Here is a 144,179-nt window from a genome sequence, read left to right on the forward strand (position 1 = left end):
GTGGTTATCCGAGAAAATTGAAAGGTTCAATTGCAACAACCCTTGTCTTTCTGAGGAGTAGATCAAACAAAGGGGCAAAGAATCCTAGGGAAGGATTAAGTGGCAATCCAAAACATGAGATATGATATCAAGTTGTATGGTCTTCCTTATCAAAAAACAGGCTCTCTCACTCTCTGTATATTTATTCCTCTTCTGTCCTGGTTTCACCAACCTTGATGAGCTTGCCTTTGTGAGCAGTACTGTCAAGCAATTCGTATCCTTCACATTGAGGACCTACACTTAATTACTGCATGTTGCCATATTCGTTGAGCTCCATAGAAACCAATTGGATGAGTAATGCCTCTGTCATCCAGGTCACATTCTGATGTGCAATCAGATGCTGCTGCAATATTCAAGGAGCTTTTGACAAGACATAAATAAACGGTGTCAGAGTTTCTCACAAAGAATCATGAATGGTTTTTTGCGGAATACAACAGCAAGCTTCTGGAACCCCCTTTTTCTTTTGGTTATCTGAGAAAATTGAAAGGTTCAATTGCAACAACCCCTGTCTTTCTGAGGAGTAGATCAAATGAAGGGGCAAAGAATCCTAGGGAAGGATTAAGTGGCAATCCAAAACATGAGATATGATATCAAGTTGTATGGTCTTCCTTATCAAAAACAAGCTCTCTCACTCTCTGTATATTTATTCCTCTTCTGTCCTGGTTTCACCAACCTTGATGAGCTTGCCTTTGTGAGCAGGACTGTCAAGCAATTCGTATCCTTCACATTGAGGACCTGCAGTTGATTACTGCATGTTGCCATATTCGTTGAGCTCCATAGAAACCAATTGGATGAGTAATGCCTCTGTCATCCAGGTCACATTCTGATGTGCAATCAGATGCTGCTGCAATACTCAAGGAGCTTTTGACAAGACATAAATCAATGGTGTCAGAGTTTCTCACAAAGAATCATGAATGGTTTTTTGCATAATACAACAACAAGCTTCTGGAACCCCCTTTTTCTTTTGGTTATCCGAGAAAATTGAAAGGTTCAATTGCAACAACCCCTGTCTTTCTGAGGAGTAGATCAAACGAAGGGGCAAAGAATCCTAGGGAAGGATTAAGTGGCAATCCAAAACATGAGATATGATATCAAGTTGTATGGTCTTCCTTATCAAAAACAGGCTCTCTCACTCTCTGTATATTTATTCCTCTTCTGTCCTAGTTTCACCAACCTTGATGAGCTTGCCTTTGTGAGCAGTACTGTCAAGCAATTCGTATCCTTCACATTGAGGACCTGCAGTTGATTACTGCATGTTGCCATATTCGTTGAGCTCCATAGAAACCAATTGGATGAGTAATGTCTCTGTCATCCATGTCACAGACCTACTAAGATCAAGCAAGCCAACCTCATCTGAGAGCCGTTGAATGCTCACACTTTCTCTTGTCCAGTCAAATACGACAACCATGCACAGGTTTATAGCTTCAATCCATTGTCAGAATTGCCTCTTGATTTAGCAACCGGGTATTGTACTGCTCCTTCATCTCCAAGTGTTGTAGTGCGTACTGTCATCATTGAAATCTGATCACATAACAGTAGTCTTCGATTGGAGCCAAGCCTCCCCTTTTAAACTCTACGGCCACGCTGGTCGACCTGTGTTTGTTGAGGCTTGTACACTTCATCAACTCTAAGAGCTTTCCCTCTTCGTTTTCTTTGGCTAAATCTCCAACCTTTTGCCTAATACCACTCCTCCTCTATTGCCTATTTTAATTGACGGCCACCTCCTCTAGTCAGTGAGCGCAAGACAGTTCGTTGAATTGGGAAATCTTGCAACAGGGAACTTCACAGGAGTGCCACAGAGAAGAATTTTTATGTAGCATCACACGATCAGTATTTCCAGTGATCTGATTTGATCCTGTGACGGATTGTTAACGATGGATTCTCGTGACTCCCCAATCGATAGCTCTTCCTCAGCTGTATTACCCTGTTCCGCTTCAGTGGAATTACTTTACCCTCCTTCCGCATTACCCCGCCCTACTTCAGTAAGTCGAGCAGAAACTTCTGCTTTTGATTGAATGCCAATGTCAGCACTAAACTTTGCTCTCCACTGTCAGTGGTCACCATATGGCCTGATAAGATCCCTTCCACGTTCATTTCAACACTTTCTGCATTACTGATCGTGCGATTGCAATCATTGCTAATATTTATCTCAGAGCTCTGAAGGCTCTCTCCACCCCAAAAGCAGTTATCTTCTTTCCCTCTATTTTCTCCCCTTTCCTAAACAAAGGCGCATCCCTTCATCGTCCCGTTGTTCCCCCCAAAAAGCCTCTTTTCAAAAATAGCCATCCGTTTCAAAATAACCATCCCTAGCTTTTCCTTCCCCCAGGCTAAATTTGCCATAGTCATAGCGCAACCCAAGTCCAAGGTCTTGAATTGAATCATCCGGAGTAAACGTGTGATTGTCATGATTATAAGTCCCAATCACATAGAAATCCAACTTGATATTATCCATGCTGGCCTTAAGGACATATTTCACAATGTCCCCATAAATGGAGGTATCAACACCTGCTGAATCATCCAAAACTAGGATAGGATAAAAATCCAGGCATTCCCACATGCCAATGCTTTCTACTTGATGCAGATAATGGTCTTGCAATGACCAATTTATGAAATCAGAGCTGTGATAGATGATGGAAATGCTAGTCTGGTCATCTTTAGATGCAATACCCAGCCTCCATAACCCATCAGCTCCGACCCAAGCTCATTGTAATCAATCGTATCATCTTATGCAGAGCAATATCAAAGCATGATAAGATCCTATCAACATGATCTGAATTAAATGCGGTAAGCTGAAGATCTAAACTAGCCTGACCTTCTACAATCCCCAAAAGTTCCTGAACTTGTTCAACTGTAGTATTCTCGCCATAAAGACTCGGACTTCTTTATAAAGTCCATGATACAACATTGTGCTCAGCATGTTCACAAAACACGATCTCCGCATCCATAGTATTTCCAAACTTCCCATTCATACCCATCACTATGCTTCCAAACTTCTCTCCACTATACTCGCACGTAGAAAAAAAATGTAAACACAACGACTAAGTATGTACAAAGTAACAAATGTCACACACACAACTTTTTGGTGGATTCCACACCTCGGATGCGCAGCAGTACGACAATGCGCCGTCGATCCTACGAGTGTAGTGAGCTTACCTTGATGCTTGATCGAGTACCCTCCTCTCTCTTGCACTCCGGTAGCTCCACGATTCTTGATGCTAGCTCAACCATCCTCAAGCCTCCTCCATCTCCAAGCTCCATCCTCCATAGCCGCGCGCACAAGAGAAGAGAAGAGAAGAGAAGAGAAGAAGAGAAGAGGAGATGGTGAAGAGCTTCACCCTCTTGATCCCTCACTCCCACACACACTCACTCCCTCACACTCTCACACTCCCTCTCTCAAATGCACACACAAGCAAGAAGGAGAGAAGAAGAGAGGAAGAAGAAGACTCTTTTTTCCACACACCAAAGAATGAGCTTCTCATTCACTTTTCAACTTTATATGCAAAGCCCTAAATTCTTTTTGGGCGATCATCCCCTTTTCCCCTTTTTACATGGTCGGCCATAGCCTAGGTCCTTTTTCCCATTTCCCACCATTCTAATTTATCCTATTCCCAACTAATGCATACACTTTGCACAAGAGCGAGCCTGGAGCTCTTTTACAAGGGCTCGGGGGCGCTTCCACATTTTAATGGTGCGCCTTTTACTCTTTTGTTGTCTCGAGGCGACACTGAGACTTTCTGAGGGTCGTGCCGAAACATTTAAAATTTTCAGGGTCTAGTTACTGGTCAAGGCGCCTTGTTCTGCTTTTATCCTGCGCCTTTTTTGCTATTTCCTTTTTTCCACTTTTTGCTCCTCTGTGCTGCGAGAAACATGGTAACAAACAGTTGGATCTCTAGCCACAAAGATATCCATGCCAAACAACCCAATACTTGAGCTAGCTAGAGAAGAAGCATGCCATGATCCAGCCTATCAAAAGATGGTAAGGGAGATCCCTATCAAGGAATAGGGACCAGAAGATATAGGCTAAGTATCATGAATTCTCTATCAGGTAGTGGACTTGTCTACTATAGAACGAGATTATGTATACCGGCAAGCCAGTCACTCAAGCAAAAGATACTTTGGGAAGCTTATGATTCCCCTTTCTCAGGACATCTTGGCTATGCCAAGACTCTCAATGCAGTTAGGAAGAGCTACTATTGGGAGAGACTTAAAGGTGACTTTCTCAAATATGTCACTGAGTGTTTGTCTTGTCAATGCATTAAGGCCGAATATGTCAAAATGCCAGGAAATTTGCAAGCACTTGACATTCCCCATATGAAATGGGAATTCATCAGTATGGACTTTGTTGTTGGCCTACCCCAAGTTCAAGGAGGATACAACTCCATCATGGTTGTGGTTGACATGCTTACTAAGGTTGCACACCTTATTCTAGTTAAGACAAACTATAAACCCTCAGGCATTGCAAGGTTGTTTATCAAGGAGATATTCAAGCTACATGGGTTGCCCAGAAGAATCAATGGTGATCGTGATTCTCTCTTCACATCTCACTTTTGGAGAGCTATCTTTGAAGCCATTGGGACTCAACTCTGTTTTAATACAACTTACCATCCCCAAACTGATGGCCAAACGGAGCGAGTCAATCAAGTCATCGAGGATATGCTGAGGGCACACTGCTGTCATGAACCAAAAAGGTGGATTCAATACTTGCCACTGGTTGAGTTTGCCTACAATTCTTCTTACCAACAAAGCATTCAAATGACCCCTTTTCAAGCATTTTATGGGCATGACTGTCGAAGTCCCCTAAACTTCTTAGATCCAACCTTAAGGGTTGAAGCATCAAGGCAGATGCTGGAAGATATGGATGACCAAATGAAGTCAATTAGACAGGACATCCAAGCCGCCAAGGATAGACAAAAGGCATACGCAGATTTGAAACGTCAAGATAGAACATTCGAGGAAGGAGACATGGTCTTCATTCGCGTACGGCCGAAGAAGAGTTCCCTATTCTTAGGAGATTGCAAGAAGCTAAGTCCAAGGTATTGTGGGCCATACAAGATCCTCAAGTGCCTAGGACCCAATGCTTATAGACTGCAACTCCCTGAGAACCTAAAGGTTCATAATGTATTCCATATCAGCCTACTGAAGAAGTATGTACCTAATCCTAGCCATGTACTTGATGACCAACAAGTTGTAATGCCTAGCCAAGGAGTCCTTGAGCTACGGCCTGACAGGATCTTAGATGTTAGGGAGAGACAACTGAGATCCAGAACCTTGAGAGAATGCCTCGTCTAGTGGAAAGATTATCCCGAGGAGGATGCCACTTGGATGGATAAAAGCACTCTCATCCAACAATATCCCCAGTTCATCTCAAGATGAGGACATCTCGATTCCTCCAAGGGGAGAGTATGTAATATTTCCACTTAAAAATATTACTAGACCGACTTTCCGCACACTGCGTGAAACTCATGCAAAGGTTATTATCAGTATTGGAATTAGCGGCAGTGTAACCTATAAACCGCACGCGAGAATCAAGGCCTCCGCATTGGCAAACCGGGATCGGGGTTCAAAACTACATAAACCGCGGAAAAACTCCCTCTTGGGAGGAGGTTAAGTGGATAAAGGTGAAATTTATTGCAATTTTTTTTACTTATTTTCCCCCAGCCGATGCATGGCTGAGGGGAGGGGATGGCTGGGTGGGAGAGGTGGTAACCAAGGGGGAGTCGTGGGCTGCATGCACAGCCCATGTAGGGGAGGTCCCCTCTCCCTCCCTTGACTATAAAAACCCCCCTTAGTGGAGGGGAGGTTGGAAGGAGGAGGCAGAGAGGCTGCGCTGCATTCATGAAGGAAGAAGAGGACTTGAAGTCGACGCCATGCGGCCATGCTGTAGGACTGGGAGGACACCGTGAGACATCGCCGCCGTGAAGCCAATCGCTGCCACCTACGATGCTGAGAGCCGTCCCATCATCCCTCTTCCACGTCGTGCTTATTACACCTCCTCTCATCCACGTGGTCCTCTAATCGTAGTAAAAAGCTTCTTAGAAGCTTCTAAGGGGGCTTTCCTAAAGCCTCTTCCCACCAATCACCCACAAGCCCATCCCTAGCCGGGGTTTTTATGAGAGGAAGAAGAAGTTCATAGACCTCTCTAAAGCCTCTTCCCACCAATCACCCACAAGCCCATCCCTAGCCGGGGGTTTTATGAGAGGAAGAAGAAGTTCATAGACCTCCCTTTCCCGCAAGGCCCCCATAAAACCATTCCTAGCCCGGGATTTAAAGTCTCCATTCCCACAAGACCCTTCACAAGAACCGTTTCGCAAACCCCTCTTTTCACGAACCCTTTCACGAACCCCTCTTTTAACGAAATAAAGAGGGCCCAAGCTCCAGACCCGAAGGCCTTCCATAAGCCAGATCCCGCAAGTTGGTACTTCTGTCAAGAATCCGTACTTCAAAGGGAATCTCCGCATACGAGGGAGACGGGCAAATATTTTTAAGGCGAGTAATTCGTAGACCACAAAGGCATACCAGAAGCCGGAATCACGTCTGTGATGGCCCCTAGAAAGTCACAAGGCGCACCTCCAGGAGGATCATCTCCTAGTATTCATGTGGATATTTCACCGAGACAATGGGTAAAACGATCCCTTGGAATAGATGCGACACTTGTGCAATAAGTTGCAACGTCGCATGATCTTGCGGTTTGATCACATAAGAGTTGCGAATTCCTTGGAATGAGATTGGCAGATTCTTGCGCAAGTTTAACTTGCAAGAGGATGTGTAGCCATCCTACTACATCACCTTTCTTGGGGAAAATTGCCAGGATTTACTGTTAATAAAACCTAAGCTATTGATTAAGTTGGGTTAACAGGGTATGGCCTAACCTAAGGACAAAAGGGTTAACAAACAAACCCTTGGGGATCTTGCCAAGTCGTAATTGATCCCGGATCAAATGCTGGATGCATTCGGAGAGAAGGATTTACTCCTTAGCAGTTGGCCAAAAAAAAAATCGACCACTGGAATTGATTGTACTTGTAACAATTTAGGAGCACTGTTTGCATTGTTTGCTCAAGGAAGTAAAGGATGGAAAGATATTTAATGCTTCAGGTTGAAGGCCTGAAGGGAGAGACAACCTCAGTTACCCCTGACTGTCTGCCTGACCCTAACCAAGGGGGTTGTTAGCCGCGCCAGGAATGTGGACCGAACCCGCCACGTGAGGTCTCTTCGTTGAGCACTACTTGGAGCAGGAGGACGCTTGGGTGCCAGGGGGCTCTGGCCATAAATCCCTTGCCTTCCGGGCCCTACACAAGAGGCCAATGTGACTCGGGATTGGATCTCGAGGTCCGCATACTAGTCTACAGGTGGAATCTTGGATTAGTAATCCATGTTGATTGTTGGATAGCCTTCAGGCGGATTATGGATAGCCTTTGGGCGGATTATGGATTAGCCTGCGGACTGGACTTTATGGATGTATTCCAAAGATAAATAAGATAACCTGTTGAAAAGGAACTTGTTTGACATTGTTTTTCTATGTCAAGTGCTAAGATTACGTGAAGGAACCAGGGTCTAATGGGCTAATTAAGGAAGTTGTTTTATGTGTGTCTAACTATATGTGGTAGATAATTAGACAACTAAAGCAACCTTGAGGAAAGTGTGGTAGATGTGGCCATGGGCTTGTCCTACGGATGGCTGGTCCCGGTTGGCCGGGAACTCTTCTCAAACGAAATTGACAGCAGGGAATTTTTCGCGAAGGAAATGAATATTAGGCAATGCTAACCTAGAGTTCAGGTTACTAGAATCCCGATTTATGCTTTTTTAGGGGAACAGAATGGGACTATGCCTTATGGGTAGAGAGGTTAGCTTTTCATCCCTCTCGTTTCCCATTCTCCTTGAACTAAGTGCAGCATGAATCTGCTTCGACCCTGACGTTTTTGCATAAAGTAGTTCGCCTGGGGTTCGACGCTAGCTGCCGTTCTAGGAGTTTGACCACTAGGTCAATCCTAAGTGGGAACGGTCAGAATACTTCCACTACGTGGCAGACTCGGAAAGACCTAGATCGCAAACCCCGTAACATTCCATGGGAGTGCCAGGCTGAGCTTTCTGGACCCTCTTTCTGATGGGCTGCTAAGACGTGTCCTGCAAGCAACGGGTGGATACATTACACATCATAGAGAAGAGTTGCTGACTTTGTGCATATGGCAGCTAGAAAGAAGGCCTGAAGATGTTCAAGCAGCTATTGAGAAGCTAAAGACAGCAAGACTAAAGAACAAAAGAAGATTTGATAAGTGACATCGACTTCGACCAAGAGCAATTTAAGAAAATGACTGGGTGCTTACCTATGACAGTAGCTTAGACAATCAATACAGTGCTTCTAGGAAGAAGGTAAAGCATTGGTTTGGCCCATATGTGGTAAAGGTCGTTCATGACAATGCCACATATTCATTGGCTGAATTGGATGGAACAAGCATTAAGATACCCATAGTTGGAAAAAAGAATTAAGCTCTTCAAACGAAGATAAAGTTCAACATATGAGCTAGAAGACTTGAATATAATTCACGAGGATGAAGACATAGAGGAAGAAGAAGAGGCAGAAGATGAAGACATTGACATGGCAGAAGATACTTCTTCTGACATTGCAAATCTGTAAGACTTTGGCACATGCCAGAGGATGTGCCGGTTAGGAGGGGGTGGATGTCATGCCTCTACTCACACATCGTGTAAAAAAATCTAGAGTGTGGCTTCCTTTTAGATTTAGAGAGCCAATGCCACTTTAGGCATTAATGTTAGTGTCCATGGTTCAAAATATTAGATTTTTTTTCGACAAGTTTTTAGTTAATTTTTGATATTCTAGATATTATTTGTTGTAAAAATCCATAAAAACTATAGACAACTTTTAGATTAGGATGACATGTAAAAGAAAGCATGTAGCTTTCAGTTAATTTGAGAGGATTTTATGTAAAAATAGAGATTGACAAAATCGTGCGACGCACGATCACTGTTTTTAGGCAATGAACAACACTCCAAAGTGGGAGATGAAGGAGTGATTTGGCTGAATTTTGGTCAGGTGTCCTGCTATTTAGTCCCCCCTTTTGGAGCTAATGGAGGCATAAAATTGGTGATCTGAGCAGCATAGAGGAAGGTATTATTTTGTACACGTTTTTGTCTATTAGAGTTATGTTTTCTCATAATGTTGAAAGAAACTAACAGGTTTCATCTCTATTAGTATTCTTCTATATTTTCTAATTCTTTTTGGTAGTATTCTTCTACATCTTCAATCTCTTCGAACCCCTTCTCTTTTGTCTACTCCTCTCCCTAAATCTACCTTCATCCTGCTGTCTCTTATCTTTAAGAACTTGGCTTCAAACCTTCAACCCTTCTCTTATCCCTACCATCTCTCGAGTAAAAGCTCTTGAACCCCCATACAGGCGAACCCAGATGTGCAGCATAGCGAGGAGGGGGATAGCGACGCTAGTAGCCATGGTGGTGCTAGCGAGGATGTTTCCTCTTCAGATTCATAGAGGAGCACCATACCTCCTCATGAGGCCTTCTTTTCTTGTATATGTATGATATCTCTTTGAGCCTACTGCTTGTGGCCACGCTTTAGGTCGCAAGCACTCAAAACTTTCCTTGTAAATGCTTTGATATATAATGAATACATGGACTTTTACTTTCAATTCTCGTGCCCGTAAGATACATTGTCTTTTTCCCAAATACACAATCTGATGTATGGGAGGGGAAAAAAAAAACTTGAGAGCATGCTCTCTGGTTTTTTTTTTTCCAGTTCTGTTTTGCGCGTCTATCAGCGCGTCTAAATTGCAGGTAATTCGCGTTTATTCACACATCTATAATGCAGACTACACGCGCTTATATACGCACTGCATAATTCAAATTAAAAAAAGAAAATAAATATCTTTTTTTAAAAATGATATTTTTTGTTTTCCGTTCGCGTCTATCAGTGCTTGTAAAAGCGCGTCTACCAGCGTGTCTATATGCGCGTGTATATGTGCGTCTATTGCGCATCTATTTGTGCGTGTAAATTCGTTGATACATGCGATTATAGACGCAGAATGATAGACGCGCAAATAGACGGGCGGATAGACGCGCCCGTAAGTTTTTCTCTGTATTCAAAAATCGTGTCTAAATGTGCGTCTATGAGGCCTTTTTGTTATAGTGCAGGTTTCAGGAGGTCGTGGTAACTTTAGAGGCAGGGGGAGCTTTAGAGGAAGAGGTGGATGGCAGAATAGAGATTCTAACAACTCTGGTATTGTGTGTCACTACTGTGGCAAAACAGGTCATATTGCAGCCCAATGTTATGCTAAGAAAGATGATATCCGCAATGGTAAGTTGCAGCAAGGAAACTATGCATCGTCTTCACGACAAAATGAAGACAAAAATGAACGTCTGTTTGTTATGCAACATATGTTGAATGCTGTTACAGGAAAGGGAACACATGATGATGTTTGGTATGTTGATTCAAGTGCATCCAATCATATGACTAGCCATGCAGAATGGTTTGGAGAGATGCAGAATTTGCAAAATGCAGGTTATGTGCAGACGGGTGATGATTTATGCCACCCAATTTCACACATTGAAAAAGTTTCCTTGTCCTTGCATGATGGTAAGACAAAGAGTCTTTCAAATGTATTACATGTGCCATCTATTACAAAGAACTTGGTGTCAGTCAGTCAGATGGTAGAGCAAGGGCTGCAAGTCAGATTTAATGCAAAGGGCTGCTTTGTAGAAGACTTCAATGACAAGTGCAGGTTGGTAGCAAAGGGAAATAGAGTTGGACATATGTTTACTCTGGATGCTGGAATTCCTACTATGAATGCTGCTATGTATGCTAAAAGAAAAGGTGTTGTTTCAGATATTAAAATTTGGCACAAACGCATTGGACATGCAAATGTACAAAGGCTGAAATTAATGCAGTCCAAAGGGTTGGTTACAGGTTTGCCTACATTTAGAGTTGCAAAATTTCATAAGGTATGCGAAGCATGTCAGTTTGGTAAGCAGGCAAGACAACCCTTTTCACATGACAGAGATGTAAGCAGAAATATCCTTGATGTTGTGCATACAGACATTTGGGGGCCTACACAAAATGTATCTCTTGGAGGCAGTTCATACTTTGTCACATTCATTGATGATTGTTCTAGAAAGCTGTGGGTATATTTTATGAAGGAAAAGAGTGAAGGGTTTGAGCACTTTAGAACTTTCAAGGCTGCAGTTGAAAGAGAAACAGGCTTGAAAGTAAAGTGCTTGAGGTCAGATGGAGGGTGAGAGTACCTCTCAAATGAGTTCAGTGATTTTCTGAGGTCTCATGGGATAAAGATACAGTTCACATGTAGGTATACCCCACAGCAAAATGGGGTTGCAGAAAGGAAAAACAGGCATATTGTAGAAGTTGCATGCACCTTGATGGCTGAAAAGAATATGCCTAAGCATTTTTGTTCTGAGGCTATTCATATTGTTGTTTATATTATGCACAGAACTCCCACAGCTGCAGTTCATGGTATGACCCCTGAAGAATGTTTTACAGGTAAGAAGCCTGATGTCTCACACTTGAAAGTGTTTGGCTGCATTGCGTATGTTCATGTGCTAGATGAGTTGCGGAAGAAACTGGATCCAAAGGCTGAAAAGTGTGTCTTTATTGGATAGTCTTTAGAGCAGAAAGGGTATCACTGTTATAACCCTGTCACATGTAAGTTCAAAGTGAGCAAGGATGTCATCTTTGATGAAATGAGTAGTTGGTATGCATCTAGTGGTGATGCATTGGATGATGATGATGATCATGACACTCATGTGCAGGCTGAAAAGCAAGAATCACAGACTTTTAGTGGACCAGAGACATCATCTAGTAGTCCTTGGTCTGGGAGACTAAGGAGTACCTCTACATCTTCAGGTGCATCTAGTAGCACTATAGGTAAAGACAAAGGAAAGAATAAAGTGTTAGATGGCATTGATGTAATTCTTGATGGAGACTCCAGTGGCTCAGAGAGCTTGGATGATGAGCTTGGTATTCCTTCTGTCAGGACACCAGGTGTACAGAGAGCTCATAGTAATGTAAAGGCTCCATTGAGTGATCCAATGGTACGCAGATCTAGTAGGGTCAGATACCCTATTAAAAGATTTGGTTTTGAAGGTTATGCAGCTCACCATTATGATTATATGGTGAAACTAATTGAGGATGTTGAGCCCACATTTTTTGAGGAGGCTGTTGGTCATGCTCATTGGGATGCAGCAATGGATGAGAAGATGGCTGCACTAGAGGCCAATAAGACTTGGGATCTAGTATCATTGCTGAAGGGCAAGAAAGCTATTGGATGTAAGTGGGTTTATAAGATTAAGCACAATGCAGATGGTTCTATTAGTAGGTACAAAGCTAGGCTAGTTGCAAAAGGCTATGCCTAGACATATGGCATAGATTATGAAAAAACCTTCAGTGTAGTTGCTAGGATGGCAACTGTCAGATATGTGATCTCTTTGGCAGCAGCCAAAGGTTGGAGATTGTAGCAAATGGATGTGAAGAATGCCTTCTTGCATGGTGATTTATAGGAAGAAGTGTATATGGATCAGCCAGCAGGTTATGAAGATTTAGAGCATCCCACGTATGTGTGCAGGTTGAAGAAGGTGCTCTATGGGCTCAAGCAAGCACCTAGAGCATGGTCTGACAAGATCAGAGAGTATCTTGTCAATATTGGCTTTTATGTTTCTGATATTGATCACTCACTTTATGTGAGAAAGGGAGATGCAGGTTTGGTCATCATAGTCATCTATGTGGATGACTTGGTTATTACAGGTGATAGTGATAGTGGGATTGCTTAAGTCAAGGGCAATTTGAAGAAGAAGTTTGAGATGAAGGATTTAGGTGAACTAAGGTACTTCATTGGCATTGAGGTGATCAGATGTGAGGATGGTATATGGCCGTCCCAAAGACAGTATGGCTTGGATATATTGTCCAAGTATGGTATGACATCATGCAAACCACTTTTAGTCTCGTTGGAGCAGAATGTAAAGTTGAGTGCTGATGTTGGGGATGGGATAGAAGACCCTACTATGTTCAGGAGGATAGTGGAGAGTTTGATCTACATGACCATTACAAGGCCAGACTTGAGCTACGTTGTTGGTCTTGTGAGTCAGTTCATGCAAGTACCTAGAAAGCCATATTTGGATGCAGTCAGAAGCATATTGAGATATGTGAAGTCTACATTACATTATGGACTGGCAAGTACAGATGTACAAGTGTTTGGATACACAGATGCAGATTGGGCTGGTAGTATGTCTGATAGAAGATCTACCAACAGATACATGTTCTCTCTTGGTAGTGCAGCAGTTGCTTGGAGCAGCAAAAAGCAATCTACAGTTGCTTTATCGAGTACAGAGGCTGAGTATAGAGGTGCTACTGCTGCAGCATGTGAGGTAGTATGGCTACAAAAGTTAATGGATGATTTGGATGTGCAGGTGGAAGGTCCAATTGTTATTTATTGTGACAACATGAGTAGTATATAGTTGGCTAGGAACCCTGTGTTCCATGCCAGGACAAAACATATTGAGGTACACTACCACTTTGTGAGAGAGAAGGTACTAGCAAGTGAGATTGACTTGGTGTATGTCAGCACACAGGATCAGATAGTTGACATCTTCACGAAGGCATTGGGTACAGAGAAGCTTCAAAAGTTTCAAAGCTTACTTGGAGTTGCAGAGATGCAATTGAGCTTGAGGGGGAGTGTTGAGATGACAAGCTCAATACATGTGGACATTGATGATGGACTGCCTGGTTAGATGGGTCCACACGTCTACACTTAGCACGTCGGTGGTCATTATGACTCTCACATGGCCATTGACTCATTACTTATTATATTCAGGTTATTACACCTATTTATAGCTGGCATAGTTATAGCGCCAGTCGACTAGTGTAGTCGGTCGGTTATGCATTGTTTGACTTAGTAGGCCACTTTCCTTTATGTTGTATCTTATTTATACTTTGTGTACATTGTAAAGTGTGTGGAAGAAGAAGAAGAAACCAGCAAGAAAACGTTTTGGCCTCCATCTATCTTCTTGTCTCTTGAGTGAGCTTCTCCTTTTGCATTCTGTGTGTGTTTGGTGCAGCATCTTGAGCAAGTCCCCCCACCACGCAATTCTTGACTATATACTTAGTCAGGGATCCATAGGATTTCTTGATATGAGCGCCACCCTTAAGCATTGTGGAAATGGCATCGAGGTCGATTAGTGTAGTCTTCCAGGAGTGCATTTCCACCCTTATGGCTTCTGTTCTATTGCCTAGGAAGATGAGACCATTCCCCCAATCTTTGATCTTCAATCACTCTAGCATTGCGCATCCAGGGTCGGCCCAATAGGATATCGTAGTCCTCTCCCTTCATGACTATAAAGTCAACTAAGAATTGGACTCCTGTGATTTTCACTGGCCAATTTTTAGCATCCCGAATGGCTTCACTTTCATTTCGTTAGCTAATGTGACATTGAACCTCGCAGTCTCGACTGGTGGGTTGCCCCAAGTCTGGAGCACTATATGGCTCAATATACTAACTCCCGCCCTTGTGTCTACAATCCCTTTCTGTGTTGTGTCGCCTAGGGCTAAGACTAGTAAGACCGCATGTAGCTTGGTGCCTTCCTAGAAAGTATTAATATGCAATGTCCTAGGCACAGAGTGCAATATCAAACTCGGTATCTACGTCTCTACATCATATTTTTGTGTGTATGCCACAGCTTGCTCTCATGATCCCTCAACCCACTGCTTCAAGTCTTGCCATAGGGTCGGATGGTGCCTAAGCAAATCTCCCAGGCTTAGCATCACAGAGATGATCACTAGAGTGGTGATAGGTCATTGGCTGCTCGTCTTTCTCCTATTCTGGATTGTTCAGGCTAATCATGGCCATGATTGATGTGCTGGCCAGTCGCATTAAGGCTTTGCCTAAGCAATACTACTTGTGGCACAGTCGCATCTCTCGATTTTGGTCGAGGGGATGAGACTGGTGTGCTTATGCTAGAGAGATCCTCAATCTCATCCTCTAAGATGGGTTCATCATCTTTTAGGTGTTCTTGGGCCTCCTTTACCCACTCCTTCACCTTATTGATGGCCTCTAGTTGATGCTTTGGATTGGGGTACTCCCCAACCTTAGAGCTTCCCTTTTCAGCCATCTTTGGGACTGGTGTCTCTACCTCAGTGTCAGTGACTTTCTTTCAAGCAGGTAGCATTGTGGCACTCTCAATTTTGAGCATGACTTTAGCTTCAGGCCTCTTCTTCCTTGGCATATGACTCCTCTTTCCTATCGAGGATGCGTCATGATTGGTAGGATCTGGAAGTGACATGTCGGCTTGCTTTGTTTGTGTGTGGGTCATGACATGCAATGGGATAGGTGTAGCCTCCCCATCAAGATTCTCGACATCAAACATTCCCAATGGGATGGATGGCATATTGGCTGAGCTCGAGGATGGTTTTCACTTTGGAAAATCAACAAAGAGATGAGTGATTCCGCACTCAGGGCACCTTAAGTTAGCCTTGTCTCTATTTCGCTACTTCCTTTTCAGGACAACGTGATGAGATGTGTCCTGGGTGACTGCAAGTCCAATACATGATTGGTTCTTGGATCTGTCCTCCTTGGCCTCTACCTCGTCCCCTACCTAATGCCATCACTGGTACTAGTCGATAGTCCATAAGGACCGTGTTGTCCTCATCGTCGTACGAGACATAGGGGCATACATAAGTCTCTTCCTCGGTTGGCTCTTCCACATAGTGGATTGGAGCGTCTCTCGATGGATGGGTCACATAGGGACTAGGCGGTATAGGTATTCTAGTAGGATTTATGTCCATTCTAGGAACAACCAGCTTAATGTCATTTGGCGCAGGAAGGGCCAATGGGGCTCCCCTTCTGGAGAGTTGTTGCGGCCTATTTGCTAGGTAAGGTTGACCGTATGGTTGTGAGTACGGAAGTCTTCTAGGTAATCTACAATGCCCCACGTCGTGCCCAAAACTATCGCAATTAGCGCAAGGTCGTGACCTTGGGTCCTAACACTCGGCTGGTAAATGGTTTCTGCCACAGTACACACATTGAACGTGTGGGCGCGTTGGTTGTCTTAGCATCTCGTGCATCTTGGCTATTTCCATTTTCATGTCAACTAATTCCTGGTTGGTGTCCATGGCCTTTCCCTTATCTTGGATGCTTGTGCCTTATCGCTTGCTGGATGCTGTCAAACTTCTAGAGTTCTGCCTCAGGCTCTTAGTTTGTTGGTCTTGGTTGTATTCCACTATGCTTTGTAGTGCTTTGTGAGCTAGCTTCCTTTCCTTCTCCAGGTCGGCTATGATGGTGTGATGTTCATACTGAGTGTGAGAATCATAGCTGTTCACCAATTGCTGGATCGCTTCTAGAAAAACTCCTAAGTTGAGTTCCTCGTTCTGCCTGGGATCTGAGCTCTCTTCTAACATGGTTGCATTCTCATGCTCCACCAAGATGTCAATAAGATTAAGCAAGTCGGGTAGATCCATGTCTATGTCGCTACGCTGGGCTCTAATTTCCCATCTATGTCTTGGGATCTTCTCCTATTGATGGGTTCCTTCAGGTTCTTTTATCTAAGTGAGTTTCTTAATTATTGCACACAATCCTCAAATTACCTCCACTCAACGTGTGCGTATGTGTGTTCTTTTCCATGCACGTGTGCTCAATCAGGATTTTGGCTGTTCTTAGGTGCACTTCAAGTGACGGAAGTCAAGGTGAGTGTGAAGAACAAGTGTCTAAGCAGCTTACACATTCTCATCTTGTCTTAGGCTTGATAGGCTTGCTTGATCAATTTTTGGCCGTCTTGATAGGTTTCAAGGTTCCTTGCTACATCGTCTTACTCGTTTGAGGTTTATTTTGGGGTCTATGACTCCATTGGCTGTCGTTAAGGTGTTGACTCTCTCAATAGCCTACTCACACTACTAAGCGGCTGCGTCTCACAAATTCACCCATTCCTTGTGCTAGAACCGAGTTCTGGGGGTCAAGATGGCTCACCAAGGTTTGCCCAGTTGAGATCTAGCTAGTCTGGTGCAATTTTCCCAAAAAAATTTGCAAAAATTTGACTCGGCCCAACTCATCTAAATTGCAAGGGTTGAGTGGTGGACTCGGATAGACCGAGGGCCGAATGGGAACAGTGGTTGAATTTGCGGCTTGGATGGCTGAATGGATGTGGTCGAGGGCAGAATATTATGTTGGTTTGAATGGTTGACTCGGATAGGCTGAATAATGATTGTCCGACGAATCCAAGCAGGGCCAAATGGTATGTTCGAATAGGCCAAGGTGCGAGGGTCGAGGGCCAAATTTAAAGGTGTTGGTCGAGTTGTCCATTCAAACGACCCAAATTGGCCGAACGCAAGAGGGACAGGGGCCTGTGGGACTCGACCCAGAACCAAGCCACTCGGACGGGTTGAGTCGCACACAACGACAACAACATCGAGGATGATTCTGTTAAATCTAGCGATCCAAGCAATCACCAAGCACACAAAATTCCATATCACAACAAGGATATAGGGGGAAGGGTTTGATATACCTGAAGCGTGCAAAGAACTCCCACCAATGGAAGCTCTCTCTCTCTCTCTCAATGCTTGGGTGAAAAATGAGCTCTTCTATGGTCTCCTAGCCCTTAAACCCCTTCTCGGGAAAGGTCTTGCTATCCCTAATCACTCACTTGCTGATATTAATCATTTCAACCACTCTATTTTCCTGTTTACCATGATTTGTGCCCTATTTTTCCTTGTTTATAGCAGTAAACCCTACGCTTTTCCAATCCAATTTCTTAATACTAACCTATGCTAAATGCAACAAGAATTGAAAGAAAATAATTGAAATTATTTTCCCTTCTTTTCTAATAATCAAACAACAAAAATAACCAAAATACTTACTTGTATCGAAGATCCAAAAACCCAAATCTCCTACCTATCTCAAGCTCCATTGCAGGGATGAATTCCTTACTTCGATGCTCGATATGAGGCACGCAAGTGCTTAAGCTTGAATTCGTGGTCCTATCAACAAAACTAAAATGTAGAGGGAGCTCACGCTGAACCACCAAGACCCACGAAACGCTTATTGCTTCAAGCGTTTCAAGAGAGCTCTAATGGCTATCTCTCACCTAGTTGACATGCCTTCAAACCTATGAGTGTAGTGAGCTTACCTCGATGCCAAGATGAGTTGCCTCCTCCCTTGCACACATCAGTAGCTCCACGATCCTAGATGCTAGCTCAAGCATCCTCAAGCCTCCTCCCTCGAGTTCCATCCGCCATAGCTGTGGACGTGTGAGAGAAGAGAAGAGAAGAGAAGAAGAGAAGAGGAGATGGTGAAGAGTTTCACCCTCTTGATCCCTCACTCTCACACACTCACTCTCTCACACTCTCACACTCCCTCTCTCAAGAGCACACACGCAAGCAAGGTGAAGAAAAGAGAAGAAAAGATGACTCTTGTTAGCCACACACTAAAGAATGGGCTTACATTCATTTTTTGAACTTTATATACAAGCCCTAAAATCCCATGGGCACCATCCCTTTTTACATGAGTGGCTATTGTGGCAAGGTCCTTTTTCCTATTTCCCTCTTCTTGCCTCATGCCTTAAGCCTATACCCATTTATTCTTTTACAAATGGCATAAGAGGGAGCTTGGCGCTCTTTTATGAGAGTTTTAGAGTTTTTTGAGGCGCCTTCCATTTAGAATTCCACTTTTTGCCTTAGCTTAGCTTTAGGGACTGCTTTTGCACATTTGCCTCATATTTTTGCCAGCTCGAATTGAGGTTAACAGCAAGGGTAAAGTGATGCGAGTGTGATCGAGTTGTTTAGGTACATTCTACAGTCTGTTGATTTTTTTTACCTCTATTATAGAATAAAAAACACTTCTTGTGCTCTTCAAGGCATCTTCTAATTTTGATTCAGGTTGCTAAAGTATCATATATTACTACCTAGAAACACGATGCTTGAGTGCCATGATGATGTACGATTGGCATTACGAAAGCTTGACATGGACTACAACAGCATCCATGCATGTATCAACGATTGTGTGCTATTTTGAGGAGACTACATGACTATAGAGACATGTTTGAAATTGATAGGACTTGCAAGGGAAAACCATCTAGAGGATTCTTAGACACTTTTCACTTATACTGTGTATAGTCACATGTTTCATATATCAAGCATGGTGAGCTTGGCACATGGCATATGCAGAATAGATCCACAAATGGAGTCCAATGAATATTAGCATATTCACACACATGGAGCCACATTGACTCCACCTTTCCAGGCTTTGCATGAGAGCTAAGGAATCTTCAGCTTGGTCTTGCTATGGATGGCGTGAATCCATTTTGTCTCCACTCAACTTCATACAATGTGTGGCCTATAGTTCTTGTTAACTAGAACATCTCACCATGGCTTTCTATGAAGAAAGGACATGTGACCCTTAGCTTGCTCATTCCTAGCGCTACAAAGTCAAGAACATGGATGTCCACCTCTGTCCATTAGTTGATGAGCTCAAGATTTTGCAGAAGGAAGGGATCGCTATGGAAGACATGAGCAAGCACGATGATCAATGGTCTGCTAATATACAAGCCGTTCTCATATGGACCATGCATGACTTTCTAGGATTCGAGAAGTGCTCAGGTAAGTGGCTCATTCAAGTTTGTGTTCAAGTTCATGATATTTAACATACCTTGTTCAAGTTTATGTTGACTAGATAGGGATGTTGTGATAAGTTTAGTTATCTCAAGTTATCATGCATGTCTATTGTGTGGATCACAGTTAGACTCTCGAATGTCATAGACCATGAAGAAGATGGTATATTAAGGATACACTGCTTTCTTGTCGGAGAGTCATAAACTGAGGGAAGGTTTTCTTGGATGACCTCTAGCACGAATGAATGCCCAAAGTTGGTATGAGTTGAAAATGGTCCACAAGGAGTCAGATGTAAGCATAATGAAACAATTCTTCATTTTCTACAAGTTACCGTATTGTAACTAGTTATAGATCAACCATTTTTTGGATCCCATGCATATTTTCAAGAATGTGGGTAGCTTATTATGAGACCACATCACAAGAAAGAGAGACATTGTAGGGGCACAAATTGATTTGAAGGAGATAGGAAAGATGGAGGCACTTTGGCCACAAACACCGAGCCCTGATGGTCGCTTGCAAGTACCTTGTGCTCCTTGGGTCTTATCCACTAAAGAAGAGTGCATTGTGAAGTTAATTATCAGGTCTATCTACACCTGATGGGTATGATGCACTCCCTCAAGTCTACTTTTTCTAAAGATAACCAACTATCACGACTGAAATTCCATGATTGGCATAAGATATGTTAGGTTTGTCTTGATCTTGGTTGCAAGTAGCCATATTTTGCTATTTAGTGTCTACTCAATGTTCATAATGCTTCTTCATTTGTGACAATTTGTACCACCAATCGTGATCGCAAGGTGACTCACTCTAGAAATATGTGAGGCAGTTTAGAGGTTGTCGAATTTAATGCAATGGATCTCATTGAAGGGGATCAAGACATCCTTTATTGAATCTGCATAGTGGGGAGCGGTGGAGACGATTTGTCTCTTTGAGAAGTACCTACCCACAAGCATGTTTATGATAAAAACTCACCTCTTAGTGTATCTTGTACATGAAGTGGAGATTGCGAGACTTGTCTATATGAGAGAGATGTTCTTCTTAGAGTGCTTCATGAAAACCCTGAAGGGCTTTGTGCGACAATGAGCTGGATCGAAAGGTAGCATGGTTGAAGGTTGGCTAGTATCAAAGGCATTAGTGCATATTTTAGAGTGGCTACCGACAATGGATTCAGACAACAATATGCTATGGTTGCCGAAGGACAATGATAGACTGACCAAAGATGTGGTGGTTGGAAATGGAGTAGGAAAAAGGATAGATACTGCCACCATGGAGAGGAAAATGAATCATTTTTGTATGTTCTATCATGCATCCATGGAGAAGTGGCTCGCTAAGTAGTACGAGCATGCCAAAAAAGACTGAGAAGAAGAGTGATCAGAATTTCGACGTAGTATACATGCCATCAACTAATTCGATATCTTGAGGCCATGGAGGATATTTCATAGTTTATGCCTATGTGGTCGTTACATGGAGCTTTGATTGCAGCTTCTTATGAGAGGTCTCTAGCAAGGAGTGGGAATTTTTTAGGGGATGTAGTCCAAAGGTGACTGTATGCTTTATTTGCTATCGTATCTAGATTTTATATCGAATAACTAATCTAACCATTTTGGTGTATAATACAAGATCTACAGTGTGGCATGGTTATGTGGGTGAAATTTTCGTGCTCTCAGCACATCGACAAAATGCACTCCACAATGGAATGTGGTGTCATGGAAAAATTAGAGCAAGAGAGTCGACGATGGGCCACGAATCCAAATACCATGGTAGATGAGATGGAGTATTTTGGAAACTTACAAAGTGTTATCTCAATGGATTATCGTAGTTTCTCCACAATCATATTTGACATATAGTGGTTTAAAATGGTGTTGGAAGGAGCTGGGGCAATCACTCAGCGAGGTCCTTCTGGATTTCTAAAAACAGATTCTGAGAAAGGATAGACGAAGAGACAGGAAGCCAAGAATTTTTTGAGAATGAAGTGGACTCCTCTTTTTGTGTTGTGACCTATCTATAGATCTTTCAATGTATGTCGAGCTGTGCACACACTACTCATGTTGTCATAATGCAATGTGACCTTCTTGTCTAGCTGTATACCTGAGTCATGTAGTAGTTCTAAGAGCCAAACTACTTTACATGTAGCTAAGGCTGCACCTTTATACTTTGTCAATAGACTATAATCATAAGTACCCTTTATATACCACATTATCCTCCTAGCTGCATCCAAGTGAGGTTTGTATAGCTTTTGCATAAACTAACTAATCAATCTCACCAAATAACTAAGATCAGGATGTGATAAGATAGATCAGGTTGCCCACCATCTACTTGTTCATTGTAATATCGCTATCAACATCAACTCCATGCTTTACATTCTAATATAATGGTGTTTCCATGGGCTTACAATTCATCATTCCATACTTGATTAGCATATCCTTCACATATTGTTTCTGCAGCCAAATTCCTTGAGATGTAGTCATTACCTGAATGCGAAGAAAATATTTCAGCTCTCTTAAGTCTTTCACTTTAAACTTCACCTCTAATATGGATTTAACTTCAATGGTCATCATCTCCACAAATGATCAAGTCATCCACATAAATAACCAAGAATACATAATCTATATTTGTCTACTTAGTGAACAAACTATGATATGCACTTCCTATCTAAAATCCATGTTGTTGTAAATACGAATCCGACCTAGTCTTGATCCCAAAGAAGAGGACTAAATGCACCCTCACAATGTTTTATGGGTTGTTGGATGAGGATCCAATGCTACACTTGAAAAAAAATGGTCTAACTCGCCTTGCAAGTGGGTTCAATGATCTACATTGGATGCTTGTGCACTAACACAAAAACAAGATAAAACAAGATCAAGGAGAGATATGGAGACCAAAATTTTTTTAAAAATTTGGTTTCTTCTTCTTCTTTTTTTATACAATGTAATATATACAAAGTATAGATAAGATACAACATAAAGGAAGTGATCTACTAAGTCAAGAAATGCATAACTAACTATACTAATGGATTTGTACTATAACTATTCCAGTTGTAAGTAGATGTACATAGTATATGCATTTTAATTAGCGTCACATATTTTAATTAGTGTCATATAGATACACATCTTCCCTTTCTTCAATGTATTCAACTCTTGCTTGAGTTGAATCTTTCGTGCCTTTGTATTTACAGAAAACATACTTTCAAGTATGGTCCAAGCTGCATAGGAATTCTCTGCATTTCTAATATGTCCGAGTATATTATTGTCAATTACTGCAGATAGCCAATACATGACCTTTTTACCTTTTGCATTCCATTCCTTTCGTGCCTTTGTCTCTTCTGCAGTTGGAGAATCACTCACCTTTGGCTCCTTTTCTTCACCTGAAACAAACTCGTAGAGGCGTTTTCCAATAAGGAAGTTCGTGACACGGAACTTCCATGATGGGTAGTTGTTCTTGTCGAGCTTCTCAATGATGGGGCTTCCACTGTTCTCTGCCATTATCACAAAACTAATACCAAACAACAAGCAAATCTTCTGCAACCTTCGACCTGTAGTGCACAGCAATACACCAGACAGCCTTTTTCACTATCTGCTCAACAATACATGTAATCTGCAATCTGTTTGCAGATAAAACTTATGTTTGCTTTATGTAAACACCTCAAGAATTATAGATTCACAATCTGTAACTTGTGCACCCACTTTCGATTAAAACAGCCAAAATCACAGTGTATCCTGAAACTGCTGTCCGCAACCTTGCGGCTCTAAAACGGGGCCTGAAACTGCCTCAGATGCCCAAAATAACTGTGGGAAAGCCCTAAAGGGCAAATCTGCAGAATACATAGTGCTCTTTGCACACACCAAATGTCACTGCAATCTGAGATTTTTGCTCGACCCTTCTTCCGGTGCCTCCACAGGCACTATCCAAGAGAGAGAGTGGAAGAATGGGAGAGCTTCTTACCCGTGGCTTACTTGCTCGAACCTTGCTTCTTCTCCTTTGCTTTAGCCTTCAAAATCAGCCTCTCTCAGTGGCGCGACTCTGATACCATGTCAAGAATCGTGTGGTGGGGGGACTTGCTCAAGATGCTGTGACAAACACACACAGAATGCACAAGGAGAAGCTCACTCAAGAGACAAGAAGAGAGATGGAGGCCAAAACGTTTTCTTGCTGGTTTCTTCTTCTTCTTCCACACACTTTACAATGTACACAAAGTATAGATAAGATACAACATAAAGAAAAATGGCCTACTAAGTCAAACAATGCATAACCGACTATACTAGTCGACTGGCGCTATAACTATGCCAGCTGTAAATAGGTGTAACAACCTGAATATAATAAGTAATGAGTCAGTGGCCGTGTGTGAGTCATAATGACCACCGACGTGCTAAGTGTAGATGTGTGGACCCATCTAACTAGGCAGTCCATCATCAATGTCCGTATGTGTTGAGCTTGTCATCTCAATAATATCTTGATGACTTTGTACTCATCTTCTTCGACGATACCTTAGTCTATTCCAAACATGAAGAAGATCATGAATCCTAGCTTTGGATTGTCCTTGAGACAATGAGGGAACACAAGCTTTATGCTAACATGAAGAAGTGTGCATTCTTCAAATGTCAGATTGATATCTGGGATTCGTCCCATCAGCGGAAGGAATCTCAGTGGATCCAGAGATGTTCTAGAATGGCCAATACCAACAACTCTCAAAGAAATACATAGTTTTCTTGGATTGACAGGGTGATATAGGGTCTTTATCAAAAACTATGCTTTGATTGCAGCACCTCTAATGAATTTACTGAAGAAGCAAACATCGATTGCATGGTCAACTATCGAACAATCTAGCTTGGATAGATTAAAGCAAAGTTTGGTATTAGCACCTATCCTGAAACTTCTTGATCTCAGTAAGGAGTTCGAAGTAGTAACTGATGCTAGCACGCTTGGCTTAGGATGTGTGCTTATGCAAGAAGCTCATCCAATAGCTTACTTTTCAAGAAAACCGAAGAGCCATGAGAAGAATTATGCTACCCATGATCTAGAACTATTAGGTGTCATCCATGCTCTAAAGCTTTGGAGACACTACCTGTTGGGTAACAAGTTTACCCTAGTGACGGATCATAAAAGTCTCAAGTGGATCTTTACCCAGAATGAACTTAACATGAGGCAACCTCGGTGGATTGAAGTGCTAGAGGAGTATGATTTTGAAATCAAATACCGGCCTGGAAAGGAGAATGTAGTTGCCGATGTACTCAGTCGCAAGGCATTCCTTAATTCTCTAATCTTGCAAAATCCATCAACAGTGTGGGAGCTTTCACTCAACTGCAAAGACCCACGGACCGCTTATTGTTTCAAGCATTCCAAGCGAGCTCTAATGGCTATCTCTCACCTAGCCGACGCGCTGTCGATCCTACGAGTGTAGTGAGCTTACCTTGATGCTTGACTAAGTATCCTCCTCTCTCTTGCACTTCGGTAGCTCCACGATTCTTGATGCTAGCTCAAGCATCCTCAAGCCTCCTCCATCTCCAAGCTACATCCTCCATAGCCGCGTGTGCAAGAGAAGAGAAAAGAAGAGAAGAGAAGAAGAGAAGAGGAGATGGTGAAGAGCTTCACCCTCTTGATCCCTCACTCCCACACACACTCACTCCCTCACACTCTCACACTCCCTCTCTCAAGAGCACACACAAGCAAGAAGGAGAGAAGAAGAGAGGAAGAAGAAGAATATTTTTGCCACACACCAAAGAATGAGCTTCTCATTCACTTTTCAACTTTATATACAAAGCCCTAAATCATTTTTGGGCGGTCATCCCCTTTTCCCTTTTTTACATGGCCGATTGTAGCCTAGGTTCTTTTTTCCATTTTCCACCATTCTAATTTATCCTATTCCCAACTAATGCATACATTTTGTACAGGAGCGAGCCTGGTGCTCTTTTACAAGGGTTCGCGGGTGCTTCCACATTTTAATGGTGTGCCTTTTACTCTTTTGTTGTCTCAGGGCAACATTGAGACTTTCTGAGGGTCGTGCCCGAACATTTAAATTTTTTAGGGTCTGGTTATCGGTCAAGGCACCTTTTTTTGCTTTTATCCTGCACTTTTTTTGCTATTTCCTTTTTTCCACTTTTCGCTCCTCTGTGCTACGGGAAACACAGTAACATTACCCCCCTCCTAGCCAAGTGCCAGTCCCATGGCACTGCGGTGGGAAGTAGTGGCTAGTTAGGTCTGTGCTAGGCGGAACTGGTAGGTGGATGACACTGCTTCCAAGGTGGTGGTGTGAATAAGAGGTGATGGAGTTTAATGACGATGACCAGGAGAGATTCCGGCGTGCTTTAGGCTTCATGAAGATAGTCAGCATCTTTCACACAGTTGTGGCATCCATTATGTAGCAGTCATCTCTTGAGTACCAGAAATGCTTGAAGCAATAAGCAATCCCTTAGGAGGATGGTATTGGAGGGATTTATCCTGGAGAAGCCCCCCCCAGACTCTGTCTTGACAAAGATATGGTTTGTTGTCGCATTGAAAGTCTGTGTCTTTGATTTGAAGATCTTTGTCTTTGAGTTGAAGGTCTTCAGTACTGCGTTGAAGATCTTCAACCTTGCATTGAAATTTTTTAGGCTTGTGGAATCAATAAGTGATCCGTAGATCTTGAGGCGTTGGGCATGCATCTTTGGAAGATGAGGTTCCAAGATCTATGCCAATGGCGGATCTATCATGATTTGGTTCAATCATGGTAGCCATCAGCAGGCAGATGGCTGGACACCGGCACATGGAAAAAGTTTTGGTCATTAAAGGATGCCGTGGGTGATCCTCTTCAGCGCAGTAGCCAATTCTTGAAACTCGAACATAACCTACAAGAAAAGTTGTGCATTCCCCAAGGGGTGTGTCTGCCTCTCCGTGTAGGGCATGGTGCTCGTGGTAGTGGAACTGGGAGATGGGTTTAACCTTGGGCAAGCCCTTGGTAATGTCCCACACTTGAGGACCCAGTTCGTGTGTCGTTGGAGGTGCGGTGCAAGTCTTAGGGCGACAGGTCTGAAAGTCCTACCCTTGATGTGCCCTAAGTGTGAAGTGGGGAAGGGGCTAGGGAGAACCCTAGGTGCAATGACGACGGTGCACGACGAGGCGAAGGGGAGTTGCAAGCGGATCTTGCGAAGGTCTCTCTCGCTCATCTTTGCTTAATAATAGATGCATCCCTTGGCTTTGCTATGCTTTGCTGTTGTCTCTTCTTTCCAGTTCACCCTTTTCTTTTGTTGCCTTGTGGCTTTTTTTTTTATATAAAGAGGCTTATACATGGATACATGTGATACAAGGGCACGACGGGAGTTTACTCCTTGTCATCCGAATGGTGGGTAGGGGATGGTGGAGGGCAAGGGGTCTTGTTAAGGAATCTGCGACTCAACAAGTAGCCCTTGAGATTGAGGCGGGTTTTGAGAGTGGTGGTGGAAAGGAAGGGGTGGTTGCATTGGGTGAATTTGCTATCGCTCATATCTTCGAGCAGTGCAACATAGAAGGATGGAAAAAGAGTAGCGCGCATCATGAGGCGAGTCATGGTGCTACTATCTATGGCATTGGGGTCGAAGTAAAGGGGTGGGAGGTGGCGTTCTTGAGGTGCAGGCTCTTGGTGGACTAGGGCCCTAATTATTCTAAGATAATTACAAGTGGTTATGAAGGCAGGGTCAGGACAGGAGGTGAACTCACTAAGAAATCTATCTATAGAACTGTAAAAATCAGGGAGGGTAAAGAGAAGGGCGTCCTTATGGGAGGTGCTATTGGCGTTATAGATAATGGGAAAGCCAAACCTGCCATGGATGAATGGATTAAAGTCAACATCTACCCTTCAAGGATACGGCATGAAAGTGGGGTCGTTTCTCTCAGAAGGGAGGGTGTTACAAAATGCCATCCAAGCGTTAAGGTTGATGCCAAAAATGTGTCTTCTCCAGGTGGGTTGGCAATTATAGCCTTCCATCGATCTAGGCACCTGGAGGACTTTATCCTACCAAAATTTGCGGTCCTCGGCTCCCCAAGCAGTTGGGTTGGCCTCTTGCTCCCCTAGCCACTTGTCCTTGAGCCTTGCACCCATAGTGATTACATCATTCACAAGTTGAATGGGCATTACTCTGTTTAATGTAGCGGGAAACTCAAAGCTCAAGTCGAAAGATCACGGGCACATTCCTGCTGTTCCCAGATAATCAACTCTGCATGGAATTCAGCGGGGAGATTCTCGGGATGCGGTAGGAGAGGGGCAGGTTGTCTTGGAACAGGTCTAACGTTCAGCTTTTTCCTTGCCTTCTCTACCATTTCTCTCCTGCGGTTAGCCTGGGCTGCTTTCCTCTCAGCAGATGTGTCAGGGGGTTGCACTTCGTCTTGTTGTGGAGGAGGGGGTGGTGGGACGTAGTCCTCCTCCTGAGGTCCCAGATCAAACTCTGATTCACCCCCTTTTGCTTGCACGTCTTCTTGCGCCTTCGCCTCTATGAAGCCGAGTTCGTCTATTTCCTACACCGTCACGCCTACCTGTGCAAGATATCTTCTTTTCCCCTCTAGGCTTTGCGACTGGCCTCCTAGCTGCAGTGGTACATGCAGGCCTGCTGTTAAGGCTCTGCGTGCAATGGCTAGCTTCTTCTGCAGCCAGCTGATCATTGGTTTCGTTTCCTTCCGGTTTGGTGGAGTGGAGCAGCGTGTTGAGGAAGGTGTGCTGCTAGGCTATCATGGAGAGCTGGGCCGCCTCTGCCTGATTCTCAACCAACACCTTATCTCCTTCTGCTTTGGCCAGCCGGCATGCCAGGTCTCGTATTCTCCTCTCATTGTGGTCAGCCCATTCTTTTGCTCTTTTTTCCATATCTTCCTTGCTCTCCCCTTGATGGAGGGTCATAGCCATGAGTTGTTGCTACTGGTCCTCGAGCTCGAGGTGTAGGCGAGACTGCTCCTGGTGTTCATCGGCGATTTGTGCGTTGAGCTGGTCCAGCTTCACCTGCATTCTTCACACCTGCTCTCCTCTTAACTGGTCTAGCTCTATAGCCTCCTGTCTGATCTTCTCAAGCTGGTTTTGTGCTTCCAGGTTGACTGCAAGAGCTGGTCATTCTTGCGCCGTAGGTGAGCATTGGTCTCCCTCTCTCCATTGAGGTGTTCCATTAAGATTTTTCTTCTTCCTTCCCAAGCAGCGTCACTGTCCTTCAGGGCTTTTGATTCTTCTGCATCCTTATTGCTAGCTTCTTCCTTTAGCATAGCAATCTCCCTTTGGTATTCTGCTATCTGCTTTGTTTTCTCCAGCTGGAGAGCGGCTCGCGATTCTCGTTTTGTTGCCAGCTCCTCCATGGTTGTTCTCTTTTCTTCCTTGGCCTTTTCTAGCTGCGAGAGCAACTCCTTAACATATTCATCATATTGGCCTGCTGGAGGTGGGGGATGGAACATGGTGGTGGTGGTGACAACGGCTTCTGTTTTCTACCTTTTTAGCTCTGGCTTTGGCTCCATATCAGTCGTGGGTGCCCTCTTTACTCTTGACGCTAGGGTGGCCATGCTTGCTACTCTTGCCAACTCCCTTTCCACCAAGAACTGTAGCCAAGTGACCATGTTGCTCTCATCAACTTTTGGAGTGGAGCCTTGGGTGGCGGTGGCAGTGGGTGTTGTCATGATGAGAGTGGCTGACATGGAAGGTACGAAGAGGGGGGAGTTGGCATCATCGGTTCTTTGCCTTTTCCTTCTGCTGGGGGCGGGGGTGTGATTTCCGGCACACTGATACTGGAACTAGGTGCCTCTGTTCGGTGTGGGCTCTTTGCGCCTTCCTCGTCTCTTTTGTGCTGCTCCTCAATGGAGTGACGGGTGGCCATTGCTATTTCTTCCTCTTCCTTCCTTTTCAGCTCCTCTTCAGTCTTCTTTTTTCTCTCCTCCTCATCCGTGATCGACTCCCTTCGAGCCCTCTCCAGATCTTCCTTTTCTTTCTTCTTGCGCTCCTCTTCCCTCTTTCCATGCAAGGCTTTTGTTCTTTGTTCTGCGTGCCTCTGTGGGCTGCCCTGGGACTCTCCCTCTTCGTCTTTGTCAGTCTCCATTTCATCTGAAGACCTACGCTGCTCTTTTGTGTGAGGTGGGGATTGTGACGGTGACTCGTCACTTCCTTCTTCGCCTCCCTTTTTGTCTTCTTCTTCTCGTCCTTGCCCTAGTACTTCTTGTATTATGGTAGTAAGGATGCCTCCAAACCCTATGGTTGAGGCTTTGGAGGATGATGCCTTACGGGTTGATCGGGATGATGGGGATTCTCCTCCAGTGGCTCTTCCTCCTGTTGCTAGGGCCTTAGCCGAAGCCTCTATGGTTCTCCACTACAAGATATAGACCTTATAGCGACGTTTAAAGCGACGAAAATACAAACAACAAAATTTGCCCCCGTCGTCGCAAAAAGCGTCGTTATTGACGATGCCATGGAATCGTCGCTATTTGCGTCGCTATATGCGTCGCTATTTGCGTCGCTATATGCGTCGTCGCATTTGCGACGCTATATGCGTCGCTATTTGCGTCGCTATATGCGTCGTCGCATTTGCGACGCATATAGCGACGCAAATAGCGACGCATATAGCGACGGTTACAATTTGCGACGCTGATAGCGACGACAATAGCGACGCCTGCAGTAAATTTGCGACGCAAATAGCGACGGTAACAGAGGAAAAAAAAATTTTGTGGCAGGGCAGCTTGCTGCCCTGCCACATATAGCACTGTGTGCTGTATGAGAGCCATACAAAATAGTTTCTGCACTGCTGCATACAAAGCGTTTGCAAACAAAAAGAATCTATACTGAAATCATAAAACTGATAGATGAAATAAATACATGATATCGCATAAAATACGATTGGTACAATCATAAAACAATATCACTAATACATAGAAAATGTCTACATAGATCGGGCGACTAAAAACTAAAGGTATGTGAGCGCTAAGGATCCGAGGGCGAGCTACAAATCGTCGTCCCCCGAAAGCTCGTCCCTCTGCAAAGGAGCATCAAACGGATTCTGCAGAAAAAGAAACAACATATCAATCCACCATACAATAATGCATTCAAATATCTCATGGTAACTACGGACATGAAAGATGAGAGACTTACTGGGCCGCCGCGTCTGTACAATCGGTCGATCAATGATCTGAGACCGTGCCTCTCTGCATATTGAGTCTCAAGGCCTTGCGGATCACGATTTGTAATGGAGTGCTGCAAAGAAAACAAAATGCTAACTGCTAGAAATATGATTGTCAATACAAATAATATCTCAAAAAAACAAATAAGCAAAACAAAAGAGAAACTTACAAAGTCCTCCAAATATGTCCTGTGGCCGCCACTCCCAAGATGATGTACCGATCCGGCCTCGATTCGTGCCCTCGCCGCCTCCCGCTGCTGACTCCAACGTCCTGGCGAATTTGTAGCCTCCTCCCTCAGTCGGCGCCAGTCCTCTGCATCTAACCACTCGGGCTTTGGAGCCCCACTCTTGATTGCCTTGCGTGCGTCGGATCGTCTATGTGACATGTATGCACGCATGCAATCCATCATCCAGCCCGTAGAGAATCTATCCACTGCGGCTGGCACCGGGAACTCCTCATGCAAGGATGCTACTATGTACTCCTTGCTTCCCTCCGGTATGTTCCTCCAATGATCCAGGACGTTGTGCCGAAAAACTTGTTGGCACAACTCCCTCATGCGAGCTATCACCCTCCTCCCCTCATCATTCATGATGATAGCTCCTGACCTGCCATCCACTAGGTATCCATAATCCCTAGGAGTGTGCCTCGTATGGGCCCTCTCCCATCTCCGTCCACGCTCCTGGGCATATCCAGGAGACCCCTGAACATCCGGTGTACCGACGGGGGTACCCTCTCCCGGAGTGCCACTGAAAGGGGTGCCACCAGAGGGGGTGCCACCAAAAGGAGTGCCACCAGAGGGGGTGCCACCAAAAGGAGTGCCACCAGAGGGGGTGCCACCAAAAGGAGTGCCACCAAAAGGCGTGACATCTGCCAACGGCTGCGCAAAAGCCGGAGTAACTGGAGTGGACGTCCCCACAGGTGTGACAAATCCTGGAGGTGACCGAGCTCTAGCTGAACGACGAGACGGAGACATCGCGTCCGTGTCTCCACAGCAGCACCCCCCTGATCCTCCTGCAGTCGCAGTCCCTCCCTCTGGCCCAAGTCACGAGCGTCGAGATCGTCTGCTCGAAGCTGAAGCATCTGATCGCACTGAAGCTGATCTAGCAGAGCGCCCTGACGAAGAACGAGACAGCTCCTGATCTGCTATCTCTCTGAATCTCGCGAGCTGATCTGGAGACATACGTGCCATCATCTCCTGAAACTCCTCATCGCTCATCCCTCGACTCATCCTGAAAATAAAGATACCTGCAGAGATAAAAAATAATGTTAGAATAATCAATTGAAACTATACAAAGCGCATTAATATAAATCATTTTTGAAAAATCCATCTTAAAATGCATATCTTATCTACCTTTATGGAAGATCTAAACAACGAATTGAGTAATACAATTCTCCAAGAATGAAGTATTCTATGGTCCCATGTTAATCTCCTGACATAACTCTGCATACACTGGAAGGTCAATAGACATGTCACCACAAAAGAACGAGTCTGCCTCGTTCTCAAAAAATTCTACGACTTCTGTATTTCCATCATTGTTAGCCGATGCGGGCTCCAAGCTTGCGGTGGCCTCCACCCCTTGTAATTTCGATCCCTCTATTTGCATATATTCTTCATCTATGCCTGGAACATCGCTTTGATCGTATACTCTCGCACCTCTAGGAGTTGAAGGTATAACATACCACCATCGAGGTTGTCGGGGATTTGGATAGAAGAATACCTGTTCACAAACACTTACAAACCGTCTTCAAACCATTGTGACATAAAGCATGTCGTATTACAATTAGCAAGCAAATGACTAGAAGATTACCTGTTCACAATGTGCCGGCAACACAAAGGTGTCGCGCAAATCCATCCATTTTTTTTCGGAATCTATTTCGAGAAATCCAGATGGACCTCGTCGAACCGTTGCGCCAGCTCCTCCAAGTACCACTTTGAACCACTGCACATCGAATATTATCATGGAGAAGCTACGGTAATCCACCGTAATAATACTTTGCAAATTCCCAAAATACTCCATCTCATCCACAACCGTGTTCGGATCCGTTGCTCGTCGCCGGCTCTCTTGCTCAAACCTTGCCATGACACCACAGTCCATTGTGGAGCGCATTTTGTCAATACGCTCCACCCGAAAATGCCGTCCGCGCGACCACGCTGCACTATATATTTTGTACTGCACATTGAAACACTCAAATTAGATGTAGCAAACAAATTCAGATACGACACATTCTAAACCCCTCATTACCTTTGGACTACATCCCCTCGAGAACTCCCACTCCTCCATTGAGACCTCTGCCCCTTCGCTGGATGCTGCGATCAAGGCTCCATGCAACCATCGTGTTGACATAAACCGCGGCATCTCCTCCATGCCTTCGGGATATCGAATCGGTCGGTGACGCGTACTGCGTCGGAATTCAGCTCGCGCTTCCTCTCGATCTTGCCTTGCAATCTGGTACTTGGCGAGCCACGTCTCCATGGAGGCATGGTGCAACATACAAAAGCGATTCACTTTCTCTTCCATTGAGGCATCCATTCTTTTTTCTACCCCATTTCCAACCACCACATCTCCAGTCAGCCTGTCATCGTCCTTGAGCGTCCATAGCATTTCATTGTCTGGTTCCACCGTTGGTAGCCATTGTGAGATATGCACTAATGCCTCTGACACCAACCAACCCTCCGCCATGCTACCTTCCGGACGAGCTCGTTGTCGCACAAAGCCTTTCAGGGTTTTCATGAAGCGCTCCAGGAAGAACATCCATCGCGTATGGACAGGTCCGGCAATCTCCACTTCGTCCACAAGATGCACAAGAAGGTGAACTTGTATCGTGAGCATGCTAGTGGGCAGGTATTTCTCAAAGAGACAGACCGTCTCAACTGCTCCCCGCCTTGCGGATTCAATAGAGGACGTCTTAATCTCTTTCTGTGAGATCCATTGCACCAAAGTCGACAGCTTGTAAATGGCCCCGCGAATTTCTGGAGTTAGGCATCCCGCGATCGCGATCGGTAGGACAAACTGCCACAAATGAGAAAGCATTAAGAATAATGGTCACTTTTCAAATTTCAAAATGTCCACGCTTATTAAAATCCATTCTGTTCACAAACCTGACATATCTTATGCCAATCATGGGATTTTAGCCCAGACATTTGGTCATCTTTAGAAAATGCGGACCTGAGAGAACGCATCATACCCGTCGGAGTGCGGATAGACTTGATTACTTGCTTCACAATGCGCTCTTCTTTGGTAGACAAAACCCAGGGAGCGCGAGGAAGCTGCACTCCCCCTTCAGCACTCGACTGCGGCCAAAGCGCCTCCATCTTACCTACCTCCTTTAAATCCATTCGTGACCCTATAGTGTCTCTCTTTCCTGTGATGTGGTCCCATAGCAAGCTGCCCACATTTTTGAAAATATGCATGGGATCCAACAAGTGGTTGACCTGTAAGTGGGTCCAATATGGCAACTCGTAGAAAACTGAGAACCGTCGCATTCCATTTGGATGTGATTCCGGGTTTACCATTTTCAGCTCGTACCAGCTTGCAGCGTTCATACGTGCTGGAGGTCGTCCAAGAAAACCTTCCCTGAGTTCATGATCCTCCGGCAAGAAAGTGGCGTGTCCTTGATATACCATCTTCTTCATGGTTCGTGACCTTCGGGAGTCTAACTGTGGCCCACACAATGGACATGCATGTTGAGATGGCAAGCTCAACACATGTGGACATGGATGATGGACCGCCTGGTTAGATGGGTCCACACGTCTACACTTAGCACGTCGGTGGTCATTATGCATCTCACATGGCCACTGACTCATTACTTATTATATTCAGGTTGTTACACCTATTTACAACTGGCATAGTTATAGCGCCAGTCGACTAGTGTAGTCGGTTATGCATTGTTTGACTTAGTAGGCCACTTTCCTTTTATGTTGTATCTTATCTATACTTTGTGTACATTGTAAAAGAGTGTGGAAGAAGAAGAAAAAATCAGCAAGAAAACGTTTTGGCCTCCATCTCTCTTTTTGTCTCTTGAGTGAGCTTCTCCTTGTGCATTCTGTGTGTGTTCGGCGCAGCATCTTGAGCATCTCCCCCCACCACGCGATTCTTGACATGGTATCAGAGCCGCGCCATTGAGAGAGGCTGATTTCGAAGGTTGAAGCAAAGGAGAAGAAGCAAGGTTCGAGCAAGCAAGCCACGGGTAAGAAGCTCTCCCATCCTTCCACTCTTTTTCTTGGATAGTGCCTGTGGAGGCACTGGAAGCAGGGCAGAGCAAAAATCTCAGATTGCAGTGAGATTTGGTGTGCGCGAAGAGCACTGGAAGCAGGGCATTTGAGGCCGTTTCAGGGCCCGTTTTAGAGCCGCAAGGTTGCGGACAGCAGTTTCGGGGTACACTGTGACTTCGACTGTATTGACCGAACGTGGGTGCGCAGGTTACAGATTTCAGATCTGTAAGTTCAAAGGTGTTTACCAGTGAGTAAACACAAGGTTTATCTGCAAAAAGGTTGCAGATTGCATGTATTGTTGAGCAGACAGTAAAAAAGGCTGTCTGGTGTATTGCTGTGCACTACAGGTCAAGGGTTGCAGAAGATTTGCTTGCTGTTTGGTATTAGTTTTGTGATAATGGCAGAGAACAGTGGAAGCCCCATCATTGAGAAGCTCGACAAGAACAACTATCCATCATGGAAGTTTCGTGTCACGAACTTCCTTATTGGAAAAGGCCTCTACGAGTTCGTTTCAGGTGAAGAAAAGGAGCCGGAGGTGAGTGATCCTCCAACTGTAGAAGAGACAAAGGCACGAAAGGAATGGAATGCAAAAGACAAGAAGGTCATGTATTGGTTGTCTGCAGTAATTGACAATAACATGCTGGGACACATTAGAAATGCAGAGAATGCATATGCAGCTTGGACCATACTTGAAAGTATGTTTTCTGTAAATACAAAGGCACGAAAGATTCAACTCAAGCAAGAGTTGAATACATTGAAGAAAGGGAAGATGTCTATCAATGAGTATGCACTGAAAGTAAGAAGCATTGCAGATGCATTGGCAGCGATTGATGCAATGCCCGATGATGATGATTTGGTGTCGTCTACCTTGGGTGGACTTAACAATGAAAAGGCTTGGAAGTCTTTTGTAACTTCCGTATATGTCAGAAAGCCATTTCCAGATTTCGATGAATTGGTCTCCCTTATGATCACTGAAGAGATCAACATGCAGAGTGAGACATCTGAAAGAAGTGGTGAACAGGTTCAAGCTTTCTACTCTAGTTCTGGAAGGGGACGTGGTAGGTTCTCTTCAAGAGGCCGTGGTACAGGACGTGGTAGTGATAACCAGCAAAATAGATTGAATCAGCAATTTGGCGATATGCAGGTTTCAGGAGGTCGTGGTAATTTTAGAGGCAGGGGGAGCTTTAGAGGAAGAGCTGGATGGCAGAACAGAGGTTCTAACAACTCTGGTATTGTGTGCCACTACTGTGGCAAAACAGGTCATATTGCAGCCCAATGTTATGCTAAGAGAGATGATATCCGCAGTGGTAAGTTGCAGCAAGGAAACTATGCATCGTCTTCACGACAGAATGAAGATAAAAATGAACGTTTGTTTGTTATGCAGCATATGCTGAATGCTGTTACAGGAAAGGGAACACTTGAAGATGTTTGGTATGTTGATTCAGGTGAATCCAATCATATGACCAGCCATGCAGAATGGTTTGGAGAGATGCAGGATTTGCAGAATGCAGGTTATGTGCAGACGGGTGATGACTCATGCCACCCAATTTCACACATTGGAAAAGTTCCCTTGTCCTTGCATGATGGTAAGACAAAGAGTCTTTCAGATGTATTACATGTGCCATCTATTACAAAGAATTTGGTGTCAGTCGGTCAAATGGTAGAGCAAGGGCTGCAAGTCAGATTTAATGCAAAGGGCTGCTTTGTAGAAGACTTCAATGACAAGTGCAGGTTGGTAGCAAAGGGAAGCAGAGTTGGACGTATGTTTACTCTGGACGCTGGAATTCCTACTATGAATGCTGCTATGTATGCCAAAGGAAAAGGTGTTGTTGCAGACATTGAAATTTGGCACAAACGCATTGGACATGCAAATGTACAAAGGTTGAAATTAATGCAGTCCAAAGGGTTGGTTACAGGTTTGCCTACTTTTAAAGTTGCAGAATTTCAGAAGGTATGTGAAGCATGTCAGTTTGGTAAGCAGGCAAGACAACCCTTTTCACATGACAGAGATGTAAGCAGAAATATCCTTGATGTTGTGCATACAGACATTTGGGGGCCTACACAAAATGTATCTCTTGGAGGCAGTTCATACTTTGTCACATTCATTGATGATTGTTCTAGAAAGCTGTGGGTATATTTTATGAAGGAAAAGAGTGAAGCTTTTGAGCACTTTAGAACTTTCAAGGCTGCAGTTGAAAGAGAAACAGGCTTGAAAGTAAAGTGCCTGAGGTCAGATGGAGGGGGAGAGTACCTCTCAAATGAGTTCAGTGATTTTCTGAGGTCTCATGGGATAAAGAGACAGTTCACATGCAGGTATACCCCACAGCAAAATGGGATTGCAGAAAGGAAAAACAGGCATATTGCAGAAGTTGCACGCGCCTTGATGGCTGAAAAGAATATGCCTAAGCATTTTTGGTCTGAGGCTGTTCATACTGCTGTTTATATTATGAACAGAACTCCCACAGCTGCAGTTCATGGTATGACCCCCGAAGAATGTTTTACAGGTAAGAAGCCTGATGTTTCACACTTGAAAGTGTTTGGCTGCATTGCGTATGTTCATGTACCAGATGAGTTGCGGAAGAAACTGGATCCAAAGGCTGAAAAGTGTATCTTTATTGGATACTCTTTAGAGCAAAAAGGGTATCGCTGTTACAACCCTGTCACATGTAAGTTCAGAGTGAGCAGGGATGTCATCTTTGATGAAATGAGCAGTTGGTATGCATCTAGTGGTGATGCATTGGATGTTGATGATGATCATGACACTCATGTGCAGGCTGAAAGGCAAGAATCACGGACTCTTAGTGGACCAGAGACATCATCTGGTAGTCCTTGGTCTGGGAGACTAAGGAGTACCTCTACATCTTCGAGTGCATCTAGTAGCACTACAGGTAAAGACAAAGGAAAGAATAAAGTGTCAGAAGGCATTGATGCAGTTCTTGATGGAGACTCCAGTGGCTCAGAGAGCTTGGATGATGAGCTTGGCATTCCTTCAGTGAGGACTCCAGGTGTGCAGAGAGCACGTGTTAATGCAAAGACTCCATTGAGTGATCCAGTGGTACGCAAGTCTAGCAGGGTGAGATACCCTGTTAAAAGATTTGGTTTTGAGGGTTATGCAGCTCACCATTATGCTTATATGGTGAAACTAGTTGAGGATGTTGAGCCCACATGTTTTGAGGAGGCTGTTGGTCATGCTCATTGGGATGCAGCAATGGATGAGGAGATGGCTGCATTAGAGGCCAATAAGACTTGGGATCTAGTATCATTGCCAAAGGGAAAGAAAGCTATTGGATGTAAATGGGTTTATAAGATTAAGCACAATGCAGACGGTTCTATTAGCAGGTACAAAGCTAGACTGGTTGCAAAAGGCTATGCCCAAACATATGGCATAGATTATGATGAAACCTTCAGTCCAGTTGCTAGGATGGCAACTGTCAGATGTGTGATTGCTTTGGCAGTAGCCAAAGGTTGGAGGTTGCAGCAAATGGATGTAAAGAATGCCTTCTTGCATGGTGATTTGCAGGAAGAAGTGTATATGGATCAGCCAGCAGGTTATGAAGATTTAGAGCATCCCACGTATGTGTGCAGGTTGAAGAAGGCACTCTATGGGCTCAAGCAAGCACCTAGAGCATGGTCTGACAAGATTAGAGAGTATCTTGTCAATATTGGCTTTTATGTTTCTGATGCTGATCACTCACTTTATGTGAGAAAGGGAGATGCAGGTTTGGTCATCATAGTCATCTATGTGGATGACTTGATTATTACAGGTGATAGTGATAGTGGGATTGCTGAAGTCGAGGGCTGTTTGAAGATGAAGTTTGAGATGAAGGATTTAGGTGAGCTAAGGTACTTCCTTGGCATTGAGGTGATCAGATGTGATGATGGTATATGGCTGTCCCAAAGACAGTATGGCTTGGATATGTTGTCCAAGTATGGTATGACTGCATGCAAACCACTTTCAGTCCCGTTGGAGCAGAATGTAAAGTTGAGTGCTGATGTTGGGGATGAGATAGAAGACCCTACTATGTTCAGGAGGATAGTGGGGAGTTTGATCTACATGACCATTACAAGGCCAGACTTGAGCTACGCTGTTGGTCTTGTGAGTCAATTTATGCAAGTACCTAGAAAGCCACATTTGGATGCAGTGAGACGCATATTGAGATATGTGAAGTCCACATTACATTATGGGCTTTTCTATGAGGCAGGTACAGACGTACAGGTGTTTGGATACACAGATGCAGATTGGGCTGGTAGTATGTCGGATAGAAGATCTACCAGCGGATACATGTTCTCTCTTGGTAGTGCAGCAGTTGCTTGGAGCAGCAAAAAGCAATCTACAGTTGCTTTGTCGAGTACAGAGGCTGAGTATAGAGGTGCTGCTATTGCAGCATGTGAGGTAGTATGGCTGCAAAAGTTATTGGCTGATTTGGATGTGCAGGTGGAAGGTCCAGTTGTCATTTATTGTGACAACATGAGCAGTATACAGTTGGCTAGGAACCCTGTGTTCCATGCCAGGACAAAACATATTGAGGTACACTACCACTTTGTGAGAGAGAAGGTACTAGCAGGTGAGATTGACTTGGTGTATGTCAGCACACAGGATCAGATAGCTGATATCTTCACGAAGGCATTGGGTACAGAGAAGCTTCAAAAGTTTCGAAGCTTACTTGGAGTTGCAGAGATGCAGTTGAGCTTGAGGGGGAGTGTTGAGATGGCAAGCTCAACACATGTGGACATGGATGATGGACCGCCTGGTTAGATGGGTCCACACGTCTACACTTAGCACGTCGGTGGTCATTATGCATCTCACATGGCCACTGACTCATTACTTATTATATTCAGGTTGTTACACCTATTTACAACTGGCATAGTTATAGCGCCAGTCGACTAGTGTAGTCGGTTATGCATTGTTTGACTTAGTAGGCCACTTTCCTTTTATGTTGTATCTTATCTATACTTTGTGTACATTGTAAAAGAGTGTGGAAGAAGAAGAAAAAATCAGCAAGAAAACGTTTTGGCCTCCATCTCTCTTTTTGTCTCTTGAGTGAGCTTCTCCTTGTGCATTCTGTGTGTGTTCGGCGCAGCATCTTGAGCATCTCCCCCCACCACGCGATTCTTGACAATGCATGATAACCTGAGGTAACGAGACCTGCAAGGCGATCCACGACCTAGTGAATACTTGATTGAATGAAATAAAATATAGATATTACCGGCGTGAACAAAGGTCTGCTCACCTGAGCACTCTCCCAATCCCGGAAAGTCATGCATCGTCCACATGAGAATGGCTCGAATGTTGGCTGACCGCCGACCATCGCGCCTGCTCATATCTTGCACCGTGACCCCCTCCTCCCACAAAATCTTAAGCTCATCGACTAATGGACGAAGATACACGTCCATATTTTTTACTTTGTAGCGTCCCGGGACGAGCAAGCTAAGGATGAGATGTCCTTTCTTCGTAGAAAGCCATGGAGGAATGTTGTAGTTGACAAGCACTATAGGCCACACACTGTAAGAAGTCGAGCGCAGACCGAATGGGTTCACACCATCCATGGCGAGACCGAGCCGAAGATTCCTTGGCTCTCGCGCAAAGCCTGGGAAGGTAGAGTCAATGTGGCTCCATGCGCGCGAATCTGCTGATATTCGTTGCACTCCATCCGTAGACCTATTCTGCATATGCCACGTTGTCAAGCTTGCCATGGCAGACGTGCGAAACATGTGGTTTATGCGGGGGATGAGCGGAAAGTGTCTGAGGACTTTTTGAGGGATGGTCTGCCCTTGCAAGTCCTGTCGATACCTGTGAGCACCACACTTTGGACATGTCTCCATAGTCTCGTATTCATCTCGAAACAATATGCAGTCGTTGATACATGCATGGATGTTATTGTAGTCCATGCCAAGCTTCCGTAAAACATGTCGTGCATCATCACGAGACTCAGGCATGGTGTTTGCAGGTGGCAATATATGATATTTCAATAACCTGAAAACATCATAAAACACCTTGAAAAATCCATCCATATTTACAATAATACTGTTTTAAAAAAAAACAATGAAGTCTGTATGCAAGGTACCTGAATAACTCAGTCACACTCGTATCGCTCCAACCGTATTTCGCTTGCACACTTAAGAGTGCAAGCAATGTCTTCAACCGAGATACTCGGCACCCATCATATAATGGTATGGATGCTTCCTCTCTAAGCGGGTCAGATGTCTCAACATCCATGGGAATCAATGCATCGATCATTGCCTCCATCTCAGGCTCCAAGATTGTAGGCAAGTCGGGAAGGTTGTCTGTCTCCTCTGGCATTGACGATATAGATGGGCCTTGCGAGTGGTCTATTGGCTCCTCCCATCCATCCATCTCACGTCCACGAACTCTTCTAATTGGCCGCAAAGGGTGCACTCCCCCTTGGGTCGAGACATCACCCCCCTGGACACAAAATTTGCCAACAAGACCCAATCTTATTGTGTATGGTTTTCAATTAGCTTGAGAGTACAATGCATGAAAAATGCTAACTTGAAAATACCGTTTGCTGAAAATCTGCAATCGCCTGATCAATAATCTCAGGTTGAAACTCGCCAAATCGTCGTACGTGTTCTATAGACAATCGGCGTTTTCGTCTAATTGCCAACTTGCATTGAGAGCAAGGACATGGGACACGCTGATTAAGATACGACTCGCGGTCTTGAACAATAGGACCTTCTTCGTTTGCCATCTTATCTACATTACAGCAAACGAGGCTTAAATGGATAGCTTTTTGGAGATGTACGTCAACTTGCAAGTTGACCATAAACCTTGCATTGTATATAGTAGTCGAGAGATTTTCCGATGTTATATCTCGGCCTTGTATCATGCTCAACGATTTGTTTGTCCCGGTAGATAATTTTTTGTTATATCTCGGCTTTGAGTATAAGTAATCCATTTTAAAATTAATGCGCGCCATCTATGAAATTTTACAACTATAGTAATAAAATTTATTTCAATCAATTCTACTCATAGTCATAAGACCTGAGAGAAATTATCCTATACTCAATTTAAGGGATCTCCACTTCTATAACAATAATTTTGGGTTAATTTTGATGAAGTACGTGGCCATATGCAAAGCACATTGCATACCATTATCGATACGTATATTATCTTAAATTTCATTCCCTTCCCTCTCCCTCTCCCTCTCCCTCACCCTCTCCCTCTCTTTCTCTCACCCTCTCCCTCACCCTCTCGTTCTCTTTCTCTCCCTCTCTCATTTCCTCCCTCCTCCTCCCTCTCCCTCTTTCTCCCTCTTTCTCCCTCTCCCTCTCCCTCGCTCCCTCGCTCCCTCTCCCTCCCCCTCCCTCTTTCTCTCCCTCTCTCATTTCCTTCCCCTCCCCCTCCCTCTCCCTCTCCCTCTCCCTCTCTTTTTCTCCCTCTCCCTCTCTATCTCTCTTTCTCTCTCATTTCCTAAACAAGCAAAAAATAAAGTGATTTAAACATCCTCCAAGCAAAAGGGAGAGGGAGAGATACAATGCACTCTCCCTCTCTTTCTCTTTCTATCCCTCTCTCATTTCCTTCCCCTTCCTATCCCTCTCACTCTCTTTCTCTCTCATTTCCTCTCCTAAACAAGAAAAAAATAAAGTGATTCAAACATTAAACAAGCAAAAGGGAGAGGGAGGGAGAGAGAGAATGCACTCTCCCTCCTTCTCCCTCTCTTTTTCTTTCTCTCCCTCTCCTATTTCCTCCCCCTCCCTCTCCCTCTCCCTCTATTTCTCTTTCTCTTTCTTTCCCTTTCCCTCTCCCTCTCCCTCTCTTTCTCTCTTACTCTCTCGTTTCCTCTCCTAAACAAGCAAAGAAGAAAGTAATTTAAACATTAAACAAGCAAAAGGGAGAGAGAGAGAGAGAGAGAATGCACTCTCACTCTCTTTCTCTCCCTCTCCCTCTCTTTCTCTCCCTCTCTCTCCCTCTCCCTCTCCTTCTCTTTCTTTTCCTATCCTAAATAAACAAAAGAGAACGATTTAAACCTTCAACAAGTAAAAGAAAGAGAGAGGGAGACTCACCAATGAGATATGGCGAGCGTGGGCGGCTTCTCTTTGCAACGAGGGCTCCTCCTCTCCTTCGCGAACAACGACGGTGGCGGTGGCGGTGGCGGCGGCGGCGGCAACAAGTCTCTTCCTCCTCTTCTTTCACAAAGCCTTGGCTCTCTCCCTCGCTCTCGCTCTCAAAAGGCGAAGAAAACAAAATGAAAACGGCGCTCTGGTTTCGGCCGCGCTTTTTTTCCCTGCGGCGTCGCTATATGCGTCGCAAATGCGACGCAAATAGCGACGCATATAGCGAGGCCAATAGCGACGCCGATAAACGCCGTCGCTAATCGGCGTCGCTATTGCCCCAGTCCCTTGTAGTGCTCCTCACAAACCCATTCAGGTTTACCTCGTCCAGTGATTGTGCCGCAATGCTATCGAGTAGAGGCATGTTGATCCGGCTCATTATGCTGTTGTACCTCTCGCTTGAGAACAAAGCGTGCACCATTTATGCTTGCAGCTGGATTTCTGGGTTTGAGATGTCTGCCAAGCTAATCCCATCGTTCGTATGGACCTTCACCTTGTCCATTCCCAACATGGCGTAGACGTCCCTCTTCGGCTTTCTTTCCACCTTGTTCGGCAGCCCCAGTGCCCTTTCCACCAACTCCAGGGTCAGCTCGATTTGTACTTGCCTGGTGGCTTCATTCTCACACACCGTGATGGTGCCTCTGTTTCTGTTAAAGGTGCGCAAAAAGTCGGCGCACTGGGTGTAGTCCACCCTCTAGCCCACTGCGTCTAGGTATTTCTAGAGATAGCACTGGTCTATGATCTGGCACACTACCAGCTCTTTGATGGCCACGTCTTTAAGGTTGAAGATGTGACGGAACTTCAACTGGTTGAAGGCTCTCGTCTCCACCGTGAGGCCATACTTCGCTTGCTCCTCCTCTGAGAAGGGGAGCTTGCCCGCTTTGTCCTGTCTTGCCATGATCGATGCCTGCAAGTTCAGTCATTTCCACCATTAGTCTTTTTTACAAGTAACTTGCTGAAAGAAGAAAAGCGTAACAGATTTTATTGATTTGAAATATTTTGAGTGTAGACTTAACGTTTCTTTTCAGGCTTTTACCATTACATGCATTTCAAATTTTATTGAAATTTCCTACTTGGTTCACTTTTTAAATTCCACTTTACAATTCCACCTTACCCCCTCCCCCTTTGGAACGAGAAGAATCTGTCCCAGGATTGAAGGTTGAGAGGACAAGGGCATTCACCATAAAGGGCATCGATCTATTTGCGCAGGAGCCAAGCATAGAAGTTGGGGTTGTACTCTAGCTGAGCTTCCTGGTCTAATTCGAATGGGTGGATATCCACGTGCGTGATGTATGTTAGAACATCGGTTAGGAGATCGCCAGAATCGACCCGACTTGCAATGTGGAGCTCTTCCTCTGTTAAGAGGTGGTCAAGGTAGGGATGCCCCTTGATGTGCTCTTCCATGGGTCGGCCACAAAGAGTGGTTAATACTCGATACGAGGTTGGTGCGACGTAGGTGAGGTCGTACTCTGCTGTTTTGATTGCGCGGCGCTACTCAGTGTTGGTCATTATGCGGCACCTCTCAACTTCCCATTGCAACCTAAGAGTGTACCAACGCTTCAAAAACGTGGAGTTCGTATCAGCGAGCTTGGATAACTCAGTGATTTCCTAATCAGTGATAGCAGAAGTGGTTTGCTGATCGTAGGATGTGATGAGACATTGTTTAATGGCTTGCTCTTTGGAGATCTCGCTGCTGCTGAGCAACTCAGCAGGAGAAGCTTTTGCAAATGCGAATTCAAAAGTCTCCCAAAAGCAAGGCATATTGCACACTTCCGTTGCCAATGGTTCTTCTAATAGACCTAAGTCCAAGCGGTCATAGCTAAGGGCTAGCGACATGAAGGTGACATCAAGTCATTTAATGCATTCCACCACGTCATCCCCGGTGTCCTCAGCAAGGTCAGCGGCTAGCACTAGAAAGGATTTTCGTTTATAGGAGGGCGTAAGGCCGACGCGTGGCCGAGGTTTGCTAGAACTAGAGGCCTTGATAATACATAGTAGCAGTTGGGAGTTTCCTTGAGCCTACAGTTGGGCTGTTTGGAATATGGGTGGATTAGGGTCAGCCACAACGGATGAACTGTTGTAGTCAGCTTTGCTTTGGGGAGTCAGATTGACTTGGTGGGATGATGCCTCCTGTGACAGTGGGTTGTTGCTTGGGCCGATAGGTTTGTGCGACTCTCTTGGACCGAAGCGTAGATGAGTCGGATGGCTGGGGCTCTGGAGAGCACTGCGGCTTATGGTTTTGAGGTGTTATGGGACGTGGGCTAATCAAGCTTGAGGTTGGCATATGAATAGTGCCTTTGGCCATGGGGACCTTAGGGATCCACAGCCAGGTATTCCCCTCGTAGTAGCCTTGTGCATGCAAGAGGGATTTAGGGACCCATCTTTGCTTGATCACGCGGCGCTTCCTGTGATTGCATCGTGGTTTTCTAGCTTTAGAGTTCTGGGTCTTATGAGGATAGGAGTGTCGATTCCTAGGTGGTTGTTGCGGCTGTTTAGGCACCCACTGGAAGTGAGGCTATTGGGCCTTAGCTTTGGCTGCTGTGGGTTGCCGTTTATGGAAGTCGGGAAGTGGCAGCCGCCCACTATCCCCCTCCTTAGTCTTGCCTACAAATGTTTCTACCGATGGCTTTGCAGACGGTGACGGTGTCGCGTAGCCCTTGCTGAAAGCTGTGACAATGCGCACGTTGCCTATCGCTAGGTGGATGCGCTACGATTCATAATCAACATTGTAGTGAGTCTGCTTTTTGAAGGTTCGCCCCAGCAGTGACTCCGTGCATGCATCTGTAGCACTTGGCAATACGTAAAAAAGCATTGGAACAGTCTCAGACTCGATAGAAACAATGACTCTACACTTGCCGAGAAGTGCGTATAATTGAGCCCCATATGGGTTTAATTTGGCAGTTGTGGGTTGAAGTAGTGGTTTGCCAAGTTGAATCCAATGATTGTGGGTTAAGACATTGAATTCTGCTTCCTCGTCAATCAAGGCGTTGAAAGCGCATGTTTGCTTGGCAGTGATCATGATACGGAGGTAAGCGGGTTCTACGGCTTCCTCCTCCTCTTCGTTGATTTCTGTGATTGTAGCCACTCGTACTTTGACCGGCGGTTCTAACAATGGTGGCTCATGCAAAGGATGCGTGGGAGGGTAGTACTTCTTGACACGATTGCCATTGAAGAAGCCTATTCCCTCACTGTCTAGTGTCTCAAGCTCGACATTGCCAGTTCTGCTGATCGTACGAACCTTGAAGGGCCCGAGACCTCTAAATTTCATTTTTTTCTTATGCCCCTTAACTGAGTAAAGGAGCACTAAGTCACCCTGTTCAAACTCGCATTGCTTGACATGCTTGTCAAACCAGCTCTTGCGTCGGGCTTTCTCACAGATAAGTGCGTGGGTGGCTAGAAGACGCGAGTCTCTGATAGGCGTTCAAGCTCGACCAGGCGTTGCGTCCATGTCTCCTTCCCTTTCCATCGTTCTTGAAGTGCTATTCTCAGGCTAGGAACGAAGAATTCTAATGGTAGAATTGCATCAGTTCCATAGGTCAGTTTAAAAGGGGTTTGGCCGAGAGTTGTTTTATAAGCCGTGTGGTAGGCCCACAAGGTTGCCATCAGCTTGTTGTCCCAATCGCTCCGTGAGGCTGAGACTACTTTAGTCAGGACATTGATAAGAATCTTATTAGTTGATTTTCCTGGCCATTCACCCGAGGGTAGTATGGTGAGGATTTGCGATGGATAATGAGAAAGGTGGATAGGAGATGTGCTATCACTTTGTTGATGAAGTGTGTGCCTTGGTTGCTAACCAGTTCGATGGGGCAGCCGAAGCGCAAGATCACTTGCTCCCATAAGAACTTGGCAGTTGTCCTAGCGTCATTTTTTCGTGTGGCTCTTGCCTCTGCCCATTTTGTGAGGTAATCCGTGGCCACAACGATGTACTTAGCTTGTGAGTATTGTGCCGTAGGACTGATGGGCCCTATGAAGTCAATTCCCCATTTTTCGAAGGGTTGGCGAGCAATAATTAGGGTCAACTCCATTTGATCTTTGCGAATCGGGGTTTTTGTCCGTTGGCACTCATCACAATGCTTGACGAATCAATTGGCATCGCGGAAAAGTGTGGGCCACCATAGCTGAGACTGCAGCACCTTTCGTGCTATCGTGTCTCCACTAAAGTGTCCTCCCGCGATGTCGTTGTGCGCCTCTGAGAGCACATCGTGCATCTCATGCTCACACATGCATCTACGCAGCAATCCGTCTTGCCCCTGTCAAGATTGTGGGAGAGAAGGAAGGAGTCTCGCTTGAAGCTTTCTTGCTTGCACAATGGGGGAAGACACACAAGGGTGGAGGCTGAAAACAGTTTTCCTCTTCTTAGTTGTGTAAGCCAAAAGAAAAGTACAAAGAAATAGAAGAACCCTATATATGGGTCTCAAACCAAACTCAACTAACTAAGGTGGCATACTAACTGAGCCACGAACTAGAGTAGATAAGGATAGCTATCATGTAGCTATTATTCATGGGCGGTGTACCAACCGCGTCTGCAACTGACAAGTCGGTGACATAAATACACAACGGTCACCCTGGCGTATCACGAGTGGAGCTCGATATCTCAACAGCCCCAGCCTATAGAGTTGGCCTACAATGAGCTGGTAGGGCTGGATTTTCAGGATCAGGCGCCTAAGTCGGGCTTTTTCTATTGGTCACTCAGGTAGTCCGTGCTCGAGCACTTGGACTATGTCTTCCGCCCAATATGGCGTTAGATCAGTCTTAAATAAGTCTCTCTCACTGGACAGGTGGAATAGGTGGGCGTCAGGTAACTCGTCAATGATGCCTTGTCTAGTGGCTTCTCCTGTGGGGATGCGTGACATGTGATCAGCCATGTAATGTTGTTTTTCCTTTCGTACTACCACGGAGAAATTGAAGCCATTGAGCTATGCGTCCTGTAGCATAAGGTTTGTTCACTAAATAGAGTAGGGCTTAATGATCCACAAAAAAGATGAAGGGTGTGGCCAATAGATAATGCCAGAATTTCTTCACAGTGAACACCATGGCTAATCCCTCCCTTTCTATTGTTGAGTAGTTCATCTCTGTCTCAATGAGTTGTCTACTAGCAAAGCTCACTGGATAATCTAAGTTGTGCTCACCAGGTTGGCACAACACTGCCCCCACCGCAAACTTAGAAGCATTGATGTGCACGTGGAAGGTAATGGTCCAATTTGGGGCTTGTAGAATTGGTGCTATTGTTAGGGCCTTTTTCAATTCTTCGTATGCTCGTTGGCATGCCTTGGTCCACTCGAAGATAATCAGTAGCTTGTACAATGGTCTGGCGATCAGCGCGTAGTTCAGTACAAACCGCCGATAGTATCCTGTATGGCCTAAGAAGCATTGAACTCCCTTGTAATTAATTGGGGGTGGAAGGTTAGCAATAACCCTGACCTTCGAGAAGTCAGTGGCAATGCCATTCTTCAACACCACGTGTCCTAAGATTCATCCGTGCTTTACCCAAAACTGACACTTCAAGGGGTTCAAGGAGAGACGATATAAGCAACACCGTTCAAAGACTGTGCGGAGTTTGTCTAAGTGTTTGATCTAGGTCAAATGGACACACAGGTCGTCGACAAAGACCTCTAACTCCTTGCAAAGCATGTCCTTAAAAATGGTGCACATGAGATGTTGGAAAGTGGCAGGGGCATTGGTCAACCCGAAGGGCATGACTATGTATGCAAAGATGCCCCACTCAGTGGCAAAGGCGGTGTTGTGCCTGTTTGTAGGATGTACTTGCACCTGGTTGTACCCTGAGAAGCCTCCAGAAAATTGTAGGCTTCCTTGCCTGCCACTCTCTCAAGCATGTGCTCGGTGTACGACAATGGATAGTTGTCTCTCTTCGTAGCAGCGTTCACCTTCTTGTAGTTGATGCACACTTGGATTTTTCCATTCTTCTTCATCACAATTACTATGGGTGATACGCAGTCCGTGTGCTCAATTTTGGAAATGAATCCAGCTCTCATCAGCTTGTCAATTTCCTCTTTGACAGCATGAGCGTGTTTTGGATTCATAGGGTACGGTCACTACTTGACCGGCGTCGCATCCGATGTCATGGGTATGTTGTGAGTCACAACACTCGGATCTACCCCCTGTAGCTCCTCTAAGGACCAGGCAAACACGTCTATATACTCTTGCAAGAGAGCGACAAGGCTCGTTTCTTCTTTGCCCGTCAAGTCGTTGGCAATGAACACTAGTCGGGGTGGTTCCCCTTTCTGGGCTAAGTCTACCTCCTTGACCGGCTGGTCCCTCGATTGGTTCGCTCGTCTGCCCTTGACGTTTGGCACCTAGTAGAACTACTACTCTATCCCCTTTTTTAAATTTTGTGAAGCATTTAGGGAGGTCCCGCGGCTTTTGCTATTCTTCTGGTCGTGTATCCCTGGGTTGCTTTGCCTTTTCTTGCCTTACCCATCTGCGCCTTAGGTGGATGGGTAGGTCCCCCTTGGTACGTCTGGTCGTGGGCGGCCTAGGGATCTCTGGATCACTATCCGAACTAACTTCCAATTCAGAGTCAAACCCTCCATCTTCGCTGGAAGAGGTGGTCTCCCCTGGTGGTTGCAGTTCAGATGGCGATTCGGTCCTAAGTATTGATGTCATTCCTGGCTGGGCCAGGCTTGCTTGCTCAAGGTCTATGGCTCCTACGCATTTCAACCAAGCACGATCACATTCCATGCGCATGACTCCTCGCTCTATTCTAGAGGTCTGCCTTTCCTGCGGCCTGGTGTCTACTCGTATTTGCTCAATTTCTTGTCCTTCAGTGTCGTATTCTATAGTATCTACTTCACCCTCGCTCTCATCACTAAAGGATTGGCAGTCTTCGTATTCCTCGCTAGAACCTTTGTCATCCGACTGCTCGTCGTCTCCTAGGGTTTTGTATGCCTCGTGTCGTTAGTCAAGAACTAGGGCCCAGTTATATATGAGGTTTAAATCGTGCACCCTGGTCCATTGCCACTTAGATTCCTCTAAGAGATCCTGGAGTGGTTTGAAACTTGTAGCTGGATTGCCAGCTAGCTGGTCCGTTAGGTATTCCAGTACCCCCTAGAGTTCCCTTTTGTTGGATGGTACTTTGAAGGTGACAGGCTCAGACTTTCCCCGACGACTTCCTGCCATCATGCAAACCGGTGTAGAGAGTGCTTCGTTGGACTTGCCGATCATTTTGATGGCTTGCTCGTACACCTCATGATCTGAGAATGGCAGGTCGATTGTAGCGAGAACATGTGTCCGATCCTGCTCATCCTCTGAACATGGGATATACTTGGTCAAGGGCCCATAGGGCTTCTTGAGCTGAGTATTCCCCTTGAGCATAGTAGAGATGGTGTCTAGGTCAACTGGTGAGGTCTTCCAAGTGTCCATCTCTATTCTTACGGCATCTGTTCTATTGCCAAAGAAGATCAAGCCGTTACCCCAATCTTCGATGACTCTAGCGTTGCACATCCAGGGTCGGCCTAATAGGACATTGTAGTCCACTCCCTTCATGATTATAAAGTCAACAGAGAACTAGACACCTGCGATCTTCACTGGCCAATTCTTCAGTACCCCGAATGGCTTCACTCTCATACCGTTTGCTAACGTGACATTAAACCTAGCAGTTTTGACAGGTGGGTTTCCCCAAGTCTAGAGCACTGCATGGCTAAGCACACTAACCCAGCTCCCATGTCTACGATTCCCTTTCTTGTAGTGTCACCTAAGGCTAGGACCGGTAAGACAGCATGCATCTTAGAGCCTTCCCAAAAGGCATTGACGTGAAAGGATCTAGGCACGGAGTGTGGCGTCAAACTTGGTAATTGCATTTCTGCATCCTGGTCTTGAGGGCCTGCCGTGACCTGCTCTTATGACCCTTCGACCCACTGCTTAAGGTCTTGCGAAGACAAAAATGAACGTATGTTTGTTATGTAGCATATGCTGAATGCTATTACAGGAAAGGGAACAAGTGATGGTGTTTGGTATGTTGATTCAAGTGCATCCAATCATATGACCAGCCATGCAGAATGGTTTGGAGAGATGCAGGATTTGCAAAATGCAGGTTATGTGCAGACGGGTGATGATTCATGCCACCCAATTTCACATATTGGAAAAGTTCCCTTGTCCTTGCATGATGGTAAGACAAAGAGTCTTTCAGATGTATTACATGTGACATCTATTACAAAGAACTTGGTGTCAGTTGGTCAAATGGTAGAGTAAGGGCTGCAAGTGAGATTTAATGCAAAGGGCTGCTTTGTAGAAGACTTCAATGACAAGTGCAAGTTAGTTGCAAAGGGAAGTAGAGTTGGACGTATGTTTACTCTGGATGCTGGAATTCCTACTATGAATGCTGCTATGTATGCTAAAGGAAAAGGTGTTGTTGCAGATATTGAAATTTGGCACAAACGCATTGGACATGCAAATGTACAAAGGCTGAAATTAATGCAGTCCAAAGGGTTGGTTATAGGTTTGCCTACATTTAGAGTTACAGAATTTCATAAGGTATGCGAAGCATGTCAGTTTGGTAAGCAAGCAAGACAACCCTTTTCACATGATAGAGATGTAAGCAGAAATATCCTTGATGTTGTGCATACAGACATTTGGGGGCCTACACAAAATGTATCTCTTGGAGGCAGTTCATACTTTGTCACATTCATTGATGATTGTTCTAGAAAGCTATGGGTATATTTTATGAAGGGAAAGAGTGAAGCGTTTGAGCACTTTAGAACTTTCAAGGCTGCAGTTGAAAGAGAAACAGGCTTGAAAGTAAAGTGCTTGAGGTTAGATGGAGGGGGAGAGTACCTCTTGAATGAGTTGAGTGATTTTCTGAGGTCTCATGGGATAAAGAGACAGTTCACATGCAGATATACCCCACAACAAAATGGGATTGCAGAAAGGAAAAACATGCATATTGTAGAAGTTTCACGCGCCTTGATGGCTGAAAAGAATATGCCTAAGCATTTTTGGTCTGAGGCTGTTCATACTGCTGTTTATATTATGAACAGAACTCCCACAGCTACAATTCATGGTATGACCCCCGAAGAATGTTTTACAGGTAAGAAGCTTGATGTCTCACACTTGAAAGTGTTTGGCTGCATTGCGTATGTTCATGTACCAGATGAGTTGCGAAAGAAACTGGATCCAAAGGCTGAAAAGTGTGTCTTTATTGGATACTCTTTAGAGCAGAAAGGGTATCGCTGTTATAACCCTGTCACATGTAAGTTCAGAGTGAGCAGGGATGTCATCTTTGATGAAATGAGCAGTTGGTATGCATCTAGTGGTGATGCATTGGATGATGATTATAATCATGACACTCATGTGCATGCTGAAAAGCAAGAATCACGGACTCTTAGTGGACCAGAGACATCATCTGGTAGTCCTTGGTCTGGGAGACTAAGGAGTACCTCTACATCTTCAGGTGCATCTAGTAGCACTACAGGTAAAGACAAAGGAAATAATAAAGTGTCAGAAGGCATTGATGCAGTTCTTGATGGAGACTCCAGTGGCTCAGAGAGCTTGGATGGTGAGCTTGGCATTCCTTCAGTGAGGACTCCAGGTGTGCAGAGAGCACTCATTAATGCAAAGACTCCATTGAGTGATCCAGTGGTACGTAGGTCTAGCAGGGTGAGATACCCTGTTAAAAGATTTGGTTTTGAAGGTTATGCAGCTCACCATTATGCTTATATGGTGAAACTAGTTGAGGATGTTGAGCCCACATGTTTTGAGGAGGTTGTTGGTCATGCTCATTGGGATACAGCAATGGATGAGGAGATGGCTGCATTAGAGGCCAATAAGACTTGGGATCTAGTATCATTGCCAAAGGGCAAGAAAGCTATTGGATGTAAGTGGGTTTACAAAATTAAGCACAATGTAGATGGTTCTATTAGTAGGTACAAGGCTAGGCTGATTGCAAAAGGCTATGCCTAGATATATGGCATAGATTATGATGAAACCTTCAGTCCAGTTGCTAGGATGGCAACTGTCAGATGTGTGATTGCTTTGGCAGAGCAGCCAAAGGTTGGAGGTTGCAGCAAATGGATGTGAAGAATGCCTTCTTGCATGGTGATCTGCAAGAAGAAGTGTATATGGATCAGCCAACAGGTTATGAAGATTTAGAGCATCCCACGTATGTGTGCAGGTTGAAGAAGGCGCTCTATGGGCTCAAGCAAGCACCTAGAGCATGGTCTGACAAGATCAGAGAGTATCTTGTCAATATTGGATTTTATGTTTCTGATGCTGATCACTCACTTTATGTGAGAAAGGGAGATGCAGGTTTGGTCATCATAGTCATCTATGTGGATGACTTGATTATTACAGGTGATAGTGATAGTGGGATTGCTGAAGTCAAGGAATTTTTGAAGAAGAAGTTTGAGATGAAGGATTTAGGTGAGCTAAGGTACTTCCTTGGCATTGAGGTGATCAGATGTGATGATGGTATATGGCTGTCCCAAAGACAGTATGGCTTGGATATGTTGTCCAAGTATGGTATGACAGCATGCAAACCACTTTCCGTCCCATTGGAGCAGAATGTAAAGTTGAGTGCTGATGTTGGGGATAAGTTAGAAGACCCTACTATGTTCAGGAGGATAGTGGGGAGTTTGATCTACATGACCATTACAAGGCCAGAATTGAGCTACGTTGTTGGTCTTGTGAGTCAGTTTATGCAAGTACCTAGAAAGCCACATTTGGATGCAGTCAGATGCATATTGAGATATGTGAAGTCCACATTACATCATGGACTTTTCTATGAGGCAGGTACAGATGTACATGTATTTGGATACACAGATGCTAATTGGGTTGGTAGTATGTCTGATAGAAGATCTACCAGCGGATACATGTTCTCTCTTGGTAGTGCAGCAGTTGCTTGGAGCAGCAAAAAGCAATCTACAGTTGCCTTGTCGAGTATAGAGGCTAAGTATAGAGGTGCTGCTGTTGCAGCATGTGAGGTAGTATGGCTACAAAAGTTAATGGCTGATTTGGATATGCAGGTGGAAGGTCCAGTTGTCATTTATTGTGACAACATGAGCAGTATACAGCTTGCTAGGAACCTTGTATTCCATGCCAGGACAAAACATATTGAGGTACACTACCACTTTGTGAGAGAGAAGATACTAGTAAGCAGGTGAGATTAACTTGGTGTATGTCAGCACACAGGATCAGATAGTTGACATCTTCACGAAGGCATTGGGTACAGAGAAGCTTCAAAAGTTTCGAAGCTTACTTGGAGTTGCAGAGATGCAGTTGAGCTTGAGGGGGAGTGTTGAGATGACAAGCTCAACACATGTGGACATTGATGATGGACCGCCTGGTTAGATGGGTCCACATGTCTACACTTAGCACGTCGATGGTCATTATGACTCTCACATGGCCACTGACTCATTACTTATTATATTCAGGTTGTTACACCTATTTACAGCTGGCATAGTTATAGCGCCAGTCACCTAATGTAGTCGGTTATGCATTGTTTGACTTAGTAGGCCACTTTCCTTTATGTTGTATCTTATTTATACTTTGTGTACATTGTAAAGTGTGTGGAAGAAGAAGATGAAATCAGCAAGAAAACGTTTTGGCCTCCATCTCTCTTCTTGTCTCTTGAGTGAGCTTCTCCTTGTGCATTCTGTGTGTGTTCGGCGCAGCATCTTGAGCAAGTCCCCCCACCATGCGATTCTTGACATTGGTGAATGAAGAAAGTATTTGGTAAGTTTGCAACTACCGTTTGGGATTGTCCTAAGCTAGCTGGTCTTGTAGAGGAATGCTTTTACAAAATATATGTTCTTGCTTCTCCCAACTGGGGTGCCATTGGGAAGCGAGCATGATCATATCTCTATCAACTAGTCCGAGGTCTAGTCCAAGGTCAATCATAGCAAAGAATTTGGCAAAAGTTGCATGAAGAAGGGGATTTCCATGTCTACCCACTTAAATGAGTTTCACCCTATTTTCAACGACTTTTCTTCACAAGAAATTGACTTTAAGGAGAACCTTCCACCATCATTCTTGATGGTTATATCGCTTGAATCATGGGACAGAATCCATACTACTATGTGTGTAAATATACATCTGATGGGTTGAAATTGCAAGATCTAGAGGGTGCATTATTGAATGAAGAAATTACAAAAATAATATTGATGTTTCATTATCTCTCATGCTTTGATAGTGATAGCAATAAGGATGCTAAGTGTGGTAATGCCCGCTATGAGAGAAGCTTTTAGAAGCCTCATTCTCAACCATATGGATAGTATCACAATCAGTCTCATCAGGAGGCAAGCTCTTGGCAACATGCTCCATCAATTCTTCAACCTTTATCGCTTCAAAAATCATCAAAAATGACACATTGAATCAAAATATTTGAATTCAATCTTTCTCTCTCCTCTTTCCTCTCTCATCTTATGGTTTGTTATCATGGATCAATGTAAAAGAGAGGGGGTGGGCTGAGATGGAAGAATTTGATCATATAATGATCTAGGAGTGTAAAGCAACATAGATCGAAGTTGGATGAATTGTCAATGTGATAAAAGAGCGTTAACAATGCCACAACACATAGGGTTGAAGGTCACCACAGGGTCCTCATGTACGCCATTACATCCCTTCCCTCATCATCATGAAAGATGCCACCGGCATCTATAACTCTATAGTAATGGCGTACAACCTCCTCTACATGATCTACTGGTGAGGGTGATCGCTTGCCACCTCCTAGGCAACCCCCACACAACCCTCGTCCTCCCCCTCGACTCTCCCTCCTCCCTCTCTGTCGACTGCCCTCTGCCTCGCTAGATGCACAAGCTTCTGCAGATGCATGTGCTTCTGTAGATGCTTGTGCTTCAGCCGATGCACGTGGAGCACGTGGAGTACCTGCAAATGGAGTACTTGCATATGGAGTACTTGTATATGGAGTACCTGCATGTGGATTCTGGGAAGTAGTGCCAGGCAAAGACGCCAGAGGCGTCCCAGACATGACACTGAACACCTCGTCCACTGTGGGAGAGCGGCCAAGGTGTCTGGTCATCTCTCCCATGAAGTCTTCCCTACTAGGAAAATCTCCAAAAAATGCATTGACCCCCCGCCAAAGGAGGCCAATGTATCATTCATGCGATCCACATCTGGGTCATTACTAGATGAATGAGGATACGACATCTGCAAAAAAAACACAGGAAAAAGACGAATTTATTTGCATACAAAAAATCATATATTACCTACATTTTCAAAGAGCTTTCTTTAGACATTAAGCATAACACTTAAGTGCTAATGCTTCTCTTAAACAAGAAAACTGATAAACACAAACATGGGATTGGTCACATTCATCATTGCAAAAATATATTGTTTAATATTAGAACTGGGAGACCTGGCGCGTGTATCCCCGCGTCTACATTGCAGGTTAGACGCGCTCCAGAGTTCACCTTCTGTCCAGCGCATCTATTTGCGCATCTAACATGCAGCACAGACGCGCTGCCAGACGCACATCCCAGGTCAATGCGTGTGTATAATCGCGTGTAGACTACACGTCAACCTTCTGTGCAGCGTGTGTATCATCACATGTACATTGCAGAGCACACGCACCAGCACATGCACTCTAAGACGCGCCCTCAGATGCTCTGAGAGGAAACATTTTTGCACGTCTATGTCTGCGTCTACATTGAGAGGTAGACGTGCTAGCAGATGCGCTCGATCGACCGATTTTAAGCCGATGACAGCCATTGACGATTTACATAATGCAATACATAATGGAATCACAAATCCTAAATACACAGATAGAGCAGAGAGAGGAAGAGAGAAACAAAGAGAGAGAGAGAGAGAGAGAGAGAGAGAGAGAGAGAGACTCACCTTGGGTGTTTGGTGTGGCGGGTGGTGGCGCTTCTCCTTCTCCTTCTTCCTCTCCTTGGTAAGTTACCCTCCCTTGATGCTTGTTTGCTTGCTTGCTGCTTCTTCTTGTTCTCCTCTTTCTTGTTCTCTCTTTCTTCCTCTCCTTGGCTTTGCTTTTTCCCTTCTTGTGTGTTTGAAATGCAAGAAGAGGTGAGTCATAAGGAGATGAGGCATGAAGAGACTAGGTGAGGCATGAAGAGATTGCATGTCGGCTAAACTTAAGCTTCAGAACCGCAAAAAAAGCAGGAAAGGAAAGGCGTAGTTTGAAAAGAAATGAGTTAAGTATGGTTTGAATTTTGACGTGTGTGTCTATTTTCGCATGTATATGTGCATCTATTGTTCAAATAGACGCGAATATAGACGCGTAGTTAGACGCGGATATAGACGCGCATTTGGGATTTATCATAATTTTTTGTTTTTAAGATAAGTTTTGATAGTGAATTCTTGTTAAGTTTTGATAAGTTAAGATAAGTTTTAAGATGATGATTTTTGTGTATTTAAAATTAAGATCTTATGTAAACATATGAATGACAAATATTTTGATATTGTCATGAATTATGTTTAATCATGTCAACGTTGTCATCGCCTATTGCAGTGCAAGCTGGTGAGTCAATGAGCACATCCTTAAGTGAGGATGAGGCTACGATAAAAAGTTAAATGCATGTGTGATCGTTGTCGAGGGTGTTTTTTTCGAGCATGTCGAATTGCAATGTCACACCTCAGCTTGTATGGAGAATGGGACCGAGAAAAATCACCGGTATTCATAGTTTTTTTTTACCACTAAGATTGCATGTCTATGTTACGGGAATTATATATCAACGTACATGAAACTCCCTTTTGTGGTTGAGCAGGATGCGGTGCCACATCCTCAGATACTCCCTCCCGGGCTTCGAGAGGCTACAAAACGTCGATGCGAGGAGGCAGAGTCTTCAAGAAGAGTAGAGACTGACGAACATGATAGTAGCCCTCATGAAATGCCCCATCAAGTCGTAGAGGATGAGATTTTGGACAACATGGTACACCATCTATTTTCGCAACCGGTTCAGGGAGAAGGTCACTCTACGAAGCCAAATGATCCACTATATGTAGCATCATCTACTCCGTTGTATGAAGGTTATACGTACTCCGTTCTTCGTGCATACCTCGAGATACTTAACTTGCAAACAATTTATGGATGGAGTAATGTCAGTTTGGATGCGTTATTGAAGTAGGTATCAATTCAGTTTGGCTTATATATGAATCATAATATTAATTGTTAATTCTATTTTGAAATCAGACAGAAATATATGTTGGTGGTTTTTTAACTCACTTTTAAAATATATGTAGGTTATTATCACAAATGCTTCCAAAAGGAAACAAATTTCCAACTAAGAGAGAGCAAGCAAGACATTACTTGACATCTCTGGGAGGCCTCGATTATGTCAAGATCCATGCATGTGTCAATGATTGTGTCTTATTTCGTGGGATTCATGAGTTCGCACGAGAGTGTCCTGTTTGTGGCGAATCAAGATACGAAGTGGAGATGAAGTCAATGGATGTGCCTCGTAAGGTTTTGCGACATTTTTCAATTGTTCCACATATAAAACTTATGTTCAAGTGTAAGTCTATTGGAAAGCTCATGTCATGGCATGCTAGTCATCGTTCAAGTGATGGAAAATGGAGGATCCCTGCAGACACACCCACATGGCAACATATAGATAATTTGTGGCCCGTTTTCAAAGAAGAGCCAAGAAATTTGAGATTTGGTTTAGGTATGGATGGAATTAATCCATTTGGCATCAAAAGCACATCATATAGTGTATGGCCAGTGGTATTGGTGAACTATAATATTCCTCCATCCATGGCAATTAAAATGGGACATGTGATGTTGTCCCTTTTGATTCCTGGAAAGCACAAGGTAAAAAACATGGACATTTACTTAGAGCCTTTGATTGAAGAGCTAGAAATGTTATGGGAAGGTATTGCGGTGCAAGATACAAGTGCATCTGCATCCTCTAGAGATTTCACATTGAAGGCCATGTTGTTGTGGACCATGCACGACTTCCCAGGATACGGAGAGTGTTCAAGTACATGTATATAACTCTATATTTGAAATTCAAGACTTGAATCAATTTCATTTTATTAATTCACTTGTTTTTTTAGGTTTAACCACGTCAGGATATCATGCATGTCCTATTTGCAGTCCCTCTCTAGTTTCCTCTAGGCCGACATGTTTAAAGAAGGTTATCTACGACAATCATCATCGATTTCTTCCTATTGACCATCCCAAATATGTTCTCCCTACTAATGGAATGACTCTACAATCTCTAACCATTCGAGATTAGAAGGAAAGATGGATTAATGCCGACAGCCACCCTCCACTCGGCATGAGTTGGTAAGAAGTGCATTTCTCTCGATTGACTTTAAAGTATTTAGCATGATGAATTGTTTACATAATATATTGTTTGTTTGTTAGGTTCTCTATATTCTTTCGTCTTCCGTACTGGACTGAACTCAAGATCAATCACCTGTTGGACCCCATGCACATATTCAAAAATGTTGTATCTACATTATGGGATCACTTGATAGGGGCTCATGATTCAGTTAATATAAGGGAGGATTTATGTAACATTGGTCACATGAGACGAGCCTAGCCACACATTGGACCCAGAGGAAAGATTGAGCTACCCCATGCACCTTGGATATTGTCAAAGAACGAGGAAAAAATAGTGAAGGAACAAATATATAGCTTTCGAACACCCACAGGATGCATGAGATGTCTCAAGGGAGCCTTCATAAAGAAAAAGAAAAGAGGTGTGGAGCAACTATCTGGTTTGAAGTCCCACGATTGGCACAAAATGATTCAAGTAAGGGTATCTCTAACCATGAATATAGTAATTAGTGGCGTAACTATGTGTAAACTTTGGTGTATGATGACTTTTTCCTCAACTAATCATTTGATCTATGAATATTGTTTACATTCAGTTCGTACTTCCTACTAGCATATCCCATTGTGCCTCCAAAGATGTACGTGATATAATTTACAAGATGGGAGAGCTTGTGAGGTGTGTATACCTTGTATTTTTTCATTATATATCTTTGAATTTCTACACAAAAATAAACAATTCTCAAATACATCTTGACAGATACGTGAGCTCGAAGGAAATTGATCCAAACACATTGCAAGATGCTGGAGTATTATCTATTGAGGTGGTTTGTTTGGTGGAGGAAATTTTTCCTCGATCCTTTTTGACTACTCAATTACATTTACTCGTACATTTGATTGATGAGATCGCACTTTGTGGGGCAGTTCATGTAAAGTGGATGTTTTTTCTTGAGCGCTTCATGAAAACCTTGAAAGATTTTGTGAGGCAAAAAGCACGGCTTGAGGGAAGCATGGCTGAGGGTTGGTTAGTGCAATCATCCCTTGTTTATATCTCTGAATATCTTGCTGAAGTGGATCCCTCTCAACTACGACTATGGAAAGATGATGAAGACTTGAGGATGACCTCTATAGTACCTCAAGGAAAAGGAATGAGTAAAGTGCTAACAAAAGAAGAACTTCGTAAGTTAAATAGTTTTTGTGTGCTCAATAGTGATGTTATGAGCAAATGGGTGACACTATATAATGAAGCAAGGGCAAGAAGAAAAAGTGAAAGATAAGAATTTCACACTAGATATGGACGTAATGTCTCATTTCCAGATCATCTAAATATGCTCCCATGTCAGATTGACATAGATTGGTTACATGAGGAAATGGAGAGAATGCAAAAAGAGGAGAAAATTAATATATCTCAAGAAGAGTGGAAATACGCACGAGGTTGCTTATCAAAGGTGAGACATACTATCAATTAATTTGTTTCTATAAGTTTTATTTTATATAAATAATTGACATGTTTGATCTTTTATCTTTTACTACTAGTGCAATTATTCAATGCACTTTGGTGTGAGGGTAAACATCTTCGAACTCAACGTATAGATGAAAAGAGAAATACCCAAGATTGTGGTGTCCTTGCTCACTTCGAGGCTGCCAATGGTACCATGGAAGGTTATTGTGGCTTGATCCAAGATATTCTGAAGCTTGACTTTAAACGATTCTTTATATATGTAGTGGATGTGAAGTGGTTTAAAGAAGTGGTAACAAATGGTGAGCATTGCACAATCAGACGTCATCCAAGTGGTTTTCTAATCATTGACTCTACAAAATTTCACCAAAATAAGAATGTCACATTAGTACTACCTCAACAATGCAAGCAGGTATATATGCAAAGGCTAATTTTTTTTATATGTATACATGTGATACATATACACAATATATATAATAAGTACTTAAGTTTTTTGCTTTTGTTTTTCAAATACAGGTTGTGTATCATCCAATGGTAAACAATAACCGATGGTGGTATGCCATCCCTATATCTAATAGTTCAAAACCAATATATGGTAATATTACCGACATGAAGATAGCAGATGACAATCCAACAATTAATGATGATGTGCATGATGACACCATAATGGATGATATGCATGATATAGTACAAGATGAACCTTGCGATGATGTTCAAGGAAACGTAGAAGAAGACAATAATGTGATTGTCGATGATATTGATGAATTTATTGAGCAATATAGCAACACATCTGATAGTGGGATAGACTTATTTGTTTCGTTACCTCTTGGTAACATAGACGTAGAAGTAGATAGTTTGATCTCATTGAAGATGAGATGGATCATTCACTGTAACATACTTAATTTGCTTATTGATTCAATGTGTATTCCTAATTCTATGCTTTTTATCATGCACACACGTGCATACTCAAGAATCAATAGTCAATTTTAAAGCAAGCATTGAATTTTCCATAATAAAAAGGAAGTATCTTTTATCATCTTCAAGTACATAGAGAAATTACGAGATACATATTGCAATGCTTGCTACTAATTGTAAGGTTTCTGTCGCTTGCCGTTAATTACTTATATCAGGCTTGTCAACTGGAGGAACTGCCATTCATTAGAGAGCAATGAAAAAGTAATTATTAACTCTATTTTTTTAATTCAATGATTCAATGTGTATTCTTAATTCTATGGTTTTTATCATGCGTACATGTGCATGCTCAAGAATCAATTTTAGGTGATTAAATAATTATTAACTTTGGTTTTTCAATTATGTGAATTGCTAATTTTAGGTGGTTAAATAATTGTGTGTCTGCTAGCGCGTCTATATTAGCGTCTATTTTGTGCAGATATATAGACGCAAAATTCGCATCTATTTACACGCAGGTTTACACGCATTTATAGATGCTCTGATAGACGTGCCCGACTTTGCGCATCTAACGTGCGCATCTATGCCTCGTTTCTGTTGTAGTGCTGCATATCAGCAAATTGCTGATTCAATCTGTTTTGCTGGTTGTCACTACCACGTCCTGTACCACGACCTCTTGAAGAGAACCTGCCACGTCCCCTTCCTGAACTGGAGTAGAAAGCTTGGACCTGTTCACCACTTATTTCAAATGGCTCACTCTGCATGTTGATCTCTTCAGTGATCATAAGGGAGACCAACTCATCGAAATCTGGGAATGGCTTTCTAACATATACGAAAGTTACAAAAGACTTCCAAGCCTTTTCATTGTTAAGTCCACCCAAGGTAGACGACACAAATCATCATCATCGGGCATTGCATCAATCGTTGCCAAGGCATCTACAATGCTCCTTACCTTCAGTGCATACTCATTGATAGACATCTTCCCTTTCTTCAATGTATTCAACTCTTGCTTGAGTTGAATCTTTCGTGCCTGTATTTACAGAAAACATACTTTCAAGTATGGTTCAAGCTGTATATGAATTCTCTGCATTTCTAATGTGTCCCAGCATATTATTGTCAATTACTGCAAACAGCCAATACATGACCTTTTTATCTTTTGCATTCCATTCATTCCGTGCCTTTGTCTCTTCTGCAGTTGGAGGATCACTCACCTCCGGCTCCTTTTCTTCACCTGAAACAAACTCGTAGAGGCCTTTTCCAATAAGGAAGTTCGTGACACGGAACTTCCATGAAGGGTAGTTGTTCTTGTCGAGCTTCTCAATGATGGGGCTTCCACTGTTCTCTGCCATTATCACAAAATTAATACCAACAACAACAAGCAAATTTCCTGCAACCCTCGACCTGTAGTGCACAGCAATACACCATATAGCCTTTTTCACTATCTGCTCAATAATACATGCAATCTGCAACCAGTTTGTAGATAAACCTTGTGTTTACTCGCTGATAAACACCTTTGAACTTACAGATCTGAAATCTATAATTTGTGCACCCACTTTCGGTCAATAGAGTCAAAGTCATAGTGTACCCTGAAACTGCTGTCTGTAACCTTGTGGCTCTAAAACGGGGCCTGAAACGGCCTCAGATTCCCAAAATAATTGCGGGAAAGCTCTAAGGGACTTATCTGCAGAATACATAGCGATCTTCGTGCACACCAAATCTCACTACAATCTGAGTTTTTTTCTTGACCCTGCTTCGGGTGCCTCCACAAGCACTATCCAAGAGAGAGAGTGGAAGAATGGGAGAGTTTCTTACCCATGGCTTGCTTGCTCGGACCTTGCTTCTTCTCCTTCACTTCAACTTTTGAAATCAGCTTCTCTCAGTGGTACGGTGTCGAAGGGTTTATGAAAGCAGAGTCGTGTCTACAGAAGACCTTGATAAATATCAAGATGGAAGATCAAACAAGTGACTGAGAAAAATGATATCAAATAGTATTCATATTTCTGCCTTGAAGTTTGCAAAATACAGGGTGAATTCAAATCTGTTCAGTTCACTGATTTTAGGCTTTGAGATCCTTGACCTCAAGTCTTATGTTTAGAAATTCAGATTTCAACATACAACATTATTGCGAACTTCTTGGATTCTGATATCAATAATGTGCAGGAAACTGCCATCAGTGAGTTTACAAACAAGAGGCATGAATTGTAATAGAATCTTTACTATCCACCAAGATTATCAATATCTTCTGAATTCGTAGTCATTGTTCATATTTGGAGCCATGGAAGATAAAGATGTGTCATGAAAAACTTCAATCAGAGATGGAGAAACGAATTCATCGTGCTGCAACCACCTTACACGTACATAAAAAAGCTACTCTCCTCATGTGATCAACTACAGTCCTTGTCAAACAAACATTTTGCCAGCCGCTTAAGTCGTTGCTTTCTTCCTCACGTATAGAAGCATCCGGACATATATGAAGTAGAACAAGAGAGATATGAGGAGAAGTGACCGAAACTGAGATTTGCAATGTTACTGGCTTACAGTCATGGTAGAGCTTTGATTCCATGTGCAAGGGCACCCAACCATCCTAAGATTCTTTGACCACTCTGGGTATATGAAGCCGTCGCCTCGGAGTTCCAGCCTCATCGTCACGATTCGTCCTGCGTATGCTCTCGTCCGAGGAGAAAATTGCCGTTTCATCACACCACCTATTCTTCACACATTATAACGCGGCCTTATAATGCTCTGGTCACCTTGCATTAAACACATAAACCTGCGTAACCAGATCGAACTCCTGGGTCATCAGCTCTGGCCAACAATACGTCTCTTTCTCTCTCTGTCTTGATTATGATTGAGCGGAATGCCATAGAGTTTCTACTGGATAAAGGAATGGTGAAGCGCCTTCTGGACGAAGCGATAGGAAGGAGGCCTCCGACAGGGCCATCTCTCACTGACAAAGCTTGCCTCTTAGCACACAGCGAGATCGAAGGACAGGCTGCCAAGGATCATCTTTTTTAATAAAGAACAGAAATATAATGGAGTGTAAATTTAACAAAGTTCGTAATCCATGGGCAAATTCGGTCAACGCCATAGTCGTGCACAACATATTTTGTGCTGCTGTTCAGGAAATTGGAGCGCAAAGAAAAGAGAGCGCTCTGAGCAATGGATTCGGCCAGCCATGCCCTTGTGCAGAGAAAAGGAAAGCATTCGACATGTATATATGATTTCGCAAGCTCAAGAGGGTATTTAGCCTGCTTCCAACTTCTTTCTGCTCGTAAGCCAGAAGCCACTTACAAAAACCTAAAACATCATCTAAATAGTGTGCGCCTCTGTTCTCCAAGATCTTCTTTTACCTCTGAATGTGTCAGGACTGAGTCGACGCCTCTTCTTCTACATCATCGTTCCTCCGTTTCCGTTTGATCTGCGTCTTCTTCTTCCGTGTCCCTCTAAAAACTGGCGAGCTCCGATGTCATCTCCTTGCTCCAAAATAGGCTCTTCTTCCCTCATCTATTTCCGCTCTCTCCCTCCTCTGTTTCGGCCTCCTTCTCCCATCTTTCTTTCCTCCTTTTTCTATTTTCCCTCTCTCTCCCGATTCAAAAAGCTCCTCTTTCAAAAATAGATCAAAAGCTTTTCTTTTTCCAGCCTGATCCACATCTTCTTTAACCATTCAAAATCCCCTCTTTAGCCTTTGTAACTCCCATATTATTATTCTTGGTTCAATTTTAAACCATCTATTATAGAACTTGTAGGAGTTTTAGCTTCTTCCTTCTCCTCCGATGCGTGTGTAGTCACATATGCATGCACCTGTGTGTGCTCATGACCATGGCCACCGTGCTCCTATGTAACATTAGAGCTTTGCAAAATAGTAGCTGCCCAAGTCCACTGTGATACAATGACACTCATAATCAAGCCTGTCTTGATGCTCCTACTAGTTATATTGCACCATTCTGAGGTGTGCTAAACATCAAGCAAGCTCTCACATTTGGCAATCATATCCACCAATGTACTTCGACTTGCATCTCTTGGAATTAGTTTAGTACTTCCTCACAAAGTCCATATTCGGCATATCTTGAAATAAGTGTAGCCCATGAGATTGCATCTCGAGTTTCCAATCTATCAAAAACCTTATTCTTCTCCATCTTCGGCATAGAATGAAAGAGCAAACATAACAACTAAGTATGTACAAAGTAACAAATCTCATGCACAACTTTTGGGTGGTTTACATACCTCGGATGCGCAGCAATACGACAACGGCTCTGATACCATGTCAAGAATCGCGTGGTGGGGGGACTTGCTCAAGATGCTATGCCGAACACACACAGAATGCACAAGGAGAAGCTCACTCAAGAGACAAGAAGAGAGATGGAGGCCAAAACGTTTTCTTGCTGGTTTTTTCTTCTTCTTCCACACACTTTACAATGTACACAAAGTATAGATAAGATACAACATAAAGGAAAGTGGCCTACTAAGTCAAACAATGCATAACCGACTACACTAGTCGACTGGCGCTATAACTATGCCAGCTGTAAATAGGTGTAACAACCTGAATATAATAAGTAATGAGTTAGTGGCCATGTGAGAGTCATAATGACCACCGACGTGCTAAGTGTAGACGTGTGGACCCATCTAACTAGGCGGTCCATCATCAATGTCCACATGTGTTGAGCTTGTCATCTCAACATATGTCCCATGTCTTGAAGACGAGCGAGATTGGATGCATATCCTTGCTACCACATCAACCTACCATTCTCGAACAATGAGGAGTACGAATAGGCCATTCAAATGATCAGCAAGCCTAGGGGTACATCCTTCGTGCCAGTCTGCATGATGGCAGGAAATCTTCACAAAAGACCGAACCTTGCCACGTTCAATGTGTCAACCAAGAAGAGGAAACTCCAAGGGATTTTGGAGCACTTGACCGGCAAGCTAGCTAGCAATCCAATAAAAATTTCAACCCACTCCAAGATCTCTTAGATGAACCAAGGTGGCAATGGACTAAGATGCATGACCTAAACGTCATGTACAATTGGGCCCTAGTCCCCTGATGAAAGACATGGGGCATACCAAGACCTAGGAGACGATGAGTGGTCAGACGAAATTTTTTTTGATGAGGAATACAAAGACTATTGCTCCTTCAGTGATGATGAGAGTAAGGGTGAGATAGATACCATAGAATACGACATTGAAGGGCGAGAGATAGAACACATATGAGAAGACTCCAAGCCACAGAGAAAGAACGTCTTCAGGATAGAGCGAGGGGTCATACGCGTGGATTGTGACCACGCTTGGTTGGAACATATGGGAGCCATAGACTTTGAACAAGTAGGCCTAGCCCAACCAAGTACCATGCCCATGCTTAGAACGGAGTCACCCTCTGAGCTACGGCCACCGGGAGAGACTACCTCTTCTAGCAAAGGCGGGGAGTTTGATTTTGAGTTAGAAGTGAGTTTAGAGAGCAACCTAGAAATACCTAGGCCTCCCAAGACTAGACGTACCAACGGGGACCTACCTGTCCACCTGAGGCGCAGAAGGTTAAAGGAAGAAAGGGTAGAACTGACTAAGAATGCACAAGCAGAAGAACAACGAAAACCACAAGACATCCCTAAGAGATTTATGAAGTTCAAGAAGGGTGATAGGGTAGTGATCCTACTGGGTGCCAAACATCAAGGGCAAGCAAGTGAACCCATCGAGGGACCTTCCAAAGTCAAGGAGGTGAACCTAGCCCAGGAGGGCGAGACACCCCGACATGTCTTTATTGCCAATGACTTGACAAAGGAAGAGGAGACAAGTCTCCTTCCTCTTTTGCGATAGTATATAGACGTATTCACTTGGTCCTTAGAAGAGCTTAAGGGGGTAGATCTAAGTGTAGTGACTCATAACATACCCATGACACTAGACATAATGCCAGTTAAGCAGTGACCGTACCCTATGAATCCAAAATACGCTCATGAAATTAAGGAAGAAATTGACAAGCTGATGAGAGCGAGATTCATCTACGAAATTGAGCACACAGACTGGGTGTCACCCATAGTCATTGTAATGAAGAAAAATGGAAAGATTAGAGTGTGCATCAATTACAAGAAGGTAAATGCTGCCACTAAGAGGGATAACTATCCATTGCTGTATACCGAGCACATGCTCAAGAGAGTGGCAAGCAAAGAGGGCTACAATTTTCTAGATGGCTTCTCTGGATACAATCAGGTGTAGGTGCATCCTGACGATTGGCATAAGACTACATTTGTCACTGAGTGGGGGGTCTTTGCCTACATAGTCATGCCCTTTGGGTTGACTAATGCTCCAGCCACCTTTCAATGCCTTATGTGCACTATATTTAAAGACATTCTCAGGAAAGAGTTAGAGGTCTTCGTGGATGACCTGTGTGTTCATTCGACCTAGAGAGAACACTTAGACAAACTTCGAGCAGTCTTTGAACGGTGTCGTATATATCGTCTCTCTCTCTGAATCCCTTAAAGTGCCAATTCTGGGTAAAACACGGATGCATGCTAGGGCACGTGGTGTCGAAGAATGGCATTGCCACAGACTTTTCAAAAGTCAAGGTCATTGTTGATCTTCCACCCCCAACTGACTATAAGGGAGTTCAATGCTTCTTAGGTCATACAAGGTATTATCGACGGTTCGTGTTGAATTATGCATTGATTGTTAGAATTTTGTACAAACTTTTGATTAAATTCGAATGGATTGAAGAATGCCAATGTGCTTATGAGGAACCAAAAAATGCTCTAACCACAGCACCAATTCTACAAGCCCCTAATTGGACCATCACTTTCCATGTGCATATTGATGCTTTAGAATTCGTTATGGGGATAGTGATGTGCCAACCTGGAGAGCACAATCTCGACTATCCAGTAAGCTTTACTAGCAGACAACTCACCGAGATTGAGATGAACTACTCGACGATAGAAAGAGAATGCTTGGCCATGGTGTTTGCCGTGAAGAAATTTTGGCATTATTTATTAGCCACATCTTTCACTTTCCTTGTGGACCATCAAGCCTTTCTATATTTAGTAAACAAACCTTGTGCCATAGGATGCATAGCTCGATGGCTCCTACTACTTTTAGAATTCAACTTCTCCGTGATTGTACAAAAAGGAAAGTAGCACTACATGGCCGACCACATGTCGTGCATCCCCACAAGAGAGGCCATTGGACAAGGCATCACCGACGATGAATTTCCAGACACACACTTGTTTAGTCTATCCAATGAGAGAGATCTATTTCGAGCTGACTTGACGCCATATACTAGGCAGACGACATAGTCCAAGTTCTTGAGTATGGACTACCTGAACAATCAATAGAGAAAGCTCGACTTAGGCGACTCATCCTCAAGATCCAACCCTATCCGCTGATAGCAGGCCAGCTATATAGACTAGGGCAAGACAAATTTTTGCATAGATGCATATGCGAGTATGAGATGCATGATGTGCTCTCAGAGGCACACAATGGAATTGCTGGAGGATACTTTAGCAAAGATATGAGAGCCCGCAAGGTGCTATAGTCTCAACTGTGGCAACCCACCCTTTTTTGCAATGTGGCATGCTTCGTTAAGCACTGTGATGAGTTTCAGCAGACAAAGGTCCCAATTTTCAAGGATTAGATGGATCTAACCCCAATAATTGCACGACAACCCTTCAAAAAATGGTGGATTGACTTCATAGGACCCATTAGTCCTACGGCGCAATACTCACAAGCCAAGTACATCATTGTCACCACTGACTATCTAACAAAGTGGGCAGAAGCAATAGTTACGAGAATGAATGACACTAGGACGACTACCAAGTTCCTATGGGAGCAGGTAATCTCACAATGATTTGGCTATCCCATTGATTTGGTTTAGCAACCAGGGCACCCACTTCATTAATAAAGTTATTGTGCATCTTCTATCCACCTTTCTAATTATCCATTTGAAATCCTCACCATACTACCCTCAAGAAAATGGCCAGGATGAATCCACAAATAAAATCCTAGTAAACGTCCTGACCAAGCTAGTCTCTGCTTCACGCAATGACTAGGACAACAAGTTGATGGCAACCTGTGGCAACCTTATGGGATTACTGCACAGCCTATAAAATGGCTGTAGGCCAAACATCTTTTAGGTTGACATATGGAACTGAAGCAATTCTACCTATATAATTCTTCGTTCCTAGCCTCATGATTGCACTTCACGAATGATGGGAAGGGAAGGAGGCATGGATGGAACGTCTAGTTGAACTCGAACACCTCTCAGAAAACTAGACTTCTAGCTACCTATGTGCTCATATGCAAGAAAGCACGACGAAAAATCTGGTTTGACAAGAATATCAAGTAGTGCAACTTTGAACAGGGAGACTTAGTGCTCTTCTACTCTATTAAGGGGCATAAATAGAAAATGAAGTTCAAAGGTCTAGGGCCTTTCAAGGTTCGTGCCATAATCCGAACTGGTAATATCAAACTCGAGACTCTGGAAGGTGAGAGCATAGTCTTCTTCAATGGTAGTCAATCAAGAAGTACTACCCTCCCACGCATCCTCTGCGTGAATCACCAATGTTCAAACCCCCTGTCAAGGTAGGAGTAGCCACAATCACAAAGATTGATGATTAAGATGAGGAAGCCATAGAACCTACTTACCTCCACATCATAGTCAATAGACATGCACTTTCAACGCCTTGATCGCCGATGAGGGAGAAGACTTCAATGTCCTAACCCACAATCATTGGACCCACATTAGCAAACCACAATTACAGCCCACTACCACCAAAATAAGCCCATATGGGGACCGATCATACATACTCTTAGGGAAGTGCAGGGCCACAATTTCTATCGAGTTTGAGAGCATACCAATGAACTTTTATGTGTTTCCCAACACTAAAGATGCAGGCACAGAGGCACTGCTAGGTCAAACCTTTAAAAAGCAAGCTCACTGCAATGTAGATTATGAGTCGCAACGTATCCACCTAGCCATTGGCAATGTTCATATAGTAACATCTTTCAACAAGGGCTACGTGGCTCCTATGAGATTCGCAAAGCCACCGATAGAAACACTTGCAGCCAAGTCTAAGAAGGGGGGTTGTGACTTGCTACAACCTGTCAAGCCTCTACGTCAACAACCCGTAAGGCCAAAGCCATTGGCCACGAACCACAGTTTAGATGGGTACCAAAACATCAAAACCTGCCAGCAAGAGACAATCGGCCACACCATCGCAAAGCTAAGAACACAACCTCAAAACCTAGGAGACCAAGACAGAGCTATAGACAGCAATGTACGTTCAAGCCATGATGGGTGCCTAAGACCCTATTGCAAGCACAATGCTATTATGAGGGTAATGCTTGGATATGGATCCCTAATGCTAAAATAGCCAAATGCTCCAATCAAATGCCACCCTCGCGCTTAATCATACCCTACCATACCACATGTCAAGGCCTAGAGCCGCATAAGCCTTGAGATACCAAGCCTGTGGAGTCACAACTGATTATGCCCATGATGACTGACCAAGTCTATCAGCCCAAATCTCAGCCTGCTACTCCCAAACCAACACCACATAACTCTACCAAGACTCAAGAAGTCGCATCCGCAAGTAGCAGAACCCCAGTAGTAGTTTAGTATCCCATCCCATTGTGCAAAGGACCCAACCGCAATCTCAGGAACAACTGAACCCGCAACCATTTGCTCCAAACTTTCTAGTTCTGTCAAATCCCAACCACCCTTAGGCCACCTTAGACCCTCCTATGAGCAGAAAGATCTAGCCAAGGACACAAGAGATGACGTGATTGATTGCCTTAGACGGCCACATTCATGTCGCTGGCTCTGAGCTATGACCGCTTGGACTTGGACATGTTGCAAGAGCCCTTTGCAACCAAAGTTCGTACGATGCCTTCTTCCTGGGATACATTTGAATTTGCATTCATCAAAGCACCCCACTCAACTACAGAGTTGCTCAGCACTGAGATATCTAGAGAGCAAGCCATCAAACTGCATCTCATTACGTCATACGATAAGCGAGCTACTTTTGCTATCACTGACCAAGAAATCGAGGAGTTGAAACAGCTTGTGGAAATCGAATCCCTGTTCTTACGGAACTGGTACACTCTTTGATTGCAATGGGAACTTAAAGGATGCCAAATAATGACCAACATTGAGCAACAACGAGCAATCAAGTCATCGGAGTATGACCCGACTTATGTTGCTCCCACTTTGTATAGGGTATTAACAACTATTTGTGGTCGACCCATGGAAGAGCACATCAAAGGACACCCTTACCTTGATCGCTTCCTGATCGAGGAAGAGCTACATATTGCTAGCCGTATCAATTTTGGCAACTTCCTAACAGATGTCCTTACTTACATCACACACGTAGGCAGCCGACTCTTCGACCTAGACCGCAAAGCTCAGTTGGAGTACAATCCAGACTTCTATGCATGGCTCATGTGAAAGTAAACACTCGACCCGCACGATGAATGCCCTTGGCCTACTAGCCTTGGTTGTCTTTTGTTGGTCCATTTTATCATGTATGATGCACAAGTTTTTATCTGAATGTAATGCTGAGGGCAAGCGCCAATTGTAGTATATGTTCCGACAACTTTGTTATCGTAGCATGTGACATTGATGCTTCTTTAGAAGCACATTTCACTCTTGAAGGCACTTTGTTGCTGCAAGTTGCTCTTTGATCTCTAAGCAAATACTAAATTTGGAGAACTCACTTGTCTTTGCTAAGGTTACATGCTTGAACTCTGTGTTCCAAATATGATTGAAGGTGGACAAGGATATTTTCTTACATCCAATACCACTCAATGTTGTATTTACTTCTGCCCATATATCTACTTGCTTGTAAACATCTGGGATGACCAATTGTGTCTCCCTTGATCCATCTTGCATTATTCTAATCTTGTGTGCCATTTGCTCTGCATTCTTCTTAACAAAGTCTCTAAGGATGGCTCTTCCCATCTCTGTGTGATCCCAAGCTGCTCTTATTACCCCCTTGTTTCCATGCATTGCCCTCCTCACTCCATGCTCAAATTGTGTTTTGTACCTATAAAAAGACATCTTTGGGATTCCATGAATCTCATACCATGCCTTTCCACATACCACTTATCCATTGAAGATGAAGTTGTACTTCCTTGTTCCCAAGTAATCAATCCTGCATGATGATTCAAACTTGTCATAAACATAGTTTGTACGGTCTTAAAATTGCAATCCCCAAAAGTATTTGCGTAATTGTTGCATTGCTTCTCTATCAGCAAACTGGCAACACTTTTCTTCACAACAATCAATCAGGTAAACCTGTGAAATGGAGTCCATAGAAGTCCTCAAGTTTGCACCTTTAGGGGCAATAATTCGAGGCTTTCTATTGACCATACAATATGATCTCTTATGAACAAAAATTGATTTTTTTTGCAGAAACATAATCTTCATTGGTATCTTCCATGTTTTTGGCACAAGAATTTTTAGAGATAAATTGCATGTATGATTGTTGTTGTAGCAGCAATGTTCCATCATCAAAGGTGACTTGTTTAATAGGCCATCTTTCCAAAGTGACACAATGGAGGTTGTCATCTATGTATGTTCCTGTGGTTTGATCAAGGGCTTTATCTACCACCATACCAACATCCTCTTCTCCTAGCAATTAAAAGTTTATCACATCATATGGAAAAGCCAATAATATAATCCCTGTCCCAACACACACACTGTTGCCTTCTATCCATAGCATCACTCTACATTCTCTCTAACTTTGACAAATGCTAAACACATCAATATCCTCAAAAGGTAGGACATGGTTTGATTCGTAATCATCTCCTCTGTCATGAAGTGTTATTGAGTTTGAAACAACCACCACATCTTTCTTTCCCCATTTTGCAAAACCACCTACAACTTCATGAACCTTCATTGTGTCGATTGTTGGGAATGGTAAATATGCTGCTACATTTAAACATTTATCAATAGTCATTGAAATATATCCATCTTCAAGTGTTTCTCCATGGCATCTCTCATTCAGATATATTGCATGCACTCTCCCAAGTGCAACAATCTCATGATCAACTAGCAAATTCACAGTTTCTCCAAAATAAAATTTGTTATTCATGATACATGTACAAGTGAGAAAATGGAGATTTTATCATTTGTATGTTGTCACCTCTCAAAAAGAAGAAAATAGTAATGAAATTGCTAAGTACAATGAAGTATCAAATTTCATTGAAACAAAAAAAGCACTTAAACATTAGATAGAATGAGTCCAACTTCCATAATAGAAAGTATTAATGGAAACATTGTACAGAAAGGGGATAGATTTAACCATATGGCCAAAAAAAAACTTTCTCATGAACTGTGCCCTAAAGTAAATAAGAAAAATTTCTTTTATTATTTTTAGTTGCCTTTGATTTTACTTTATTTTATTAGCTACTCTTTGAGGAAGCAAAAACTTCTTTGTGTGCTCATTGGGAAAATATAAAGCAGATGTTCAAAACTTGTACTATATCTATTCAACACGAGAACAATGAATAAAATTATTTATAATGTGTATAGGGAAAGATTTAGCCACCTGGTAAAAAATCTATTGTATGTATTCCATACCATACCAAATATAAAAATTATTTGTGATCCCCATAGGAGAAAACATAGTCAAATGATTGAAACCTTTGTTGTATGTATTTCACATGACAAAAATGATAAAATTTCGTTGTGGTCTCCACAGAAAAATATTTAGCCAGATGGTCAAAACCTCAAGCGAAATACATATAACAATGATAAAATTTCATTGTGATCTTTATGAAAAAATATTTAGCCAGATGGTCAAAACCTGTATTGCAACTATTTTACACAAGACTTAGGAGTAAAATTCTTTGTGATGTCCACAAGAAAAGATTTAGCCATATGGTCAAAACATGTATTGTATGTAACCTAGATAATATCAAGGATAATAATTGTTTGTGATGTCCATAGAACAAGATTTAGCCAAATAGTCAAAGCCTTTATTGTATGTCAACAAGGATAAATAAGAGCCATAGTGAGTAATATCTCCCCCTTTATTAGTTGATACCTTGTTTGTGCCTACCTCCTCTACATCCGTGACATGTTAGCTACCTTAATCCTCAAAGTCATATGTGCCACACTATCTATACTACAAGCTAGCATTAAGTTCTCCTACTAAGAGACTCTCTCCTAGTTTGGAGTCGTATGCAATCTCATCTTAGAGGTCTATGAAATGGGATTCTCCTCCTTCATCTCTCTCCCTCTATTTCTACTGGGGCCCCTCAGTAGCATGTCTCGATCCCTACAAGGGGAAATAGTAGAGAGCATTTGATGGTGGTGAGACATCTCCATTATCCACATGTAGCATCATCAAAGTCTCGTGCCATGATGGATACTTTATCCTAGAGTTCCTATCTAATCAACACTTCCACTCATCTTGATCCTTGGGTGGTACTTTGATGTTTGATGCAACTCCTATGTGTGGATTCCTAAACATGTATTTTATGACGTTCCCTCTTGGGACTCTAATGTGTCTCTATCACTAGAATCAACTCATTGTTCTCCATCACCTCCTCCATTCTCCTAGTGTGTCCATAATGAGCCATGAAGTTCCATATTTTCATCTATATCTTTGATATTTTTATCACATAGGCCCCATGTCCCTATTCAACTGCCTTGCCATCAATTTTGACTCCACCACATCTATATACTGCTTCTTTTCCTCCTCTTTCCTAGCTTTGATTATTTTGGGCATATTCGGATGCATATAACTCACCTCCTTCCTACTAAATCCATGACTCAAGTATTCACCTCCATTCTACTAAGTCCATGACTCAAGTAGATGGGATCCCTTAGGAGCCATGAAATATGGCCATTTTCTTTATAAGGGCCATCCTCTCCATCTCATCTCAAAACCTCAAGACGATTGTGCACTTTTGCATTTTTCCCCTATTTTCCAAAGTTTGGTAAAGGGGAGTGCATCTTCCTCTTTGTGTTTGAGGCATATGCACATATTCTTACCATCCTCCTCAGGTGATGAGCCCTCTTTGTATCTCATCTACCCTTACGTTCAAACACCTCACTTTTCTCATTCTTTCTTCTTCAAGTGTGGCATTAATGATGCACACCTCTTCCTTTTAATTATCTTCCTCTCTTCTCCAAATTTTGCATTAATGACATGCACCTCTTTCTTTTGATGGTCATTTTATGTTCTTTACTACCTCTATCAACTCATTTTATGTACCTTCCACCTTAATATCCACCACCTTGGAGATCTCCTCATTTAGAGTCATGATCATGTCCTCCTAGATCTGCCCTTCCTCTAGTCGCGGTGCTCTTAAGTGTTAGAATTTTCTCTTTTAGTTGTTGGATTTTTGTTAACATCATTATCTTCTCATTTCTCCACTCTTTGGCCTCATTCTCCAGTTTTGGGAGCTTGTCAAGTGGGTTTTTCTACACTTGGTTGATGTTGTTATCCAATATTTTTTGTATTGGTGATTATCTTTGTCTCTAGGGTGTTGAGTTTGGCATCCACATTTGCCATCTTTTTTATTATCCTCTTTTTTACTTTTTTTTAGGCATGCAACAACATATCCTTAGGTCTAGGTTGTCTAGGGAAGTGTAAAACTAGGTTAGGCCATGAATGAGGAAGCCAAGGGTGAGACGAGAATGTTGAATGGCGAGGATGGGGTTATAGGACTCAAGGCTACAAAGAACATGACATGAATGCTAAGGATGAGGGTGGGAGAGAGAGACAAAGTTGAATATGAGAGAGAGAGGTGAAGATGAAGGCATGAAAGTTTAAGGTGAGGGTGGGGTAGGGTGGTAGAGGGAATGCTGCGAAGTAGTGGAGAGGGCAAGGGTGGGAGGCACTTGGGTCAAGGATGCTATGTAGGAGCATGGTAGGATATAGGGTAGCTAATAGGGACATGGTGGGGGGATAGAGAGGGAGCGATGTGTGATGAGATAAGTTGGCAGTAAGTGCTACTAGTGAGGGTAATTGGTGGGGTAGGGATGTTGGAGGGCAAGGCACAAGAGGAGGAGGGCAAGGAGATGCAGAAGGTAGGGGTGTAGGGAGAGGAGGGAACACACACACACACACACACACACACAAGAAGAAGAAGAAGAAGAAGAAGAAGGAGAAGAAGAAGAATGACTAGGAGTAGTAGAAAAAAGAAAAGAAAAAGAAAAAGAAGAGAGACAGGAGAGGGGGAAACAAAGGAGAGATAAGAGATAGAACAATGATGAGAAAAAAGTATGCCTACTTGTTGAAGCATTTTTTTGTGTGTATGTAAGGGTGGTGCCTTCATTGTATATAGTGTAGAGAGATGAGAATGATGGAAGGATAAGTACATGTGGTGACAAGTCAAACTAGACTCAATGCAATGTATCCAATGTACTCATGTGCCTATTTAAGATGCAAGATCCATGCAATATACATGAACCTTTACCTTTCTATCTTAGACATATAGCTATCTTCATCTATGACCCTCCAGGAATCTCTTCCTCTTTCATTTGGTATCAAAACTAGCATCCTTGTGGTTGCGAGATGCTTAACATTCAAGGAAAGCATTAAATATTGAAGGCAAGAAGAGGAGCTATCACCACTCAAGAAAGTAGTAAGGGGGTCTTCTTCTAATAGAAGCTGACGCCCTATTTGTGGTCAAAGATGAGGAGTTGCATGTGCCATAAGCAAAAGGGGAGCTTCTTTTAACAAGGTGGGGGTTAGGTTCTATGCCCATGAAAAATAGACAAGAAAAGAGAGCTTCCTTGGTTGCTAAATGGAAGGGTTTTGTGCAAAAAATCAAGTGCCCACTACTAAAACAATAATATTCACTTGGTTGTTGGCATCAAAGACATACTCTCTTACTTCTCAAAATCAATGCCCTCATGGTAGGCGTTAGCATGTTTACACTCCTTTCTCATTTGATAAAAAATCCATTACCCCTTGTGTTTCAGGTGTAAGGGGCTTGCTTTTGAGCATCAAGACAATAGAAGAGAAAGAGGTTTGCTTGATTAGTTAAGAGCTTGAAAGGTTTAAAATCTAGGTGATAGCTGCAAGAGGATGCCATGGATCCATTTGGTATCATTGTCCTTCACGAGTCAACACTAGTAAAATGTTTAGGCCATTGTTTAAGAGGTAAGCTCCATGCAATGTGAATGAAGCTTTTCTTTTCTATCTTAAACATATGCTATCTTCATCTATGACCCTCCATGAATCTTCTCTTCTTTCAATACTTATGAGACCAGAAAAATGGACATGCATGTATAAAACACATATATCCTCATACACATCTAAACATATACATGTACACGTGTAAAAAAACTTTAAGCACATTATACTCTAATCTAGAGTGCACAATAGAATAATGTTTGGATTGAATGATTCAAAAAGCATGAAGCTAATAAAGCTAATTTGTAAAAAAAAATTCCCAAGGTGATATTGTGTTATAATATTTATTATTATTATGTACTTTTATCTTGAATATAACATTTAATTAGAATAATAGTGCACAATATTGATAACTAAGTCTAGTATACTATGTGACATATAAAGAAAAAAACATTTTAATGTTCAAAGTTAATTGAAATGTTTTTAATAAAATAGTTGTCATTGAACTATTAATATTAGCATCTTAGTTTAGAAATATTTCATATTGCTTCAATCATGATTTAAGAATAAAAATATTTTATATTTAATCATAGTAATTAATAATAATAAAAATTTACGACATGTATTAATATAAAACATAAAATATATTGTAATACACGTATCCTTATAATACTTTTGATTACTACATTAGTGGTTTATGCTACGTAATATATAATATTATACTATTATTTAAATATATCATATAGTATCGAATGTATTATTATATTAGGATAACACTATTATAATGTTCAAACTTTATGTATAATATATAGCATATTGTATTTATTGCAAAGTGATGATCACTACATTAATGATATATTTTATTATAGTAATAATAAACAGATCATATATATATTATACCAATATTATGTTATTATATATGTACTATAGAGTATCACTTATTCTATCAAAACTATGTCCTATTTTATATTATTATATATACCATGTAGTATATTATTATAAGCACATCATTATCATGGGTTTAGGGATAAGCTTTGAACATGGATGGTTACGTGCACCTAGAGGGTTTTGATGTGTTGCTTTCATGACATGAGGAGAAGGCTTATGGGAGATTTGCTAAGAGTACTGACTCTTACAATGTCTTCAATGTTCAAAAGTCATCTATGAGGTTAAGTCAAGAGGAAGACTTAGTAAATCATGGTTGCATGGAACATAATATATGGTTTTTTGGGGGGGGGGGGGGGGGGGGGACTAGGAGAACATTGGAAAAGGGAAAAGTGGATAAAAGAGAGAGTTTGGGAAAGCAAAGGCATTGCTAAAGTCAGGTGTAAACAAGCAGGTCATGCCTAGAAAGAATGGGGAGAAGAAGGGGGCGTAAAAGTCATGGATGCTGGACGCTTTGGCAAAGAGAAACAGGGTTGAACACTCTTGGACATTCAAGGTATGGTTTGGGGTAGCAAAGGAGTGAGTTTATGGCTCATATGAGCTATGGGAAATAAGGCAAAGCATGTATTCAAACAACATAGTATTGTCTAGAATTTTCAACATCCTTCTTTACTCCCTAAGATCAAATCTTATTGTATATGCTTGGTTACAACTCATAAAAGCATGAAAATTTTGAAGAATTATCTTGAGGTTACTTTTTGGGGCTACATAAAGGAGTTATTTTGTGTTGTACTACATAGGACAACAGAAAGCTAAAGTGCTATAAGCAAAAAATTCAAGTATTTGTGGCTTGATATGGGTGCTTTCTTCCTAAAAGGCTTACCCACCCAAAGACAATTTTAGGACAGATTTGTATTGGTAAATACCTACTACTGTAGGTCAGTCTTGATAGTACAAAGAAAGTTTATTCAAAAATTTTTTAGCTAAATAATATCCAGGTGGCTGTAAACATCATCTCAATTGTTTAGAGTGATCTAAAAGAGTTTTTTTGAGAAAAATACTCTGTATTACTAGTATAACCTCCTTTTGGGCTGAGATAAGAGTCTAATATATTTTCTCAAGAAGATATTTATCTAAGACATGGACTTAATCTATGCAAAGTTTCTTGGAATGATTGATTTTTTTCGATTGTATAGAGAAAAGTTTATTAAGAGTTGTATTGTATTGCATGGGATTCTTGTTAAGAGAACTTATTAGACTTTTCTTTAGTCTTTTTCGAGAAACTTCTTGAGTCTTTTTCTCTCTGTATTCTCTACATCCCTTCTATCCTAAACCCCTATGGTTAGGCCTTCACCCTACATGATCTAATAATGATGAACCTGACATGAAGACCATTGGAAGGATTGCAAATATGGGAGATTCATGGTATTCTAGTTCTTCTACAAGAACTGTCATGATATGAGACAAGTGCTATTGCTACTGCAATAGTAGTGACAACAATAAAGACGGAAAGACTTCGATAAGCTTGATACTATGGCCATAAACACTTTGCAAGAATTTGAACATGAATTGAAGTAGTTTATTCATAATGTATTAGCTTATTTGTGGGTGTATGTAAAAAGAAAGGATCTTTTTAGGGTTCCATGGTATGCACAGAGCCGATACTTTGTTTGTGTTGTCATGTAGGCACTAAAAGATCGACTTGCATCTTTGTATAGGAAAGATTTCGATTGGGCTAAATCTATAAAAGCTCTAAGAGAAGATTTTTCTCTTAAAGAGCACTAATTTGGTCACACATGAGACATTTATGGATTGGGTTGAAAGCCCAACAGAGGTCTTGCAACTACTACTTTACTGTGAGAATTTGAAAACCAATATGCAGTGTTGGAAGTTATTGAGTAGTAGGCTTTAGAGGGTCCAATTTTTATTTTTTTTTGGAAGTTGCATATCACAAACTATAAAAGAGGACATTTTGGATGAGATAGTGAATGGCAATCAAAAAATTCAGCCAAAGTTTATGAAATGGAATGAAAAGGTAAAAGAAATGGGTTGGCGAACAGCCCCAAAACCTACCCTAAAGCAGTTCATATGCAGGTGTATATGGCACGACACTCCTTTGCATGAGAAGTGAGAATGTGCATCTTATCATGATATGCAAGCTAGAAATTTGATCTTTTGGAAGGATGGTAAGATCTATTCAAGAGAAATAGGCTTGCCTCTTAAGCTAGACTTTGGCAAAGGTAGTATGAAAAAGCATCTTGAGAAATTGGTAGTGAGAAATGCATTTGTAGCCTTAGATGCTATTACCATATGGTTTAAATATCTTTATTGGGACCTAAAATGGGCATGACACTAGCTCTAACATACCTAGGTAGCTCCTAAACACACATAGCCTTGTGGCCAAGAGTGTCTGGGTACTATAAATAATTCATCTAGTTGTTGTGTTTATAAATGCGATCCCTCCTAACTCTAAGAAAATGATTTTTTCACATATAGGTGACTATCTCATCTCCAATCCCATGTATAAAGGGTACCCCCCAACTGACTGCTATGGCCCCATAGAGCTCTCTTATATGCTATGGATTGGTCCTAGGCTGATGCGTCGTTATGAAACTTATAAAACAATTTAGCATACTCCTCTCTTGATATTTATCATTCCAAGAGACTTTTCATAACCCCACATAATATTTTCCCCGTGAATAATTGCACTAACCAATTATCCTCTTTCACTTCATGTGGGTCAATGGGTTTTCAAGCAATTGCTATGCATCCAGGAGATTTATTTCGATACCATGTTTTTATGCTCTTTCCATGCAATGTGTAATGCTCTAAAGTATGCAAACAAAAGAAAAAAAAACATCGTGTTCCATGTGCACAATCATATCTTTCATGATTTTCACCACATGTATTGCAGCAATGTAGAAGATAGCATTGGAAAAAACCTATGCTACTATCTCCCTTACATTAAAACATCAACCATATGCATACAAAAAAGATCAAGAAATTAGTAGATTTAATATCATTTTTCCCTTCTTACCACCCCCATCGACAAATTTTACAAGTGTTATCATCTTCTTAAGTATGTAGTAAAATCAGAAAAATCATATAGAAATGCACCTTGACAACCAATATGATGTCACATTGAAGCAATATTCATGCTAAAAAAATCATACAAACATTGCATAAATATATATTTATTATTCAACAACATCGAGATCCATCTAATCATTAAACTCTCCTCAAAATCCCATTTTCTACCATTTTTCTCAATTTTACTAATACAAATGCCTTTAGAATACTAATTATTATTACAAAAAACACATTGATAAAGAATTTAAAAAATATTTTTTAATTTTTATTCAAGAAGAACACTTTATATGTACATACACCATTCATTTTTTACCACTTTCAGATAAAATGAGATTTATTGTAAAATATTTCTTAAAACTACTTTATTTTTTATCATTTCGAGATTACTTAAGGCAACCCATTGATGTTCCATACAACTGCTAACAATCACCTTCATGCTCCCTTGCTCCATTTCTTACATCATAGCATACTCCGATGTCGTGCTCATCCATCATGTGAAAGCTCCAGCTGACAGAACACATTAAGGACATTAGAGGAGTGGTTTAAATAACACTTTTAGTTGGCATAAGTAGCATATATGTATATATATAAGGCTTCATTTTGGCAAGCTATGGTAAGCTTAGAAGGATAATGGTGGCATTGAAAGGTAATGAAGTTATCTTTGAGTGCGGCTATGATGGTTAGCTATGTGAACAAAGTGAGGAGCATTGCCAATTCCAAGAGGATCCAAGCGGAAGTGAAGTAGAGTTCATGTGTGTCATCTTTATACTTGCTATGATGGACATGTGATAATGATTAAATGCATAAGTACAATGAGCAATGAAACAACCAACAATAGTTGAAACCTTGAAGGGTGGAAACACACAAAAAAAGGCTAAGTTCTAACCTTGCTTCAAGCTAGATTTAGGGACACCTTTTGTTTATAGGGCTTGAAGGCACTAGTTGTCCCAAAAAGCACGAGCAAAAAACACATACTTTGAGGATGAAAGGGGAGTCACCATCCGAAGAAAAAGAAGGGGGGGAGCTCCAAAACAAGATAGGAGATCATCGCTTCTAGTCATCATGAAAAGGAACAGAGAGGAGAGCCATGTATTCACAAAAGGAGGCTTGACAATATTCACAAAATGACGCATGAAAAAACAAAAAATCCCATGGAAAGTAGTGTGATTGAACAAGATTCTGATGACCACACAAGAAGTTGAGCCACCCGAACAGCTTCACAATAGTTATAGAGGAAGCCCCTAAAGACAACAGCAACATAACGAAGCATATAGTAGAAAGAACAAAACAAATCTGTAGGTGGCCTGAAGGCAAGACAGCAACCTACCAAAGCTCCATAACTAGAGTCCATATAGCACCACAATCCATGTCATCTTTTCATTTTCCTTAGTATTATCAACCTACTCCATCTGCCCTACTAACTAAATCCCAAGCTTCCTTGTGATTCGACACAAAATTACATTTAATGCTCCTCCTCACATTCGAGATGCCATTCATACTCATGCATTTCTTAATGATGACTTGAGATGTTGACGTTAAGAACACTTGTTTCTTGGGAAGGAATGTATGCAAAATAGTGGTTTGTATTACACTGTTAGGTTCTATGCAAGCTGATAATGTGAATGACCAAGAGTCAGTGTTCTCTTGAGACTGAAATGCTAAGAGAAGAGTCAAGTTACAGGCTAGTTGCCTAGAGTGTGTCTGATGTGTATTGAATTTCTCGAAGGATCTGACAGGGCATGAATATTCCAGTGTTTTCTTGGATTTTCTATCTTCTTTTTCACAAACACTAGCTCCCTACTTGATGTGCTTGCTTCACAACACCCCACATCATCTAGACATCGAGCATGCAGCATTGCGACGTCAAGCGCGCAGTGGCCTGACATCTCTCATGAACCTGATGTGAAGGCCATGGTGAAGAGTCTAGTTTGGATGCAAATGCACATTTGCATTTTGGGCAAGATATACAGTAGGTCCTCGAGTACATTATACAACTAGTTGAGCTTAGATATATAGATGATGTAGTTTGGAAGCAACTTTTAGCTATATGTTAGAGGCTCATGATAGCGTATAAGTTTTTTGTGACACGAGATGGTTCTAGGGATGAAAATATGCATTGTGTGCAAAAGATATAACAAGAGGTGGATTCTAGTATATAGATTATTGAGCTTGGATATGTAACTTATATCACTTATGAATTTTGAAAGAAATTTAGGGATTTATGCATAGAGGCTTGTTAGAGCACATAAGAATGAACAATGGGTGAAACAGAAAGAGGAAGAACAAAGGAGGTGGGAAGAGAAGTAAGTAAAAAGATAGACAGAGAAGGCATTTCAGATGTAGAAAGAGGAGGAACTAAGGGTGTAGATGCAACTAGAAACTTAGAGAGGAGACATAGGATTTTACCAAGTTTCATTACTTCCTATTGAGGCTAAGTGACGTAGACCTGCTTTGGATTTTTCTAATGAGCAGACTAAGGATTTGAGTACTTATGGAATGGATGCCTATTTGGAGAATAGTGGTGTTTTGAGTCATGAATTAGATGATATCTATACAAATATTTTTGATGCTTTGAGTCACCATACTGATGACATCTCTCATGTTTTATTTGATGCAAGGAAGCAAAAAGAGATTGCAGAGAGTATTGATGCATTGATTAGCCATACTATGGATGTATTGGAAGAGCCTACAATGGAGAAGACAACCCTTGAATATGCCAAATATGCAGATTTTCTTAGTGCATATGAAGAGGCTTATGCAGCTCATGTTTTACTTAATGTAGGGACTCAAAGGGAGGTTGGTGAATTGCTTGATGCACATGATTTGTAGGACACAATTATAGTCTATGAGATAGTGTATGAGCTAGAGGCTATGCAAATAGAGGATACTGGATATGATGCTCCATAGGTGGGGAATGTTTCGAATGCTTTGTTTGATGCCTTGACAGAAAATGCAGAGATGCTTAAGGATTTGGCATGCTTCAATGGTTTTAGTGATGGTATGAGTTTGTTGGATTTAAGTAATGCTCGCAGTATGTTGGATTTGGAAAGAAAGTGGTTCCATGAGTAGCTTCCCATATGTTGGATTAAGAAAGAACAAGCATGTTGCTATGTATCGTTCGAGTATATATATGGAGGTTCAAAAGCGTCGAGTATGTGAGACCCACCCTAGGCCTTATGACCCAAGAGGGGGTACTTGGTGTGGTGCTAGAGTCATGCGCATGACTGTGATTTTGATCTATGATCCAAGTGGATGCATGCTTTTATACATGATCACAAAAGAACTGACTATTTGGGTGTTTGACTTGGGTGGATGCATCAGTGGCACATCTCCGGAGGATGTGTAGGTTTGGAGGGGATGGATGTCTTACCCATTATCATCCACCATGTGAAATCTCTAGCTGATGGAACGCATTAAGGATACTAGAGTAGTGGTTTAAATAACACTTTTAGTTAGCATATGCACATAAGTCTTTGTTTTGGCAAGCTATGGTAAGCTTATAAGGATAATGGTGGCTTTGAAAGGCAATGAAGATATCTTTGAGTGCAACTATGATAGTTAGCTCTGTCAGCAAAGTGAGGAGCATTACCAATTCCAAAAGGATCCAGTAGGAAGTGAAGCAAAGTTCATGTATATCATCTTTATACTTGCTATGATGGACATGCAATAATGATTAAATGCTTGAGCACAAGAAGCAATGAAATAACCAACAGTAGTTGGAAGTATGAAGGGTGGAAAGAAATAAAGAAAGTTTATTAAGGTCAAAGCTTGTATTAATATAGTTTTAGGTACACGTTTTGTTTGTAGGGCTTGAAGGCAGTAGCTGTCCCAAAATGCATGGGCAAAAAACGCGGCATACGTTGAGGATGAAGGGAAGTCGCCATCCAAAGAAATTAAAGGGGGGTGGGGGGGGGGCTCCAAAACAAAACAGAAAAAGTAATTGTGTGACTGAAGAGGGTTTATGCGATGATCACGCGAGAAGACTGGTCTAGCCTGCATGGCATCAGTCCTTCACAGTACAAGACGTATGACGTATGGTAGGTTGACAGGGCTGCTTACACAAAATTTTCCTGCCTGAAGCAACGGTGTGCATGCCTTGAAGAAATGTCACGAGTCGACAATATTGAAGAGGACAGAGAAGTGGATCCTGCATATTCAGCACAACCACCTGCACCATCCATACCATTTTGTCATTTTCTTCAATATTATCAAGCTCGTCCATCTACCGTAACTTGACTCCCAAGCTTTCTTGTGATTGGACACAAAGCTACACTTCATGCTCCTCTCCTCCTCACATTTGAGATGTCATTCATACTCATGTATTCTTAATGATGGCCTGAGATGTTGATGTTGAACATCCATTGGACTAATATCTCCTTACGAGAGCTACCTTCTTGTTCCTCATATGTCCTTGTGGTTGTCGAATATACTTGAAAATCAAAACTGTATCTTGGACATAGAGTCAATTCTTATGCAGTTGAAGCTAAACAACACTTGTTTCTGGGGAAGCAAACTATGCAAAACAATGATTTGTATTACACTGTTTGATTCTATGTGAGCTAAGTTATGCGAGTGACCAACAATTAGTATTCTCTTGAGTGAAAAATGCTAGGAGAAGAGTTGAGTTACAAGCCAATTGCCTAGAGTATATCTTATGTGTATTCAATTGCTCGTAGGATCTAACAAAGCATGAATACTTTGGTGTTTTCCTAGCTTTTGTATCTTATTTTTCATAGGTACTAGCTCCCTACTTGCCATGCCTACTTCATGAGACCGCATGTCTTCTGGCCATCGAGCACACAATGCCCCAACATCTCTAGCTAACTCGATGTGAAGGCCGAGGTGAAGAGTCAGGTATGAATGCAAATGCACATATGCTTTTCAGGCAAGATATACAAGTCCTAGAGTGCATTATACAATTGCTTAAGCTTAGATACATAGATGATGTAGTTGGGAAGAAACTTTTCGCTTGCAGCATGCAAGTTCTTGGTGACATAAGACACTTCTAGGGATGAAAATATGCTTTGTGCTCAAAAGATATAGCAAGTGGTGGATTCTAGTGTACATATGATTGAGCTTGGATATGTAACTTATGTCACTTAAGAATTTTGGAACAAATTTAGGATTTATCTATGAGGCTTGTTGCAACATGTAAGTATCAACAATGGGTGAAACATGAAGAGAAAGAACAAAGGAGGTGGGAAGAGAAAGAAGTGAGAAGATAGACAGAGTAGATATTTTAGATGTGAAAAGAGGAGGAACTAAGCATGCACCAGAGGATGATGAACGTAGAGAGGAGCATAGATGATGATAAGAGCCAACGTATACTTTAATGTTATAGAATATGTGGTGAAACTTGTATTTTAGAATTTCGAAAGTGTGGCGATTTGTTCTCTAAACCAAAGATATCCTATAATCAATTGGAAAATATTTTTTACGAAAATAATAAATTAATAAAATGTTTAAAGTGTCAAGGAAAGAGGATGGCATTAATAAGTTGGTGAAAAACTATGAAGGATTTGCAGATTAAATTGGCTAAGTAGGAAGATTCTAGGAAAACTGGTCATTCACAAGCTCCGCCTAGGAATAATTTTGTGCGTAGATGCATATGGTGTGATAGCCCTAAGCATGAGCACAAAGATTGTGAATCATTTAAGAATGTTATGTAAAAAATTTTGATTTTCTGGTTGGATTAAAATATATTGCTATAAATTTTGGTAAGGGTGGATTGAAGAAGCTTTTTGAGGATATGACTACTCAAACATATTATGTAGCCATAGGAGATGCTTCGGCTTATGGTGTTCAGATTAAAAAGAAACCAAAGTGTAAGTCAAAGTTATGGACTTTTACTTTATAGACTACGAATAAGGACTAAGTGTAGCAAGCAAATTTATCTGGTGCAAGGAAAAGCATCACAACAAAGATTGGGTGGGGATCTCCAATTGATAAATACTCAGTTTATACCTATTTAACAAAGACCTTAGGTACATAAGTGATTGTTAAGGAAAAGCAAAAAAGGGATGATACTTCCAAGAAGACTACAGGGGGTGAGCCTACAGCACCACCCTCTAGACCACGACCTGAATAGAATAAAGAGGATACACAAAAGTAGAAGAAACAAGATGCTAGACCAAAGAAACAACCAGTTTACAAGCTTGCTTCAAATACTAAGTCCGCAATAGATCTTAAAAGCATATTAAAGGAGAGAATCTTGAATAGCAAGATTGAATTCGCCTTAGGAGAGATTTTGGGAATTGTAAAGAGAGAGTTTCATGAAGAAATTGTAGACATCATAAAGAGAAAGAAACATGTGATTCAGACTATAGAAGAGCGTGTCATATAGGGTATCACAATTGAGGAGCTGGCTAAGGAGAGTGATGATGAAATTATTGTTGAGAGTGTTGCTGTATATCCAAATATTGTGAAGAGTATACAACCAGTGCACTATGCAGAGGATCATGCATCTGTAATGATTATATGCATGCATTTTTCTAAAAGTCATTGGGCATAAGCAACCAATGAGATAGTGCTTAAGATTGGAGAGCAGGAGACACCGTCTGTTGCCTTGCTACATCATAGCTCAAAGATAAATGTTATAGTTTGTCGTTTGTATGAGAGTGAAAAGTGTCTTGTAGATGTAGAACATGGTTGATAGATGAGAGCCACCAATAATATTGCAAGAGAGCTATATGCAACATGTCCGAAAATGAGGGTGTCCATAGGGAATGTTCAAGGTGATTGTCGTTTCTTAATGCAAGCTTTATATTCTTATGATGTTATTTCGGGTCAACCCTTTATCATGAAGCACAGATGGAAGCAAAGGTTATAGATGACGAATCTACATGTATGCGGATCTGAAGCAAATATGGGAAAAGAGCTGATCAATTTATGACAGTCTGTGTAAATCACCCATGAAACAAAGATACATTGCAGGATTCTCCTCTACCCCCAAAGAGCCAAATTTTCACTAGGTTCCTCTATCCTACAAGACGATGGTGGTACAAGGAGAGAAAAGCTCTCGCCTCCTGGCATCAATGCTTTTTCTTCAAGATTTATTGATCTTTCAACTGAGAGTTCTGTTTGTTTTCACAAAGTTGCAAAGATGTCTAGAGCTGCCAAAGCAATATGCAAGAAGAAAGGAAAAAGGGTTGAGAAGAGCAAGTTTATTGCACGATGAGGAGTGCATTGATGGGATGTATGATGGGTTGTCTTATGTGGCTACTATTACAAAGATTGAAGATGTGTTGAAAACAGAGGTGCAAAGTGGTTCCAATTTTGTGCAAGTATATTCCTTAGATATGTACCATGAGATTGTTGATTTTACGCAACAAAGAGGGTTGGGTACTAAGATTCCTCAACAAAAAGAGTTATTTGCTTATGTATTTTAGAAAACACAGAAGAGGACTGAATTATCAACCATCAGAGTTATAGGGGGATGAGTTATTTCAGCCAAAAGAGTTTTATGCTGATTCATTTCAACATACAAAGTTTGGGGCTATTTATATGCAGTCCAAAGGGACTTTGAATGATTTATTTCAACTGAAAGGGTTGGGTACTCCCCATTTGCAGCGAAAGTTGGGTTTACAAGAGAAAAGGAGTGAAGCCAAGGTTCAAACCAAGTACAAAACAATTTACAAGAAAGTGAAACCAGTTGCACAGTCATTACCTCCTAACAATGATGAGCAAATGAAGAGGGTTGCCAAACAACCGAATTTGAGGAATATTTTTTAGCAAAGGCATTAGCAAAATTGAAGATCGGGAATGGGGAGTTCTTGCTTCTTGCAAAGAGACAATCCTTTGAGGAGAATATGCTCACTATTGATGCAATGCTTAGAAAGATCGAAGCTATATCGACAATGAATGCAAAAGAGACACTAAAAGAGCATCACAAGGAACTTTTAATCATTCCCTACATAGGAAAAAAAAGGGAATTCCCTATCAATTCCCTATTCAAAAATACACATAAGTAGGAAAAGTAAATGATAGGGAAAATGGAACATTTCCTAGTTAGAGAAACTAGGGAATCATACAGGAAATTTCCTACATAGGGAAATTTCCCCATGGAAAAACTTCCTACATAGGAAATTTTATCTATGTAGGAGGGAATCATACATGAAATTTTCTACATAGAAAAATGTCCTACATAGGGAAATTTTCCTATGTGGAAACTACATACGAAATTTTCTCTATGTAGGAATTTTCTCTAACTAATAAATGTTCCATTTTTCCTATCATTTACTTTCCCTACTTATGTATGTTCTTAACTAGGAAATTGATAGGAAATTCCCTTTTTTTTTACTATGCAGGAAATGATTGAAAGCTCCTTGTGATAAGGGCCAGCATTGGCAACATGAGTTGGAGCAATCTATATATAGCTATTATAGAGAATGCCATGGATCAAGAGAGCAATCTATCTATAATTGTTATAATAGACTTCTATAATACTCTAAACACCTCTAAACCTACATTTTTTGACTAATAAGACAAATTTGAAGCTTCATTCACTAAAAAATATGATACTTTATCACCACTCAAAGCAGCATGAGAAGCACAACTAAACAACTAGATATGCCTTTTTATTGTAGTCCCAACCTCCTCCGAATAGGCTGCACAACTAGACAACTAGATATATTTTAAAACAGAATACCAACTTTCTTGGTGATGAAGGAGATTCACAATCTGACCCCCTAGAAGGTTTTTCCATAGTTGTGTTGTATCATGCACACTGTCTCTTATTGGTTTCACCTGAGTAAGGAAATAATATGAATTTACATATTCATAGATAAGCATGTCTTTCAAGAATGTGACAAAAGGCATCAAAAGTGAATCATACAATGGTAAAGCACAAACCTTGTCAAACCAACAAGATTCAAGGACACTCAAGGTGGTTGACTTGAAAGACACTAATGCAATACCAATATTGGAACCAATGCGGGTAAGTGTTTCAATTGCTACCTTCCTTGTTGCCCAATCATTGTTCTCCAAAGCTTCATGTATGCATGGCATCAACAGCTCTAGATTTTGCATTGATAGAGCCGAATCCTATCCATCTGGGACAACACTGATTGGTGATTAGTCAAATTCAAACAAGCTTCCATTAAAAAAACCCTCTTCCTTGTGGCTGCACAACCCATCTACCATAGAAGACATTAGCAAAAAATAAGCATACAAATGAAACCACCCTTATCACAATATATCTTCTATACATTTTGTTATTTATAATGCTCACTAAACATCATATGCATACAATTATGATCTATGGATTTGACAACAATTATAAAGTGTACATGGGGGTTAATAATTTCCTATTCAACACTCTCAAACCTGAGTCAAACAAACCTGAGTCAACTCTTTTTGTTTATGTTATCCCTTGAGTTGGGGATCTAAGATATCCTTCACTTTCTCCCTGTTGAGTGTTGAAATGACTTGTTTTTTGGCTGATTTTTGTTGTTTTTGAGAGCTGAATGGTTGATTTTATGGGATGATTGGTTGATTTAGAAGTGGATTGAGAGTGTTTTAGATGATATTGATTGTGCTTTGGAAGTTTATGATGTTTGTTGGTGGTTCTGTGATATTCTGATAGGTTCTGAATGGTTCTATATACCTTCTGTTTTGTTCTGTTTTGGTCTGTTTTGTTCTGATTGTCTTCTGTGAAGAGGGATAGAGTATTGATTGATGAAGAATGAGATATTGTGAAAGCTTATTGAATGTTTTGTGAGAGTTTGGAATGAGTTGAGAGTGAGTTATGAAGTTTTGATGACCTTCTGTAACCTTTTGTAGGTCTTCTGTAGAGCTTCTGCTTCTGTTCTGTTCTGATTCTGTTCTGTCTCTGTACTGTAGCTGTTCTGGTACTGTTCTGTAGACTGTTCTGTATGCTTCTGTAAGTGTTCTGTGGAATGTATGTGTGACTTTGGGGAAAGTTTTCTAGCCTTGGAAAGAGGTGAATACAAGTGCAAAAGAGCTGGAGGAAGTGGAAGAAGTAGCTGCTGAAGACTCAAATGAAGACTAGAGTGAAGTGACAGTAGTGAGCTGTGAAGAGACACTGTAGTGGCTCTGGTGACTCTTCATATCAGACATGCCTCTTGGGAGGGGTATCCACGACCTAAGAGTGATTATTGAGAGTAATTTTTGAGAGATTGTAGTGAGGATATGATGTATTATTGATGGAGAGAGAGAGAGAGAGTCAGAGATAGCCAATTCTACTGAAACAGAGTGATTGTATATGAGAGATTGAGAGAGAAGACTATGAAGATATTGAAGATGAATACTATGTGATGTTTTTCCATTCTAAGATGGTGTATTCCTTTGTTTTCTTTGTTCCATTGATGGATTTTGTGAAGATGTTGAAGAATATGGTTGATTCTATTAAAATCCGTGGGAGATCTACATGATGCTGCATGAAGATTTGTTGTGCCTGGTGTTCTTTTCTTCATTGTGATCATATGAAACATGATAAACAAGCTTGTTGATGTTACAAGATAGATTTTCTTGCAAGAGAATTCCCTTTTCCTTGGTGTTCCTCTCGGGGCTCCATGTTTTTGGTGCACAGCCGGGGAAACTTGCCATCAACAAGTATCAAAAGAGGCTGAAAATGAAGGAAATGGCATTGCCAAGAAGAGAAGAATTCAATGGATGGTTGTAAAGTTCCTTCTTCCATTGAAGAGTTGGAATTTCTCATAATCAAAGCCACTTTCCACAAGAAGTTCATCCCACAATGGCGGAAACACATCACCATCATGATGCATGCTCTATGTGGTGGACAGTTTCCTCTTCCTGTTGAAGCAACAGAAACTTGCATCTTGGTGGCAAACTGTTTGGGAACAAACTGAAGAGAAGAAACAGAGAGAATGACCATCCATGGAAGATTTGGCATTCATTGAGAAGTTTCCAGACAACATCAAGTGGGAGATTGTGAAGAAGCTTCAGGAGTCTTGGTCTATAGAGGTTCACAAAGACAAGAAGGAAAAGAGTTGGAATTTGTTCGTGGATGCTCAACAGCAAGATACATGGGATGCTTGGTGTACTGATAATCTTCTGTTTGTTCAATTAGCAACCCACTGGAAGTTGGTAGACAGAGTGTTTTTCACAACATACACTGTTGAAACCATCAGAAGCTGGCATTACTATGATGATGGCACCACCACAATGCTCAGACGTATGCATTTTGACACCTTCAGAACCAAATACCTTCCTCTGTGCAGTGGCATGAAAGCAGAATTCAGGGACGTGGAAAAGAAAGAAGTAGAAGAAATGTTGGCAAGAGAGTCCTCCAGAGACTGAAGCCTTCTGTTAACCCTCTGTGGAGCACTAACAACATAGTGGAGCCAACCCCCTGATGAATGACGCAATAAAAAGGCAAGCGTTAGAACGAGTCCAGAGGTACGTGAGAAGAGAAAAAGCAAAAATCAAGGCTGAGAGCGAGCTTGCAACAGAAGCCGCCTTTGACGCCCTTGCGGAACTCTTTACAGAAGTCCCAATGGCACATCAAGCCCTTCCTCCTCCTGCTGGAGGTCCACTTCCAAGCCAGATCCGTCCTGGAAATATTGATGACAGACCAGCGAATGTAGTCCCATTGCCAGTTTTTAAGGGAGAGTACAATGAAGACCCCGATCTTCATGTAGCAGAGTTTATGGTAGCATGTGTGGCTAACAATGCCAGAACCCCTGAGCATTGGTTAGAAATATTCCCCGCCACTTTCAAGGGCGCGGCGTTTCAGTGGTATGAGAGACAAGCAGCAGGAACTTTTGGCACATGGGACGACCTGAAGTTGGCCTTCCTCACTAAATTCAGGCGTGAAGGTTTTGAAGAGCGGATGAGAGAGGAATTTATGAACCTAAGTCAGTCCTCTGGAGAAAGAGTGGAAGCCTATGTCTCACGAATGGAATCCATCCTGAAGAGATGGACTAACCATAATCTGGATGATGGCATTCAGAAGGGAGTGTTTCTCAGAGGATTACAACCAGAAGTCCGTAAGTTTGTGGAGCTGCAAAGACCAGCCACACTGCAAGCTGCAACAGAAGGTGCAAGACTGTACGATGAAGTGGAAGCTAGATTAGCGATGAATACAGGAAGAGGAGTCTTACCTCCTCTGATGCCAGGAATGATGTACCCACCAAATGCAGTCCCAGGGACTGTTCCCTACCCCTACCAACAGATGCCCTCAGTATCACAGTACAGTGCACCAAATCCACAGTGGCCACAATCCATGCCTCAAATGGTGGTTCCACCACAACAACCATGGTCTCAACCAATTTCCTCAATGCCAAATCAGCAGCAACAGTGGAACCCTACCAACTGGAGTCAACAGCCAACAGTTCAAACAGGAGCATTGAATCAAAACCAGAACAGAGACCCCTCTGTACCAGCCCAACCCGTTTATGCAGTGATTACAGAGACTCCTCAAAACCCTCCTGCCAGTACGTCCGGAGGAGAAAGCTTGAAGGATTATTTATCCAACTTAGTTGCAAACATTAAGAAGGAGTTGATGGATGTGATTACAGAGCAACTACAGATGTTGAAAGTGAATACCGCTAGCATATCCAACGTTGCAGGAGCAGGAAGAGATGTGATGCGATCAAATACTTGGTGTGGTAAGTGTCATCAAGCAGGCCATTTAGCCACTGAATGTACATGGAAACCAACCATCCCTGGAGCCTTCTGTTCCTACTGTTTGCGGAAGAATCATACAGAGGACATTTGCTCTCTGAAGGAGATGCATGATAGGAGAAGAAAGGAAGAAGACGCAAGATTTAACTTGTTGGAATCCAAAATGACAACACAAGATATTGGACCCAAGCCTAGAGAGGTTGGTCCTAATTTCGGACCCAGAAGATTTCCCTCTCAAAGTTACAGAGGAAGACAGTCTGGCGGTGGTCAGAGATCAGAAGTGGAGTGTTACAGATACGGAGAAAAGGGACACATCTCACCAAATTGTCCAAATCCTCGAAGGTCAGTGGATTACAAGCCCTTATGCAGTCGATGCAAAGGAGAAGACCACACTGCAAAAGACTGTCCAAGCCCAGCCCCAGTGAAAAACAGTGCTACTGATAGTCCGTCCAAGGCCCAAGAGCCTACCTCCAATTTAGTGGAATTGGAAGTTGCTGCCATCACGCGTGCAAAGCAGAAGGAACCACCTATCCAGAAAGAAAATAACCCTCCTGCCAGAACAGTGAAGTTCAATCTTCCACCAAAAGAACAGAACAGAACAGAGCCTAACAGTGCCGTACAGAGCCCTACAGTGCCACAGAGAGTTACAGAGACAGTTACAGAGGCAGGACCAGAGGTCCAGGATACAGAAGAGGAGGAAGTGCCACAAGTGGCAGAAGAAGTTCCTGTAATTTCTCTAATGGAAGGAAGAGGGAAAATGAAAATGGGTGTTGCCCCATTCCCTAATCGGTTAGAGAAGCCAGTGGATCCTATTAAGGAATACGATCTGGTTAGAGATCTAGATACCTTTAAACCAAACCTCACATTCCGACAATTATTGATGTTGTCCCCCAGTTGCCGGAAAAGGTTCAAAAGTATACTGACAAGAAGACGTGGTTTAAGGATTGCTCCCTCAACAGTAACAAAGTCCAACAAGGCTCCAGAGCCTGTAAAAGAAGTGGATGTGGCTAACGCTTTCCTAGATCCAGGTACTCCAGAGACTGGCGTATGGATAGAAGGCTGCTTCATTGCAAACGCACTGATTGATGGAGGCTCATCAGTGAACATTATGACGGATGTGACGATGAAGGATCTAGGTCTACAAGGTGTGCAACCCACCCAATGGCTCATCAGACTGGCGGATCAGAGTAGAATCAAGCCTTTGGGCATTCTTCCATATGTGAAGACTACAGTGGCTGGAAAAGATTATTGGCTAACCTATTTGGTGGTGAAGCCAAACTCTTATGGTACATCCTATCCTCTGTTACTGGGCAAACCATGGCTTTTTGAAGCCAGAGCAAGGACGGATTGGTTCAAAGGAACCTTGACCTTGGGTAGAGGACCCAATAAAGTGGTGCTGAAACTGTATGGTTCTCAAAAAGGACATGGATCCACCTCCTTGGAATTATCTTCTGATTCCCCTAACGAGGCTACAGATGGAACATCAGCAGACGAAGATGCTGTCAAACAGATCCTTCCCAAGAAAATAATGGCACGTTCCTTAACAGTGGATACTGTAAGCCGACTTCCAAAAGATGCAAAGCCATTATCAATGGGTGAATACTTCCTGCCTGAATCAGGAATGCCTTCTGAAATCACTTCTGATAGTGAGATAGAAGCATGGATGTACTGCTCTCCCTGTTACATGGCAGAAGCAGAAGCAGAAGCAGAAGCAGAAGCAGAGACAGAGGCAGGAGAGGAACCAGAGAATCTGTTCTTCTGTTACAGAGCTCCTACAGAGACAGAAGCAGAAGCAGAAGCAGAAGCAGAAGCAGAAGCAGAGACAGAGACAGAGAAAGAAGAGGATGGATATGATATGGACGAAGAAGATTATGAAAGTGAGCCAGAAGAATCTATCCCACCTAAAGAGGATACCTTTGAAGAAGAAGTTCCAAAAGTATCAGAAGCCGATGAGCTCATGCTGTGGGACAGAATGGCGATGGTACCATTTGGTCTGGTAAATGGATCTTCTCATATGCAAAACCTTTATAAGAAATGGATTAAGAAGAGCAAGCCATCTTTTAAGTGTGGCTCCTGCCGTCCTAACCCATCCTTGCCAAAGAATGATGATGATGATGCACCGTGCCAACAAGCACCGATCCCACCAACCCAACAGGCATCAGAGGGTCCCTGTTATGTGACGTTCCTGGATGTATCATCAGAAGATGAGTCTTCAAGCCAAGAGGTAATTAATTTTAAAACCAAACACGAAACAGCTCTAATTCCATTCCAACGTCTTAAGGAGCAACCTAAGTCTCTACCAAAAGAAGAAGTGGGTTCTAGTGGGACATCAGAAGAGGACATCACTCCCTTGAAGGAGTCGGATCTGTATCCAGAAGCAGTCCGTGGGGCATTCATCCGTGAAGTAGAAGGTGAAAGGCAGTTAACCTTTGTGGATTCAGAAGGCACTGAACGACACTTGAAGGTGGGTAGCAGTCTCCCAGAAGAGGAGTTGTCAACTTTGTACAACTTGTTGAAAGAGAATTTGGACGTGTTTGCATGGTCTTACAAAGACCTAAAGGGGATTGATCCCACAATATGTCAACATCATATTGACTTGGAGCCTGATGCCAAGCCAGTACGGCAACGACAGAGGCGAATGAACCCGAATTATTCCACATTGGTGAAAGCGGAGCTGTTGAAGCTTCTGAAAGCTGAGTTCATCTATCCAGTGGCAAATAGTGAATGGGTTTCACCCATCGTGGTTGTACCCAAGAAGAATGGAAAATTGCGAATATGTGTGGATTTTCGAAAGCTTAATTCCAAGACAAAAAAGGATCACTTTCCAATCCCTTTCACAGACCAACTGTTGGACACAGTGGCAGGACATGAACTTTATTCCCTTTTGGATGGATTCAGCGGATACAACCAAGTGCAGATCGCAGAAGAAGACCAATCCAAAACAACCTTCACCACAGAATGGGGGACCTACGCTTACCGAGTGATGCCATTTGGGCTCTGCAATGCCCCTGCTACTTTCCAACGAGTCATGATGGCTGCATTTCAAAATCATCTGCACGACTTTATTGAGGTATATTTGGATGACTTCTGTGTCTATAGTTTGATCAGTGAACATTGGGGACATTTGGAACAATGCTTTGACCGATGCCGGGAGTATGGGATTTCCCTCAACCCCAACAAATGCATCTTTGGGGTCTCTTCTGGAGTTCTGTTGGGCCACATTGTCTCTACACAAGGGATATCAACAGACCCTGCAAAGATTGAAAAGATTGCAGCTCTGACAGCACCCACCAACCTCAAACAGTTGAGGGGATTCCTAGGCCATGTGGGTTACTACAGAAGGTTCATAGCCCATTTTGCAACAAAGGCAACTTCCTTGCACAAGCTTCTGAGAAAAGATGCAGAGTTTACTTGGACGGAAGAATGTGACAAAGCCTTCCACACTCTGAAGCAGTGCCTGATAGAGGCACCCATTCTGCAACCTCCTGATTAGACGAAAGAGTTCCATGTACACACTGATGCATCAATTGAAGGCTTAGGTGATGTCCTCTGCCAAAAGGGCTCCTCAAAGTTGGATCAACCGATCTATTATGCAAGCCGAAAAGTCACTGATAGGGAACGAAACTATACAGTGACAGAGCTGGAGTGCTTGGCAATGGTGTTTGCCCTAGAAAAGTTTCGCCATTACCTCCTATCCACCCACTTTAAATTTTATGTGGATCATGAGGCCCTGTCCTTCTTGATGAACAAAGCAGATGTGAAAGGACGAATGATGAGATGGCTCCTTTTATTCCAGGAGTTCGACTTTGAGGTGATTACTAAGCCCGGTCGTTCCCATGTTCTGGCTGATCATCTGTCGCGTATCCCACAAACTGCAGACGAGGAGCAGGATGATCCAGACCTCCTTGATGCTTCCCTATTCTTGGTAGAAACTGTCACTCCTTGGTATGCAGACATTGCCAATCTATTGGCAACCCAACAGTACCCTCCTGGTATCTCTAGTCGGGAAAGGAAGAAGCTCATGCTAGAATCAGCCCCATACACCCTGCTAGGCGGTGCATTGTACAAGAAAGGCAAAGATGAAGTACTCAGAAGATGTGTTGCAGGAGATGAGATTGGGATTGTTCTGAAGGCTTGCCACGACGAGCCATGTGGAGGTCACTTTGCAGGAGAAGCTACGGCCAGGAAGGCTCTGCTAGCAGGTTATTGATGGCCTACCATCCACAAAGATTCCTATGATTACTGTAAAAGATGTGATGCTTGTCAAAGAATGGGGAAACCCACAAAGACAAGTGCCATGCCATTGCAACCTATCCTTCCGTTGAAGCCATTTGAGAAGTGGGGCATTGACTTCGTAGGTCCAATCGACCCTCCTACCAGAAGGAAACAGAATCGATACATCCTCGTATGTACGGATTATGTTACAAAGTGGTGTGAAGCTAAAGCCCTAAAGCGAGACAATGGTAACAGCGTGGCCCTGTTCATGTACGAGAATACCATCACCCGTTTTGGCAGTCCCTTAGAGCTGGTAAGTGACAGAGGCACTCATTTCCTTAACAAAGTCATGGAAGAGTTGACAGAGTTGTATAAGATCCGCCATCGCAAGTCCACTCCTTATTACCCTAGAGCCAACGGCCAAGTCGAAGTCACCAATCGTATCCTCTGCTCGATTCTGACAAGAACAATTGCCGCACATCGTCGTGATTGGGACGATCGACTTACAGAGGCCCTCTGGGCGTACAGAACCTCCCATAAAGCAGCAACGGGACAGACACCTTTCCAGCTGGTGTATGGAACAGAAGCTGTTTTTCCTGTTGAATTGGAACTACCCTCTTTGAGAGTGGCTATCAAAGAGCGTTTGGGGGATGATGATTCACTGCAACGCCGTCTCCTGCACTTGGAATGTTTAGACGAAATTCGCAGGATGGCCCTACAGTGCATGGAAGCCACGCAAGCTCGACGCAAGGCTTACCATGATAGTTTCATTAAGCACAAGGAGTTCAAAGAATGTGATTTGGTCCTAGCCTATGATTCACGCTTTGGCAAGTTTCCTGGCAAGCTGCAGCAGCGGTGGATAGGCGCCTATAAGGTATTTGCCGTCAACCCTAATGGTTCTGTCCAAGTGCAGACCGTTGATGCCTCTGATGATCCCTTTCTGATCAATGGATATCACCTGAAGAAGTACTTCCCTCCTTGGGGATCTTGACAATTACGGACACTTGATCTTTTCCCTCGTTGGCGCGGCACTGTACTTCTTATGATGCTACTTCTGATAGCCGTTCTTCAATCACTCCTGCTGAAGTGGATGCAACCCTCTGTCCCCTCCAAACCCCCTTCTAGTCTTGATTTCTTATCCTCTATTTTCCACCAGCGACAGTGGCGAGGTGGGTTCTGACAAATGGTCTCTCTACCATTCCCTTGCTCAATATTGAAAAGAAAAAAAAAAACATATCGGTCATGGGAGAAAAGGACTTAGGTCCCTGTCATGCCGACCTCTTCTTCGAGAAAAGGTAGAAACACCCTCGGGAATAGGGGAAAATAAGAAAAAGAAAAAAAACAAAGAAGAAAAAAAAAAACAAAACAAATCTGTTATGAGAGAAAAGGAAGCAATTCCCTGTCATAGCAGGCCTCGTTCCGAGAAAAGGTGATAAACACCCTTGGGCGAGAAGCTGGCTGTGGAAAAGGTGGTAACACCCAGCAGTCCAGAAAGTGGATTCATTAATTGATATCCCTAGGATCCAATTCCGACGCTGCCTCCCTTGGTACGCTGTGTCCTGGGTCTCTTTGCAAAGTGACTACCTGTCCTCCAACCGACGACATGTTCCTGTCCAACACAATGTTCGATTTGATGGCTACCTCCTTGGGTATGCCTCTTTAACAATTGATGACGCGATCTTCATCGACAAACAATAGAGTGATGTGAGCTTTCATCCTAACCGGATGGGGAAGTAAGTATGGGTTGCCCTCTGTATCTATCAACAGAGAGTGAGACAGAGGGTGGGGCGAGAGACCAATCTTTTCCCTTCAAATCAAATGAGAGGTGAGAAGTGTGAATGAAGTGTTGCACGCACGGGATGGGCCTCTCAATGCACAAAGCACGATTTGTTCTGTGCACTGCACTATAAGGCTCCCTGGCCTTCATTCTTGCACTGTATGCCGGCACAGGGCGGGATGCACAGTTGCACCATCAAATGCACACAAGGCATACAACCTTTGCACAAGCAACTGTGAGGATTACATCAATGGGTTTCAGGAAAAGGCTGCCCTCCTGTATCTATCCACAGAGCGTGAGACAGAGGGTGGGTTGAGTGTGACTAGAGTTTCTTCAATCATTTACCGAGAGGTGAGATTGAGGGACGTTACGACACTTGGAGTCAGGTATGTTCCACTTTCCCTATGCACCCATGGGATGGGTCTTTGCCGTCATCACAAGACACATCACCCTGTTCTGTGCACTGCACTGTAAGGCTCCATTGCCTTTCTCCTTGCACCTATGCCAGACGGGTTGGACGCACTAATGCACCATCAACTGTGCACCCTAGCATACTCCTTCTGCACCATTTCCCCCCTTGTTGATTCCTCAACCGGGTATGAGATATGGGTTTCAATCCTTATTCCTCGAGTGATATTAGTCATGGGGCGAGTGACTGTTCTTTCATTTCAATTGAGTGATTGTGAGTTGAGTGTAGTATCCCTCATCATCGACGAATTTCCTGTGATTCCTTCCATCAGCTACCTCCCTGGGTACTGCCGCGTTGTCCCTGCCATGACGAACGTGTGCTGAGAAGATGCCTTGGTCCCTCCAGCGCCGACAACAACACTGGACGTGCCATCGACACTCAACCTTGATTCTTGACGAAATGGGCCAAGTTTTTCTAACCCTACACTTTGGTTTCTTCGTGACGTTCATGTTTTAAGTGTGGGGAAGTTAGTGGATGGTCTGTGGTGTGGTCCTAGGTCCCTGTTGCTTGGTTAACCCTATCCGTTAAGGTCTTAAGTGTGGGGACGCGTCCCTGCGCGTCTACATTGCATACCCTTCTGCATATGCCTTAACCTGTTCATGCACGAATGCCTTGCCTTGCTGTTACCCTGATGGGGTCCCTTCCCACCCATCCGGTTATGTTCCACCCACCCTTGGGGCTGTTCCCCTCCAGTTTTCCTTCATTCCCTGATTTTGAGGTCCTGCCATGTGAATGCACCCTACGTTCACCAAAGTCCCAATCCAACCTTATAGCCCTATTCCTCCTTTTGAATTGACCATTTTTCCTTTTTACCTACCCCTGTTCCGGTGCACGGTTTTTGAGTTATTAATTTTTGAAGCATTTTGCGCAATTTAGCCGGTTTTCCATGTGAACGCGCTTTTCTTGCTTCGGAACCGTGATCTGATGTCATAGCCCTGACCACCACTTTTCCCCTGACATTTTTCCTTTTTATTCCACATCATTTCGATACATGGTTTGTCCATTATTAATTTTCTGGGTTTTCACGACTTTTTTGTGTGTATTTTTGACATTTTTCCATGTGAACCTGCCCTGTTTGCATCGGAATTCCAATTTGATTTGATAGCCGTGTCCCCTGTGCCGTCCCTTTCTCATACGCAAAGAGGATTCTTTGTGCGAGAAGTTGATGGGGACGCCTGTCCTTTTCGGGCGTTTCATTAATTTAGTGTGTACATGGGTGATTCCATAGCGGGTGATTCCGCAAAATGCATATTAAATTAATAAACGTTTATGAGTTTAGAGTGCGCACTCGTAATAAATCCTACCTTTTTCCTTTTTCCTCCTGATGCCAGGAGGCATTTTCCACGGTGGATTCCGTGAGGTTTTACGGTGGATTCCGTAAACTTAGATGACCGGGGCTCATACGCAAAGAGGATTCTTTGTGCGAGAAGTTGATGGGGACGCCTATCCTTTTCGGGCATTTCATTAATTTAGTGTGTACATGGGTGATTCCATAGCGGGTGATTCCGCAAAATGCATATTAAATTAATAAACGTTTATGAGTTTAGAGTGCGCACTCGTAATAAATTAAGGTTAGGATTTATTTCTAACCAGTTGATTTATTTATGTAGCTGAAGACTGCTAGGTATTCACTTTTGTCGGTTTAATTGTGTTATTTTACTAACGATTGTGAATGCTTCAGTTGATGTGTAGAGATAGCATCAGTGGCGGAGAAAAGCATTGGAGTCTAGCGGGTTTTCGATCTTTGGACTATATTTTGATAGGCGCCACGCCTATATTTTGTTATGTCTATAGAGACATTGATTATTTATTATTATTTTGTATGCGCTTATGCGCCTGGATATGTTATTTCTATTTGGACATTGAGATTGGGCGTGCCAGACACTATGGGCACCGTCCATTAGCTTTATTTTACTATTTTTGTAGAAAGCAAACTCAAAAGCTAAAAGCTTGTCATATTTTTGTAATTGGGCTATTATTGAGCATGAAGATTGGAAATATACATTAAATACATGCTTTGTGAAGCGCTCACACAAGGCATGGGGGAGATTGAACCCAATTTGTCTCTTGCCTCTTGTCGTGCTTGCTTTTACATGGGTTTTTATGCTAAAAAGTAGAGTACTTTGTTCTTGGCGACCTTCCGAGATTCACCACGTGAGCTATCTGCGTCCGATCTGCGCACCACCTCCACCCTTTTTCGACTTCTGGATTTTTACTTATTAATTTTTAAAAGAGTTTTCGAGAGTATTTTTGGAGTTTTTCACATGTGAACCCCTCCTATTTCTGTCGGAACTGCGGTTTAACGTGATAACCCTGTGCCACCCCTTCCTGCGGACATTTTTCCTTCTTACTGCGTGTCATTCCGGTGAATAGTTTGTTTGATATTAATTTCCGATTCCATTTTTGGGTTTATTTTTTGGGTTTTTCCCATGTGAACGCGTCTTCTCTCAGTTGGGATTATGTTTTGATGTGATAGGATTGTCAGGCACATCTTTCTGCACAGTTTTCCTTTTTTCTGCACCTCATTCTGATGCACGGATTTTTCGATATTAATTTTTAAATTGCGTTATTGGTTCGTTTTTTGTGTTTTTTGCACGTGACCACCCTTTACCCCTCCCGGAACCCCTGTCCCGTATTTTTCTTGTTTTCCCCCTGTCATCCTGCCCACTTTTTGTTTTTACGCTATTTCGTTTTGACGTCCGGATTGGGAGTTATTAATTTTTCTTTATTTTTATGTTTTTTCTCACGCCCGTTTTGCGCGTGAACGCGCCCTTTTTCGATTTTACGCGTCTCCACGCGCCCCGATCGTGTCCGCGTAACCCGTACCGTCTTCCCCGTGCCATTTCAATCCCGGCACGGCAAATTTTTTTACCCCGCCCCGCGCACGTGCGCGGGACGGGGGTACGCACCCATCCCTTACCACCCTTCCCCTTCCTTCGGGCACCCCCTATCCTCCTGGGATCCCTACCCCGCCCATAACCCCACCCTTTCCCCCCACCCCTTCCCCCCCCAACTGCCACCCCTTCCCCAACCGCCTTCTCAACCTCTCTCTCTCTTTCTTTCTTTCTGCGTTCTCCCTTCCCCCCGCCATCGCTGCCTACCCCCTACCCCTCCCCCCCGACTTCCTTCGTCTCCTCCCCTCCCAGCGCCTACCCTTCCCCCCGCCATCGCTGCCTACCCCCTACCCCTCCCCCCCGACTTCCTTCATCTCCTCCCCTCCCAGCGCCACTCCTCCAGCGCCTCCCCTCCCAGCGCCACTCCTCCCCCCACCCCGCCAGTGCCTCCTACCCCCCAGCGCCTTCTCCTTCCCCCCCGGCGCCTGCTGCTCCCCGCCAGCCTGCTACCCCCCGCCCTTCTGCACGCCTCCTCCTTCTTCCTTTTCCTCCCCTCACGGCCGCCTCCAGCACCCTCACGGCCGCCTCACGCCGCCTCCAGCAGCGTCACGGCCGCCTCTGAGCCGTGCCACGGAGCCCTCCAGCAGCCGTCGCTGCCCCGTGCCGCCGTCACCCACTGCCCCGTGGAGCCCCAGGACGCTCGCTGACGACGTCGACCCGCCGCGTCGCCTCCCGCTGCCCGCCGTTGCCGCCGCCGCGACGCCTGGACGCCGCCGCCCTACTGCCAGCTGCCGCCGAATCCGCCGCCAGCCGCCGCCGCCACCTCCTATCTCCTTCTCTCTAACCCCTCTCTAACCCTAGGTTAGTCCAACTAAGCCTCATTAACTTAAACTAACCCTCATTAACTTAAACTAACCTTAATTAACTTAACCTAACCCCCTAGTAACCTTAGACCTAACCCTAACTAGGTTAGTTAGTCCAACCCTAACCTAGTTAGTTAACTTAATCACCTAACCATAGTTAACCTAACCTAACTTAATTAACTAACCCCACCTTAGTTAACTTACTTTAGTTGACTAACCTAACTTAGTTAGCTAACCTAGCCTAGTTGACTAACCTAAGCAACTTAGACTAACCTGAGTTGACTTAGGTAGACTAACATGACTTATCTCACTAACCAGACTTAACTGACTTATGCCTAACTGACTTATCTGATTAATGTGACTTATGTGACTTAATTAATCACTACATTAATTTTTCCATTAAAAAATTTCAGAAAAATTTCTAAAAATTATTTTTGCCTTTTGTCAATTTTTGGGAATTTGTCTGCTGGAAATTGCCTACCCTATAATTTCTGAAAATTCCACATTTCCTAAATTTACCCCTAAATTGCCCATAAATGTAGAAAATTCATTTAACAAATTGTAAAAAATTCTAAAAATTTCTAAAAAATTCCCCTCACCTCCCTTGCTCATTTTCCATTTATTCAACCATAAATAATAACAATTAAAAATAAAAAATAATAATAAATAAAAATAAAAAACCAACACAAACCAAATCAACACATTTGCTAAGGTGTTGTCATTGTTGTTTCATCAGTGCTCTTTACTTTTCCTTTACTGGAACTCTTCCGTGTGCCTTCCTGCATTACATACACACCCCTTCCAGGTATTCTCCTTGATTGTCTGTGTTTGTGGTGTGTGTGTAACCATCTGAATGGCGCCTTCTCATGCTCCTCCCCCTATCCAGTACGTCCCATTAGTTAGTAGGGATTACTCGTCCCTACTTACTTTTGAGCCCCTCACGAAGGCGGGACTTGCTGCTTTTGTGGCCACTCCTTTTCCATTGCTTCCAGAGGATCCGTCCTTATGTGATGAGTTCCTGGCCTCTTACAGCAAGAAGACAGGCGTAGTCCAAGGAATGTCTATGACATTGACGTCTCGTGGCTTAGGGAAGGCTCTATCTTTACCCTCCAAAGGAGAACCTTTTGTGACCACTCGTCAGCTCTTCTCTAATGAAGAGATTCTCAAGCTGTTGCAGAAGCAGACAAGGGAAGTCATGCCTGCCAAAACGCCATCCCACTATTTGTCCAAAGAGCTTTTCACAGCTTCCAGGATGGTGCTGAAAGGAGTTGCTATTGATTGGAGCACATACCTCCTTACTAAAATGGATCAGCATTTTGTTAAAGTCACGAGGGGTAATGTTACCAATGTTACCTATGGATCATATTTGTCTGCCTTCTTGACCTATTCAGGTTTACAGAAGACTGTACCTCCACCTCCTCCATCAGATCCAGTACCTCCTCCTCCACCTTCAGAAGAGTCCGCACCTATTGACATTGAGGATGATGATTCTCCGCCTCCCTTGGTCATACAGCGCAAACGCTTGAAGAGGGTAGCGGATAAAGCCCCTGTTGTACTCCCCTCAGTGCCTATCCCTGCTACTTCTGGCAGTGAACTCCCTGGGTATCTCACTTGCAATAACCTATTCAGAGCACATAGAGAAGGATCCTTGGAGATCTCAGTTCCCTCCCTGAACAGTCTCGTCTGAGGAGATGCCATTCCTTTCCTCTGCAAGGATATTCAAAGTTCCATTGAGTTGTCAGTGACAGCCTGTGTTCAACAGTTATACGCATCTTTCTATGAGGAGCTCATGCAGTCCAAAGATCAGTTGCATAAGGCAACATCTGAGTTAGCTTCTGCTAAGGATACCCTAGCAGATCTATTTAAGCAAATGGAACAGCAAACCCAACTGGTTGCCACTCAAAGCGATGAGATTTCTTCATTGAAGACCCAGTTATTCGAGGCTCAGTCACAGGTTACTAGCCTTTCAGCAGAGAAGGAGAGGATGTCCAGCGAAGCGAAAGAATTCCAAGCTATCTTAGATGACAAGCTTTCAGCTTTACAGATGGCTAATGACACAGTGGCCAACCAAGCCTCTCAAATCCAGCAGTTGCAAGATCAGCTTGCAAAGTCCCGCTCTGTTCCTCCAAGCCCTCCTGTTCCATTGGTTCCTTCTCTTTCACAGCAGGATTTGGCTGCCCTACAGAGACAGGCTACTTTGTGCCCTCTATTCCAAGACAAAGTGGAGAGATTGCAGTCCAGAATGGACTTGTTATGGTCTACCTTTGAACAGTTTCAGGACTTTGTCCTACCAGACCATTCTTTCTTTGTCCACTACCACTTACAGAAGTTGGTTTTCTATATGAAGCTTTCCACGATGGATTTACTTTTCCAGAGGATGGCTAGAGTGGGGCTTGGTCTGCTGAGTTGTTGACAGAGGTAGTCAGAATGGTCTTTGAAGATTCTGTCACGCCAGACACCATGTTAATGTCATACATGTATCTACGAGGAGATTTGTTAATTCCAGATGAGGTAGATATGGCATGGTATGTGGGGGATGTGGTCTTACAGGCTGTTCTATATGTCAATCATTTGGAGTTGCGCATAGCTGATATGTTCCAAAGTTATTCCTCCAAAGTAGCTGATTGTCAGGATAATTCGTGGCATCCCATGATTGATTCGGTGGTCCTAAATCAAAGACAAAACACTGCTCCTACCTTTGCCCAGAGTACTAACCAACTGAGGATGGATCTCTTAACCTATCTTTCCAAACATAATCCATTTGATGCTACCTTCTTTGATGCCTATCATAGACGATCTCTCTTGGGACCTTCTGTTCCTACCCTCCTCTATTACCAACAATTGGCTCACCGCTATGCTATATATTTTTCCCTTTGTCAAACTAATTCCACAGTAATTTTACCACTTCTTTTCCAACCTTCAAATTTCCCTCAAATTCCTATTTTCACTTACTGTTCCTTTATTGAGGATAGGGTATTTTCCCCTTCTCCACCCTGTCCTTCACCCCTCATAAATGTACCCTCCACATTTCCTATTTATCAGTTAACACCGTTCCTTAGTGATTCCTTACAAATTTCTGCCACTCCTTCTTTAACCTTTTCTTCCTTTTATGATTTTTCCTATCCTTCCCTACATCCACTTTCCCTTATTCCACTACCCTCTCCTAACACTTCCATATCTCAACCACCTCAGTTGGTTAGTGACTGTGACGGTTTTGATACTCAGATTTCCAGAAGAAGGGGATGGAGTTCGGATGATTGCCTTACAGGACCACAAATTAATTGGCCAGTAATTCCAGGGGAATGGACAGCTTCCAGTCAAGCTTATCAAAACTATGTTCATTTTGCCCAACAATATTCACAGTCTGCAGATCCCTCAGTGAGATTAACAGCTCATTTTGCTTGGTACCTGGCGTATATGCATAGGCACTCTCATACTGATTCAAAGCCTATTCCAAAGTTGGGCATGAATGTCAATGTTAGCATTGATTCTCAACAGCTGGAGATACTGTATTTTCATGCCCTTTGTTTGCCTAGCAGATACTTGGTCCTGTTGGAAAGGATGTGCTGTCTCCAATTTTTCCAAAATCCTCCTAAAAACTTTGTAGATGAATCCTTATCTATGGATCGATTCCGACAACATCAATCTTTTAAGAGGGATCATCTTCATTGATGCCTTTCCAATGTATGGTGGAAGCTTTCTAATGAACAACTCTCTTTTTGAAGAAGTCATTCAGATGGTTGTCTTGTGTATTAGTGTTTGTGTTGTGAGTTTCTTTATGTCAAACGAACGTGGTGGTTTCCTATTGGATTTTGTGTACGAGCTATGTTTTGGAGATTTGTAGAGATGGGGTCGTGGTTGGAGAGTTGAAGCTGATGCTGATGAAGAAGAAGCAAACTCTTATATCCTTTACAAATTTGTGATGATTTTTAGTTTGATAAGAGGTGTTAATTTCAAAAGGGTTTTCCTTTCTTTGTATTTTTATATTAGAAACAGGTTATAAGATGGGGTCGTGGTGGATGGATTCTTTTTGAAAAGATATTGAAGATCACAGTTGAGCTTTTCCCTGAACTTGTATTCCCTTTTTCCTGGGTCGCGAGGACGCTTCCTTATTAAGTGTGGGGATATGTTGAGTGTTGAAATGACTTGTTTTTTGGCTGATTTTTGTTGTTTTTGAGAGCTGAATGGTTGATTTTATGGGATGATTGGTTGATTTAGAAGTGGATTGAGAGTGTTTTAGATGATATTGATTGTGCTTTGGAAGTTCATGATGTTTGTTGGTGGTTCTGTGATATTCTGATAGGTTCTGAATAGTTCTATATACCTTCTGTTTTGTTCTGTTTTGGTCTGTTTTGTTCTGATTGTCTTCTGTGAAGAGGGATAGAGTATTGATTGATGAAGAATGAGATATTGTGAAAGCTTATTGAATGTTTTGTGAGAGTTTGGAATGAGTTGAGAGTGAGTTATGAAGTTTTGATGACCTTCTGTAACCTTCTGTAGGTCTTCTGTAGAGCTTCTGCTTCTGTTCTGTTCTGTTTCTGTTCTGTCTCTGTACTGTAGCTGTTCTGGTACTGTTCTATAGACTGTTCTGTATGCTTCTGTAAGTGTTCTGTGGAATGTATGTGTGACTTTGGGGAAAGTTTTCTAGCCTTGGAAAGAGGTGAATACAAGTGCAAAAGAGCTGGAGGAAGTGGAAGAAGTAGCTGCTGAAGACTCAAATGAAGACTAGAGTGAAGTGACAGTAGTGAGCTGTGAAGAGACACTGTAGTGGCTCTGGTGACTCTTCATATCAGACATGCCTCTTGGGAGGGGTATCCACGACCTAAGAGTGATTATTGAGAGTAATTTTTGAGAGATTGTAGTGAGGATATGATGTATTATTGATGGAGAGAGAGAGAGAGAGTCAGAGATAGCCAATTCTACTGAAACAGAGTGATTGTATATGAGAGATTGAGAGAGAAGACTATGAAGATATTGAAGATGAATACTATGTGATGTTTTTCCATTCTAAGATGGTGTATTCCTTTGTTTTCTTTGTTCCATTGATGGATTTTGTGAAGGTGTTGAAGAATATGGTTGATTCTATTAAAATCCGTGGGAGATCTACATGATGCTGCATGAAGATTTGTTGTGCCTGGTATTCTTTTCTTCATTGTGATCATATGAAACATGATAAACAAGCTTGTTGATGTTACAAGATAGATTTTCTTGCAAGAGAATTCCCTTTTCCTTGGTGTTCCTCTCGGGGCTCCACTCCCTATCTACAAGTGTAGTGTTGCCTGTCATAAAGACATGAAAATCAAGACCATGGCAAATAGATAGCCATGCACAATAGCCAACCAAAAAGAGCACAAGCAAAGAAAAACACATTTTCTACTAAGAAGGTACACATATGCAAAAAATGGGTATAAGCCTTCCATCTAAAAGATTTTTAGCACCAATATTCCAACACCTTTGATATCTCAGATCCTCTCAAATCTGGTCAATCTCCTGTACAAAATCATAGATCCTCTATCCAAAATGACAATCCAAAACATGATGAGGAATTGCCCACTAGAACATTGTATTAACCTATCAAAACAACATATATATGATAGAGACTCACTAATAAATTTCAGCCACATGTTTTGTTGCCGGTACAAAATTGAACCATTGCAAAGATAGATGCCCTACCTAGCCCACAACCTATAATTTCAATTTTGAATGAAATTCACCCCGCCTTTCAAAGCAGTTCCAAAGGCCTACCATGCTCATGTTGCCAAGTTCTCCGCTGATGAGTCAATCACATTCTAATCCCTACAACAAAAGTAAACTAACCATCAAGTCAACTTCAAACTGATTAGAAGTGAAAGGAACTTACATAGAATAGAACGCAAAGTATACGTGTCCAAAAAAAAAGTTTTTCCTTTATCCAAAAAATAATAATCCAATCACTATCTGAGTTGGACTTGGTGCTATTAATGGACCCACAATTGTTGCTCCTATTACATGACCATTTGGCCCTGCCATTGACATATTGAGTCCACAAGTTGTTCTGCAAGTGTCTCCTTTGTCAGTCAAAATGAAAGATCTAGAAAGACCTATACTAACCTAACTATCATTAACATTCAAGCAACTCCATCCCATATGGGACTAGCACCAACCATTCTAGATCTAGCTTTCTTCTTTGTCCCATCATTATCTATGGTTGCCTTCTATTCAGACATGTAGCTATGCTATTATAGTTGTTGTGTTGACCAACATTTCCTTCTCAAACTTCTTGCTAGCATGCAATAACTATACCACTCATTCACAACAATGATGTCCTAGTATAGATTAAATAGTTGCACTGACCCTTCAAGACTAATAGTGCAATGACATTGTGCATTCTTTCCATGACCAGCTCTTCCATCTCACTACCATTCTTCATTCTCATGTAGCATGCTACCTATTTCATTCAATAAATTCATGTCTTCAACTATAGACTGGCCTATTGCACTTCTTCCAAAAGACCATGGGCTGATTTGATTTTGATTTTATTATGTAGCTCCCACATGCAACAAATCTGGTGATGCATATTCTTTATTTCAAAAAATAGTCTCCTTAGTTAGTAATGCACCATGCAGCTGCTGTGAACAAATAGCGTGTCTCCTTTACCATCATTTGCATATTGGCATAGTCCCTACTGAGAATACGGTTGCAGTAATCATCCAGTAAATCACAAAATCCTCATTGAGGCCACTTTTCCAAGCTAGGAAAGTGTCATTTCAAGTTATACATCAACTGCCAATAATTGGAGAACCAGAGACTAAATGCCAAGCTAGGAAAGTATCCACCAATTACTAGAGAACCAAATACTAAATCCTGTGATAAAATCTTGTCAACACTTATGATACTTTTGCAAGCACAAGACATGCAATTTATATGTAGAGTAGCCCTACTCATGGTGTAGGGCAAAAGCAAACAGCAAACAGACTACACTGATCAACAACATGAAAGCTTTTTCTACCTAACTAGGCCATTCATTACTTTTAGGTAGGTACCAATTTCCACACAAAAACTGACAAGTCCCAACTGATAATAGATGTATCTCAATGTCAAATTGAGTACCATGCTAGTCTGCTGAATGTGAGGGTATAACATGGGAGATGTGGTGGTGTTCTACACTATCATTAGCGATTGTAGACCCTGTAACATCTGGCTATGTCAAAAGCATTGGAGAGTTTTCTCTCTTTGTGGACCCACCAGTAACTTGACAATGAAGGGCAGTGCTTCCACCACTTCCACACTTCTAATTGATGTTACCTCCCATAAAAGCATACGAATGGAGGACATACTTCATAGACCATTTGCAAGGCATCTTGATTGTCTGTGATAGACACGTGATTGCCTAGCTTGCATGCTTGAGGTTCTTATCAAATCAGGATTATGGAGTTACTACTATTAATCAAGTCTAATGGAGCAACTTCATTATGTAGCATTTTGTTCCTCTTCTACAAAGCAATTCAAGAGGATTGAGATATCATTCTACAGCATTTTGTACCTTCTATATAGCTTCCAAAGACTAATAGTCTGTTACCATATGCTGATTCAAATATCTACAAGAGAGGAAGCAATTTGGAGTACCCTTAGCATCTTATCAAATTAATCAAGAAAAGCTTGTCCAGAGGTTGGGTAACATACAAGCTATGGCTCTCATGGGTTGGTGGCTTTGTAAATTGTATGAAGTAGGGAAAATGACACTTGGGTATGCAAGCCTTGCAAAGGTCAAGAAAATAAGAATGCTTTGATATCTTGAGAGTTCATTCAGTGTTTTTGGTGATGAAAAATAATCATCACAAAAAAAGAAACATAAATTGGTTTTGAATGTTCCAAAATGTGAAAAGCAAAGGACTTCAAGAACAACACATTAAAAGCCATCATGTGTCTCAACTCATACTTGTAGATTAGAATTATGTTATATGCAAGTGATTGCTTGTAGGAGAGGAGAGGAGAGTGCCACACAAGTATGTGGTCAAGTAAATAGTCCAAGCTCAATAAGACTACCCCATTGGAAATTCCTTGCACCAACTTGGCAATTCAAATTTTCTTTGCTTGCAAAAACACAATAGGAGGAATGCCAATTGTGATAAATGTCAATGCTTTGTAAGTTTCTGTGATGGCCTCCTTCTATGACACCTTTTATTCAAAATAATCATGCTTTTCGGTCTATTGGTAATCTTAGTTTAGGCCAACACCCATTTTAACCTCATCATCTACGTTTATTTGGAAAATTAGCCCCATGTATATCTTCAACCACCATTGTATTTCATGCTTTATCTATCAAAAACTATTTTTAACATCTAATGTGGATGAAAATAGTAAGGAGCTTACCCATTCTACGTTGAAAATATCTTTTGCAAAGGCCTTGACCTCCTGGTGCACTTAACCAAAGCTTGTCTTCTCAAGTTCCTCTGCATCTGCACTTGGGAAGCAAGCTTATAGGGAAGGCAAAACCTTTCCCTTTTCTAGTAAGAGACCTTAAGGATGGCTGTGCAACATAGGCAGAAGGAAACCCTTCATGATTGAAATGATGAAAGATCTATTGCTATTGATGAGCCTGTATTATGGTCTTTTTCCCATGGAGTTCTAAATCATAGAATGTCTTCTTTCCTTGTTGCAAACCTCACTCTCTCTCGATAGTGATTACAATTTGATGCTTCAGCCATGCTTGATAAGTCACATTATTGCTTGTTATAACCTGAAGCAAATTGAGATGGCCACCACAATAGCACACAAAGTTGAGATTCATATTGTCTGGCATACTATAGAAGCCACACATATTGGCTCATGGAGCACTTGAGTTAGTGGCATCATTATTAACAGCATCATCCTTGCAGCTCTCTGCTATGAACGCAGACCTTGCAGCCCGGCTTCACCTAGAGTAGCCTCAGGCCATGGTGCAACCATATCCCAAGATGCACTCGCCACAGTTCTTTGTCGTGCCTGCAGCAATACCACATCTGTAGGCATCACTACCGATCCATGGTTCAAAGGCATAGACCTAGTTATCCCAAGAGGTGGCCTCATAACCCATTCTACCATCCTCGAGGCGTGGAATGCTAATTTGGATGTCTTGAAAACATAACTGTAGTACTCAGATAAGGAATATGGATTAGCTATACAAACTCCCAAAGGTAAGCGAGTCAAAACTGACGGCTGCATCGTCAATGCTGGAATGGCTCCTTTCTTACCTCCTCGACCTGCGTATATCCATCTCTACCTTTCATTTAATCCTTTTACTCCAAATCTCTAATTACATACCGATTCCCTTGTCATATTTCCCAATCACCCATCCAATACCAATCAGGATAGTGTCTAGTGTAATGATAATATGCTTTCCCTTTGAATAATCAACATTCCTGAATGTCCCTACAGACTTCAACAATCTCTTTAGTTTCTTCATGGCTTTGGTGTGCTTTCTATCCTATTGGAATTTCTATTCTTTTTGTAATAATAATAACAGATACAAATCATCAACCACATGTGCAAAATATTGTATTCATATATGAGGTAAAACACACATGTCCCTAAATATTTTTTGACCTCTAAAACATTGGAACAAGTATCTTGCATCCTTATGACCTCCATCTAGAGCTCTTAGTGAAGACCCAACCTTTTCCATGGTCTTTTTTTTTTCATTACAATGTTTACCTTAGTTAGATTAATTTTCACTCTTATGGTGGCCACCAAGTATTGTCCTTTACCTCGATACATATGCAAATAAGAAGAGAAGCAATGTATAGCCTACTTATCTATATTCTCATTCTTATTATCATAATCGCAAATAGTGGGTTTTGAGATTATTTAGGCTATTTTTGCCTTTTGTTTAGAAATACCAAAAATGAACAACGTGTGATAGCTCTTCTTCATGCAACTTGGATGTTAGCTTAACAAATTTATGCACCAAGTATCTTATTTTTTCTTCATGAGAAATACCACTACCTTTATCTCCCCCTCAAACAATTGCCTATTAAGGAAGGCATTGGCTCAACTAAGCCATATAACATCTTATCTATGACCTCTTTCTTATTGTGTTGCAACCTATGCATAGGAGATTGAACTCTAATAGGCGAAGTTCCATCCTCCCTTTACTTTTGTAAGAAATTCTTGATGCAATAAAGCACTAGCTTGTAGTGCTCTCATTGTGCTCCTTCATATTGCTTACAAGTGTTGATTGCACCTTCAATCTTGATATAGAACAATTACAAATGCCAACACACCCTATCATTCAAATTGAGGTGATCAAGCCTAGTTTGCCCTAGATGACTGATTAGAGTGTAGATTTTTCCATGTCAATTCCATAAGAATACTAATTGTTTCCACATCTCATATGTTAAATCAAAACATCAAGCAAAGTTACCATATTAGAATCACCTACACACACGATTCCATATCAAGTTCTAGTTGAACCATCTTAAGCAAATACCATGAAATGGGGCATTCAAAAGAACAACCCACACATATAAAAGGATGAGGAAAACTCACTATAGGGCATTATAAATAGAACCCTTGTGAGAGAATGTGAGATTTGATGTAGAAACACTTCACTTCCTTGTCTCACTTATGTGGCTCAAATCAAGTCACTGACTCTCTAATCTGCTCCAACACTCAGTCTTCAACAAGAATTCAAGTTACTTACCACCAAGGAGGGGAGATTTTGACAAGATTCTCAAGCATTTCAAGCAACAATGTCCATTGACACCCATTTAGTGCTTTTAGCACTTACATCATTTAACATAATCAGCTTTGCCTCTAATCAAATCTGATTTTTTTTTGCAACTCCAGCATCAAATCCAGGAGGTGAAGGCTCACATTTGCAAGATCTTGAAGATTCCAACTTCAAGGGTAGTATAATCACCAAATCATTTAGCATCACTTGGTACTAATCACCTAGTGCTTCTTAGCACTTATGCTCAACTAAAATTTGAATTGTTTAGAGCTGATGTACTGTTGATCTTGCAATCTCAAAATGGGCAAGGACTCATCGACATCTCGATTCAATGGAATTGGATTCCATACATGGTAAATTAGGATCAAACGGATCCTAATGAAGAAAGGCTTGTGGTCAATCACAAGTGGTCAAGATAAGAAACCAAGGGAAGCTGCACTTTTAGTCGTATGGGATAAAAATGATGACAAGGCTCAAGCAATTATCAAGCTCAAACTTGATGACAGCTACATTCATCATGTTGATGATTGTGAAACCTCTTATGCGACATGGGATCGATTAGAAATCTGATTTGGAGCTCATTCTAAATCCTCAAAATATGGTTTACTAATTGAATTTTTAAGGCTCAACATGTAAAGCAATACCTCACTTGCAACTCATTTGAATTATATGGAAAGCTTGTTGACACAACTTGTAGGAATCAACTTAAAGATGGATGAAGACATTTGCATTGGAGTGCTTCTCAAAAGTCTTCCACCTGAGTTTGATAATGTGTCTACCACATTAATCAACATGCCAAAGCCAAAACTTGTGGATATCAAAGCCTCTCTCCTGGAAGAGGAAAAGAAGATCAAGAATAAAGGAGAAACAAGCATCCCAAGAGGAGACCAACAACTCCTCTATGTGAAAGGGAAGAAGAGCGTAGTCTATGACTTTTGTAAGAAATTTGGGCATATTGAGAAATTTTGCTATGCTAAGAAAAAATCTCAAAGAGAATATCTTGCTACAGTCAAAGACGATGAAGACAACATTGAAGAAGACAACCAGTCCCTCTTTTGTAGCTCATTTTCTGATGATAGACTTTTTTAGTTTAACATGTGGACATGCCTTATGTTCCCACCATAAGCTCCTAAAACTCCTCATGTAGCCTTTTCACACTACAGCCTCTACACACTTAGTGAGGCCTTGTAATAGCCTCTAGCTTTGTATGGTTGTTTTTTTGTTGTTTCTTCCATGTGTACACTTAGCAAGGTTCTACTCACGATAGCCTCTGTGTACTCAATGTCTTTTTTGGTTGTGATTGAGAAGGGGTGTTGAGAAATGTGCAATCACATCCACCATAGCCTCTTTGTATGGGACAAACAAGGCAAAGAAACATACAGCAAATAATGCCTTAGACTAGGTCATGTATGCATGGTTTATTAAAACCATGGTTGTTGAATACCATGGTCCCTTTCCACCTACCAATACCACTTACTGTAAGCCTATAAAAGGCACTCATCCCCACAATCATTCAATCAATTATTTTTAGTCAGTTGTACTTGCATTATGCTTGGATAATATTAGTTGTTCTTCTTTATCAATGCTTTTGACTCATTATGATTGTCTATTTGCTCATCAGTGATCCTTCATAGCATGCATTCTCGGTATTTTAACAACCTTGTGTAGATTTATGCATATGATGCATTGAGGTTTGCATAAACCCTAGTGCTACATGACAAAATCATATGTAGCAAGAAAAACGTATAAGGTTACCTTGAGGGTTATGCACATAGATAGTACATGCATGGGAAAGATTATATGAAGCACACACCAATGGTACACAAATTGATCTTGCATTAAAGTCTTGCTAACATCACAAACTATTAGTTCATTTTGTATCTAGAAGTTGTGCATAACTAGTACAAACAACAATCATTAGGATTAAAACTATGATGCCTTGAGATCCGTCCAATAGCGACTATGTTTATCAATCCTATTCGGGGTTGGGCTAGATACAAACAACATCTCTAGGTCTCAAAGGCAAGGGAAGAACTCAAGGGATTAGGAAACCATGGGATCAAAGTACATAATAATATTTCTAAACTTTTTTGGGAAAAAGGTCGGGTTGTCGATCAATGTAAGTGTTCAATAGAATTTACATTCTTGCATAGTTGTATGAGGCCTTGGCATGTGTCATAGACGAAGTGTTAAGTAAATTTTGCATATAATCTCTTAGATCCCAAGGGCCCAGGGGGAGAGCAAATGTGTGATGGGAACATTATCATGACTATTCTTGCAATGTTTGGAAAAGAGTACCATTGTTTTGATGCTTGATCGAATAACACCCTAAATGCTTTTACATTAAACTAATTGTTGGATGGTGGTTTGGATGATTATTTCAAGTGCTTGCGATTGTTGGAAAATTCATGGCAGGGGTCTGTGATGACAAGTTGCCATGGGGATAATGGAACGTTTTCCTAGAAAAATGGTATTAGGGCTGATCGCCTTGATTGTGTTTGATTCTTAATTGGATTAATTAAGGAAATGATATTTTTGTGCGGGTGGATCATCTCTTAGGTCACGCCGCATTTCAACCCGAGAGGGCACTACTCAATTCACGGGCCGAAGGTCGAGTGGTGAAAAGACCAACCATGAAAATTATATTTCACTCCTAGGCCACTTAGGTGGAGCTCTAGATACCCCTTGCTGGTCCGAAACAGAGTTGAAGACTGCCATGAGCCCAACATCTGTGGCATTGGAAGATCCTATTCTAGATAAAGGGTGGAAATTATGGTGCAGAAAAAGATTAACTGGAAGATAAAGATTAACTAGAAGATAAGTTAAGGAAGTTTATTTGTCAAAAGAATTGTTTGCTTTTTTTTCATGTTAGTGCTATAAGTTACGCGAACCAACCATGTTCCCTAAAAGGCTTAATTAACAAAATTGATTTTAAATGTCATATATAAACATGATAGGGCCTAATTAAATAACTAAAGAACACCTATCAAGGGAAGCGGGTGGCCTCGATGGGTTTATCCTATGGCAGGGTGGTCCCAGAGAACTGGAAGGCTTACCTAAAGGTTTTACCGTCGTTCAACCTTTAGGTATTGATAGGTTAGAACTTGACTCATGCCATGAATGGGACTATGCCCTACGGGTAGAGAGGTTGAGCGATGCATCCCTCTCATTTTTCTTTCTCTTTGAACCAAGTGCAGCATGGGTTTTGCTTCGGCTTGGGTATCTCTGCGTAAAGTAGGATGTCCAAGACCCAATGCTAGAATGCTGTCAGGAGACCTTGACCTCTAGGAACCCAAATTTCAAGTCGATCCTAGTGGGTTTGGTCACGAATGTTCCATTGCGAGGCAGACTCAGGAAACCCTCGGTGACAAACGCGTAACATTCCATGGGAGTGCCGGCGGTGTCTCTTAGATTTGTCTCTCGATGGACCGCTAAAACATGCCAGGAAAATCGAGCACCCTATAGTTGGTATTAGAGTGAAACTTCATAATGATATGTGATTGATTAATGTATGGATTGTATATATATCCTTTTAAAAAAAACCAAAGTGTTATGGCTTGATTGTCAAGCACCTTTTGCACCCACGAATGCTGGCATGCAAGAGAAGAAATTCCTTATCAAGCAAATTAAGGCACCGAAGTTTGGTGGAAAAGGGATAGACATCACAGCCAAGGCAAAGATATGGATTGAGTCGATGGATGACTGTTTCTTTGCCACAGGAACTACCTCTACCAATCATGCAATGATAGTCAAACTTAAGTTAGTTGGCCAGGCTCGGTTATGATGGAAGCAATGGTGCAAAGATCAAGGTATTTCCAAAGCCACTATCACTTGGGCTCAGCTGAAAGATGTTGTACGCTGATGATACCTTCCAACAACCTATCAAACTTTGAAGATGAATGAATTCTTCAAGCTCAAGCAACTGGAATTAACCCTGGAAGCTTACTACTCAAAGTTTGTAACCCTATTAAAATATGCACTACCTATGGGTATTACACAACAAGTATCCAAGTTTTGTCATGGCTTGAACACTCCTCTGAACCATCATCTTGAAGCAATGCGTACAATGGACTTGCAACATGCATTACTTTAAGCAAAGCCAATCGTCCAATAACTTAATTTGGGCAATTGTGACAAAGATGATTCTCGAGATCAGGGCAAGAGATGCAACACGTGTGGAGAGATAGGGCAGATCCGTAGGAGATGTCCCTACCGTCAATGCTTCCATTACAATGAGCTAGGGCACATCCAAGCAAACTACCTTGACTTAAGTCCCTAGAAGATATTGAGCCTCCAATAAAAAGAAGCTACACAAGCACAGTCTATGAATATATAGAGGAATCAAATCAAGATGAAGACTTAGAACCCACTACACTTTTTCAAGATGATTAGCAAATTTTATCGGCATGTAAGACAACTTATATTGGGAATAAATCCTACTCTTGTACCTATGGTTAATTGCAATAAAAAGAGTTGCATTACTTGAATCATTAAGAGTAGCGCAACGGACGCATGGTGGGTCCTAACTCACAGGCCCTAAGCTCCATTAATGCTTGTCTTTCCTAGTTCTTCCGAGATGAGGACATCTCAAGTTCTCTAAGGGGAAGAGGATGTAGTATCCCCCACCCGCTGTATAAAAAACCCCCCTTTTTTTTCAAAATAATCAAAATTTCTTTATCCCCTCCCCCTTGTCGTCACCACCGACAGCGATGGATAGTGATGTCCTCGCCTGGGGCTTCATTGCTTGTTGTGGGGTTTCCATCCACATGCGTCATTTTCTACTTGGGGGCCATCCTCGATCTTTGCGAGTTGCACAAGACTCCGTGACTTGTGCTCGATTAGTGGGGCGAATTGAGGAGAGAGTTGAGTTTGCGAGTGGGGGATAATCCCATGAGATGGGTATAGGTTCACGGTTACGGGGGGGAGAGAGAGATGCATGTGGCCACCCTCTTTGAAGGGGAAGGGAAATAATCTCTCTCCCTCTCTCACTCTCTCTTTTTCCCTCTTCTTATTCTCTCTCTCTCTCTCTCTCTCTCTCTCTCTCTCTCTCTCTCTCTCTCTCTCTCTCTCTCTCCCCCTCTTCTTCTTCTTCTTCCCTTCTTCTTCTCCTCCTCTTCTTCTCTCCTCTCTCTTTCCCTCTCTCTTACTCTTCTTCTTGTCTTCTCCCTCTCTCTCCCTCTCTTCTTCTTCTCCTCCTTCTCTTCTTCTCTGCTCACTCTCTCCCTCTCTCTTAGTCTTCTTCTTCTCCTCCTCTTCTTCTCTCCTTTCTTCTTCTTCTAACACAATATTAGTGAGTTTGGGAATCTCCCAATTCCCATTTTTTGAATACTAAATCTATTAAGCTATAGAGTGCTTGATTTGGAGTTACAGTGTTCAAGTTATGACAAATCCAAAGATTTTACCACATGTCCCAAACTTATGGGAAATTCCCATATTTCCCAATATGGTATTTTCTCCTCCTCTTCTTCTCCTCTCTCTCTCTCCCTCTTCTTCTTCTCTTTTTCTTCTTCCCCTCCTCTTCTTCTCCTCTCTCCCTCCCTTTCTCTTCCTCTTCTCTCACCCTCACGGCCAACAGTGCATCAAGGCCCCTCCTCTAAGGCTTCATATACCCCTTTTATTATGATTGGGGGGGGCGGCGGGGGGGGGGAAGGGGGTGTTATATAATGGGGAGGGAGGTTTATTATTGGGGGGGGGGGGGGGGGGAACAGATGGTGGGGGGGGATTAGAGGTGGCACACGTGTGCCCCTCCTCCCATCAATTTCATCACCATCCTCATCACCATCATCCCATCATTGTCTCCAGCTCACCGTCTCTCATCCCGTCATTTCCCACACATCCCTGGGCTTGCCGTCATGATCTCCTCCTCCACCCCCATTTACTGTCATTTAGTTGTCCCCTCCCTTTGTGAGCTTACCGCGTTGCCAGGGAGGGGGTCGAAAAAAAATTGTTTTGATTTAATTATTAAAAAAAGGGGGTGCGCTTTATGCAGTGGACACTGGGGTTTTATGGGCCCTAGCAAGAGATTACACAGAAAAAGAGGCAAACAAGAATGGGAGCCATGAATAGAGAGCAATGTACTCTCTCTTCTTTTATTATTCATTTGTTATGTAACATACAAATGATACTGAGTCTAGGTCACACATATAGGTGTATGAATATATGTCACTAACTAACCAGACACCTCTAATGTGAGTTAAGTACTTGTTATTACAATACAAAAGATAATGATAGCTAGCTACAACTATATAACTAAATTGATGTAGATATTAAGCTTGAATCTCAACACATATAGATACTCCCCTTGTTGTTATGAAGGAGATCTTAGTTTGATCCTCTAGTGCCAATTAGATTTGATTGTAACCACTATGCCATTTAGAAGGAAATATTTTTCATGGCAAGCAATGTCATCCAATAGACTATTTAAATAGGTAATAGAATGGATTCAAAATGTGATTACATTGAGCTTTTGATAATCCATACAAATCTATAATTTCTCATTCTTCTTGGGCACAATAAAAATCAAAGAAATCCATTCTACTCTATCACTAGAGAAATCAATCCCCCTTGTAGTACAAGATCCAACTCTTCTTTGACTAATTTTTCCATATGGGGATTCATACTATACTATTGTATCTGCACTAGGATTGCATCCAGCTTCAATAGAATTTGGTGTTGATAGGACTAAGGATCCAAACCCTTACACCTGAGTAATCCCATGAGAAACATATCTTTAAACTCATTTAAGGGCACAAGTAGCTACTCTTGAAACTCAAGGTTAAGATTGGCACTAATCTTCATTGGTCTTATTTGGATCAATGTACATTATAGAAAATTTATGCTTGATGACTCTGGTCACCTTTTATATCTATGATTCAAACTCTGTTTCCTACTTGGACGATCTCCACTATATCAAATCTAGCTAATATAAAAAACTCTATTTCCTACTTGGACGACCTCCACTATATCAAATCTAGCTAATATAACAACTTTTAGCTTATGTACTCTGGACTTTGAGCTAAAAAGCATGGAATAGAACAAAGAGATCAACCTAATGAATGAAGAGTTCACCAAAGAATATTTGATCTACCACCTAAGAAAAAAAGGATACAAAGAGCATGAACTGAATACAATAGGTCTTCTACAACCCAACACACCCTAGATAGTTTCTCCTAGTACCTTAGAGCCACCCATAGTCTTGATGCTCTCCTATTGGTATGGGGTTGAAATGCCAAAGCTACTAGAGTTTGACACAAAGGGGCATTCAATAGAAGAATAGGAAAATCAAGATCAAAAGGAGATATACATTGCCATGATGTGGACCGTAAAGGCACAATCGTAGAATATGATAGCGTGCCATATCCTCACTAGTGTATTGATATGCACCTATTTTGAAAGGTTATAGAAGACTTGCTTGCTATTTTGTATCATTTTTGTGATAATGGCAGAGAACAGGGGAAATCCCATCATTGAGAAGCTAGACAAGAACAACTACCCTTCATGAAAGTTCCATGTGATAAACTTACTTATTGGAAATGGCCTCTATGAGTTTGTTTTGGGTGAAGAAAATGAGCAGAGCTGAGTAACCCTACAAACAATTGCAGATGAATTAAAGGTGTGGAATGAATGGAATACAACAAACAAAAAGGTGATATATTGGATATCTATAGTCATTGATAATACTATGCTAGGATATATCAGAAATGCAAAAAGTTTACATGCAATTTGGGTAAATTTTGAGAATATGTTTTCAATAAATACAAAGGCACGAAAGACTCAACTCAAGCAAGAGTTGAATACTCTGAAGAAAGGAAAAATGTATATGAATGAGTATGTTTTGAGCATAAGGATCATTGTAGATGCTTTGAGAGCAATTGATATAATGCATGATGATGATGATTTGGTTTCATCTACTTTGGGTGACCTTAATAATGAGAAGTCTTAGAGATCATTTGTCACTTCTGTATATGTATGGAAGCCATTTCCAAATTTTGAAGTGTTAGCCTCTCTCATGATGAATGAAGAGATCAATATGCAAGTGAATCATCTGAAAGAAGTGATAAATAGGTTCAAGCATTTAACTCAAGTTCAAGAAGGGGACATAGCAGGCCCTCTTCGAGAGATTGTGGTATGGGAGGTACAAGTGATAACTAGCAAGATAGATTAAATCAACAATTCGGTGAAATGCAAGTTTCAAGAGACCATGGAAACTTTAGAAGCAAGAGGAGCTCTAGAGAAAGAGGCAGCTAGAAGAACAAAGGTTTTGGAAATTTTGGTATTATTTGCTATTATTGTGGAAAAATAGGTTATATTACAACCCATTGTTATGCTACTAAGAAGGATGATATCCGCAATTGCAAATCATAGCAAAAAAACTATGCATCATTTGATGAGGATTTTCTTGGATGATTTTAATGTATTTGGCATAGTCTTCCTTCATCCACATCACTTTTGGTTATATTTGTAGCACTATCGAGAGATTGGCCTTAGCCTAAATCCCATGAAAAGTGTGTTTTTGTAGTCAAAGGAGGGATATTTTTGGGCCATGTCATTTCATGTGACAAAATTGTGCTAGACCCCCAAAAGGTGGCTACAGTCATGCCAATGGAAATCCCAACATCTTGCTCTATTGTTCTTTGATTCCTTGAACAAGTCTAGTGGCATGACATGATATCTTTGATTATTAGCGCACGTCACTATTCCACTCAACAAATTGGCTCATGTTACCAAAATGGTGTTCAAATGGGATAAGACACTAGGCCTTGCATTTTGACTCCTTCAATTGATGCTATCTAAAGCTCTCGTCCTTATCCCTTTGGATTAGGCCATTTCATGTCTTTGTAGATTCCTCGGATTGTGCCATGGCAGTGTGCTCGAAGGCTAGAAGCTACAGGGAAGAGAGGGTAGTGCTACGTGGGAGGAGAGGGTAGCTGAGATGCCGTGTGAAGCTGCCATCCAGCCGGAAGCCGTCGCCATTCTGCAGAAGGAGCCGCCACCACACTACAAAAGGGGCCACCACCAGTCGTGAAGGGCTGTCGCCTATGGCTTGACAACCACTGCCATCCTCACACCATCCTTACTCTTCCACGACATGTTCATATTGGCCCTCCCTCTTCCACATGGTGTTTTGCCCCACCAGAAGCTTCTTAGAAGCTTCTAAGGGGGCTTCCCTAAGCCCCCTTCTCACCAATCACCCACAAGCCCATCCCTAGCCCGGGACTTTGAAGAGAAGAAGAGGGAAGCTTATAAAGCCTCCTTCCCACCAATCACCCACAAGCCCATCCCTAGCCGAGGACTTTGAACAGAAGAAGAGGAAGCTTATAAATCCCCCTTCCCACCAATCACCCACAAGCCCATCCCTAGCCCGGGATTTAAAGTCTCCATTCCCACAAGGCCTTCACAAGAACCCTTTCACGAACCCCCTCTTTTTCCGAAAGAAAGAAGGCCCAAGCTCCAAGCCCTAAGGCCTTCCATAAGCCAAATTCCGCAAGTCGGTACTTCTGTCAAGGATCCGTACTTCAAAGGGAATCTCCGTGTACAAGGGAGACGGGCAAAGATTTTAAGGCTGCATACCAAGGTGAGTAATTCGTAGACCGCGAAGGCATACCAGAAGCCGAAATCACGTCTGCGATGGCCCCTAAAAAGTCACAAGGCGCGCCTGCAGGAGGATCATCTCCTAGTATTCATGTGGATATTTCACCGAGCCCACAAGTCCAGGTTTTCTTCCTATTTTTGATTTCACGTAGAAGTATTGCAATTATGCATGGTTATTTCATGGACTAGGATGCACTTATGCTTGTCAAATCCACCTAGCTAAATGAAATTGGAAATAAATTGGTTAATTAGAATTTAGTAGAAGTAACTCATGATACGAAATTGGTCATTGGTACTTTCAATGGAATGAACAAAAAAACCATAAGGTGTATATGCATCTTAGGACCTTATTAGCAAGTTGCCTTTTGTGAATTGCAAAGTGACGAGTCTAGAACAACTAATGACTATCATTACAATGTCAAAAGTATTGTAGTACACCTTTGATTAGGCATGGAAAGATTAAATCGCATGTCGCATTTTTAGACAAATCTTCTTTGTAATGATTCATTAAGGAAGTCGTTATCAGCTGTAGGAAATAGCAAAGCATGGAAAAGATTCTAAGGGTTGCATGAAGTAGGTTAACTCGAGCTTAAATTGTCATGAATCTCATTTATCTACGTAGTAGTTAGGAAAGGTTGCATAATGCACAATAATTTCATTCATCAGAAGTCGTATTTAGGAAAAGGCTGCATGGTTCATTTAAGTGTAAAATCTTAAAAGCTTAGTGGCATGATTCATGAATGCAAGTCCTAGTAGGATCAACTTGACCTAGTTTTGCACTTGTTGCAAAGTCGAAACCCTCATACCCAAAGGTCCTACCCACATTCACGAAATGTAGGGACAATTGGACGCTCTTGCGAGAAACGATCTAGGGTTTCTACCCTAAGGATCACTCATTCAAATGATGAAACTCGAATTGAATTGGAATCCCTAGGACTAAAGTCGGCCTAGTGCAATTAGGAATGGGTTGGGTAAGAGGACACCCTAAACCTTGCTTCTTATCTAATCATGATTCCGTGACCAGAAAATGCCATTCGATGGGTGAAAAGATCCCATGGAATAGATGTGACACTTGTGCAACAAGTTGCAACGCGTTGCATGATCTTGTGGTTTGATCACAAGAGAGTTGCCAATTCCTTGGAATGAGATTGGCAGATTCTTGTGCAAGTTTAACTTGCAAGAGGATGAGTAGCCGTCCTGCTATAGCACCTTTGTTGGGGAAAATTTGCCAAGATAAGGGAATTAGGTATTTGCCTAGAAGCAAAGGATCAGCCAACAATTTGGAGCGACATGGTCGCCATGATTTATTGTTAATGTATGAAACCTAAGGTATTAGTTAAGTTGGGTTAACAGGGTATGACCCTAACCCAAGGACAAAAGGGTTAACAAACAAACCCTAGGGGATCTTGCCAAGTCGCAATTGATCCCAGATCGAATGCTGGATGCATTCGAAAGGAAGGATTCATTCCTTAGCAGTTGGCCAAATTAGATGACCACTGGATTAATTGTGCTTGTAACAGTTTAGGAGCACTGTTTGCATTGTTTGCTCAAGGAACTAAAGGATAGAAGCATATTTAATGCTTCAAGTTGAAGGCCTGAAGGGAGAGGCAATCTCAGTTACCCCGGACTGTCTACCTGACCCTAACCAAGGGGGTTGTTAGCCGCGCCAGAAATGTGGACTTAACCCACCATGTGAGGTCTCTCCGTTGAGTGCTACTTGGAGAAGGAGGACGCTTAGGTGCTAGGGGGGCTCTGGCCGTAAATCCCTTGCCTTCCAGGCCCTGCACAAGAGGCCAACGTGACTCAGGATTGGATCCCAAGGCCCGCATACTAGTCTACAGGTGGAATCTTGGATTAGTAATTCCTGTGGATTGCTGGATGGCCTTCGAGCAGATTATGGATTAGCCTGCGGGCTGGATTTTATGGATGTATTCCAAAGATAAATAAGATAATATGTTGTAAAGGAACTTGTTTAACACTGCTTTTCTATGTCAAGTGCTAAGATTACATGAAGGAACCAGTGTCTAACTGGCTAATTAATAAAGTTGTTTGATGCGTGTCCAACTAAATGTGGTAGGTAATTAGACAACTAAAGCAACCTTGAGGAAAGTGCGGTGGATGTGGCCATGGGTCCGTCCTACGGATGGGTGGTCCCGGTTGGCCGAGAACTTTTCTCAATCGTAATGGATAGTAAGGAGATCTTCTCAAAGGAAATGAACAGAAAGGGCATTCACCTAGAATTAGGTTACTAGAATCCCGATTTATGCTGTTTCAGGGGAACGGAATGGGACTATGCCTTATGGCAGAGAGGTTGAGCCTTGCATCCCTCTCGTTTCCCATTCTCCTTGAACCAAGTGCAGCATGAATCCGCTTCATCCCTGGCGTTTCTGCATAAAGTAGTTCGCTTGGGGTTCGACGCTAGTTGCAGTTTAGGAAAATGACCATTAGGGGAAACCCTGATTCAGGTCGGTCCTAAATGGGAACGTCCGGAATACTTCCGCTATGTAGCAGACGTGGAAAGTCCTAGATCGCAAACCCTCTAACATTCCATGGGCATGCCGGGCGGAGCTTTCTAGACTCTCTTTCTGATGGACTGCTAAGACATGTCCTAAAGGGGAACAGGTGGACACGTTACAGGTTTCTTGCATGTGGTGGAAGACTTTTTGTCTCACCTAGACTCTAGGGAAAGTTCTTCCATAATCAATAATGGCTTTCTGAATACTCATCCTTTTGCAGTGGTAGCAGACATCCAAAAGTCTATTCCTACTAATCCACCCTAGATTGTTTCAAGATATAGGTGGAAAAATTGCCTAATAAACTCAAGTACTATTGGAGAAATGCATTTTGGGTATTTCAAGGTACTAGCTCTTATTCTTTTCACATGAGTGACCTTAAAGGAAATCTCCTCGCTCACACAATCAATGATTTTTTATTGTAGCACTACCATGCTTGAATTTGGTCCTTCTTTGTTTTGTGATGCTACCACATCCCTGACTAAATATTCTCACTCATTTTTTTAAGAAACAACCATAATCAATGGTGGTATGGTGCGTCAACATGCAAGTGGTACTCATGGTTTCTTATGGGATGCTTTGTTGATGTGGCATCTGTGGATTAGTGATATTCAATGTTTTGTAGTTTGAGGCCTTTTGATGAGCCTCATGCCCATCAAAAGCAAGTTTCCCTCCTTCTCCCTATCAATTGTGTATACTCTTCTTATGTTGACACTTGTGATCATTTCTTTTGGCCGTCATGAATATCTCTTCATCCTCTTCTCTACATACTTTGCATCATCACTTTGCTAGTAGCCATGGTTCCATACCACCTCACCTTGGATAGGGTGATATCCTTGCTTCTTAAACGTAAAGAGGCAATGCATGAGCAGATACAAGCTTTGGGCATGGAGAGGTTTTTTTATTTGGCTTGGGAGAGGACCCTTGTGCAACTAGAGATCGATTCCATTCTCTTATAGATGCATGCAAGTTCACATGTTGAGCTGGGTGGTCACACATATAATTTAAATCTTCTACATGTCTAGTAGAAGCTCATTCTCCCTACTAGTGGCTATGAGGAGGAGCCCTCATTTCTTTCTATCCTAGATATGATACCATTTTTGAAATAGTTTACAAGGAGGAGTATCAGTTGAGCTCCATAAGAGAGAGTTACAAGCCATAGTGGGATTCCTTTAAGATTTTGCTCAATGCCGTATACATATAGTCCAAGGCTTTTAGTGTGTCTCAAAAGATGGTTTCCATGTTTTTGCTCCATAGCCAGCCTTAGATGAATATGGCTAGAGTCTTTTTGGAGCACCTCTGCATCAAGTGTAAGTGCATGGTTACCTCCTCACATGTAGTTCACTCCATTTGAGTTATGCACAGACATCACTTCACCTTTTTGTTTCCTCATGTGGTTACTTAGAATTCTCATCTTTCTTTAGTAAAAGTTGGTTTGGTGGAGTCTTCTTTTCATGTTGTGTTGGATGTGGCACTAGAATCAATAGAGGATCTCCCACCTACCAAAGATGCCTAGGATAAAGTTGAGGATGTAGAGCTAGCTTCTCCTTAGCATCCTCTTTGAAACCAGTCTCTGTCGACTAGCACTCCCATGGGTTCTGAATCAAGGAGCCAATTTGATTTAAACTCTAGACTTGGCATGCTTTGTGAGTCCTCCCTTGGTCAGAGAGAAAACGGAGAGGAGAGTTCACAGATTGATAGTGTGCCTTCAAGAAGTGCTTTTAGGGCTACCACTTTAGCTGCCCAAACCTTAGCCTAGATGACTCTAATTGCATGAGCTTCACACTTGTAGTTGTTTGGAAGAGTTCAATCCGGTGATGGTGGAGCATTGTCTAGCCTATGTGATGGCTAGACTTAATCATCATTACTAGGTGCAATAGGACATGAATGTGATTTAGGCCAAGATGGCACAAGCCTTCATGGTAGCAAAATGTAACTCTCTGAGTGTAGGTAAGTGGCAACTTCTATCCTATCAATTGGCTTGGTTGGTCTTCTTGCACAATCAAGTAGCCAAATCTATGGGTGTGGAGGATTCTGTATTACTTTCTTTGGATATTTTTAAGGGGTTGCAAGAGTCTTTGTAAGTGGAGTTGTGGGAGGCATGGGAGAAAGTGACTCGCCCATTTTCTCCCACTTGTCTCCCCTTTCATGTGATGATGATGCTCACAAGGCAGATATGCAATCATAGCATCAACCCCTTCCATAGTTGGGCCAACCTTCCCAACTAACCTCTACTATAGTGCATACTTTCCCTTGTCATTTGACTTGGCACACTTCTCCTTCTACTGCTAGTTCTATGGCTAAACTCTGGGGGGGCAGTGTACTCCAAATTGTGCCATCCTCTTCTGAATGGCAAGGTAGAGGCTGGCGATATTCTAATACCTAAGTCAAAGGGGAAGGGCAAGAAAATGTTCAAAGAGGGTCTTATCCCTCTCAACAATGATGAGCTCTCTCCTAAGCCCCTTGTGTCTAACTTCTTTGATTTTTGAGGGGGTGACAGTTTGGATTACCCCAAGTGGTTACTCTAGGTGGACAACTATAAGAGATTGTTGATGTTCAGCACAAGAGGATACCTTGGAATGACTAGTAGTGCTACATAATGATCTCCATCAAGTCTCGAAAAAGAGGGAAACTAATGTATAGTATGTTTGGAAACACATTCCACTTGCAACTTAGGTAAAGTTGGAGAGCATGAGCTAGGAAAGGGGACTTACCTTTGTGCTTCAGGATTCTTTTGGCCTAGCTCCATCACCTTCTGAGCTATTGGGGCCTAGAATCTACACTTGTAAGGCTCTAGAGAAGTCCAGGGTAAAGCTTAAAATCTCCAAAACCAAGGACCCAAAGCTGAAAAATAGGGATTGGGTAGAGGTTGATATCAAATTAAAGGCTAAGGTTGCCTTGCTTCAAGGCTATCTTACTCAAGAAAAAATGATATCAAAATTTCTAACACAGATTTATGGTCGTGAGAGAAACATCTCTGAATATGATACCCTAGTATAACATGTGGAGAATTTAGGTGTGGTGTGAGTAGAGAGAAATACCCTGTAGCAAGAGATTCAACTAGGAGTGCAATATTTTGTTATTTTGGTATAGCTCAATTGTATTTTTGTAATGTTTCCCATCTACCCCTCTATCATTCGATGGATCTCTAGCTCCAATAGCATCACTTAAACTACACTCCAGTCCCTCAAATATCTCCTCTACTTGCTCTAATGGTCACATGTGCCCACTTCACCTTGGCCTCTCCTCCTCCTCATCCTCCTCCTCCTCGTGGTATTTTTGTGGTTCTAGAGCATCCCACTGTGATCTTTCTAGGTCCATAGTTGGTTCCTTCTACAGTAGCTCTAGTCAGTTCTTGTTTCAACACCCATTCTTGCTCATCATAGCTATGCATGAGGTTGCTATCAATGATGTTGGTGACATTGAAGATTGATTCTAGCAATGGGTTTGAGTCCATCAAGCATGCCATATGTTGGGTGCTACATTGGAGTGGACTAGATAGTACAGTGCTGGAGTGCCAAAGTGCCAAGGGTTATGGAATGTGACTATTATGATCTATCAGCTATAACAATTTGGATGTGTGAGTGCTACCTACTTTGATGTATTCTTTCATGATGGATCATATATTATGCAACTTTTTTCATTCTGGTGTATTGTCTATTTTTTATTTTTATTCTATGCACTATGATTTATTAGGTCAAAATATGGTATCTTTTGGAGGTGTTCATACTTAAGTGATTACATCCATCGCATAATGGTATTCCAAAGCGCATGAACATGACTACTCAAGAAAGAGTATGTAGTATGGTCAACTACTACCAAGCTTACCATAATATTTTTAGGCAGAGACATTTACTATTGTCATGCAGTCCATTAATAGATCCCTATGGACTACTCTTGGTTGTCAGGCTATAGAGGATGTATGGCCTTGAAAAAATCTACCATATGCTCATTTGTGGATCTTTGGATGTGAGGTTTTCTGCCATTTCCCAAGGATAAGCGCTACAAGCGTGATCCAAAGTTTATAAAATGCATTTTTCCTAGATATGCAAACTCAAAAGATTATTTATAGCCATGATGTTTTCTTCCATAAGGATAAGATGCATATGAGACCAAAGCAAGTGATTGAGGTAAGTAGGTGATCCTTCAAGAGAAGCCTCCTATTACAACACAACCAATCCCACTAAGACATCCTACTCTATAGTTGTCGATGATATAGTGGCTTGTGATCTACTCGTGTGCACGATCATGCTGTTAGATAGATAGGACATGCCATATAGGTCCCATAGCCAGCTTTGAGGTGATCTGCTAGCTTCATGTCATTCTAATCATTATGATCTATCTATGGACTATATCATAGGTGACAAACTCTATTGAGCCACTTATCTATGAGGAGGCTATACACAGAGGGGATTCCCATTCTTGGGAGGGGGCTATGCAATCTAAGTTTGATCCACTACAGAATAACTACACATGGACTTAATTTCCTTACCTGATGGAAAACATACATTGCAATTCAAGTGGGTGTATAAGCTAAAGAGTACCCCTATTTACCCTAAGAAAGCACAGAAGCTTGATTGGTTGCAAAGGGTTTTTAGAAAAAACATGGTATTGACTTTGATGAAGTCTTTTCTGTTGTAGTCAAGATGACTACCCTATCCTTGGTCTTGTCCTTGGTTACTCAATTAGATTTGGATCTTTATTAGATGGATGTGAACACAACTTTCTTACATGGGAATCTATGTGATGAAATTTATATGAAATAGTGTAAGGGCTTATGGAGAAAGGTAAGGAACATCTAGTGTGCAAATCAAAGAAGAGTCTTTATGGGCTTAGATTCAAAAGAGTTTTTCAATCAATGCATAGCATCACTGTTTTCTTAGCTAAGTAACATGTGCATTGCCATGTTCATTCCCATGAGAAAAAATTGAATTCCAAGTGAATTGGGAAGGAACTAGAGAGGTGACACTCCCTTCTTGATTATGACCCTGAAGGGGTGCATCAACTAGCTTGAGGAGAAACTTCACACATCCTCAAGTCTCAAAATCCACATAGTTTCAAGTTTAGGTTCAAGTACATTATCCTTCTCATTGATTCACACTAATATAGCAGTATCTTAGCCCATTTAGACATGTGAACAAACAATGGATTAGGAATAGGGAATATTTTATCCTCTTGATATCTATAGGTTCTTACAGGTCTTGGGTTTATATAGCAGGTACCCATCATTTTATAGGTCAAGTTTGATCACTAAAGGTGCCCCATAACCGTTTTCAAGACCCCACATGTGTTTCCATGGTTTGTTGTATCCGTGGAGTTCTTATAGGTCAAAATAGGGCATTTATAGTAGGTAGTAGACAAGGTGCAGGAAGCTTTAGTATCGTCCTATTATAGAAATTTCTATATTAATCCATAATTGGAGCTTGATAGCTCAATACATAGAGAGGCTATTCAACTCCATTTTGAATCAAATTTTTCATTGATCTAATAACAAAATCTCAATATATTTTAATTTTACTAACAAGAGGTACACTGGAACAACACCTAGATAGCATAACAGGGTAACAATGCTTAGCATTATTTCACCTTGACCTTTATCCCAAGTTGAAACATCTTTAAATATAATGTATATTCCCACCTCATAAGATTCCTATTGAGCTATTCTTATGAAAATTCATGCCAAAGGATTGTGCTTTAAATATGGAGAGAAGTGGTCCCAAGATCACAAGCCAAAGTGGAAAGCCAAAAATTACAAGATCAACATGGTGATTACTCAAGATGTGGAAGTTGAAGAAGAATAGGAACAAGAGGGTAATTTATTGCATGTTGATGCTTATCCAATGGTGAAAGAAATGCATGAAAAAGAGGTTGTCACCAATGAGGAATTTTATGATCCTAAGGACAGGTTTCCATTTGGGTGTACAAATTATTCTTATTCTTTCTTATGTACTATTTCACATGATGTATGGATAGGCTACAAAGGAGAAAATACACTTAGACTCAAAGATATCATTAATAGTAAGATTATACATATTCTCATGGATACACGCAAAACTCATGGCTTCACCAATACCAACTCTTTGAGTGGGCTGAAGTTGCCATCCACCATTGATATGGAATTAGCCTTGAAGATACGAGTTGCAAATGTGCCTATGAGTCTAGTGAAGAAGTGTATCTATGTACTTTTATTGAATTGTCTTCTACTTACCCATTAAAAGTGGATTTGATCACTTTGGATATGGGGCCAATTGATATTATTATTAGCTATAGTTTACTAAAAAATCTCAACGATCTTACTTTGAATTTGGAACAAAAAAAAATGGAATAGGGCAACACATAGAATTGAAAGACATTTGATGGGACCTAAAATGGTCCGGCACTAGGCCAGACCTCATGCATTCAACAGACAACCCCACCACACGGCCTCGCGGGCCAGGAGCGTCTGTCGAGGGGTACACTATCCTAAACATTAATTATTGCACGTTTATAGTCTGTAGTCAAACGGATCTTCCCTTTTCCCCATCTCCTCAGAGGGAGATTATACATATATCGGCAATAGATGCCACATATCACCAACACAAAGGCACCCCACCGACTGATTGCTATGGCCCTACTACAGCTCTCCTACATCTTGGGGATTGGCCCCTCGATGCACTACTTCCATATATAGACACATTCAAAACAAATTTCCCTCTTAGTGCCAATATATTCATCATTCTAGGAATGCACTTATCCTCACTTATCCATCCCCTTGGACCCACCGTCTAGACCTACAACCGGGTTGCTCACTCTCTCTACGTGGGTCAAGTCCTAAAGAAACCAAGTGCTATGCATCCAGAAGCTTGTAATTGATACCATTTAGCGATGCTTGATGCAAATGTGTATATGATTAAGTGCTCAAACAATTGGAAAACAGCCTCATGCATTATGCAAATCCATTCTTTTCATGTTTCCATACACTAACGCATAATTGCTGCAATGAGAGAAGACACGAGCCTTACACTTGTGATGTGCTTCCCTTTATTTAACTTAATGTCATCCTATATGAATAATGCAGCAAATACATCAGATTTTATATTATATTTCAATACTCAAACTTCCCTCCTCCCCTACTGTTTAAGGTTTTGCCTCGTTGCATATGAAAAGGGGTGATTTCATGTGTATTTCGCACGAAATAAGTAATAAATACTCACAAAAATATATAAATGGGGATAACTTGAGGCAAAGCCTCATGATTTATCCTCATTATACACTCACACACACATCTATAATTTTCCATAATTTTCCTTGCCCGTTCCCTATTTTTCCCCCTTTTAACAAGAATTTTTTCCTATTTTCCCTTATTTTTCCCTATTTATTATCATTAAAAATGGAAGAAAATTAGCATTATTTCAGAGCTATGGCTCTTGAGTCTTCATGTGGATTTTATTGGTGTTTTGTTTCATAGTTTTCCCATTTTAAGCCCAAAAATCCCATTTTTACTCTAAAAACCATACTTTTCGGGTTTTTTCCATTTATTTCCCACAATTTAAGTGTATATTTTTGAATTTTTTTATTATGAAAGACTAAAATCAGTAGCAAGCAACATTTTCACCAATTTTTAGCCCATATGAACATTGCTAACCTCATCAAATGCAGAAAAAGAGCCATTTTCTTTGTAAAAATGTCATTACCGTGTATTTTTTATTATTTCGAGTTTTGAAACTTGTTGCAAGTCTGCAAATCAGACCCCGTTTGATGCTCAGCCTGCCTCCACACTGCCATCTTCAGCCCGCCTTCGATTTAGAAGCAATTGGGTACCATACCGGATGAGCATTCACCAGCCGCGCTTCATTCGTCTTCACACACAGGAACTGCCCCTTACAAGAGAGAGAGGGAGAAGAGAGAAATACTGAAATCTGATCTCCACAATTGGGCATCCATTTGACGTGCAGTCTGGAGCAATGGGGGAGCAAAGATCAAGGGTATCTCAGGCATGTAATCAGTTGGGGATATGTTTGTAACCTCCATAGCCCCTCTCAATCATTGGAGAGATAGTGCCTTCTCCCTGCTCACGCACGTGAGAATCGGCGCCCCCCGCCCCCCCTCCACAAATTCATTTCTTTTGGGGGGCTCCCTAAAGGGAGCCCCCAAAGGTCATGACTTTTGAACCATTCACACTTGCCTTTGGTCCTTGGCCTCCTGGACATCCTATCTCCTGCCCCCAAAGGTCATGACTTTTGAACCATTCACACTTGCCTTTGGTCTTTGGCCTCCTGGACATCCTATCTCATGCGTCCGGTACCCAAATCGCAGTCCGAAAAATCTTGGGTGTCTGTCTTCAAGTCCTCCACTGCTGGGCATCTCCCAGGGTCCCGTCTGACACGCCAAAAAATTATGAAAATTCATCAACTGTCGTCAAGTGGGTCTTTTAAGCCTTTTTCGGGCATTGCCGCTTAAAATCATACTGATTGCCATCGTCGCCTTCGACGAAGTCTATTTTTACGCTGAAATTTGGAAGTTTTGCCTATTTTTAAGCACTTCTTGGCATCAAAAATCATCTATCATTGGCGACCACGAGATAGGGCGACTTAGCCCGTCGAATCCCATGAAAAAATCTGCACATAAACACAATCACAAAGAACATCAAGCTGATACAAAATAGATACACAACAAAACACATCACCGTTCTTACCCTACCCCCTTGTCAAAACCAAGGCATGAAATCCACAAGAAGTAGGCCTAGCATAATTTGACAGAAAGTTGAAAGCTAGTCACTAACCAACTGCTCCAACACAGTCAAGCTAAAAAGATCTATCAAAGAGGTCATCCTCAGTGGTGGTTTGAACTACCTACCTAACTCAGGACAACTCAACTAGGAGCTCCTAGTAGGTGAGGACTCCTATAGCCCGATCAACAAATATTATCTTTTAGCACATTGGGTATTTAGCCTCTTATTTTCCATACTCGGGCGTGTAAAAAGGAGGGAGCTGAGCATAGTGACCCAAGGAGAGCAATGCATCGGCCTCATATCCTATCGTGGTACCCAAGAACCTACTAAGCCCATGCAAGGCGACACTTACTCATTTTCTAACGCTCACTTTTATTTTCGCTCCAACCTTCTTTTATTCTTATTTTTACGTTGGAAGCCACAACTAGGAAGACAAGGCATCAGCCTCGGGTCTGACTCATCCCTAGGAACCTACCAAGCCTTTGCAAGGCGATAAACAACAGCTCAAAGATTTTCCTTTCTTTCCATTTCTGTTTTTATAGGGGTTAGAACCCCTTTTTACACACCTCCGTATATTCATATATTGTCTTCCAGATATTTAGGGTTTTATCTCTTTCCATCATTATTTTAGTAGGCTTCTCTAACTGCCTCACAACTAACAAGAACTCCTAAAACGGCTGCCTAGCATGTCAATAGAATAGGGTCACTAGAATTTCCATCTAAAATAGGTCTTACAATGCCTGACAATGCCTTGCATGAGGCAATGACTACTCAAACCTTCCCCAGACATACAGAATCTAATCTTGGGACTTCATGCCTTGAGTGCCGGTTCCCAACAAACGAAAGAAAGTAACCCTTACATGCGCATATATCATTAATTGCTTAAGGAAAAGACTCGGAAAGGGGACGAAACCACCTGGAATGGCCACAAGAAGCTCCTTTGCAACTAAGGCTCCCTCCAACGACTTTGTCAACCTGTATGATGCAATCACTACAACAAAAAATGATTAACTGTACCCGTACCAAATAGACGAATGGCCCTCTTGGCCTAAAGAAATCAAGAAAACCTGCTCATATAGATCCCTCCTTGGAAGAAGGCAGATATACAAACACACGATCCACTCCAAGGGGAAAGACAGGGTGCTCATCCCTAAACTAAATGCATCAAGTTATGACCCATACCTCCTGCATATACATCCTGCATATACAGTAGGAGATGTACGCATAACATGTTATCGAATCAACCTATGGGTCCAAGATAGTAGTGGTAGATGGGTCTCAGCTACTCTTCTCATTACCCATATTAACCATCGCCTACCATATAATGCGTGGTCCGATAACATTCCCCACAAGCGAGCAGGTCCCGTCTCATCATCAATAACAACATCCGGACTAGGACCATAGTTGAAAAAAATTTCCTCCTCATAAGCAAAATTGGCTAATGAATCCGCAAAACTGATTCCACTAACGTAGAATGAGCTGAAGAGATATGCTCTCAAATTCATCAAGTACGGTTATAGCAGTTCGATGATACATACGAAGGATAGGATTCCGGACTGTATATGTCCCATTAAGTTGATTTAAGATCAGTTGGGAATCCCCTTTTACTAACAACCACCAAATGCCACCTTTCTTGGCAATATACAATCCCATAATCAGGGCTTTATACTCCGCCATGTTATTAGTGAATCCCACCCCAAGATAAGTAGCTAATTTCATTATAACTCTACGTCGGGGATCTCGGATAACTACTCCAACACTCCCTTTTCTATAAGGCCCCCTGGATGCTCCATCAAAGTATAATGTGTATGTCCACAATGGGTTTACACAACCAACCATCAGGAACTCCTCTATTCATAGTATGATAATCAAAATTCAACATATTTAAAGGATGAACTGATGACTCCATCCCACCTTCATTAAACTCAACAAGGATGCTTGGCAAGATTTGTAAACAGTGATGGCAGAAAACTTTAATCTCCCACACAAAGATACCATCTTCTTGCTCAACCACTTTGTATCCCTTTCTCCACCAGATAAGCCTCCTCTCATGATATCTTTGCTCTAGATATGGATGCTCCAAATAAGGGATTAATCGCCCCATCAGCTAGTTGAAGCGCTCCTTTTGCAGGTCTCAAATCAGCCCCAGCATGGACTTGTAATGCATTTAGTGCATTAGCATATTTAGAAATAATAAGGTTTAATCTTATTAAGATTAACCTTATTCTTAAATTCCACTCATTGTAGATCAGCTAATAAAACTGTGGACTTATTTTTACCTATCCGACCTATCTTGTAAGGGCCATCCCATCTAGGTTCTAGCTTTCCTAGAAATAGGTCCCTACATGCATCGTAATACAAAACTAATTGCCCTTCTTTAAAGGTATACTTCTTCTCCTTTAGATCATGCAACTGCTTCATCCAACGTTTAGCTACCTGTTGGTGCAAGAAACTCTGCAATTTGAGCTCGTCCAACTGGGCTATAGTCGTAAACTGCTCAAATAAGGCATCTTCATCACCCAAAGAATGATTGATTGCGAATCTTATGGTTGGCAACTCAATTTCTAAGGGCAAGACATATTCCTCCCGTAAACTAATTTGAACGGGATGTGGCCAATGGCTCGTTTAAATGTTGTATTATATACCCAAACCGCCACATATAATTTTGTATCCCAATCTCGTTTCTTTTTAGAGACTATTTTGGATAGGATACCCACAAGCTGCTTATTGGTACTTTCAACCTGTCCATTGGCTTGCAGATTATAGGGGGTCATCTTGTTATGCTTAATGCTCCATGCTTCAGTTAGGCTTCTAATTACCCTATTAAAAAAATGAGTTCCACGGTATGATACTATTTCCTTTGGGGGACCAAAATGGCAGATGATCTACTCAAGTAAGAAACTAGCAGTCTCTTTTACATTCTCTTGCCTCGTCGCTTATGCTTCTAACTACTTTGTAAAGTAATTAGTTGCTACTATAATGTATCTTTTTGAGTAGTAGATGACGGGGTAATAGGTCCCATAAAATCATTTTTTGAGTAGTAGATGACGGGGTAATCTTTTTTGAGCAGCAGATGATGGGGTAATAGGTCCCATAAAATCGATGCCCCACTTCTCAAATGGAAGGATAGCCATAATAGGCGTAAGTGGACGCTTCCTATTCTCTCGACTGTCATGTCTTTGACATGTTTCACATCTTTTAACATAGTCAAATGAATCCTGGAAGATGGACGGCCACCAATAACCCACTCGTAAAGCCTTCTGTGCCATCAACCGCCCAACAAAATGCCCTCCATAAGCGGAGTCATGGCACTCTTTCAAAATAAAGGGAACCTCATTAGGCATCACACATCAGCGATAGATATCATCAACACCTTACCGATATAATGTCCCTGCGATCAAGGAAAATTTCAATGCCTACTGTTTAATCTTCCTCTTCTCGGGTTTTGATAGAGTAGCTCCACTCTCTCCCATAGAAAGATAGTGCGTTATAGCAGCATACCAAGAGAGAATAGACACCGTATCAATCTTAAACAATGTTTTCATGTCACTTCCTTCAGCCACGACCTCTTTTGGCTCTCCAAAATCCACAAGACACTCGACAATGCCCTGAAGCTTCGGTGGCTTACTCTTAATCTCGTAATCAAACTCATGTAAAGTGATAACCACTTTGCTAAATGATCAGGCGGCTGTAACTTATTCAATAACAATCGAAGCCCTTCCGCCTTCGTACAAAAAACCACCCTCTCATAAATAATGTAGTGTCTGAACTTCTTGGTCGCAAATACCATCACAAGATACAACTTCTCCATATAGGTGTAGTTAATTTCTGATATGCCCAACTTCCGACTAGCAAAAGCTATCCGATGGTACCACTTTTCCTCCTAAATTTGGGCCAGACAGCAGCTGATACTATACTTAGTTGCTGCTGAAAATATATAGAACATTTCACCCCTTTTAGGTGCTTTTAAAATAGGTGCTTTGGCGAGCTCCTGCTTTACATCGTCAAAACATACTTTGCAAGCATTACTATTGAGATGGCAAGCTCAACACGTGCGGACATTGATGATGGACCGTCTGGCTAGATGGGTCTGCATGTCTACACTTAGCACGTTGGTGGTCATTATAAGACTCACATGGCCACTGACTTATCACTTATTATATTTAGTTTGTTACACCTACCTACAGCTGGCAAAGACATAGCGTCAGTCGATTAGTGTAGTCGATTATGCACTGTTTGACTTAGTAGGCCACTTTCCTTTATGTTGTATCTTATCTATACTTTGTGTACATTGTATAGTGTGTGGAAGAAGAAGAAGAAACCAGCAAGAAAAAGTTTTGGCCTCCATCTCTCTTCTTGTGTTCTTGAGTGAGCTTCCTCTTGTGTATACAGTGTGTGTTTGGCATAGCACCTCAAGCAAGTCCCCCCACCACGCGGTTCTTGACATGGTATCAGAGCTATGCCACTGAGAGAGGCTGATTTTGAAGGCTAAAGTGAAGGAGAAGAAACAAGGTTTGAGCAAGCAAGCAATGGGTAAGAAGCTCTCCCATTCTTCCACTCTCTCTCTTGGATAGTGCTTATGGAGGCACCGGAAGCAGGGTCAAGCAAAAATCTCAAATTGCTGTGAGATTTGGTGTGCAAGCAAATCACTATATATTCTATAAATGAGCCCTTTTGGACAATCCCACAGTTATTTTGGGCATCTAAGGCCATTTCAGGCCACACTTTAGAGCCACAAGGTTGCAGACAACAATTTCAAGGTACATTATGATTTCGATTGTATTGACCGAAAGTGGGTGCACAGGTTACAAATTGCGAATCTGTAGTTTTTGAGGTGTTTGCAGGAAGCAAACATAAGGTTTATCTGCAAACAGGTTAAAGATTACATGTACTATTGAGCAATCAGTGAAAAAGATTGCTTGGTGTAGTGCTGCGCACGTGTTGTGAAAGATTGTAGAAGACTAACTTGCTATGTTGTATCCTTGTTTGTGATAATGGCAGAGAACAGTGGAAATCCCATTATTAAGAAGCTCGATAAGAACAACTACCCTTCATGGAAGTTCTGTGTGACGAACTTTCTCATTGGAAAGGGCCTCTATGAGTTTGTTTCAGGTGAAGAAAAGGAGCCAGAGCTGGGTATCCCTCCGACTACAGATGAGTTAAAAACATGGAAAGAGTGGAATGCGAAAGACAAAAAGGTGACGTACTGGCTATCTGCAGTCATTGATAATACTACGCTGGGACATATCAGGAATACAGAAACTTCACATACAGCTTGGACAATTTTTGAGAGTATGTTTTCAATAAATACAAAGGCACGAAAGATTCAACTCATACATAGAATGTATCTCTTGGTGGTACAAATACTTTGTCACATTTATTGATGATTGTTCAAGGAAGTTATGGGTATACTTCATGAAGGAAAAATGTGATGTGTTTGAGCACTTCAAATCTTTTAAGGTAGCTATTGAAACAGAAATAGGCTTAAAAGTAAAGTGCTTGAGATGAAATGGAGGGGGAGAGTACCTCTCTAACGAGTTCAGTGGCTTCTTGAGGACTCATGGGATAAAGAGGCAATTTACTTGCAAGTATACTCCACAATAAAATGGTGTTGTTTAAAGAAAAAACAGGCATATTGCAGAAGTTGCACAGGCATTAATGGCTAAAAAGAATATGCCCAAATATTTTTGGTCTGAGGCTGTACATACTGCTGTTTACATTATGAACAGAACTCCGGTAGCTGCAGTTCATGGGAGACTCCTGAAGAATGCTTTATTGGCAAGAAGCTTGATGTATCGCACTTGAAGGTATTTGGCTGTGTTGCATATGTTCATGTGCCAGATGAGCTACGGAAGACACTTGATCCAAAGCAAGAAAAATGTGTTTTTATTGGATACTCTTTAGAACAGAAAGGGTATTGTTGTTATAACCCTGTCACAGGTGAGTTCAAAGTGAGCAGGGATATTATCTTTGATGAGATGGGAAGTTGGTATATGCCTGTTGGTGATGTTTTGGATGATGATAATGTTTAAAAGATAAACAAGAATCATGGATTCTTAGTGGACCAGAAACATCATCTAGTACTACACCTACAGTGAGCCCTTGGTCTGGGAGACTAAGGAGTAGCCCCACACCTTCAGGTGGATCTATAAGTGTTGCAAGGAAGGACAAAGGAAAGAAGAAAGTGCTTGATGGTAATGATGCATCTACCAGTCATTTAGGATTTGATGGAGATTCTAGTGGTTCAGAGAGTTTGGATGATGAGGTTGGCATTCCTTCAGTCAGGACACTAGGTGTACAGAGAGCTCATAGTAATGTAAAGGCTCCATTGAGTGATCCAGTGGTACGTAGATCTAGCAGGGTCAGATACCCTATTAAAAGATTTGGTTTTGAAGGTTATGCAGCTCAACATTATGCTTATATGGTGAAACTAGTTGAGGATGTTGAGCCCACTTGTTTTGAGGATGCTGTTGATCATGCTCATTGGGATGCATCAATGGATGAGGAGATGCTGCATTAGAAGCCAATAAGACTTGGGATTTGGTACCTTAGCTAAGGGTAAGAAAGCTATTGGCTATAAGTGGGTTTACAAAGTCAAGCATAATGTAGATGGTTCAGTTAGCCGGTATAAGGCTAGGCTGGTTGCAAAAGGTTATGCTCAAACATATGGCATAGATTATGAAGAGACATTCAGTCCAGTTGCTAGGATGGCAACTGTTAAGGGTGTGATTTCCTTGGCAGCAACCAAAGGTTGGAGTTTGTAGAAAATGGATGTTAAGAATGCCTTTTTGCATGGTAAATTGCAAGAAGAAGTGTATATGGAGCTGCCAACAGAGAGTACAGAGGTGCTGCTATGCCAGCATGTGAGGTGGTATGGTTGCAAAAGTTATTAGGTGATTTGGATGTGCAAGGAGATGGTCCAATTTTCATTCATTGTGACAACATGAGCAGCATACAGTTAGCTAGGAATCTAATATTCCATGCTAGGACAAAACACATTAACGTGCACTACCACTTGTGAGAGAGAAGGTACTTGTAGGAGAGATTGACTTGATATATGTCAGCACACAGGATCAGATAGCTGACATTTTCACAAAGGCATTGGGTGGAGAGAAGCTTTGAAAGTTTCAAAGCTTACTTGGAGTTGCAGAGATAGAGTTGAGCTTGAGGGGGAGTGTTGAGATAGCAAGCTCAACACATGCGGACATTGATGATGGACCGCCTGGCTAGATGGGTCCCATGTCTACACTTAGCACGTTGGTGGTCATTATGAGACTCACATGACCACTGACTTATCACTTATTATATTTAGTTTGTTACACCTACCTACAACTGGCAAAGACACAGTGCCAGTCGATTAGTGTAGTCGGTTATGCATTGTTTGACTTAGTAGGCCACTTTCCTTTATGTTGTATCTTATCTATACTTTGTGTACATTGTATAGTGTGTGGAAGAAGAAGAAGAAACCAGCAAGAAAACGTTTTGGCCTCCATCTCTCTTCTTGTTTTCTTGAGTGAGCTTCCTCTTATGTATACAGTGTGTTTGGTGCAGCACCTCAAGCAAGTCCCCCCACCACACGATTCTTGACAATTACTCCATGAAAACTGACATCTAAAGGACAATAGGTTTGTCAATGGAAACGTTCTTTCTGGCAAGGCATTGATAAACCTCCAATAATACCCTACCAATGAAAGAAAGCTATGCACTTCCTTTGGAGTACGCGGTGGACTCATGGCGACTATGACCTTGATCTTTTCAAGATCAGTCGCAATCCCTACGGAACTGACCACATGGCCTAACAAGAACCCATAAGGAATTCCGAAGATGCACTTTTGTGGGTTGAGAGCTATGCAAAATTTTCTGTAACGCTCAAAACACTTCCGTAAGATAATTAACCATCTATCCCTTACGATGGTTGCCCCCAGATTGTCAATGAACACTTTCAATTCCTCGGGGAAAATGTCACCAAAGGTTTTGTTGGCTGTTCTCTACTACGAACCTGGTGTATTACATAACCCAAATGCCATCACATGGTATGCAAAGATACAGAAGAAAGTAATAAATATCATTTTTAGCTTTTCTTGCTCAACAATTGCCATTTGATTATACCCTGCAAAGCAGTTCATAAACGAATAGATTTTCCTACCCACTAGTTGATCCAAAATTTGGTTAGTAAATGGCAACAGGTAGTAATCTTTAATAGCTTGCTTATTCAACTCTCGAAAATCTACACAAAATTGGATCTGATTAT

Source organism: Lygodium microphyllum, chromosome 17 (genome assembly GCF_053477565.2).
Source record: "Lygodium microphyllum isolate KBCC chromosome 17, Lygodium_microphyllum_v1.1.10, whole genome shotgun sequence".
Lineage (NCBI taxonomy): Eukaryota > Viridiplantae > Streptophyta > Polypodiopsida > Schizaeales > Lygodiaceae > Lygodium > Lygodium microphyllum.